Genomic DNA, 142,960 nt, shown 5'->3' on the forward strand with positions numbered 1-142,960 from the left:
GCAGGATTTGTTTGTTCCACAGTTATGTTCCCGATCCCCCCCCCCCCCCCCCGTTAGTCCCCCTCCCTCTTCCCACCCGCTTTCTGGCCGCATTCGTTTGTCCATATGTTTCAGCAAAGCATCGGCATGCTTTATATGTGTTTTATATTGAAAACATTTATGCTCCATTCCTGGTTCGATTCTGAAACCTTCCCGGGATGCTTTTCCCACCCGTGCACGTTGGCTGAAGAGATGAAAAGTCGGTGGGAGGGTGGTGAGCGAAAACATTTGATGCACTTTTAACACGACCCGTTCGAACACAGGCGTAATGCATGCGTTTTTATTAGTCGAGATTGAAAAGCGAGAAAAAAAAATACGCATGAACAAAAAACTCTGAACATCAAAACAAATGGAACGAAGGATGTGTGGTGCGAGTTGGTGAGAGGAACGGTGGTGCGCACAATCCGGACGAACGTAAAAATATGAAGCATTTTTGTATGCGGGAATTTTAGCGAAAACTGCATTTCGATTCCAGCATTCGATCTGGGGCTTTCTGCGCGGGGATATAATCTAATAGAAATGCCAGCCCTGTTCGGAAATTGGTACATTGGAACGTTCGAGTAACGGATGAAGGAAATAAAAACTGGGCTCGAGAAATATTCTTTTATTCCCACGGGGGAATTTTACAGCTGAAGTGCGGAGTTTCTACATTATGAAGTTTGCGGTCGGAGTGGGGTCGGAGGATGGGAAAGTTCCGCGTTGAGTACGAGAAATCGGATTAACTCACGTAGGGAAGCATCGCATAGGTGTATGATTCCACGCAACAGAGATTTCTGTTGAATTGAAAAACAACAAAAATTACTTTTTCTTACTATTACTGAAGTGTATGTCAAATTTTAACCCTTGGAAAAGATTTGAAATGCCTACATTGACAAAATATTGAAAACTTGTTTTCCAGTGCTTTGTGTACGAATTTTAAGTTGTTTATTTTTTTAAAACAATTTTCATTGAACGAATTGTTTTTAAATGAGTATAACGAATGAATTACAATACAATACAGTCAAATAGGATTAAAACTGGGTTAATTGTCACTAACAACCATGCGCCTCCATCGGCATACAATTACAGTCCACCACAATCGGATGCATTCAATCGTGGATTAGATCAACCTTGTTGCTCCATTACCCACGAGAGTTGCACCGGAAAGCTCCCCAGGGGCGTTGGGAGCTGCGTTTTAATAGAGCATTAATTAGATCACGGAGTACAAATTGGCGCCACCGCCCACGTGTCGTCATTTTGGACGTCCAACAATGGCGTGCCAATACGTGTCACGTGATGTGAGCACGATCAAAATTAAACTTGTTCATTTGGTTGACTAGCAGATTGCTGAGGGTGGAGGAGGGGAAGTAAAAACCGTCGCTGTGCTGTGTTTGCTGTCTGCGTCCTGACATGAACGAGAAGTGACAGCGCACGGTTCTCATGTTTGTAAATATTTCAACGCGTCCCCGAACCCTTACGCAGAGGAAGTTTGGAAGTCAAAGTGTGGCCATTAACCGGAGCGATAAAGACGTGTGTGAGGGTGTGTGTGTGTGTGTGCGTGTTTGTGCCACTTGTGACAAGTGTCAAACCATCGGAATATTAGACAAATGTGGTCGTCGTTGGCATCCGCGAAGATTCACATTCGATTGAAATTAATGAGAACTCATTAAAATATGCAAATTATGTGTCAATCTCTTTGAGCGCAACCGTTACCACGGTAATGGCGCACCGGGCGCGACATCGTCCTCGTGCACCTGCTGCCATTGCATTCGTTGCCATCTTTGACGTCTAGCGGTCTGGACGAGTAGTGACACAACGTCGAGGGTCGCTGTCGTATTCGCGTTCCCGCGAGGAAGAGAACAAGTGAAGGGAGGTCATCCCGTGTCTGGAAGTGCTGTCGGTTCGATCGATGTTGATTTGAACATTGTTTGCCGGCGGAGATGGGACGATGCGGCCAACCTGCACACACGGACGCGTGTGCAGATTTGCCTGCAGTCTGCTTCTCAAGTGGTCTCTCGTCGGTAAACACCCGCGTCCTGTGGGACGATGCATGTTTAGGAAGAGGAACCCTTGCTTTCACACCGGTTGCGTCAAAAACACTTGACTGGCCCTTGACTGCAACAATGCTGTTCGCTTTCCGGCGTTTATCCCGGACCGGCTTCGGCTTTCATTCGCGTGCGTGCATCGACAGCGGCCGGGGGAGAGGGTTTAGAAAGCAATCTACCGACGAGGAGCCCTCTCGAGGAGCCCATTGATGTCGTGATCGTCTTTCGTGGACACCAGCCGGGATGTACTGGGTTGACTTTGATGTGCGAATGTGAATGGAGTGCAGTGGAAATTATCGATAGGACTCGCCATCAAGGGTCTCATTGTTTGTGTGCGCTGATCTCTCTGTGCAACATATTGGGTCCGGGAAATCGGGTTGGGTGGCCATATAAATTGTTTCATTTATACTCTTTTTGATTTGTTCCTACGACTTTTACGATTTGTTCCTACGAATATCTATTCAAATGTGCACTATCATGTATTTTTTTTGTACGTTATTTTGAAAAGAGAATATAGTAAAACAACGGCGTAAAGGGTCGATCAATCGAATGTGAAATGCAATATCCAAAGTGAACGATTGGCAAACATTTGTTGGAAAAAATATACTTGGAAAACATAATACATTCAAGTCAATGGTCAAACAGAACATGATATAAAGAGCAGTTGTTCAAAAGAATACAACAAATTGATTCACCGAACACAACCTTTTCAAAAATGGAACACGTGAATACATGTTAACTTTTATTTCAAAACCTGTTTGTTCCTATTCTTGAATTATATATCTTTTATGTGTAAACTCGTTAAACCAATCGTTCAACACATTCAGTAGCACAAACTGCTCATCTTATTATTAGATCAAGAATAAATCATGTATGCAAATGTTCTAAAATAACCAAAACTTCAATTAGTTTTCCGAGGGAACGATACATTTGTCAGGGTAGGATCAGTTTCCCCTTTAGCTACAGTAGGTTTAATCTTGGTACTGCTTGAGATTACCTTTACTGCTCATTTAAATTTCCGGTATGGTACACCTATCGAAGGTTCCGGGATCCCCAAAACACAACATTCATGTATATTCTCTTTGCTCGCCACAGACCCAGGCGGAGCATGACACAGCTCATAACACGTATTCCGGGCTATGGCTAGCAAGCAATGTAAACTTGCTCCATAGTGGACCGAGTTTCGTATTGGATGCGATTCACGCTACCATGTTGTAATATCTAAATATTACCCTTTATTAGCATTTTAATGGTGAGCTCGTTGTTTGGAAGCAGAACTAGGCAAGAGGTGAAGCAAGCACTGATTGGCCGGAAGTACGTTTGAAAGCTTTGCTTTGGAGAAACGAAGCTGGGTATTAAAAGTGAAGAATAAAAAGAAGGTAGAAAAGGGAACTGTTTAATTGGCTCAATCCTGTTTGAAAGTGGCTAGCACGGTGGGAAACGCCCGCGGGGGTTGGCGAGGAAACGAGGCACCAGATTACAAAATAATCGTATTTGGTAAAGTGGTCCAGCGAAATCCTACCCCGAGAAAAGCGCCCCCGGTCCGTGTGAAACTAACGGGCGCGGACGCCTCGTGTTAGTCTCTCCTACCAATCGGCCATCTTCCTGGCGGAGAATCTCCGAATCGCTGAATATTATTAATAATTCATACGTTTTCCTTGTTTCACTCGTCCTTGTTGTTCCCGTTTCCTTCAGCTCCACTCCAAATTGTATCTTCTTGGTTCGTCAAAGTCGGGCGAAAAAAAGACCAATCAACACACGGGAAAGTCGAAAAGCTGCCCATGCAGCAGGTCGACCAGAACTCGGCCCACGGTTTGGCCGATTTACTTGTTAGGGTTGGAAAAACATGTTAATTACTTTTCACCCATTATGGTGTGCAAGCACGCTAGCCGTGTTAGCAGCTGGGTTTCATATAATCCGGCCGGGAAGGAGATTCTTGGATTCTTTGGCCAACCGAATTGGCTCGATGTTGGGCAGCCTATGGGTGGTGGCTCCACAAAGTTTTGGGTATGTTCAGGTATTGGAATGATAGTGTTCTTGTTTGAATCGTGTTCTACGGGATAATCCTAGGAGATTTCTATAATGAATGCCAATAAAGGAAAGAAAATTTACAGTTGTTTTGTTCAAATATCAGCTTGGAAATAAATATCTTTTGTTTCCCGGAACTCATTGATGGCCTAATGCATACCATTGGATCTGCTGGACCAAAAAGCGGCTGCAAAATAACTCATCAGTCATTTCTCGGTATTCATTTCAACCATGGATTATGCTGAGAATATGAGAACTCTGCTGGTCAAGATGGTTGACATGTTTAGTTCCATTAAGCAAATTCATCTTATTGCACAGCAAATCTGCATCCTGGAACGATTGTGCCTGTTCCTTATTGCCTTTCACTCGATTAAGAGTTGGGCTTTAGTATCAGCCCAGAGACATTTCGGAGCGACCCCGGAAGGTCGGAATCCCCAGTTGATGGAAGCGAACGGTAACAGGAAGCGGAAGCCAGAGAAGTAAAAGCCTAGGCTGAAAGAAAGCCCAAAGACTTGGCATCCTTCTGCTGGGCCAATGGAATGGGTGTTGAGTCCGTGCAGCTGTCCGTCCTTTGCCCGGGAGTTGTTGGTATAGGTTGGGGAGTCGGGTGGAGATTGGTTGGAATGGGGCTAGCAATGAACGAAGTTCCGGTGAACGTTGTTTACATATTTATTCAAGGAAAAGATAGCATAAATCATGGCACAAACAGTGTGTGATATGGTATCCCCGATAAAGGTCTCGAGTGAGCACACACAGAGGATAATCGTTCCGGTAGTAAACCCTCGGAGTGGCCCACCCGGAAACTAGGGTGCAGGTGTAGGGGGTGTAGAGGGAAACTAGTTTTCACCGGCACCGGGGAAGGGAACGGGCGCTACGGGGAACACCGGCAGAGTGATTGCGATGGGCAATGAATGTCCTATTTATGGGGATTAACTTCTCAGTGCTTAGGTAATATCGTACAACGCTCCGAACTTACCCCGGCCCACTGGGCGAGGGCTGTAAATTAGGGGAGAAAACCTCATAAATTAACATTCCCACCCACTGGGTCCTGTAGGTCTCGGCCTTCCATATGGTGCACAGCGGCTCGGAGCGGGCCTCGGCTCGGGTTCTTTCCCAGGGTCAAGTGGCAGGAAACCCTCATTCTGCTGAACAACTTTCCAACCCCCATCGGAAACGAATCGAAGCAAGTCAATCTTGGGGTAGGCAAAAGGCTTGCGCTTTCGATGAACCTTCCCGAACGGGAGGCAACGTTTCGGTTCGAAGGCCCGAGCGGGGTACATGCCTCCACTCTCGGTTCTTTTCGTTCTCAAACCCCCTCCTCGATTGAAGATTGACAAACTGGTGCGTTTCACGTAAGCTGCCACCTTTTCAAAGGGGGAAAAACGGGCGAAAGGAAGGCGGTGATCGTTCGTGGCGACTTAATCGGCTTCCTGCGTGGGTCCGGGGTGCGATTGTAAGGGAGCTAGGAGCCAAGGAGTGTTGATTTAAACCAACACACCGGTACACGTAAATCCCACCGATGGGATTGGTGGATCGTGCCAATCCGTTTCAGGTGGTTTTCACAATCCTTCCATTTTCGAAAACTAACGTCAACGCACACCACCATGGAGACGGGATGTAGCGGGTCGTGTTGACTGACGGTCGGAAAACGCTCATGCGAAACGAAAACTTGTGCGCGACGTTCTCCTGGGGACGTTTGATGCCTTCGGGGATAAGATTAGAACAAATGAACATTTTAATCCAACGGTTGATTGGTTTGTCTTAAAGTTCGTGCTACGAGATTCACACATTCTTCGCATGTATCTAGTGCCGAGCTTTTGTCGCGTCGCATTTTTCGCCAACGATGATCATCATCACCATCTTCAGCTTTATCTTTAAGATTGAACAGTGACGAAAATCATGTTGGACTTGACAGGAAAACCGCATAGAAACTGATTAAGTTCCGTTAAATTTACATCGGATAGATCATTGACTTCGAGACAAAAGTAGTCTGTTTGGTAAATGTTTGCAGTCTCTTAAATAATAATTTTATCTGAAAAATCAAATTTACAGTACCTTGGAAGAATGTGAAAACCGCTAGAATGGATTGTACCTACGAATATACTTAAAAATTTTGAATTCCAAAACAAAAAGTAGTATGTAAGATTTTGAAAGGTATTTTTCCTTAACAATCGAAGATTTTAATCTCAATAAATCTCATTATGTTACATGTATTTCAAATATTTTCTAGAAAATCCGCAAAATTCCTGGGACTTATTTAAGTATGTAGTTTTTCAATTCTCATTTAAATAATTATCACTCCTTATATATATAAGGAAAATAAAGACTATTCTGAGCAAAACAATAGATAATTGTTGCTATTTCAATCCAAAATTGCATTTAACTTAAATCAGATTAAATAAATAAATCACTTTTATTTCTTTGCTATTCTTTGTGAAACTTCAAATGCATCACCAGAACAGGTACATTTAATCTTTCATTTTTTAATCTAACAACATGGGACGGACACATTTTTACTTTGTTTTCCCTTCAAAGGACGCATACGGAAACAAGTACTTCATTATGCGCCTGTCTTAACGTACACTCCATTCAACGACCATCGGAACACTCCAGGGATGTAGAGGTGGGCACCTGACTGTGGGGACATGGTGCAGCCACTCGCCGGGAAAACTTGCACTTGGAATAACAAACATTATCGAAATGCGCTACAAAAATTCGACACCATCCCTTCGTGCGCTGGGATTAAACACACACACACACGTGTACCGGTGTGAAATGGAGAACATTTTTCCACGTTTCACACGGATTTACTCGGAATTCGCCGGTCATACCTCGCCATCGTCGGCTTTGGTACATATCGGGCAACACTTCAGGCATATTTCAGGCAGACACCCGTGGTAGTAACGGGAAAAAATACCTTTGATCCTTCGCGATTTTCGCGTGAAGGGAGCCAAAGCGATTCCCGTGAGGTGTTTTCGTTTGGGTTGGTCTTTCTTCTTCCCGACAGCGGTTCCCTCGGCGAGCCGTGAGTTATAAGTTCATGCAAAATTCGCGCACGTGGAGCAGAATGTGGGCAAGTGGTGTATTTTTGTCTTCCTTCTGCAACATCGTTGTTCGCTTTCTGCACGCCCAGGCACCATTCCGGTGCGATGTAAGTCCGTGAATCAATGCGCTTTAATCTCGACGCCGCAGTTCGCGTGGAATGGTCCGAATCGCATGCATGTGTACTGGTGGGGTGGCATTAGCATAATGAACATCTCTTATTCTTGCGCAGGATCGCGACGGATGGAACCGACGGGACACGCCACGTAGGGGGAGGGGAGAACGCCAGGGACACAAAGGAGGCATTTTCGCACTGTTGTTTTCTCCGCACTCGTCGTTGTAACGAGAGTGCGGAAATGTGAGGCCGGGAAGCTCATGAAATCACGTCATTATTACCTCGGTGGTTCCGCGGCACCGTTCGGGGGAGGCTCATCGTCTGAATGAGCCGCAGTGCGGAATTCGGCATTCAAGGATTGTCGCGAGGCCATTTTTTACATTTACCCTCGCTTGATGGGGATTTTTTCCCGCGTTGGCTTACGGATGCTTCCATAAACCGGGTGCTCAGTGTCGAAGGTAAAAAAGGTAGCAGCACTTAGGGACGACAATAGAAAATGTATACACAGATACACACGAGCCACTTTGCAAAAACCACCATTTGAGCCCACTCTTGAGGTTGAGGGTAGGATCATGCTTTCGACAGACATCGAAGGAACGTTTGTGAGCGATCAATCTTCCACAGGGCCATCGCCATGGTTGGGATGGTATTAAATTAAAATTCTTACAAAAATTGTTTCCAACTACCAAACAATTTCAATTTCAGCGAAGAATCATTTACCCGCCGGCAATTTCAGTCACCATAGGCAACGGGTGGGACCTCGTTTGCCTACCACCCGGCGACCCAGGGTGACCTCCCCCTTGACCGACACGAGCCATTCCGCGTCAAATTGCTGCCATTTCGGTTGGAAATATTCAAATGAACAAACTTTCGTCCGACCCGGGTTGAGTGTGCGAGTCGTCGTGGACCTTGAGGGAACTCGTTTTTCCAGTTATTCAGTTAGCTGTTCATTCGTTTCGTCGTTCGGTATCAGCCTCCCTCCGGTTTGTGTTTGTGTGTGTGTGTGTATTTTGAAGGAGGCCGTTACACGTTCGGTGATTTCGTTGCGTCAAAGTTACCACCCTCGCTGATCTTCTTTCATGTGCGCCAGTCTTCGGCCAAGCAATCCGACAAGCATGGGCAACTGTAGCGGGTGGAATGGTCGGTGTGTCAATAAAGTATTTCAATTGAAAAAGTAAGCAAGGATGCAGGGAAATGTCGATCACTCCGGTGATGGCCCGGCTCGGAGCGTCGAAGTTGGAAATCAGGAACAAACAAAAGTAATTAGACGGCTTTCTGTTCGATGGGAGCGTTGAGGGAAAAGATAGGGGAAGAATTCTGCTTAAGCACTTGGTCAGTGGATGTAAAGGAATTTCGTCTGCGGGAGTTTGATAGAACTCGATAAATTTTATCGACTACTTTGATTCCTGAAAATTTAGTAGATCAATAAGATGCTTGAAACAGTCGGTTAACACTAAGGAACACGTTAGTGTCGAAAATTGTTCAAAGGAACTGAGATTGTTATTAGATTACACAGTTTTCAGAGCCAGTTCGTGCGTGTTAACCTATTCTTTGCCCTCGAGATGCTGTTGATGGGTGCTTTTATTGTATAGCTCATCATTCCACCGGGGAAAATCTGTAAATGTACTGAAAATTGTTGTGTGAAAAATGTGTCTGAAAGTGTCTGAAATCTGAACAATTATTATAGTAGAAAATGTTAGAAAAGGAAATGGATGTTGTTTTAATAAAAATTATCCACTCCAATAGCAGTGTCACTTGGACTTTCCTATTACTGATCACAGAAAAATTATACGTGGGAAAATTTAGGGTTAAAAGTTTACGGTAATATTTACAAGGCCGTGCTTTGATATGCTGTTATGATGACTTCATTTTATAACTGCTCGATTACTACTCCTCATTCTCCTTATCGTTGTACATCAAATTGAAATAGTACTAGGTGTCGGTGATAAAGAAGACCCACATAACTCAATACATCTATGAAACAGTGTTAGAACACGGTTGGAAATATAAAATCACTTGGCCTCTTCAAATCGTTTATCAAAGTATCAAAGGGAGTATTTAATTTTGTTTGTTTGTTATAATTAAATTTCATTTAACCTTTCTTACCGTTTACTCTTCCTCGTGGTATCTGCGGTATGATGCGAGTCCTTCTGAATCTGCAACAAACCTCGGCACTATTTTTTCCGCTTAAACAGTGCATCCAACAAAGCATCCGGTCTTAGTGGGCTTGTTGGCTGCTACCCATTACAAATGTGGCGATTAATTATGCACCGATCGCGTTAGTTAGCCTCACGACAACGCCGTTCTTTCGCATGATTCACGTGACTTACTGTCAGAGGAACACGAAGCTGACGTGACAGAAGTGACAACAAATCAAACCCTGGCCAATGTTTGCAACGCGTACTAATTTCCCAAACCCAGCTCCAACTGCCGCCCTACTAGCGTCCTATTGTCCATGCCCGGGTGGTGGAATTAGCTTCGCCTGGTCTACCCTTGCCCTGTCAACCCATCCATCAACCGTGCACCAAGTCCGCCAGCTATCGGTCTCCGGCTAGCGCTTCGTGTGCGATTTGGCAAACCTCCACCGTGCCCCAACCCACCGGAGGGAGAAAGAAAAACAAAGTGGGAGCAAAAGCAATCCCGGCGACACGCCGCCCGACGGCACCGCCGGTTCCTTCCGGTCATCTAAGCAATTTGTCATTTTCCCTGATATACTACCTACTTTCCGATTCATTCGCCCGACGCCCTACGCCCTCGAGTGGCGCTTTTATTGTTTTGCTTGGCACGGAAGCGGCCCGTGGAAGCTTGGCCGCCGCCTCGCACGGGGTAATAAAACTTTCTTTCGTCCTGTGGCGACCGGGCGGGTTTCCGTGAGACGATGCGTCGTCCGGCGACTTCGCCAGTCGAGTGGATAAAGAAGATTGTCCCGTTGCGGGCGGGACACGGAATCAAGAGTGAAGAACCGAACGCTCGCTGGGACGGCGCATGGCCGTTTCGTCGATGCGGGACGCACTTACTTCGGAAAGGAAAGTTTTTCCTTCAATTCAATTATGCGGAATTGGCTCATCAATCATCATAAAATCTTCGGAATGTTTAACACTCTTTTTTATTCCCTTTATGCTCTCACTTTTCCACTCCCGGTTCGATCGCACTTTCAAGACGGATACCTTCTCACTCTGCGTACCGAAAGTACGTTCGGCTAGTAGACCAGTAGCTTCTTGCAATTGTCCTGCCTCCGGCACGGAGCTTCCTGCATTACCCCACTCCGTGGCTCGTCTAGATTGCTGAGCGGATGGAGAATGTGTCATAAATAAATCATACCATCTCATCGGCGCGTTGTCCCCACCCGAGCAAGCGGGAAAGCTCCGACAAACGCTTCCGGGGAGGACACAGTTCGGGTGTGAATCTAGCTTCTCTCCGACCAGCCAGCATCGATGAGCCGGAAGCTAGACTAAGCATGATCCATCGCAGCCGATGGGACCGATTGGGGTAATGGTAATGCCCGGATGGCTTAACACCTCTCGAGTGTCGGCTCAATCTTCTCCTGGCTGACGTGTACACAATACGACGCCTAATTGAAGCGATTGTTGCACGGTGGGATCTGTTTGGGTTTTCTACATAAAAACGATCATTTGTATGGCATTTGTATGAAAATTATATTTCGTCTGCTGATAATCTGAAAGCTGATTATAGAAATACGGAGAAACTTTAGATCTTCCTTCCATTTTATTTGCATGTATTCTCTATCTGTTGTTCAAAACAATTAATAACAACATCGGTTTGCTTTAAAAGTATCCTTAATTATTTGCATTTGACTACATGAGATTTCTTTGCTCTAATTTATTGAAAATGTTTGAAGGGCTTGTTTTATTCGCGGAAAAGTGCGGTTCGTTCCCATAGTGCCATTGTACGACACGCCCGGTGGGAATATTTCCGTAATGGTGTCACTTTAGCGACGACACAAACGAGGAGTAATGGCTTAACTACGCAGCGCACTGTCAGCATCGCGTAAACGTGTTCCGCTGTCTAAACTTTTCCTCCGGTTAGTACCCCAACCCACCCCTCACTCGCTCCATCAGCAACGTGCGGTTTTCCTGCTCATTTCCTTCGCCCTGGCTGTGAGGCACCTTTTTCGGTCGTGTACTTGGATTTCAATTATTTATGAAAGAAATTATCTTTATTTATTGTCCTTGCCCGCCAAGCACGACTGACGTTTGGATGCCTGCGCTGCTCGCCTGGATGGATAATGCTATAAATTTTAGAACCCTAATGATTGCTCCTTTTTGTGATTCATTCCCCCTTTCCCCCCCAGCGGCTCCTGATTGGGCTCCGTGTCTGTTGGCAGCCATATTGGTTTATTGGAAGCGCTCGTGTGTGTCGTTTATTTATTTTCATTAAATATTTTACTCCTTTTTATTAGCGTGTCAAGGCACTTCAGGCCCTTTGTGTTGGACAAATTTCGCGAAAGAAGTCGGAAAACGTGGTGTACTTGTGGGATGGAATTAGTGAAGCTTAACTCATCGGTAACGATCAAGTAAAAACTGTTTCCAGGAGATGCAACGTTCCGGGACGGATGGGGTTGGGAAAACTACAAGCCAGATGCCAATGTTCAATGACACTGGAATTTGGAGCAATGGTTGGAAATCGTACGTTTGGAAAGAATAGCATGAAAAGATGCTGAGTGATTTATTTATTTAGTACCGTTATCGTTCAAGCTTTTCGGAAGATTTTACCAGTTATCTTAGGAACTGTACAATATTGTGTTAAATTCTCGCCGACATATCCTTTTTGTTAATCCGATCGGAGCTTCGTTCAAAAATTTAATTAGTGTTATTGATTTTTTGTTATTAAAATTTCGATTTGTGGAGTATTGTATGAAACCCAATGACTATACTATTCCATTTTAATTCTGGTTTTTACATCAAAGTAAAATAATTGGAAGAGTTACGTAAATGTATCTTGTTTTTATTTATTTTTCATTAGACGATAATCCATTTCTGATATCGATCCTCGTACATATGTTACATGATTGGGAGGATTAATTTGTGTAATCAAATTGTTTTGAAATGGCGTGGCTCATGTTACATAACAAAACGTACTTGCATGTGGAAGATGAAAATTTGGTGGAAATCAATACCCGTTCTGAGCTGTTGAAGCACATAATTGATCTTTAAATTGACCTTACGTAATTGTTAAACTCAACATTTTACTAGAAAACCTTCCATGTTAGTTGTTTATATAGATTCTTTGAACTGTCTTGTGTTTGCACAAAACTGTACAGATGATCGATAAATAAACGAATTCTGATTTGTTCTGCTCTGTTTGATGGCAAGAGCGATAAAGTGATAGGAAGGAAGTGGTTGAATGGTAGCGTACAAGAGATCGTTTATCATGAATTCAATTTTTGCATTGCTTTCTGCTCGACAGTCCTTACGATGTAATCAATTATTCAAACCCTTGGATTATTTATCATAGCTTTACAACCTCTATCCTTCGTTTCGTATCTTCTTCTCACTCACTTCAGCTTCTTCATCACCCTTCGGGAGGTGTTGAACTTGGTAGCACTCTTCACCGAACCCTTGCGCCATGTTGCTACATTGTATGATTGATGGTTTCGAGCAGGGTAATTAACGGCATCGGTGGACGGAAAAAGTTCGTCCGACTGCTGATTAAAGCGCAGTCACCCGGAACGTTGCTTGGTGGCTCATACCCCGAGACAGCATATATCCGGGGGGTTTGGTGAAAAGGTCCAACCAAAGGGGCCTAGGGTTTTGCCAGAATTTCTACCTCGGGTGGCGATCGTTGGCGGATTAGGCGAATATTTCGGGTGGATTTACGTCGCGGAATTTGTTTGGGTAGATTTGGGCCGTAACGATTATCGGCGATGATGGCAAGGGACCAGAATTTTAATTTACAACAGTCTCCTGCCATTCGAGAGATTCTTATTACAATGGAAAATGCTGTGAAATTTAGGATTTGACCTTTTCTGAATGTTTAATTGATTCGTGTTGTAGCCGACCGAAACTTTTGCAGTGATTGATAACATTAATGAATTTTAGAGTTCCAATGTTGCATCCGCTTGGTTCGGATATATGTGTTTATGAAACTTACTAAAAGAAATGGCTTGCGTGTATCGATTTTTTTATTGAAGCTTGAAAACCACACGTACCCCCGTTTTCGTGGCATATACATGTTTAAGGTTAATCTGTTTTGCTGCATTGCATTGCATTCATTACTCAGTTTCTTTAACATTGCATCTGTCCCAAAACGGAATCTAAGATCAATGCATAATGTTTTTTTAATTCCTTTTATCCAGAACATCCCAAGGAAATCCTTTTTAGCTGCTGGCAGGATACAGCTCGAAATCGATCGAGTACTTGAACAACGGGATGGGGGGGGAATCGGGGGTCGGGTAGTGTGTTGCCGACAGCTGCATCTTGTACTTGCCGTTCGGAATCAGCTTCAGCAGTGGACTTTCCGAATCGAGTGTAAAGTCATTTAACAAATAGCGACCCTGCAAATCGACATGGGGATGGATAATTAATGATTGTCTACAAATGTGAAACTGTTCCCGTTCGAAAGCACCGGCAGGCCTTCTAAGACCGAACGCTTACCGGATTGTAGGGACACATGAGTGAGAAATTGATGAACTTGGTCGATTCCTTGGCGATCGTGCGTACGATGGAGTTTTCCGACATCAGCGGGTCCACCTTGCATGTGTCCAGATCGATATTCACCATCGTGTGGTACTCGCCCTTGACCAGATGCTGCAGGACCGGCGTGACCTATAACGAAAAAAAAAGACCAGGGTCAATATAAACAGTCGTCTCCTCGAGTCTACATTTGAACCTACAATGACACTCCCTTCGATTTTCTTCGACATCTCCACGTCGGCCCCGAACGAGTACTTATCGTTTTGACTTTTGATGAAAATGTTTCCATGCATGAAGTCCTTGTTCAGCTCGTAGTTGAGGTTCTCAAACTTTACCACTGCCGTGCTCTGTAAAAGTAAGACGTACGTATGCATGATTTTGTCAATGTGAAACTTATTTGTAACAGCAAACTTGCATTAGCAACTCCTGGTCACCGCTCTTACCCGTGCAATCAGCTGCACTACCAGCAACAGCAAAGATAACTGCTTGAACATGTTGTGTCAGTGGTCGGGAACAACTTTACAGCACGCCTGGAACTACAACTGGACCACTGCTGCGGAAAAGGCTTATTTATAGCGCCTACACTGAGATTAAAGTTTTATGATAAAACAATGATTGGCTACGAGATAGTATGTGTGCTGGCAGAAATAATTGAAATGAATTTCAAATATGGATTTTAGTTTGCTGGAATGGGATATGAATCGACTTTTAATTGATCTATTTTAAGAACACAAATTTTCGGTAATCATTAACGACTTTTCATTTTTGATCTACCAAGGTCAGTAATTTAAATGTTTGTTGAATTACTTCAATAAATTTTTAACATTATCATTTGATGTGGAAATAAATGTAATTGTATTTAGACCCAAAATTTTTGCTAAACAGATGTCAAATATATGCAAACTTTAGTACCCAGTAATTCCATTACTATTAGATTGTTTTTTACATTTCCATGTGTGATTAACTCCGAATCGGATTGTATGGCTCGATGCATCGAATAATATCCACGCCATTTCACGACCATTTCACTCGGATATAATTGTTGACGGTATAAAAATTAAACCAACCAGACCCTTCTAAATATTTTCAGTCCGTTTGATTCGCAGGTAGTGTGAAGATCTCTGGGACGTTCGTTGTATGAGGCTCTGAATTTTTCACTTACGCCAATTTAAACTTAAACAAAGCAGAAACTCACACTTCATCCCTTTGCGCTAGGAAGGTGTGGTTATTAGGAAGAATTAGAAGGAAAGAACAATAAACGGAAGAAATTAACGCACTGTTGCGTGTGTGCAGTCTTTCGTCGTCGGTGTGAGTTGTGTATTTGAGTTACAACGAGCTTTCTCAAGCGTTGGAAAAACTTTTCCTATCGCATGCACACCTGTTGAGTTCGGGCTTAGACTCAAGACTGGTAAATATGTAATGCTAAGATTTTTGTTTTATTTGAGAGCACATACAATGGTGAAATAAAAGGAAAAAATCATGTTATTCTTATAAATTTAGCTAAATATCATGCATGAGCTGAGTTCTGTTTTATTTGATTAAACTTAGGCAATGAACCTTGAAATCAATTGTTTATTTCAAAGTATGAACAAACGATCAATTTCAGAAAGAATTTTTATTCTTTCCCTCCATGAGCGATATTTGTTTTGGATATCCTATTTTCAACAGCCAAAGACTCAAAACCATCGCGTTTAAGGCTTATCAGGGTATTAAGATAAAACAGATTTATCGTTTGACTGCGACGTACATACCCTGCAGCCTGCTCATTTGAAATGGTCCCTCTAAGAAGATGACAATAACATGATTCTCACTAAGAAGAACCGACATTTCATTCATTCAATCCGATTGTTGGGCAAAGTTGTTCTTGTTATCGCATGTCCTGAGAAATGCGTTTCGTCGAGAGAGTTTCATTTGGAGGAGGCAGTCCCGTACCCGAAAAGTTCGTAGAAATCCCAAAGAGTCCGGTGTATCTCGAACAGCCGGTGACACCGATTGACTTTCGTGCCTTACCTCTGTGCCCGCTCTCGATGTGCCAACGTGAACCATTTCCATGGAGACCACTCCTGAGACGGATCCCATTCCGGGACGGATCATGGCCGTAATTCTTTCCTCCGAGCTGCCAGTCGTCCGTCGAGTAATTAGCTTCTGATTCTACCTGACGCTGGGACACAACACTTGGGAGATTAGATCTTCGGCGGTCGACCGGGCGACCGATGCTGTGAACGAACTGAAGACCCGGGCCAAAAGGGTGGGTTGTGTCAATAAAAGCACGTGAAGCCTACTGAAAGGACACGCAGGTGCCTCGCCGGCGCCGAAAGCGCTAACTTCTGGACTGTCTTGAACCGGAGGCGACACCCGTCGGCCCTCGAGGGTCTAATGGCGGCAGCCCGTTTATGTTTATGACTGTTGACGTTTCGGGCCGCAGACACAAACATACTTACCGCCCAGCGGGGGACAAATATTGGAAAAGATTACACCGCAGGATAACACGGCAGGCCCGGTTCGACTCATGTTCGAGGTCAACCAGCTTTCGGCAGGTAGACGCCTTTCGATGGCACGCACAATGTCGAGAATCTTCCGCGCTGTACCTCGAGCTGGCTACGACGCGTGCTGCCTTCCTTTTTGGCATGAACCGGCGAGAGGTGGGTGGGTTTTAATGAGGCGCCACCGCAAACATCGACCAAAAACGGGGTCGAGTCCCCGGTCCCTCGAGAGGTGGATAAAGTTCGGGTCGAGCACGGGAGGATGGGCGAAAGATAAGTGTCATTCCATCAGCGACAATATTGAACCGACATCGATCACCTCGACGACAGCCGGAGCAGGTGGAAAGCGGTTTTCGTGTCCTCGGAAAGGTTGCCGTAGGATACGCTAACAAATACCGTCGTGTTACGAGCAAGGATGTAAGCCAGTGGATTTGTGGAAATACATGGAATTGGAATAAGAGAATTTGTTTTGCGAATCAGACAAGAACATGATACTGAGAAAACTTTACAATTTTCGATTGAAAACTATAAAATGAAATATAAATCTTCCAATTTCCAAATTTTTGTTACAAATCGAAAATGTTTTCAGAGTTTTGGTTTAAGTTCAACAATTTATTTGATAAGCCGCTTAGCATGTCCATAAAACAACAGCACGTTCTTTCGGTTCGGTAAAACCTCCAGTCCAGAGTGGACCGCCGGCGATTATTGATAAAGTTCTCGTCAGCAGCTCCTGACAGCGGACACAGCTCCTGCGTTTGCAAGGGAAAAATGGCGTCAGGATGTTGTTGTTACCATCTGCGCGCGGCCAGAATGCGAAGAAGGAAGCCCGTCTTTTATCTCCGGACAACAATAAAATGCAAGAAAAGAAAAAAAAAACAGTGGAAAGAAAAGGACCGATTGTAAAGCAGAGCAATTTTTATGTAAACCGTCGCTTTGACTGTTCCGGAAATGTAAAACCCATCACCGTCCTTACGACCCGGTCTCCGCGCGTCCACCGCAAGCCCCACCCGCTGCCTTACGTGAAAACGCGCCTTATTGGAGAAGTTTCTCTCTGACCCTTTGCATTGCTCCATGGAACGCTTGCAAGGCGCAAAGGGAAGGTGGTATTTCGCATTTCGGTCGGGATTGTTTTCGCTTTGTTTGTTTGTTTGTTTGTCTGTTAGTCTGTCTGTTTGTTGTGCGATGTATCGCTTCCCTTTGCTGTGGTTGTGGCTCGGGATTGTGATGTCCTTTCTTGTGGAGGTTTTCCGTCTCCTTCCTCATTTTCCTCACGGTGTTATTGGTTGGTGTTGAATAAAGTGTGGCCGTGAAGCTGACACGACAGTGGCGGACTTCCGGTTGGTTGCACGAGGTGTTGAAGAAATAAAGTTGGCAAACGACAAGGAAATTGTCTCACAGCTAACTGCAACCGCACGACAATTCATTTCGTTTTCAGTGTCCGTACGTTGCTTTTGCTCGCTGTGGTCGTAAACCGATGACAATGTCCTTTTGCTATCTACGAACATTGTCATTTACATGGATATCAAATTAGTTCCAACAGTTTGCAGAATTGTAACGTTTGACCCGCGTTTGATTTTTGATCACGAACCTTTACTAAAGAATGTGCGCTTAAATAACGACAACAGAGCAACGAACGTTCTGAATCATCTTTCCTTCTGTTTGTTTGCTTCCTTTGTTCCTTTCTCTGGACTGTCTAAGCTGCATTCCAGCGCTTTTCGCAGACGATGACCACGATGCACTCCATCCATCAGCGCGGCTATCAGGTGAAGATCTTGAAGGCCACTTTGTCCACATCCCTCAGGGCCGAGGTCAGTGCTGTGCGTGTGTGTGTTCGATCGTTCCCTTCGTTCCGTCGTGGCGTCTTCTCCGTTTCCTGCTTCGGCGCCAAAGACGACCAGTTGCTCGAGAGGCGCATTACTTGCAGCTCGACCACAAAAGGCCCCATTCTGCCCGAACCGAACGGTATTGTTCACGGACGGACGCACTATTGTCATCGTGATACCGGTCCCGGTTTCGCGTTACGCCGTGGGAAGGTCATTTGCCGCCGGCGGGCTTCCACTCCCAACAAACTTCTTCGCACCGTCTTCGGCCACACATTCCATCTTCGTACCCTGCATGCAGCCCATCTTCGGCCACCGGTATGCGTGTCGGTGGATAACATCTCTCTAGCTTGCTCTATCTAATACTTTGGTAGCTGGACCTTCACCACTTCCGCCAACCCATCCCCGTTGGGCAGCCATTGTTCTCACCGCCGGGAATGCAAAAAGCGACCGCAGAAGATTATCCCTGGCAAGCTGACACCGCGCGGCCGGGCAGATCCGGAGCGCACCGGAGCCGTCCGATCCACTCGCGAATGATTTACGGCCACGGTCATGATCAATGTCCGCGCGGTTCGAGGCTGCCTTGCGATGGCCTCTGCACCGAAGATGTGGGAGCGACAACGATGAATTACTGCTAATTACCCGCGAAAGCCACCGCGAGATGAGGTGGAAAGGTGCTTCCCCTCGAGGAGGGGGAGGGGTTTAATGGTGCGAAGTTTGGCCGAAGTGGGTTTGTTTTCTCATCGTCTTCTATTTGATAATACCTCCGTTGCATCACCGGTGGGTTGGTTGACGGTGTTGCATTTTCGCATTAGTTCGGTTTATCCGAACGATGGTTACTGCCTTGAGAGCGTCAGTTTTTATTTTATGTACCTGAACCTCCAAACGGCCAAGGTGTGTGTTTTAATAATTTAATTAAAATCCGTTGCGCAAGGCGACATTGTTACTTCAGTCGGTAAATTGGTGTAAATTTGTTATGCCGAGTGGAGATAAATGATTGTAAATCCTTTTGAAAACGATCGTACACAAATCGTTATTGTGTGTTTATTTTCTTGGAAACATTGGGTTGGGTCCGCAACGGTGAGCTTTAATTTCAAGGAACCGTCAGCCATCCAAAACCGACGATGGAGTTATGAATCTCAAATGAGAGGAAAATACAATATGTAACGCTTCCACGAAAATCCAAAACACGAGCATACTTTACTGATTGGCCTCGGAACCAAACAACAATGTTTGGCCTCAAAATGGGAAAAGCACTCACCTTTAGAACGGAACGCGATTGCCCACCGGTTGCAACCGTCATAAAATAAATAAACATAAGTACATTCAAAACAACGACATGAAATTGCCCCAGGGCGGGTTTGAAACAACAGGGTCCACCGCGTCCCGCCGTCACCCCAAAAGGGGAGGCGGAGAGGGTCTCCCTTTGTCTTTGTAAAGAATTTCAAAAATATGTTCCCATTGTTCGGGTGCTGCACTCTCCGCTTTCGCGTTTACATGCGAAGTCCCCTTCCCGCCGATGGATGGCCGAAGGGGCGAATGCATTATTGTCAGCACCACGGTGCGTCATCAAGCGCTCTTCCGGTGGGCCATTTCCGGTCCGGTACGGGAGTACGGCGGGAGTAAGTGCAACTATTCGTAACGTTCGATCTGGCGATTGTGATTCCACTTTCGTGCGTCGGAATGAAACAGAAACGAAAGAACGTGACATCGGTCCGCCGCTCGCCGGACACAATGGATGTGTCCCAAACACAGCCATACACATTCCAAATTCGATTCCAAACCCGCGAACGTATTTTCCCAACACTGCGTGATATTTTGGAGTTGGGGGTGTTCGAGACTGCGGCTTATTTCAGCTCGGTTTCGCAAAAATCCGTGTCCAACCCCCAAAGAGGTCACGAATGCTTGACCATACGGATTGCGGAGGGGCCGAGAGGGGGGGGGCGGAGGTGGGACCTGGGTCGCTTGGACGCTCGGAGTGCCGTTGACTTAAAATGTAACGTCACGGAACGGCGTGGTTTGCATGGTTTCGTTACGCTCTTACGAACGGTGCCATGTTGTGTTTTTATTCACCCTCCCCGTTCGCTTCTGGGCTCCGGCTCGGCTCGGCCTTTCCCTTTGGGGCGTGATGAGCGAGAAAGAGTGCGGAAGATCGCTTCCCTTTTTCGCGCCCCCTATTTCCGCCTCCGAAAAAGCGAACCCTTCACCCGCACATTGTAAAGTTCGAACAATGGCCACACCGCTTCAGTGAGCGGTAAAACACGCGGTTGAATAAAAAGCCTCCCAACCCGCGGGCTCCTAAGTCACGGGGGGCCAGAGCGTGCGGTGGATATATCTTTCCACCGTTCCAAAATACCCCCCTCCAGTCGCTGTCACTTCGTCGCCTCCTCCCCGAGAGGACGGTGTAACGAATTCAGTCACCGAAAAACGGGCACATCGCGGCGGAGCGCGAGCAACCGTAACGAAAGTGAATTTTGGACCGACAATGCCGGTTGATTCGGCGAGGGGAAAGATTTGTCGTGAGTCGAGCGCTGCGAGTGAGTCCGGTGAGAAATCAGCTGGAGAACGTTCATTTGGATCTGTTTCCCCAGGACGGCGTTCACGATGGATGCTGCGTGAGCCTTCATGTGATTGAGTATAAATGCATCCGTGGCCCAACTCATGTCATCTCTCCGAGTAAACTCACGTCGCATATCACGTTTATTGTTTACCGTTTCGCAGCGGTTTCACTTAATGATGTCAATAATTTCGTCCAGATGACGTTGGAAACTGCCCGAGCAAAGCGTGTGCGTCCACGCGGTGACGCTCGATGGGCTGCTAATATATATAAAGCGGCTCACTCCAATCATATAGTGCACTATCGGACCGTTACGCCTGAGAAACGCCGACCTACGAAAGCTTGCTAGCGAGACTGTCGGACGAGATTGTGAACGATGAACGTCACGACTCGATGCACACGCCTGCGCGCTCTGCAGCAGCTCGTCTCCTCATCATGACGCGTCGGTGGAGGAGAATTCGATGAAAACAGTGAGCTGCACGAAGGTGAGCCTTCTCTCACCAAACCCTAGCAGGCGGAAAATCACATCTCATCTCGTTTCGCGTTCTCCTCTTCAATCGCGCGTTGCATCGGGAAATGCAGATGCACCAGCGCGCCTGATGCACTTTTTGAGGGGGCAGTTTTCGGTAGGCTCTCTCACGAGCGTGCTTTCGCTCGCTCGACGTCGTTCATCTCACACTCACACGCTCTCCGATTTCGGCGTTCGGCTGCTGCGTGTGCTTTACCGTCGGCGCCGTGTTGATATCCATTCGAATGCCCGTCCCTTTTGGTGAAGGGCATCGCGTTGGCGTTAGAGGCAGAAGACAGCCGTAGGAAAGGTGAACAGAGTGAGAGACAGGCGGCGAGGTAAACAACGTGCTCACACCCCACAAAAGCACAACAGCCGCCGACGACGGCCGATCCGAGCGAACCTTTGCTGCCTTGTGGCCCTCTAGAAGGTAGCGGTCGAGTTTGTCGCTTCAGTCTGGTTGTCGCGTTGGTTGCGTACGAATATAGCACGCGGTTCGCCGTACGCAGCAGCACATTTTCCTTCCCTGCTTGGGCGAAGCGAATTTCCGAGGCGTTTTGCACGCGACGTGCACGATTTTCCACGCGAAGAGAAAAACGCACTGAAGCGCGCGGCCACCGAGCGTGGCGTAGATTTTCCTTGCGTGAGTGGTAACAGTTGCGAGTGGGTTGTTGTGCTCGAGGCGAGCGATAGTCAAATTTCAACGATCGCCAGAAAGCATCGTTCAAGTGAAGGTAATTTCAAAGTGTAGGCTATAAATTGGTGTAGTTTTGGGTGAGTGTGTTTTGTGAAAACAAAGCATGAAAATGAAACATAGTAAGCGACGCGAGCTAACGATGTTTGAATGAACGTGTGAGTGGGTTAGAGTTTTGAAATCAGCTGATACGGTAATCTTCAGTGATTTATGTAGTGTTTAATATTTATAACATTTGCGGTATTGTGAAATGTTGTTGATAATTTTATTGCTTGCCAAGACTGGTGAACGGTGTTTATCGAAACAGTTACTTATGAAAATGGTTGTCAGTTCGTTAATCGTCAAATAAAATGAAATATTTTGCAATAACTTACTGTGAAGCCACCTCAATGATACATTCGTTAAACTGTGTGTTAGCAGCCGCACCGCGTCGACCCAGCGGCTAGCAGAGAGCGATGGACCGACTGACACTCTCACTGACAGGAGGCTGTCAGTGGAGAAGTGTCCTGCGGTGTAAAGAGGTGCAAAGAAGACCTCTTCTGATCGGCATCTCGAGCGGAGCGGACGCGTCGTCGTGACGGTCCGCCAGTTTTAATCTGTTATTAGTATCTTGTATTTTTAATGTGTTTATTATAATAAAGTTATTGTTTTATCACAAAACACAAAAGTGGCGACGAGGTAGAGAGACGATTGTACGCGGCAAATGAAAAAAAGGCGCACGGCACGTTGTTAAGTAAAGAGGTCAACGGTCGCGCATTACAAAAGTGCAATGGAGGCGCATCGTGAGCAGCAGCCATCGCGCGAGGTTAATGGCTCACATCGGCAAGCTGATCCTGAATCAAGCTGGATTCAGGAAATCTTCAAACAGCAGCGGGAAGCTATGCAGCAGCAGCAGCAAGCGTTCCTGAACCAGCAGGAGAAATTGGTGACGGAACTTTTTGCGGTTTTAAAAGCTAAAGAGCCGACGGACACGGCGAGAACGATCGAGTCTTTAGCGAACAACATTAAAGAATTCCAGTTCGACCGGGAAGATCGCGTAACCTTTACCGGATGGTACAGCAGGTACGAGGATTTATTCGAAAAGGACACGGAGGGGTTGGACGACGCCGCTCGTGTCAGGTTGTTACTGAGAAAGTTAGGACTGGCCGAGCATGAAAAATACGCAAGCCATGTGCTACCGGCAAAACCAAACGAATTCGATTTTAAAACCACGGTGGAAAAGTTGAAAAAGTTATTTGGTTCCCCAACGTCGAAGATTGAAAAATGTTTCCGTTGTTTGAATCTGCAAAAGCTACCAGATGAAGATTTTGTAATGTATTCGTGCCGAGTTAACAGAGCCGTTATCGAGTCCACAATGAACGGGATGTCGGAAGAAGAGCTGAAATGTCTAGTGTTCGTGTGTGGGTTGAAAGAGGAGTCCCACACAGAGACACGCATCCGGCTACTAAGCTGCCTGGAAGAAAGGAGAGTGCTTACCCTGGCCCAGATGACCGATGAATGCAAGCGTTTGGTCAGCTTAAAGCGTGACACCGCTATGATAGCTAAATCGGAGAAAAGTATTGCGGTTGTGCGAGACCTGAATTATAAATCAAAATTTTCCAGACCGCAAGAGAAAAAAGTAAAATGTTGGCTTTGTGGTGGAGGGCATTTCGCGCAAAATTGTCCGAAGAAGTCCCACAAATGCCAAAGATGCCACGTTATAGGGCATAAAGAAGGTTTTTGTGCATCAGCCCAAAGATGGCGCAATAAACGAAAGCAATCCATTAAAACGGTTCTAGTGAACACAGTGTACAGTGGCCGTCGTGGCCATGTAAATGTGATATTAGATCACACACCAGTGTCGATGATGGTGGACACGGGCGCTGAAATTAGTATCATTTCAAGAGATGTATGGTGCAACATGGGCAGGCCGACGCTGTGGCCGACTGGAATAAATGCCAGGTCAGCGTCCGGTAATTTGGTACAAATATTGGGTGAATTTAAATGTGCAGTTACGATTGGACGTCACCAGCAGCAGTGCCTAATAAGAGTTGCGAGTTGCAATCTGCTTTTGTTGGGAACGGACATAATGGACAAATTTGGTCTATGGGATGTCCCATTATCATCGATCTGCAACCAGATAAATGTTGTGCAGGATGCAGTTGCAAGTTTGAAAATATCGTTCCCGACACTCTTCGCACCGAAGCTTGGGTGTTGCGTTAAGGCAAAGATTAGTTTGGTCCTGAAGGAAGGAGTCAGTGCAATATTTCGTCCGAAGAGGCCAGTGGCTTATGCCATGCGACAAGCAGTGGAAGGAGAGTTGCATCGTTTGGAGAGTGAAGGTATCATCACTCCCGTCGAGTATTCTGAATGGGCGGCACCAATAGTTGTCGTACGGAAGGCGAATGGAACCATCAGAATTTGTGGTGATTACTCGACTGGTTTAAATGAAGCACTGATGTCACACCAATACCCTTTACCGCTGCCGGAGGAAATATTCGCTAATCTAAGCACCTGCTCTATTTTCAGCCAGTTAGATCTTTCCGATGCCTTTCTACAGGTAGAAGTGGCAGAGCAGAGTCGCGAGCTACTCACGGTTAATACACACCGCGGTTTATATAGGTATAACCGTTTGCCCCCAGGAGTAAAGGCAGCCCCAGGAGCTTTTCAACAGCTCATCGATACAATGCTGGCGGGGCTAGAAGGAGTAGCTGCGTACATGGACGATATTGTGATCGGAGGAAACACTGTGGATGCTCATGATCGGAATTTACGAGCGGTATTGCAGAGGCTTCAAGAATACGGATTTACGATAAGGCCAAGTAAGTGCAGCTTTAATCAGTCCCAAAGAAGATACTTGGGTCATATTCTAGATGAAAAAGGATTGCGTCCGGACCCTGATAAAATAATGGCTATTACAAAACTTCAACCACCGACGGATGTATCAGGAGTGCGTTCCTTTTTGGGAGCTATTAACTTCTACGGCAAATTCGTTCGTAACATGCGGATGTTACGTCAGCCACTTGATGATCTTCTCAAGGAGGGTACTGCGTTCCAGTGGACTCAAAAATGTCAACATGCGTTTGAGCAGTTCAAGAAAATATTATCTTCAGATCTGCTGTTGACCCACTACAACCCGAAGCTTGAGATTATTGTGTCAGCAGATGCATCATCATTTGGAGTAGGAGCTACTATTGCCCATAAGTTCCCAGATGGCACCCTTAAAGTAGTTCAACATGCTTCACGGGCATTGACAGCTGCAGAACAGAGATACAGTCAACCTGATCGTGAAGGACTTGCCATTATTTATGCTGTAACCAAATTTCATCGAATGATATTCGGCAGACATTTCCGGTTACAAACGGACCACCAACCACTTCTTCGGATATTTGGCAGTAAAAAAGGGATTCCAGTTTACACTGCGAATAGACTGCAAAGATTTGCATTGACATTACTTCTCTATGATTTTGACATAGAATATGTCCCTACAGAGAAGTTTGGAAATGCAGATGTATTATCCCGGCTAATAGACAGACATGAGAAGCCAGAAGAAGATTTCATCATCGCGAGCATGGAGTTGGAAAACGATATGGAAGCCCTAGTGAAGAATGCAGCGACGTTCTTACCGCTGTCATTCAATGATGTCGTTCGTGAGACTAGAAAGGATCCTGTACTTCGGTTAGTGCATGATTACGTCCAGAATGGGTGGCCAGCCAAAGTGGAAGGACAAGAGCTAGGAAGGTTCTTTGTAAGACGCGAGTCCCTTTCAACAGCAGAAAATTGCATCATTTTTGGAGAACGTCTAGTAATACCGGCATCGCAACGTCACAAGGTATTACAAATGATGCATATTGGGCACCCTGGAATTGAGAGGATGAAAGGAATAGCCAGAAGCTATGTTTATTGGCCACAAATCGATGCTGACATAGAGAGAATGGTTAAAACATGTAAATCATGTCTCTCTGTCGCAAAATCACCAGCGCATAGTACTCCAGTACAATGGCCAACGACTAGTGTGCCATGGCAGCGAATACACATAGATTATGCTGGTCCGATTGAAGGAGTATACTTTTTACTGGCCATAGATTCCTACTCGAAATGGCCTGAAATTGTACCAACTACACGTATTTCTGCTGCTGCAACTGTGGAGATTTTACGAGGATTGTGCTCCCGCCTCGGTATGCCGAGCTGTATTGTGAGTGACAACGGGAGGCAATTTACCAGTTCTGAGTTTGCGGATTTCTGCAATAGCAACGGGATTGAACACATCAGAACTGCACCGTACCACCCGCAGTCAAACGGGCAGGCAGAACGTTTTGTCGACACATTCAAGAGAGCGCTTAAGAAAATTAAGGAGGGGAAGAGGACGTTACAAGAAGCTCTAGACGTGTTTTTGCTTACATATAGGAGTACGCCCCATAAGCTTTTGCAAGAACATAAATCACCGGCAGAGTTGATGTTCGGGCGTAGAATACGTACGTGCCTCGAGCTACTCAGAATACCTCCAAAGCCTAAGCCTGGTTGTGATCAAACCCATCATAGAAGACGTTATAACATTGGTGACCTTGTATATGCCAAGGAGTACAAGCAGAACACGTGGAAATGGATCGCTGGAGAGATTGAACAACGTGTAGGAAAGGTGATGTACAAAATTTTGAAATCAACTGGTGGAAAGCAGGTTTCACACATTAACCAGTTGAGACCGCGATTAGCCGATAGCAGCAAACTTCTTGAGCAAAACCGAGATAGTCAGCAACCTTCGATGGCTTTGGATATATTGCTAGAGGCCTGGGACCTCAATGAATCCAAAGCAGCGCTACCATGCACCCGTGATATTGAGCAACCTGTGATAGTTCCTGGTAGGGAATCGTCATCGTCATCACCGGCAACGTCGTCGTCATCATCATCATCACCGTCGTCACCGTCATTATCGTCGTCTCCTTGTGTGTTAACGTCTTCGTTTTCGTCCTCAGTGTCATCCCATTCTCGCCCACCAGAAGAATGTCCTGAAACACCGAGGTCCGCTAACTCCCCAGGATTTGCAACGGCAGATAGTAGATCACCATCTCCGGTACGGACGCTACGCCGATCTTCGCGAGTCCGAAGGCCGCCGCTGTGGATGGACCAGTATCGGCAGAATTAAAGAGGGGGGATGTTAGCAGCCGCACCGCGTCGACCCAGCGGCTAGCAGAGAGCGATGGACCGACTGACACTCTCACTGACAGGAGGCTGTCAGTGGAGAAGTGTCCTGCGGTGTAAAGAGGTGCAAAGAAGACCTCTTCTGATCGGCATCTCGAGCGGAGCGGACGCGTCGTCGTGACGGTCCGCCAGTTTTAATCTGTTATTAGTATCTTGTATTTTTAATGTGTTTATTATAATAAAGTTATTGTTTTATCACAAAACACAAAACTGTGTTATAATTAGAAGGCAAGTGTATATTCCCTTACCACTCGAAGTATCCTTCCTCGACTGCAAAATGAATTGCAATAATTCGATCGTTGTGTGAAGCATCTCAACAATCGACGATAAAATACATTCCGTTAATCGGCATTTCTGTGTGGTTTGATTAGTGCGGAAACAAATCGATGCCTTTCCGAGGCGAAGCGCCACAGTGTTAATGTACCATTACCGGTTTGATATTACGGTGCAAAGTTTTCCAACGCTTATGAGGTGTCGTTAAGTTTTTGTTGTCCGGAAAAAGCCTTCCCATCTTCCCGCGGCGCGTTTCAGCTATCGATTGTCGTTCGCCCTGGTCGCTACAAACGATCCCGTGCATTTGTCCTTCATCAGCGAAAGGAACCGTGCCGCAGTTCCGTGTCCTTCGGGGAGGCTGAAAAAGAGCAGCGTCAGCCGTAAAGGAGCGGGATAATTAATTGTGCCATTAGTGTTCCTTCAGGCGAGTCGGTGCTGTATGTGTTAGCCTGCTTTGGTGTATGTGTGTGTTAGTGCGAGTTGGAGTAGTGGGTCGAAGAGAAAGGGGTTGCTCGATGCAATCGTGCGCCTACCGGGGATGAAAGAAGCGACCAACTCGAAAGCGATTTTGCTATGATACCGTTTGAGAGTGTGGCCGGGTGAATTGTTCGTTTGGTCTTTCATTACCCCGTCCGAAGGAAAAGAAGCTTTTCCATTGCTCCACATTGTCCTCGGAATTGGCAATGTCGGAACTAACGATCGGTGAATATTAAGTGGAGAAAATGAAGTGTCCGTGAACGCAAAGGGTAAAGTTTCCAGAACGTTTTCCTGGCAAATCCGAACCGAAAGCAAACAGCCGGTGGGAGGAATCTGCCGGCAAATGGAGAATAAAAAACGTAAGTGACATAGTGTTTACGCAGGGCACACCTACACCGGTGTGCGCTCTGCTCAGCTACTCAAACCACAAGCACCCAAACACCTGAGATCCGAGGCCTTTAAGCCGGTTGACCAAAATTACAAACTTTCCATCCCGGGTCTGGGGGTAAACTTTTCCGAAAGCTGTTCCTCCCATGACCCCGGAACGGGTACGGGATTGGCAATGCTGGCAGGTTCGACCTGGTCCCTATTTGTTTCCGATGCCCTCGCAACGACGACCGACGATCCTTCCAAATCGACCCACGGCAAGAAAACGGCAAGTGAAGCCGTGTCTCAGGTTTTATTGTGTCCGATAAATATTTCAACCAAAGTATCCTTTCGAGGAAAGCGGCCTTGCATTGCATCATCTTCGTCAGTTAAGGTTTAAGCCGATCGGGAGAGCAAGGGAAACGTAAAGGTAACGGGTAGATTTAGACAAACTTTCGGAGATGAAGGTCCTTGACGGTCCTAGCTCAGACTCGGTACCGTTTCTTCGGAGACGCTTTTGTTTTTCGGTACCGGGTGGCGGGATAGTACAGCTGGTTGCCAGTTGTTGCTAAAGTTTTATTATTTATGTACTGAACCCTTCATCATCTCACCGGCAGTTTTGGATGCAATTTTGCCGACAGGTATTACGGTAAGGTGGAGATGATTTACGGTTGGCAACGAGGAAGCCCTAATTCATAAACTACTGCTAAATTATGAGGCAAATGTGAAACTTTAACTCTCAGCACGACGTGGAGAATAGTGTGTTGCGATGGTAGTTGTTGTTGATGGTGGTTGGATTTAATGTTTACAATTTTCGGTAGGTGCCGCTACGTACTTTCGATGCAGAAAGTTTAGCACATTGACAAACTTGGCGACAATTTACAAAGACATTTTGAAAACAGAAGAGCAGATACAACAAAGGTTTTTGGCACGAAAATATTTCATTGATATTTTAAAATTAAACCAACAGTATGAGGAACTCAAAAAGACGGTTGAAAATCCATGATTGTATGTGATAAGTTGTTGAGTAAAACATGTTTTCCGAATTTTTTATAATGTCCTTACATAGAGGAATGACATAAAACTCATCAAAAAAGATAATCGTTCTTCGTTATTTTGCAACAAACAACAATACAATTCTCCTTGCGATATGAATGCCTTCCGCTTCTACCGAATTACAGCATCATGAAGTACTTCGTGGTAATGTTTTTGTGTTCAACGTTTTGCTCAATAACAACTCGAGTACCTGTGTGTGCTTGTGATGTCATAAACGGAGGGCATTTTCCCCGGGGAGTTTCATTTGCCGGCAAGAAAACATTCGTTCCGCGAACAGTGGGAGCGTGAAAAATAAACCGTCCCGAATATTGTTAGCATGTTGTTTGACTTTAAGCCGGGTTCCGGCCCGAGCCGCCAATCCGTCTTTGCAAATCGCGGTCGTTAGGCAGATTTTCTGACGCTCGTGGAAAACCCGCCCCCGTCACAGCCCCGGCCCATTGCGTCACACCGTGGCCGGGAAATAAATAAATTGATATTTAAACAGCTTCGGGAGCCGTTTCGGAAGTTCGAACCGCCAAGCCGTTTGCACAAAGAATTTCGTTGTTACGTACCGCAACCGTATCGAATTTATCGGTTGAGCAATTGCGAATGTGAAATCGATTTTCGAAGGCACCCAATATTTCCCACAATACCGGTGCGCTTGTGTACGGGTAAACGAGTTTCTGTGTGTTTGAGTATGGGTGGTTGAGGGACTTATCCGAACCCGAAAGGATCCGGAATAACGGAAAGCACAATGCTACTTGGAAAGTTTTGGAGCTTTTCTGTGCCGGCGAGGAGTCGTGTGGTTTCTAGGATTTGGATTTAAATGGATGTATATATTTGGATTCTTCGAACGCTGTAGAGACTTGAAGTACATGTCGCTATGTGGTTTCATTCCCACGATCTTTGAGTTTGTTGGATGTGAAGATGTTGGATAGATGGAGAATATTTGATGCTTTGAAAGTAAGAAACCTATTATCATTCCTTAACTGAGCATATTGATAACGTTTGCATTAAAAATAAAAAAGGACAAATTTTCATCGAAAGTTGTTCTAAATTTAAAAAAAATGCTGCTGTTTATTTTGCTTTCCACAGAAAGATGTTAGCGCTTTCCGTTTTTGCATGAAAAGTCGATACAATTGTTGTTACTAGGGGATTAATACAATTAAATTATAATTCACGATGTTTAGCTAGAATCCAAACAAAGTTTATAACTTGAACAGCTTATCGACGGTTTCTGAAATTGTACAGTGTAAAATTTGAGAAAAACCTTAATCCTCTGAAATTTTTTTCCCTCACCATCAAGGAAATGGCACGCCCTTAATGACATTTTTCTGATCGCTTGAATATGAAAATTGATAAATTTTCCTCTCACTTTTCATGGGCTTTTCAGTAGGATTTTTTGAACAATCGCTTGATGAAATGCCATCATGAATAGTGGACGTTGGATACTTTTTCGTAGAAAAAGATAACAATATCGATCGTGCAAAAATAGATGCTTCAAGTATCCACTAGCTCCCGCTTCTTCCTCTAACAAGCTTCCCTGTCAACGTTAATCACCGTGCTCGAATCAACAGAATTTTGCATTAAACATGTTGCTACAATTAAGAACTGCCATTTCTCCGGAGACGAAAATCCCGCCGCTACACGAGAAACCTATTTTGATTAATGACTTCCAGACGCAACGCTCTTGTTCGGATTACCGGTGATTTTGGGGTACAGTTAAGGAGGAAAAAGCGCGCCACGGAAAAACACTCACTTCCCCGTGCTCATGGTGGCATTTGTTGTCCCAGATGATCCTCGTTTGCGAGATGCGGCCTCATTCGGAAGACTTCTTGCGAACAACACTAAAGCGAAGAAGATGGCCCTTTGTTGGCACGATTTTTCACACCGGATCTCACCCTAATCGACTCGGACAGTGGACGTCCTGGTGGAAGTTTTCGGTGAGATTACCTAGTGAAGGCGGGCGGCATCCCACCCCCGGAAAGCTGTTAAGCATTCGCGGAAAATTAGAAACTCTCCAACCATCAGGGGACTCATCAGCAGAAACCTTGAAAGTACTGGAAGTCTCGGACGCCGTCGGGATCTTGGCCAGATACTAGGCGTCTGTTCGCGCCACCATTGGCATAAACTTTGACACAAACATACACACACACACACACTTTCCAAAACCAACACTCCTGGCCCGAGCTCCCCCGAGGGTGAGCAGTGCCAAAAGCTCGAGAGTGAAGTTTTATGTTTCGCTCCAGGCGCAATTAGATTCAGCACAATATTCGCGCATTTGCAATGTTCCCGGTCCGGGCTCTGGGCTTCCATTTCTTCCGCGGCTTAATGGCGTCGCGTCGGGACCGTCCGGAATGCCGTTTGGCGTTGGCGTGTAATTTTTCGCCTGCCCGGAAGGATCTTTCCAAGGGCCGCGTGCTCGCATTAATCTCCGGTTCGCATTGCGGAGCGTGTCGCTGCTCGGCGTGAACGGTTTTCAGCGTTTGGTTACACTCGGTGGCAAACGACCAGTAGCTTCGTTTCTTGGTGGTATTTTTCACACCATGTTGTAACGGGGGGTGTCCGGTTTCCTGGACTAAAGAAGTGAATTTTGTTGGAACGTGTATAAAGAAATCGGATAATATTTTGGAAAGACAACAGAATAATTTTTTAATGATTCTTGGAATAGTATTTTTGGAAGAAAAAAAACTGTACGTATATTCCATCACGAAGTATGTAATTATTGTAAGCCCTAATGCTGCCATCAGAAACACAAAACTCATTTTAACGATACTTCATAATGCTTTCGCAGCAGATTAAGCAATTGCAAAACCTTGTCTTGCCTAAAAGGAAGGAAAAACAAATACTTCGTGACATAATGTTTTTTTCCCTCTTCGTTCTGCTTCGCTCGCACAAAGCAAATTCTATCTCAACGAAACGTCCTCACGATATCCGGCCGCTAGCGATATTATTTGCGTGCCCCGGGTTTGGTCCATCCGAAAGACCTTTAATCTAATTACCGTTTAATATATCTTGTTGATCCCCGGGCTCACGCCCACGTCTTCGCAAAGTATCCAAAGCGAGGGGAAAATCGATGCCCTATTGACGAAAACTTTCTTTCATCACTCGAGCACTCCATCACCGGCGTGCGATCATCCCCACCCACCCCAAACTTTAGGCTGATGCGAAAAGTTTAACCCCCTGCGGAACCCCGAGGGTCCTTTCCGCGCTTTGGAAATGCGATTCTTGAGAAGCGACGCCAACGACAAACGCAAGGACCTCTCCAACATTACGACCGCCCGATTTCAGTCCGGTGTCTGATGGCTGGTGGAATGTGGCTGGCATTTGCCTGCGGGAAAGCTTTCCTTGGAAGCGGCTTTTCCGTGCCCTGAGCGGCCCTTCCCTTTCGCGGGGAGACCCGGTAGGAATTTAGATGTTGTGCTCTGTTCGTTTCCGTTTGCTTTTGCCAATCGGCCGTCTCACTCACTCTTCCCTTTGCTGTGTTGTTTTTTCCTCCGTGCGATCGAACGAAATACGGCATAAAATAACATTTGCCTTGTCATCGGATGATTGTTTCGTTCGTTTGTTTGCCTGTCGACCGCACGACTTCTCCCTGAGGGGCCGCTCGGGAAAATGTCTTCCGAATTGCTGGCGGTCGTGGAATGTCGGTAGTTTGTACACACTCATCCGTCACCGAGCGGGGTCCAAGGTCTCCGGCACACACCCCGGAACATTCCAACCAGCTGTCACTGCGTGCGGTGGGAAACCGGGAAAATTTGATTGAATTTCGGTCGCTCGCGTGAAATTGATTTTCTTTTCTCCAAGTTGCGGGCTGCGAACGATGGAACTTGTTTTCCACGAAGACGTCGTGACGTGCCGGACCCGTTCTGACGCCCCCTTTGCTCCCGGGAAAGACCTCTCGGAGCTGTTCGAAATGAATGGACACCGAGCGGTTTGCAATTTAATTACTTTCCATTGACAACCGAGGGTGAAGCCGAATTGATCCACAGGTCGGGAAATTCTGTTCGGCGCCAGGACGGAGGAAGTGGGCAAGGCTTTTCCTAGAAATTACTACCGACCCTGTAAAACCGTTTTCTTCGCCTCGCACGCCGCTAAGCGATTACGTTCGCAATAAATGTCACCATTTTCCGCGGAAAAACATCCCCTTCCGCCGATCGGAAATCGAGCCTCGCGGCCGTACGGTGATCGATAAGACGCGCCACGGCAGTTAGTCAGTGCAGTAACGATTACAAGTCGTTTTACGAGCTGGTGGGAGCTCGGAATGGCGGTTATCTGTGGTGCCGGAAAGTCTCCGGGAGTGGTTAAATATTTCACAACTGCCCTGGGCTCGCTCGCACTGGCGGAAGTGCCGTTTACAACAATGTCGTCGGTTCGGTTTCCTACGCTGACGCTGTTTGGCGGAGGTTTTGCTCTTCCCGACTAGAATAGCATTCCCGGAATTTTGGAGACCAATTTGCGTTCAATGGAATGATGGTGGGTGAGGCAGCACATAACAATTACCCTCCGATGGATTTGAGTTTGATTCAGTGGCCATTAGCGGGTCCATAATTAACGACTACTGTTGTGTGGTAGTGCCTGATGTCTTGATGATGAGAATTTCGTTTGGACTGGGAAAAATAATAGGATTAAAAAATCGGGTCATATGAAATGGTAAATTGACGAAGTTTAAAGATCTTTAATAAAATATCATTAATTATTTCATTCAACTGACATGTTTCATTTGAGTTTTGATACATTTAAATCTACTTTTCCAAATATTTCACGTAAATATATGCTGATTTAAATTATATTCTGGTAAAAACACGAAAACCAAAGTGTTTGACATTTTCATCAGTATATCGACTTTGTAAGCCAGTTTGCGTGTTGCTCGTTGTCAATTGCAAAATTTCCTTTATATCGCCAATCTTGTTACTTGTGACAGGCAGTCCTAGGGGCTGGGAACTTTGGATCGATTTTCGAACACACAGTTTATTGTTGGTGCATTGTACTTTTCAACTCTGGTTTGGCATCCTGGCAGGAGCAAAATTTCCATGCTACAAACTTTGCCAATCTCGAGTGCAGCTTTCGACTTTTGACTACTTATTGATCGATTGTAACGATACGGCGAGGTAAGCACACAGTTTTGAAGAACGTACAACACCAACACCGAAACTCTAATCGCGGTGAAAGCAATCGGAAACAGTGCACAATAAGTTTTCCATCCGCAAAGGAGGAGTTTGGCGTGTTGTTTTGTGGCGAAAAAGGAAAGTCGGAAACATTGTACCTACAATTCCGACACAATGCGGGCCGTTTTCGGGCTCAATAAATGTTGTTTCTCTTTCCGATTGGATGGATATTGACCAAAAAAAAAAAAAAACAACGAACCCCCTGATACACACATACACACGCCAATATTTATCATCATCAGCTTCATCATCGACGTTTGACTTGGCCGTCTGGCGGAATTGAGATATATTTTTGAAGTGTTGTTTTGAACAATCCTCCATTTAAAGGCCCTGCCATCACTGGGGGGAAAAAAGGACCCCCGATCGGTGACATGCGATCCGGGGACATGAAGCCACGATTGCTTTCATTCGATTTATTTTACAATGAGCTGGCGGAACGCTCGACGAGTCGCGTTGGACATGGGAGGAAAAACTGAAATCAAAACCAAGAGAAAGCTCTTCGTTATTGATATTGAAAGGCAGGGAGGAAGAGAAGGAGGAAAAGCGTGGAAGGGTTAGCATATTTCACCGTTGGAAATTGCAGCGTACTTTTCGCAATTGGATTTCTTCTTGTGCAATGTGAAACGAAGAGAAGGAGCTTTTTCGTTGGCAGCGATATCTGGAATATTTTTTGTCTTGTTTTTTTAAGTTTTTGTTTATCTGATCACAACCCGATTTCTTACTGTCTGTTACGCGTTTCAGTCAGATGTAATCATCACAGCATAAAAGGACTAACCACAGTAATATAAATGATCCACAATCAGAGACAAGCTTTCTTTGTGCAATCTGGTGGAAACTTGGAGAAAAATGAAAGAAAAAGTCAATGATATCTGCATTGTTATTTTTTTCTCTTCTACAAGCGTTTGAAGCAGGAAATTAAGCTTTGTGGTTGCGATACACCAGTGAACATTGTTTCTCTTTTTAGCAGTAAACTTTAATGGACAACTCCAGCACTCTCGCTGTTCTCTTACTATTTCCGTAAACGACGCGGAACTTTCAGCTAACTATCGATCTATTGCACTAATCGATTTTCCGCCGCACCAGTTTTTGTTGTGTCTTGATCCGTTCATATTGCACACGAGAAAGCGGTAGGGCAACGGACCGAAACGGACCGAAACGGAATGGCTTCTATCGGTCCACAGGTCAGTCGTTTTGGAGTGACGCGGTTTTGGTGTCGTTTAATTGAATTGCTTTTTGCGGTTTTTAATCAGCGACTCGTGCTGAGGTTTCCGCGGTCAAATCACATCACTGATGGAGATGAAATGAAAATCCCACTTTTTGCGAAGCTTTTCCTTTAAAATAGAATTTCGGATTGTGAGAGAAATAGGTCTCAAGAGTTTTGTTTTTATAATTCACTGTCTGTATCTGTGATATATTTTTCCAGGTTTTTAATCAATAAAAATTATATGTATTGAGTTATGTCCTTCTATTAACTTTACTCGTAAGAAGTAGTTTCGTTCACGTTTAATGATTTTAAATGATGCTGATATCCATTAAACTTAATTTCTATCATGAACATGTTGTTCTTTGCGCTTTTTGGAACATTCCAAGGTTATGGAGAAGTTTCTTGACATTGGCCAAACGGCTTCGTCCGGTCGTTTGCCCCATCGTGAAGTTCCAAACCACCGACATAACTCAAAAGCTGATCCATTAGAGTTCTAAGCGATGTTTATCAAACCGTGACGCGGCTCTCGCAATCTACCCACCGATTGCCATACTGTGCGCTATTCTTTGTCGTGCAGAACCAGTAGAGTTTCCGAAGGTAGAAAAAAGGTTGACATTAATTGGAAGTGCTTTAAAGTTTTCCCCTTGAAGTGAAAAGCAACCGTATGCTGTATGGTTTGTGTTCAACAATGCGCCCTAAATGTTTTTCCACAGTGCCTTTGAGGATGGCCATTAGTGTTATTACGAATAATAAAACAAAAACTTGGTTGTCAATGGCTGGCAAAGATCTTTTCCCCCACACGCTCGTCGCACTCATTCCCATCCTTCCGCAGGACTTTTGATGAATCTCATTCTCACTCGGTGCCGATTTGTCTTAATATTCGATCATTTTATTGCACATTTATATCCATGTCGCTGACGCGTCATCATCGCTTTTTCCACCGACGTGCACACTTTGGCGATGCTCCGATGTCGATGTCGCCAAATGTTGCTGACGGTGCGAGCGAGCGGGTAGCTGCCCATCATATCATTAGCCTAATTGAATATAAACATTATCGAGCTTAATTAAGCAGAACAAACCCCACTTGTTCTAATCCGGGGGCTCGATTGTGCCCGAGCCACGGTCACAAGGTTTGGGTTTTGATTGCGTCGCTACTTTTTGGGAGCCCCGGGAAGGTACAACGACCAACGGCTGTCTCGGGCGACCGTTGTTCGCATTCATCGCCGGATTATCGGTAATCCACTATCGTAATAATGTCGCAAGAGCTGACGCCGGGATGGTTTTAATAGGCAACCGCACATCGGCGCGCTTAGCTGGGATGTTGCGAAATTAGCTTTTAGAGTGTTCCGCCGAGCCGAAAGGACGGCATCAAAGGACCCGAAAGGAAATCGTCGCCCGCTGCGATTATCATAAGTAACGCACCAAGATAAACAACCAATTGAGGGTTTCGCAAAAGACGGCCTACTGCGAGCAGAGGGAGAGAGATTATATAAAACACCACAATATAAAGGCGGTGATTGGGAGGGTGTTTGGGTGGTAGTAATAAACGTACATCACCTAACACCAAGCTGAAGGATAACATCGATTGCATCCAATGCCCGCGGTTTACCACAGAACGGACTGCCAATAAGAGGCCCATTGTTTGGCCCACACAGAAACCCCTATCAAGAAAACCCTTAGTCGCTTCCAAATTAAATCGACCAAAAAACGGGATGGAAAATTCATTCCTTCTGCAGTCAATAACGGTGGTGGTATCCCCGGAACGATGCACTGCCAAGGAGGCTGGTCCTGTTCACTCAAACAATGGTAGCATAATTGAATTTTATGATGATTACGTTGCTGAAGATTGTTGTTGTTTTCAATTGTTACCCGGTTTGGTGTAGTGGTGTTTTCTGCTCCACGCTGCCATTCCTGTGCCGGGGGAAATGAAAACCGAGAAAAACAATGCCACAAACGAAAGCAAATTGAGAACATGATAAAATCTCTCCAATTTAAACGATAACATACAACGGAGCTGGGGTTGAGTTTTTTTTTATTTAGTTCTCGCCTCGGTAACGCTTTGCCAACCAGAGGCTGCCCAAGCCGATGGTTCAATGGTTGGAAAAATGGGCTCTGCTGATGGAAAGCTGGTGGTCCGACGGGGAAAGAGGGAGAAAGAAAAAAGTATGCGAAGGAGTGTGAGTGGAAAAGGTGAAGAGAAAATGAATAGTTGCGTTTCCGGCACCGGAAGTCGGCTAGGAAGCGAGCTCAGCTGGGGCCAAACGGTACACCGTGCAGAAAACCGCAGTCGGGTTCACAACGGGTTCACAACCAGCTCACTTCAGCACACCGCTGCAGTCCTGTAGGAGCTGACAGGATTTTGTTGATAGATGGTCACCGATACCAATGAGAGGAAAAGGAGGGAGCGATCGGCGGAGAGGGATGGGGAGACTGTAGAAAAATGTTCCACTTCCTTTTTCCGGAGCGTGAAGCTGACGATCGGGCGAATTGTTATGCTGACAGGAAAAACGAAAGCGAGAGAACGCAACGTCGGCCAGCCCAAGGGCCGGGCGGAAACGAAGTGCAAGCGAAAGAAAATGGAAATTTGGCACCGCTGGAGCGGGAAAAGGTACCGAAATTGGGAAAAAATGGCCCCAGAATGGGAAACTCAGCCCGGAAGTGGGAAAGAACGAAGTAGACGCTGGTTCAGGCGTCGCTTGTTTGGAAAGTAATTCGAGCCGAAAGGATGAAAAATAAAACACATAACCCTCCGAATGAAATAAATCTTAGTGGGAGTTCAGTGGAAATGTTCCAAAACAACACCAAAGCCAAACCGTAGAAATATTTTAGTGTGTTACCTGCCGAAGGTCACACATTTATCAGTTTACGATTTGAAAAAACACACAATGTAGTAGAAATGAGAAGGGTATTAGATTATTTTTGCACAAGACGCCCATTTGGTAAATTTGTTTTAACCATATTAAGTCGGTATTATTTCAATAATAATATGTGAAAACATATTTAAAAATTGATTCTTATGCTAGAAGAAGTACTTGGCTTAACTTTTCACTTTAATATAAATAAAAAGGAAAACGGATATAAAACAGAATCAAATGAAATTGAAAGAAATAACTTGAAATAAGGGAAAAAAATAGGAAACCAGCTTGGAAAACCCGTTCATGCCGGAAGAACACACTGTTGGGTTCATGAGGCACATCGCAAGCGTCTGGTAGACAAATTATTCACCATTTAAACATGGGCGCTGTTCTGGCACTTTCTCTTATAATCCGTGCTAGGGATCGCCCTTTGGATGAACTCTTTTCTAAACCGAAAGCTTGAATGCATGCGTGTGTATGTGTGTGTGTATGTGTGCGGGTGTGTGAGTCTGTTTGTTTGCGCCGGTGGAGCGGTACGATCATGAAAAACGGAATGGAAAATCTCTCATCCTTACTTCCTGCCCAGCTTTATTCATTTCCGACAAACATTCGTATGATTTAATGCATGTCGTTGGATGAAACTCTAACCCCCCCCCTCCCCTTCCCCCGCCCCCCTCCTCGGGTGCAAATGGGCACCCAAAAATCGCGCACACGAATACAGGCGCACGATACAAATAAAACGCGATCGAAAATGCTGCTCGAGATTCAACCCTTTGCATCAAGAAGAATTTTCAATGTTGAAACAAAACGGAAGAGATTTTCCGTGCGTGAGAGAGAGAGAGAGAGATGGAACAGCGCAAGCAAAACGGGACGCATTTTCGGGAAACGAAACTAGATGAATGTTTTTCGGTGGCGTCATGTTTTTATGGTCACGCCAGGAGCGGTGTTGAAATATGCACGCTGGCGCTCGAGGAACCACCGAGGGTTCCGGCTGCGCTGTCCAGCAGACCGTGCAACGACGCAAGCACGGCCGGCACCCCGGACCGGATAAAAGATTTCTCAACTGACCGCCGATGTTGGGCAATGTATTTACAGCGATAGCGACGGCAGTGATGCTGTGCGATATGCAAAGGGAAGCCCCGAGTTCTCGGTTTCGCCGGCATGCTGGCAATGTTTGAGATCGGTATCCCTTTGCGGCTGGAAGCCAGACTCGACCCCGGCCAAGCTCTAGCTTAGAGGTACGTCGGTGGAAAACCGTAGTTTCCCGGGACTGACGTATGTTTCCCGAAGCTGATCCCAATCCCCTGTCGAGAGCATGCACTCGCGTCTGTTCTATTTTTAAGCCTCACTTAAATAAGGCCGTGGCTTCTTTCGCGTGGCGTCCGAAAACTATGCCCTGCTCCTCTGATCCTTCGCATGCCGGACGTGGTTTGCGTCCCAAGCGGGAAAAAGCGGTTCACAGGCAAAAAGAAAGAACACGAAGCTTTGGCCCGTTGTAACACTATCCCACCGATTTATGCTCCCTTGCAGCTCGGCACAAACAAGCTTCTGGAGGGCTGCGTTCTGATTGGGTTCCTTTCGCACGGAAGGTTGCATCCCGCTTGGAAGGTTCCGACGTAATCCTTTCTAATGAAATGCGCTCGTGGAGATGCGCACAGGCTAAGCACCGGGATTAACTGACCTCCTGCTGTTGTTTCGTTGCTAGGGAAAGACGTGGGACACCGGTTTGCACTTCTCGTCCGGTCCGAAGCAAAGAAGGCGTATAATTTCAACTAATTCCACCTCCCGTGGACGGCTCTCGTCGGTTCTCGATGAAGTTACGGGACGCGGCAAATGTAGCGTATCGTATTTACAGCACAATCAACTAACCTATTGCAGGTTATGATGAATAAATAGGCGTATTATGTGTGGCTTATTACACTTCCACAAAGAGGCTACATTGTGCAAACGTGGTTGGAAGGCGTCACTGCTGGTTCCTATTAATTAGCGTTGGCTGTAGGCTGGCCTAATTGAACACTGCTGGTTTTGTTGAGCGGTTATGATTAGACAGAGAACTGTTGGAGGTAATTAATAATTGTCTAATGGCTTTTCATGCAGAAACAGGTCGAAGGGAAAGCATCTAACGAACAGGCTTGATATAATTTCAAATGATTTTCTTGTCCTCCAAAATCCTTCTAAATCTCAAAGTAAAATTATGGGTAGATAAACTTAATTTACAATTTTAAAAGCACTTGGCCCCATACACAATACATCCATTCAACTCTCCTGAAAAGGTACCACAAATTTGCACCAAATCAATCAACAAAATGCCGATACGCGGACGCACAACGTTTGCTAGTTTTCTTCATCCAACTGAGACAAATTAAATTACACTTCACCACCGGCGGAAAGGCGATCAAAGTGACCGGAAGAACCCGAGAAGTATCCAGCTTCCCAGTACAAACCAATCAATCAGCCGATTCCGGAGTACGGTCACGTGCCGCGTTCGGGCGGCTGAGAGCCGAGACTTTTTAATCCGATAACGAAAGGTTGGCCCACTGCTGGCGTGTTCGGAGAATCCTAAGTCAAAGATCTGTTTAATTTCTTCAACTTTCGGATGGGCTGTGAATTTTGAAAGTTGCTTCACTTGCTCCACACCCTCGAGGGTAAAGTTTTTGGCGGGGCTGGTATTCGTTCCGCCCTGCTGCCTACTTGCGACCCCCACCGGGGACGTTTCCGGGCAATATACGGTCAAATAATTCTGTTACTAAACAGTCATTACTCTCGAACGACTTGGCAGTAAAAAGAAAAACAAACACACTCTAGGATATCCTCCCTTCTGCGAAAGGATATATTTTACGCGGATGCCATCGTGCCGGAATCAATTAGACGGGAAAAAACAACACACGATAGCATCCAACGGTGAAAAGGGAAGCAACAGAAATGTTCGACTTTCGCTTTCCCACCCCATGGATAGGCGTCCCGGTCGGCTGCCTCATGCTTCCCGGTATGTTTTCCTAAATTTACTTTCATCTCAAGTCGTTTCTCAAGAATGTCCTTACGTCTGGTTCCGGGGAAAGCGTTCGTTCTGCTCAGCAGAAAATTCGTTGGATACCAGAAAGCTGCTGGCACCGGCATCATCGGTCTGGAGTACTTCCGGCCAGTTTACCCTCATACCGTTCTCTCCCTCCATCCCATGGCCTGGACCTTTGGCAAAACAAACAGCGCACTGTAAAAAGCTCTCGGGATATAATTAAATTCTTGCAAAAACACTCTCCCAAGGGAGATAGAAGGGGAAGAGTTTCAAGTTTTCCTCCATTTAACGGGCTGCATGTTGCTGCATGTTCAATCCTTCTTTAACTCGCGGCACAGGAGGGGTCCGTTCCACATGCAGTGTTGACCTAAGCGGGAGCCGGGCATTAGGCAACGGACATGGCAGCAATAAAACAATGCTCGCCGCTGGTCGCACAAGCACATAATAATGCTGATGCGGCTTCTTGTGATGAGTGGCACCGAGGACAAGGCTTAAGGGTGGTTACGCTGGAGAGTAAAACCCTTTTCTGTTTCCTCGATGTTTGTTGTAACTCGAGCCGACGCAAGGACAGGCTGCCCTGCGGGCAAGTTGCATCTAACGTCGCAACGGAAAAGGTCCACCCGTGGTAAGGCATGTGCAAAGGCGTTGAGGAAAAATTTAGAGCGAAAATTGTCTCTGTCATCGTCTCTCTTCTGCCCACTCGAAGAAGTAGGAGACCGGAAAAAAGACTCCACTCCTCGAGGGAATGGGTTTGAGCAGCAGCACAAAGTAATGCAAACAAATGCCCAACCTCGGTGCACCTCCCGAGACTTCCTTGAAGGTCCTTTCGGCAGCAGCAGCGGGGGAAGAAAAGAAGCAGCAAAATTAAGCAGCAAGTAAAAGCAAATGGATTTAAAGCGCAAAGTCTATTTGCCTGTCCGCTTTGCGGACAAAGCTGTAAGTATTACACAAACGAATTGCAACGTTAACAATGGCCAGGATGCTGCTTCTAATTGATACGGTCTCATATACTCTCGTGGCCACCCTTGGCGGTCCTGGTTTGGTCCTTCCTGAGCGAACAAAGACCGCCTCTTTTCAACCTTGAAGAGGATGCAATTCTTGCGCACGGAGTTTATGTGCAGCAAAAAATGAAAGAAAGGAATGAGAAGTAGTGACTTTAACTCATTTCAAGATGCGTGAGGTTGAAACAGAAATAATTCAAAATACAAGTTTGTCAAAGATGAGTGGTGTTCTTACAGATATTGTTTAGTTTAAACCACATTTAAAATGATTTTGTTTTCAAATAATTTAAGCCTTAAATAAAGCGAAGAGAATAAAATTATATATTCTGCTACAAACATGAATAAAACTGATACAATTTTGCAACAGGTGCTGTCTGAATATGGCAAATAATCTGCCAGCATGGAAGATTTTCAACTCACGAAAATAAGTATTCATTCGACCGCCATCTTATCTCTTCGTCCTTAGTACCTTCCATAGATCGTGACCGTCTTTGTTACATGGTTTATTTTCAAAAGAATATTTTAATTGGCTTCCCCTGGGCGCACATTCCCTTTCTACATTCCGAACCATCTAAACTGTACCACCAACTGCCCACTTCATTGTACACCCCGATGTTATCGCGCACGGCTAATACCGTTCCGAAGACCCATCGCCGAGGTTCCGCTTCTATTGCGGAGTCTGTCCGATATCGGCATTTGAGATATTTACGATGATTATCCGACGGTGCGCTGGCTGGCTGGTACGGGAAATTTCTCCGAAAGTGGCCCATGAATGCGAAGAAAGGACGATAGAAATGGGAGGCAAAAAAAACAGCTCGCCTGATGAACCTAATCTTTTGCAGTTCCTAAAGACAAACTAGTTACCGGCAGGATCTCAATATTCTCCGCCGGTTCGCTCCGTGATGCATTGAGGTTACTTTTCGATAAGCCCGATGCCGGGAAGGTCATCGGAGCGTTCTTTTCCCTTGCGGCTTACGAGATATCTCTCCATGAGGGGGGTTTTTTCCCCAATGTTGGCTGTTTGGGCTCTGGTTTTCGCTTCCCATTCCCTCAGCAATCTTCTCTCCGTGCAGCGAGATAAATGCCTACGGCAAGTGCTTCCAGCATACGTATGCGAAAACGATCGCTTCGGTTGAGGTTCCGCTCCGAATAGGAGGGCGAACAAAGCGCATCACATAATAAACATACGGTTCGGTGTATGGTGAGCCACGGTGTGACAAGAAAAATCCTCGCCGTTTATTTTTCCGCCTTACCCCAGACCCGCCCCGGAAAATAATACTCCCCCGGTTCGGGCGAGCACGACAGCACCAGTGGATTGGAATTTGGCCAAACAAATTCGCTCCGTACCGTTGAGCGTCCCGGGCCACATCCATCGGAAGCTTGCGCTGTAGTGCACCGTCGAATATGGCTTTCGTTATCGTGGGGAAAGATAAGGGTGGCATAACGATCGGGTCGGTTTGACAGAGGATGCCCACGTTCGGTAGCTCGATAGATTATACATTCATATCCTGACCCAAGCAAAGAAGAGTCGTCCGTATATTCCTTCGAAGGCATTGGGCGACTTTTTTTTTGTCGTCCCACTTATTGATCGCCGGAAACAGGTTCGCATCGGTTGAGCGTTGAAAAAGGTAAACTCTGGTTTTGCAAAGGATTTCTACTTTTCCATCCAACGGTGAAGATAACAAGGTAGCAAAAGCAGAAAAAAACGAAGGAATGTAAAAGAAAGACGAGCCAATGAAATAAAAGAAAGATAGCAAAGCATAATATTCATCGAGCACTGAAAAAGGGGCCTGCAAATTGGTCCGAAGGTCACCCACCGGAAGTGGCGAGCTAAGAAAAGGTGTAGCCACTTTTCGCCCCCCTCCCCCTGGCAATCTAGTTGCAACACCGGTCCAGATTCCGGTAACCGGTTCGGTTTGAAGTTTTCGACCATCGACTCCTAAGTAAACGTAGCCGAACCGAAACGGGACTTCCGGCCGGATCGGATCGATTCCGGGAAAAAAGGTGTCCGTAAATTAGCCTCTTTTATTCATGCCACTGTTCGCTTGCTGGAACACACTCGGTTCCGCAAGCAGCTAACGAATCGATTGAGCGCCGTACCCCGGAACTAACCCCGCACTTCACCGATTGACTTGCCGTGATCCGCATCTCCGGCTGCATCCCCTTCGGGGCATCTCTAAACACTGCTCTTCCGGTCCGCATTCTCTGTGGGCTTATGTGAATATACACTCTCTAATCCCCATTCGGTTGAAAGTATTCCCCAACTGGAGGGGTGGGAATGGAAAATGGGTCATGAAAAGGTGGATTGCAATCGGAATGGGGTTCGACATCCGGTATGTAAACGATGGGGTCACCCTTTCCGTGTTCTTAAACAGGAACCCGATAAGCTGAGGTGCAAAATGTGTGTGTGTGTGTATGTGACAGGAAAAATAACCCTTTGCCATGCGGAGGGTTAATAAGTTTGGGTGGGGCTTTTCTCACCGGCAAAGCAGCTCGTGAAAGGACCTCCGACGGGACACCGGGTTAGTTAATGAGTGTTTTACCACATTTTTCAATAACTGTCAGCCCGGTCCAGCCTATTCTCGGGCGGGTTGTAGCCGGAGTGGGGAGCGAAAAGGGTGAACCTGTCAGGTGTGATGGCAGATACGATCAATCCGATAGCCAACCCCTAAGCCCGGCGGTCTAGGACCGGTCGTTCGTACGTCGTTCACCGCACTAATAATGATTTAATAAAAATTCAAATTAAGTCATTAATTATTCATGCATGCAAGTATTCGAAGGGCAGGAGGAATGGTTCCGAAAAAAAAAAACGAATAAAGTTATTATTATGATTCGACGCCTTCAAAGGCGTATCATGTTTACACATACACACATATCGTACCACGTCGCCACTCGGTTTCTCACACCGTTCGTGATGGAATGTGGCGCTTTCGTTATCCCCAACCCCTTGCGGGAACACGCAGCAACACTGAGGTGCCGTTACTCAGCTCTATGCTGCTACTGCTGCTGCTGCTTTTGTCTTTTCCCTCCGAGCGGGCGAGATTGGCCGAGCGTAAACTTTTCCCGCAGCGCCATGACGAAGGATGAAGTTAACGGGAAAAATGCCTGCCACTGACGGTGATGAAAAGCGATGCTTTATGTTTCAGTGTTGCTGAGGGACGAGGGCACAAATTACGTGCGGGTGAGGGCGGTCTTGCCGCATGAAAATAATAATATTTTATTGGTTTGATATATTTTCATTAAAACGTTCTCTTTGAGGAAAGCCACCGATCCATGGGCCAATGGAAACGGGACGTGTGGAAAACGGGCTATTCGAAGGGGTTTGGATCCAGGCACATGGGAAAACCGGAAGATGCTGGACGGCTTACGGTTGAAGCCGGTAAACGTTTCATATGGTCCGCCCGTGGGCCACAGTAAGTGTGGTTTTTGTGGGATTTTATTAATTTTGTAAACTAGAAAGCTTACGAAATGGGTTGCTTGAAGGGGTGGTACGGCCCTGTTAACGGTTGGAAGGAAGGGATGGTCAGACAAATTGTGACGATTTTTCCTTTGATTCTGCTTCTGTCGGCCGACAAATGAGTGCTTCGTCTGTCTAGCAATTGGTCGAGTTTGATATTGCCATAATTGATTGCTGGGAATGGTGAGTTGGTTGTGAAGAAGGTTTCAATATTTTATCACCAAAGCTTCATCTTATGAGGAAAACAAGATGACTTTTGAGTTGAACTTCGAAAAAAAAACTCAACTCAACTACATGGCTTGTCTTGTAGTAGAAAAGTTGTAAAAGTTATTTCTTTGCAAAATAAATGAAAAATAACAGAAATACGCTGCGTCGGTATAATTTAAAAATAAATATTGAGAATTCTGCACAAATTATGATACTTAAAATAAGATTACAAAGGTACACCAATTTATATACTTAATATGTAATACAATTAAAAGTGCATTAAATTTTTCACAAGACATGTTTGGCTAGATGCACAAAAACGAACTTCCACAGGAAAAGGAGCACAAACCAGAAGATGCTATATTTTAAATAATCGCACGAAGATATTTTCATTACGAATAACATGCTGATAGACGATATTTTTACATCAAGAAAAGAAACTGAAACGGAAAATGCTAAGCCCTTCCATTGGACACAACTAGTAGCTTTCTTTTCAATTTTCCTCGTCAATATTTGAAGAGTGTAGTGTATCTAGGCGAACAATATCCCGAAACTACAATCGAACCATCGAGACACTTTCGTTAATGCCACGGGCATGCCGAAAAAAGAGCGAAAGAAGATGTAGTTACTTCGGCCAAAGCCACTCCGAGGAGTCCAAAGAAATGCGTCTTTTCCACTTATTGAATTTTGCTTTGAAAATAATTCACGATGATAGGAGGCAAACAAAACGGAAAAATCAATTTTCTTCCACCACCCCTCGTCCCGCTTCGACCCCAGTGCACTTGTGTCAATTTCTGTCCCGCGTGATGGTTTGTTATTCCATTCAGCTCCACCACCGTTACGGCTGCTGCTTCTGTTCACAGCGATTTCCACCATTTTTACCGCAATAGCACAGGCCGCAGTACTGGCCGGAGCGGCACCGGGAGCTCCGGAGCGAAACGCGATACGACTCAGATTTTCCTGATTTTGTCCCACACCGGTCGTCGTCCTCGTCGACGGTGTCGTCTTCATCGTCCTTGTCGTCGTCCTCGGTGCCGTCGTTCATCATTGCGGGCTTAGGGCTGGCTGGGTTTCCCGGGCGCTCCCGGGAACGGGGAGCTTATAGCTTACTATTTGTAACGCTCTCCGGTAAGCTTCGGATGGGGTGCGGAAGGGAGACCCGCTGGATGTTCCAGGGGCACAATGGAAGGTATTGCACAAACACTGCACCTCCCGTTTCCGGTCACCATCCGGAGGCTCCCCGTGGTTTCTCCGCCGGGAAGAACTCATCATGTGGAGGGATAATGCCGAAGCAAAAAAGTAAATCTTCTCGTTTACTTTACTCGATACGCGATGGTACACCCTCGTTGCGGTTGTCGTCATCGTCTTCGCCGTCGTCGGTGATTTTTCTGTATCACCGGAAGTGAGCTTTCGAGTACGTTTTAGGAGCGCCTGTTAGTTTGGAGCACCATGTAACAGGCACCTTCTGCGCTCAAGTGTATCATTTTTGACGTCCATAGGAGTTCACGAACGGCGATATTAGGTTGACACGGAAGTTGTGGTGGGATTTTCATGACTTGAGTTGGAAAAACAATACTGAATCAGGTTCGAAAACTTATTATATAAGGAGATCGTTTTGTGCTTTGGCTACTTGCTATCATTATTGTGTAAGCTGTTTGCAATGTTCAAAGTCCACGATAGCTTCTCCGTCCATCATCTGACCTTATCTGACCACCCAATGGGAAAAAACGAAAATTCCATAAATAAGTGTAAATCATGACAACGTGGGGGAAAAGCAGCCGTACCATTGACATCACAAATGATTCATTTTCGTGCGTATCCATTATCTGCCGTACACCAACGACAGCAACATCTAGCGAAGAAGCTTCTGCTGACTTCGATAATGCTGAGCACGATAACCGTCGGTGGGAGTTTGTGGCGTCGGTGAGCGTTGAGAGTTCAGAAGCCAAAATGGGAACCGTACGTCATTAGATTGAAATGACATTGCGACCGAAAAGATGTCTGCTAAGGCGCTCAGAAGGGAAAAGACAGTAGCAATCAAGCATTTTCTCATCTTTGTTTTCGTTCTTGTCGCCATCCTTACGCTAGTCCGTCTTTGATGAATTTAACATTCTTTCACTGAAGCACGATGCTCATCCAAGTGTTTTATGCATTTTGTTTGCTTAAGCTGTGTCTTTCATAAATTTTACCTTCCCGCTCGAGAACTCTTGATGCTTTGGAGTTTGTTTTCTTTTTATGCACTACACGTCCCGGTTGTCTTTCATTCGCCGCTGAGCAGCCTTTCAATTTCGCCATTCAACGATAAGGACTTGAAGGTTGATTGGCATGCTTGAAACAAGTGTATGATTGATTAGCTGGCTGATTTTGCAGAGGTTTTCATGGCAAAGAGGAAAGCGAACGCGACCAAAGCCAAAGAAAAGAAAAAAGAGTGAAACTTTGTGATGATATTTTTCCCTTCCCCGGGAAAAGGGCCGGATAAGGAGGCGACAGGCTAAGGACGATGGGGTGTACCATGATGGACAGCATCAATCCGCCAGCCGTTGGGTTTTTTCCCTCCACCAAGACACCTGCGCCTTCCGGTGAGCTCCGTGAAGCTAGCGAACGGAGAAGAAACGAGGCGCATGGGGCGAGGATCGCGGGTAAATCGAATTTCCGCCCGGCCAAGTCCCGGGCGAAATTATATTAGCAAGAAGATGAGACTTGTTTTACAAACCAACGGGCACAATCGTCCACTCGGAAGCGCCGGGACCCACAATGTTGTTTCTTACTTCACTCGAGCTGGGCTTTAGCTTTTCCTTCGTTTTTCCCCGGCGGATCGAATTTCTTGTGACTCAGTTTTTGTGGCGCTTGCTTTTGCTGCCGTACAACAAAGAACCAGCCAACCAGTTTCGGCTGTTTGGAGAGCTCTTCGGGGCCTCTTAGGGATAAACTAAATGTCAGGGTAATCATAAAGAAGGATTGTGGAAAGCAGAACACAGCTAAAACCACCAAAAATAGAAGAAACCCGAAGGAATCCGTAACGACAAGATTAACACGGCGAATCTCAGAGGCTTTCGGGTGAGATGATCTTCCGAAAGAAAAACACAAATTTCGTATTCGTCACGAGTTCGCTGCGAAAGGTTGAAAGGTTCCTGGAAGTACTCCACTGCCCTTTCACGCTGCGGAGTAAAATGGAAACATCATGCGCACAGGAAATAATAAAATTAGCGGATAAGAAATCCGTCTGCGTGATAAGAAAATGATCTTTTCCCAGCACACTGGTTCGTGTTCGTACTCATACATTTTGCTCCACGTAACGTTGAACTCCTCGCTGAAAAGGATTACCAAAACACCTCAATCGTTTTCGAAGAAATTTCTTATTAAAATGTCTCCTCGAATTCGATTTCGTGACGAAGGATTTTTTCTCACGGATGCTCGAGGGATGAACACGTACGTGTACGTTTTGGTGCCAAACCGGGGTTACCGCTGGCAGTAACTGGTAGTACAGGTAGCTTCATTGCGTTCGCATCAGCATAATGCTTTTATCACCTGTACAATTGACAGCTTTATTGACGCTGATGGGTTCCGAAAACGTTCAGCGAAAATTCATATCGCTTGAGGCAGCTTACGGATTGGGGTTGAAAAATTGTAAATTTTCTCACACTCGATATTTTCGGGGAAACGGATGAAAAGGGAAACATCGGAGCGTATTTTTAACAAGCCCAGGCAACCGGTTATGTCTGCGTGAAGGATTTATATTAATTTGATTTGATGCATACTTTCTTTTTCATACAATAAGAGAGATATTTCGGATGACCTTACTCATTAAAGTATCATACGAATTAAATGTTTTATTTCAAGAACATTAAGGTCATTATTTTGATTGAGTCATTGCTGTAAAATATGTAAATTAAATGTGTAGTATCCTCTATTGACCATTACACAGCTCCCGATTCATTAATTCCGATCTTTAATCGCACCAGCGCAATGTAAGGCTGAATGTCGGCGAGAGAAAATGCTGGCACATAAATAAATACCCCTACTCGAATCCACCATCCACCTTCAACTAACTTTCTCTCCACCTTACGGAAGCCTGCAAACTGTAATTAAAAGCGAACGGCATCGGAAATGAGCGTCGAAAGTGTATTCCCGCACACCAGAATCAAATACACAAACAGATCGTTTATTTTTTAACATAATTGCCGGCTAATTTAATTAAAGCAAACCATTTTCTACCGTCCTCCGTTCGGCTCGGTTCACATCGGTTTCGACGAGGATCTTTTTGGGAGCTAGAATTAGTTTCAAGGGTGGAGGCCAAGTTATCTTACTTACCTAGCGGAAATTTGTTTCAAACCTTTTACTATGATGCTTACTAAAGTTTCTTACTTAAAATACCTGATCGTTGACATAACACTTATCCACAATCAACTAATCGTAGTATTTCATTTTCTTGGTTTAATTTCAGGTTTCTGATCGGCTCACTTGCACCAGCAAACTTTCAAATACAAAGGACGGCTGGAGCACGTTACAAAAAATTGCCAAAAGATGAAGTAAACTGTAACAGTCAACGTACATCTGCATATGCTGCTTGGACTTAGAGTTTAGGTTTTTGTGTTCTTTGTGTTTTTGGTTGAAAAAATGCGAAAAGCCATCAGCAAAATTTCACAACCTCCAACTGCGTCTAACTTGCTGACACTGACTGGCTGACTCAGTGACTGACTGACTTGCTTCACCCAAGCACCCAGCACGGTGGCTGTGGTCGAGTGGACATGAAAAGGTCCTCGGCATCGCCAACACTCCCCACACACGCCGCGTTACCATCGGAATTGAGTAATTATGTGCCGCTTAATGCTAAAATAAACACGCCGTGCCATCCATCCATCCCTTTTGAAACCGTGTAACCGTGTTCGCTGTGTAGTTGTTCTTCACCCAAACCATCGTGGCCGCAATGGCCGAGCCGAGATAAAGCGCCCGATGCAAATGGCGTTCCGACCGGCAGCGGCATTCGCGAGCAACACCGGCAGCACCATTTGCGATAATAAATTTGTTTTGCATAAACATGCTTGGTGGCCGTATTTGCGAGCCATCCAGGCCGGGTGGCGTAAGTTTGGTTGTTGGTTTGCGGAAACATGTTGTATTTGAATTTTCGCTAAAACGGGAGGCATCATTTTGGCGGGTCCAACTAAATGGCTAAAGAGAAAAGGGGTTTACGTAATGGTATTTTCCGCTGGAGCCGTTCAAAGACGCTGGGCTTCTTGTAAACCGGCATGTTGTACCAATTTGGTTACAAAAACGATGTTTTAGGTAAACAAAAAAGTGACCAAATAGGTAATTTAAATAGGAAAACAATAAAGAGCAAAACAGGAAGGAACTTGTAATCGTTGAGAGCACTCAATTGGAGTAACGAATGCCTACCTAGTAAACCAATTGATCAGTAATAGTTACCAGCGAAATGTCACTCTTTTCAAACGAAAACAAAAATTAGTCTCATGAACGTCCGGCTCTGCGGTAAAGGATCAATACCGGCCCCAAACCAGCACGTGCCACGTGTCGCATGTGCATTGCGGTGTTAAAGTATTTACTTTTCATACCGTAAACCAACCGAAAACTAGCTCCGGGTGAAGTAGGAGGTACCGATGGCAAACGGTGAGGTTAAATGGGGTGCTGCTAATTGAAATTATGAAATTTAATTAAACCAAAAACCGTGACAGGCGACAGAACGCGGCGCAGAACGTTAATGTCGTTAAAGGTGCAAAACGTGCCCAACGAGCAGCCCGTTTCGCACGGTTTTGTTTTGAGTGTGTGCGGGCGGTGCATGTGCTCCGTGACTTGATGTGGTGCAATATTTGGCCACATTAAACATATTCTATCCCAAACGCGGTGGAATACTTTCGATCGGATGTTTTATTTTGCTTTCTCCCATTTTGTGCCAGTGCATGAGCCGAGTTTGTGATGTATGTTGCGCCGCATTGGTGCTCAACTTTGCCTGTGTGTGTTTCGGTGCAGTGAGAAGTGGAATGTAGAGCGACGGTAGTTCATCCGGAGCAATAGTTTTAAGCCGTGGCGTTGAGTGTTCCGGAAAATTTCGTCCCCAGCACAATAAACACAGCCGGTTGGCAGGCGTAGAACCGTTGAGAACCTCTCGGGTGCTGGCTGCCACCGCAACCCGAACCACCAACACCTTCACCATCATCCCCAGCCGCCACTAGCACCTGCCCCAACGGTGGCCACCGTCGGGAGGCTTCAGCAGCCCTCGCTTCCTTCGCACTCCGACAGAGCAACGTACGACAGAGCCCGTAAAATGGATTATTGGAAATTAATTGTTCTAATTATATCAGCAATCTACGTGAAAGGTAAGCAACATAAAATTACATTACTTTATACACCCACGCTCCGGGACAGGCAGCAGACACATTGGCTATACGGGAAGCGACAGTAATATATTTCCCAGTGAAGCCCGGCCACAATGGCAACAATAACGAAACAGGCATTTTAAACACCGACCTCTTCCGGTAAACACGGCACAAAACTAGGCAGCAGACAGCCTTTGGATACCTGGAGAGTTACTGCTGGGCTTTTCCGTTCCGAATGACGCCCGGTGCAGCCATCAATCTGCATTCCCTTTCAGCCGGGTGAGGGATGTATCTCACCAGGGATTAGTGTGCGTTAATCTTCGTTTCATGGAAGTTGGAGGCTTGGATGAAGGGTTTAGAAAAGGGGGTTTGCACTTGGAAGTATGCTTTCAAGCTACCCTTATTTAATTATGCTTTCCGGCGTGCACTAACAAGGTTTCGATGAATGCATCGATGCGGGCAGGTGAAATGGATCAAGCGTTCCATCTCCGACTGTCGGCCGGAAATGAATTCACAATAATTTATTATGTAAAGTAGTGGCCAAGATAAGAATACATTCTTCTGCCCATGCGAAGATCCGGGAAGCCGGAAGGATACGGTTGAAATAGTTCGAGCGTAATGAAGAAAGCATAAATTCAAAGGGCTTTCTGCATCGGAAAAGCAGGAAAACAATCTGTTCTCCAGTGATCCATGGAAAAGTATACCGGTTCGACTCGGTAAGGTTTCCGGCATTAATAAAAGGAAAGCTACAAGTATGTTCGACTAACATGAAATTATAATTACGAAGGATTTATCGATTGGTTCTCACAAATTACTTATTGACAAAATTAGATTGGATGATTGGTGATGCTGTAATTCTATGATCCATGGAACATTTCAGTGCTATAGATTCTTCTTATGGTTAATGAATGCTTACGATGAATCAATTCCTTAGGCATCGTGTTCGTGCCAGTATGGCAACATAAACAATTCTTTTGAGTTGCAAAATTCAACGTATACAAGAGAATAAATTTATAAACTTCCACGATGCGGGATCTTTTAATATATTTTCAAGGAACACTCGCTGCATGTTTGTTTTACAAATTCCCGCACATGCAAAAACGACCTTTAAGGAGTCGGAATTGAACCTCCTTCGTAAATCCTTCCACCACTACTCCGGTACGAACACGGGTTTTTTCCTGCACGATTTGCCTCGGTAACCCGCTAGGTTGCGTAACCATTCACGCTATTTTGGACATTCACGGTCATAAATATTACACTAAAATTAACTCGACCGTTTCCTCGCGCATCGAGGCTCCCTTTTTCCACTCCAGTGCCCACTTCTGTTCGTACTGGAGACGGTGTCGCTAACTTATAGGAGCGGGAAGTACGTTGGAATGTCAAAGGCTTTTCTGCTTACCCCGCCAACCGTTTCCTCACACCGTCCGACCGGATGAAACCGTTCTCGTTGAGCAGTAAGCGCCTCCTCCTCTTAGATGATTATTATCGACCACCGGGAACGGTTAGTTTAAGGGTCCCACCGCCGTGGGACAAACACAAACAGACACAAACCTTGGACGACGGTAAACGTAATACCCGGTCGAGGATAATTTTTACATCAAATTGAGTTTACCTTTTATCCCTCTGGAAACGAATCGCGCAGATAATAGATCGGTGTTGCTCTCGGCGGACCGTTCGAAGGCGAAACGGCCGGCACCATAAACCTAATCCTCTGGCTGTGGAGACCATCGTCCGTCACTCGACTCGACCATTCGCGCCGGCTAATATCTTCTGCATCGTGTTGCAAAGTGCGGGGCAAAAAATACTGAGAGCTCATAAAATTGTGGAACGAATATGGTTCTCTCCCGGGACGAGGATGGGACGACCGCTCGGACATACGTTCGGTAATTATTCGCCCCAAATACTATTTTTATGGGTGACCGGAGGACCGCTTGAAGTTTGCCTGAGGGAGCGCTTCACTTCCTTTCTTTGGTCGCTGATGGTGAACCATCTCCAGGACCGCTCCGCTAGACATCCGGGCCAAACGGTTCGTGAGGTGACCGTTTTATGACGACGCCACTAAGAGGATCTATCTCCATATGCCGACCCCATTACCCGAGCTACTATGGGGGAATCTCGTAAAGGGTCCTTGTTGTGTGCGATCTTTTCACACGGTGCTTTGGAGATGTCCAGCAAATCTTATCGGAAGCAGTTTTGTTTCCGACCCATGAACAACGCTGTTGCGAACGAAAAACGACTCTTTAATGGGCGGTACTTCAATCTACTGCAGCTCGTGAAGTGAGTTATAAAGATGATATTTATAGTGGAACACTAGTCAGTTAGGTTTTCCTTTGGCATTTTTATGAAGAGGGAAAACAGTTTTATAACAAAACTTAATGAACGACGCTCGGACCTGTGAATTAGAAAAGTTTGATTTGCTCGAACCACAGAGCCTTTATTTAATAATTTTTGTTATGGAAATAATGTGTGTTGTGTGATGTAAACAATTTGCAACACATCCAAGCGCATGAAACGTGCCATCATCAACCGCAATTCCGACGCAATGGGGCATTAAACAGTTCAACAAGCTGCCGAACCCACTTGCTCGATGTAGTAATAAAGCTCGGTTTAAAATTTTATCGCCCATTCAAACAAAGCCCAGGCAAGGATCCATAAGTGGGAAAACTACTCCATACGATGCTGGAAAAATGAAAAGGCCACATTGGAGTCGATGGGGCTTCCTTATCCGTTCCGAACGAACTAGAACTACCAACTTTGGAGGTTAATCGGAAACAATTGAAAATTTGATGTCACTCCAGCCGACATCATGCATAAGCCCGTCAAGGCACCGGTTGAACGATGGACGTGTTGGCACCGGAAAAACACCGAATTATCTCGGCTGACCGACCCTGGACCGAACCAAGAAGGAGGCCAATTGCGGTCGGTAGTGTGTGCATCCGTCCGGTCGTCTGCGGACTCGTCTGCTATTTATTATCTTCTTGCGGTAAGCGAAACCACCGGCGAAGCAGCGTGCCTCAAAAGGGTAGCTTCTTGCGCTCGCCAACCGTAAGCTTCGGCAGGAAAAAGGGCATCTTTTATTTGCCAAGCCAGTGTCTACTTATCTTGCCGTAGTCAGTCTGCCGGCGAGCCGCAAACGGCAAAGTCTTCGCCGGTGCCAACGTGTGATGAGCGATTCTGGAGGGAAGCCATATTCAGCTTGACCACACCGAGGCTGCAGCAGAATCTTCGCCGGAAGGCTTGGCTGAGATTTATCCCGGAGAAGAAACGTCCACCCAACGGCAAGTATGTTGTAGCATTTGGTGGGCGGTGTTATCCGAAGAAGAAAACGCTGGAACGGTTGCCCCTTTCTTGGAGTTTTCGGACGAGTTTACTTGCTCGAGACAGCGAGCGCCACTTCCGAGTGAAGATGTGTTTCCAAAAGTGTAAACATTCTCGATGGTGGTTGAACTTTGTGGATTGTTTTCGTTATGTCTTCCACTCGCCTGCTGGAAGAGCAGAGAACCTTTTGTGCCAGCTAACTGTGAGATACTTCAGCTGATCAACGTCGCCGGGAATCTAGTCCTGACCGTACGTTATGTTTATTGGACGTAAATCTGATGAATGTTTTGCCACCGTCGGTTTTGGCGCCGAATTGTGTGCCAGATAAAGCCATACGAACGGGAGGATGGAAAGTTGTTCTCGACGTACAGAAAAATCATGATGCCATGCCTCTGTCGTTCTTACGTGCAACGTTTGGTCTTTGTTCTCGAAGGCAAAACCCCGTGTTGGAGCACGTTTCTGGGACGGTCGCAACCCTTCCCTTCATTATCCATCGGTATCATCTTCTGGTCGGTACCGCCAAAACGAAGCTTTTCCGAGGACCTTCCGGCGATGCCGGGATCCCCGATCTCATTGACATGAATCATGACCGGTGTTTATCTTTGGGCTTTAAGAGCGAGTGTCGTTACAGCAACGCCATGACCAAACTAGTACAGCTTCATTCGTCGTACGTTTGCCCTTTTGATGCGCAAGTCAAACGCTACCCTCCGCCACATCGGCATGCATCTTTTTGGATCGCCCGGTTGAGATGGATGTGATTCGTTATGTTGCCATCGTCGTTGGTGTCGCGTTGTTCGTCGTAACCAGGCTTACATGTTGGGCCGTTTCCGCAAGGATGCTGACGGATGGGTAATCGGGTAAACCATCGGGACACACGTTGTGCCCTCGCGAACCTAATAGGTTCTTCCATTGGTTGTACAGGGAAAAAATCCTTTTCGCCGATTCGTTCCAATACTCTCTCGCTTTCCTTCGTTGACCATGTGCAATAGGATCAATTTTTGGCGATTGCCTCCGAATATCCTCGTGAAATTCGCGTTCGCTCATGTTACAAAAGCTCGACGCCAAATATTGTCACGAAAGCATCGCACGATGAAATCAATAGGAATTATCCATTCATCAGAAAAACGATGCAAGAATGTTGTTGATCTTTGGCATTAGGTGGCGTACGAATTATAATCATGTGTAAGCGGTTGAAAAAGGCTTGAATATTCCTAGAAAAAATGTTATGGTAAACTATGTTTTCTTTTCAAGCTAGAAACTTGTTGCACGCACTGTAAATCGCCGGAGCGATCCGATGAATTGTAATAGTGATAATACTCTGAAGATTTCATTGATTGATTGAAGACTGTCATTGATTTAGTGTATTTTTCTTTCAAGCCACATTTCACAACGGAATCTGGTAGATTTTCTGTCTGAATGCAACTACAAGGTCTTTATTTCTTGCCGTTTCGGTTTAGAATCCATGTGATCAAGAAAATTTTGACATAAAATAACCTTTTTGCCCATGTTGTCTGTTTATGATGATTATGCGGATCATTCATTGTTCTGATTCATTGTTCCATTGAATGTTCCATCCGGATCATTCATTGTTCCATCGATCATAGAATTTTCAGATTTTTTTGATTCTTGATTTTTCGGACAATTTTCAGTACATTTGCAGATTTTGCTCGATCCACTGCGCGGGTTGAGTAGGCATATTGTGTGCTCCGGACAGTTACCGTTGTTGATTGCACAAGGGCTGAAGAATATCGGGCACACACCAGTTACTGCATGAAGTGATTCAGGAGCGACAGTAGTCTCATTAAATTCCAATGGTTTTTGGCGCGTTCCGTCACGGTTTACGCTTTCGATCGTTCCACTATGAAATAAAACAAAGTTGTTGGTAAATTGGTTCATGCAGAATTAAGAAAACATCCAACCTGTTTTCGGTCGTCCAATAAATAAACTCATCAGTCACCGCCAACGTCATAGGGTTGGTAACATCGCTAACGATCGTGCGGGTCTGCTTGGTGCGAGTATCCAAACACTCAATCTTGGAACTGTTTTTAACGATATAGCAGAGATCTCCAGTGGCCATGATCACCTTTATATCTACGATATCAGTAGTGTTCACCAATCGTTCTGGTTCTGATCCATCGAGATTGTATGACGTGATCCCGTGAGATTTGCACACCCTGTATAGTTTACGTTGCAGCGGGTCGACGGCTATTGCACTAGTTTCAGCCATACAAATCTGCACCGTCGTGCGCAAGGACGGATTTTCTAAACTGGCTACCTCCAGGGTTTTCTTCTCCGAGTCAACCCAGTAAAGGCGACGAGATATCCAGTCAACTGCAACATGTCCAGGGGTTTCGAGATCCTCATTTATAAAAGTCTTCTTATCCGTTCCATTGTAATTCGCACTGTAAATCGCCGGAGTTCCTGGTTCGGTCCAATAGAACCGTCCTCCAACACAATCATAATCCAATCCACCTAGTGTTTTTACTTCGCGAACAGTGAAGGTTGGATCACCATTCATCGGGACGCGGATAATGTTGCTTTTTTCCCCAGCAACCAGGAAATCATGATCAAAACGACTTCCAATGTTACATTCAGTGTCGTTTTGAATCGTGCCATCTTCGCATGTTTTAAGCTCTTTCAACCACTTGGTCGTGTTAGTGTATCGTAAAACCCATTTGCTATGTTTGCTTACATCTGTAAACACCGCAGGCTTCGTAAAGTCGCATAATAAGGTTTTATCAATGGGTCTTTTGGGGCTGAATGAAACGATTCCTCCTAAGTACATTGTGCTATTAATCTTGAAAAACATACCGCCACCGCTGTCTCCGTTACAAGCACTAACATTGTTAATACCACCGGCACAGTACATATTTTCCCTTAAATAGTTTCCATATATTTTTTGATCGTATTTGATACACGTTTCTTTATCCAGTACGGGTAGTAATGCCTCTTGTAGAGTCGTAGCTTCTTGGTCACCTTCTGTTAAACCGAATCCAATAACTGTTCCGAAGTTTTGTTCGCGATCCGTATTCAAAATAGCCACAGGTTTTACGGATTTTGTGCTCTCAATATCTGACGATAATTTTAGAATCGCTATATCATTTGCCAAACTTTTATTGTCATATTCTGGATGAATTATAACTTTTGACACGTCAAATTTCTGAATGTTGGAATTAATTCCATCCCTATATTTGCGCCCACCAAACACCTTGATTTCTGATTCACGTCTGATTCCATTAGGCATAACCAAACAATGAGCAGCTGAAAATTAGGATTAGATCAGTTAAATATGTATTGTGGCATAATTCTACCATTGCACAAAATATGGTTACCAGTTACGACAGTGCTGATGTCAATGAACGATCCTCCGCAAAGTCCTTCTCCAATCTTTAACTGAGCATGCCATGGAAAGTTGCTTGGTTTCGCTGTTTTGCCGTTATGGATTAGAGGGACGACGATGTTCTTTTTGTTTTTCAAAGCTTCGTCCTCGCCATAAATATGGGGAATACAGGCGCATAGTGCCACGAAAGTGAATAGAACTTGTGTCGTAAAGATCCTACTTTGCACATTTTTGCTGATACTGAAGGATGTTTTAAAACGCGACATTTCAACAACTTTTCTTCACTTCACTAGCACGGATCGAAGATCTGCACGGGTTAAAGCACAACACACGAATGATTTTGCCTTGATCTTGTGTGCTGTGAAAAGCCCATCACACTGACCAGCTTAAGAGTGGAATCTCATGTTGATCTCACACGAAAACTATGGGTGATAAGAAGAATGAAGGTGGTCCAAAAGTTGAGGACTAATTTAACAGGAAAGACTGGGAGGTCACCGGTTTCCTTGTTCGCTCATCAATTCTTTTTGCCAAACGCGCTGAATAGCAGCGTCTTTCAAAAGTGAGTGAACAGAAAAAACAGCGCATTTTTTAGTTCGGTCACTCTAGCAAAAGGTATTTTACGGTTATAGTTATAATAGCATTTAATCTAAACGATGATTTTGTTATATAAAGTTTGCTAAACAGATAAGTAGATTCGTACAAAAATTAAAGAAAATTATTATAGTGACACGGTGCAGTCGTTTCCCCCTACCTTTACCTCTATTTCACCCATCATTGAAATAGCTCATCAAATTGTGTTTCTAACGCAACTTTGCCTCTAGCTCATCATTTTTTTGTCTCTAGCCGAAAACATTAAAAGTAAAGAATGCAGTTGTGGTTTTTATACATAATTCGTTGTGGTTTCCGAGAAACGACGTTGCCGTTGTAAGGACACGTTCTGTCCCAGATGCCCCCGTTTCTGTGGTATCGGCTGTGCAGGTGACGACGTTTGTGCAGGTGGCTCAAATCTGTAAAATATTCCTAAATATTTATTTATATTTTTATTATTGTAAAAAAATAAGGAATTGTTTATGAAAAGAGGATTCAAGATCAGACAATATTCACTTACCTTTTATCTGTGGGATCATATCCACCGACCACCGTTTTATAATAAACTGTCTTTCGGTCCCCGTAACTCTCTTCGGAGAGAGCCCTTGTCCCACTAAGGGATGTCGTGCTACAAAAAAACCGATACCGTAAAACCAAACACCAAAATAAGTCGTGATCGATGCGCCAGTGTAATATATGCACTGACACTTCAATGCTTTTGGAATGGATTGCTCATTAATGACGGAGCAAGATTTTAACCAACAAGAGCTGTTTTTTGACTTGTTTGTTTAATTTTCAGCAATTTTCTTAGCAGTTTTTTTACCATTGCAGGAGAAATTTTTAAAATTGTCTCCAACTCAATACAGCAAATATTAACCTGAATGCATGTTGTCAGTAAATATGACCTTCATATCAAAAAACTTTGATGGTGAGATTCATTCTCATGAATTATGTAAGCTGGATGGACGGTGGTTCATTGGTTCTCGTATGATATTGTTAGTCTCTCTTACGGTTCGGTTCCATCTATCTAAGAAACTGACTCTATCTTCCACTCTTTGTCTTTCTCCTCATCTTTCAATTGTATGGTATGTATGGTATATTTACACTGCAATTGAAAAAGCTATATTCGAAGTGCTTTGAGCACGCTGAAAGCAGTGAAGTTGCATTCATGGAAGCCACTTGTCGTTACAATAAAATTATTGTTTTTAGAGCTTTGAACTGATGTGTGAAAGTAATTGTCGAAATAAAATTGAAGACAGTGTTAAGAAACACAATTTATGCATTACACAATTCAAGATGCAAATGATAAAATTTGCAACAAGAAGTCTTTTTTCAAACCCCTTCCCCGTTCATTGCTGGTATTTCGTAAAAACCAACATCTACAACCAACACCTTGCTCAAACAAACTGTTACAAACAGGAACTTCCCAATAGAGAGTTGTGCATGTATGCGAGGGAGAAAAAGAGCATCAAACAAGAGCAACATTTGACAAAATTAGCATCATTTTAACGGAAGAGCTTCCCCAGAACGTGATTGGAAACGACAGAGATGAGTTGGGCGGGTTGAGATCACCATTTGGTCTTTAAGGATCTATCTTCGTTCGCATTTTAAAATTCATTTTGAACTACGAAACAAGATCGGTAATGTCGTTGATGGCAGTGTATACAGTTAATTTTATGATGATGATGTTGCTTCCAGATTCCACTGTGTCCCATTACGAATGGGTTTAGTTTCTTAGGATGCGATGCAGTCGATAAAGAGCAGGCTCGAAACGGGAGCTGGTGACTTTTTTAAATGAAAATAAATAAAACCGTACATCATTTGGTTCAGCTCCATCGTTGCATCCTTTTTTCCTGCGATCGAGGATGGTGTTTTGGATTCAAATCGGGTGAAAAACTACCACACTTCGGTTGAATTTGCCGTCTTGTGGGAAACCTCCGAAAAAAAATAAAACACAGAGAGGAAGAGAGGAGCCTTTGGGATTGGAATAGCTCTTTAGCATGACTTAGTGCAACACCTTGCAAAACAGGAAATTCGCTTTTCGTTCGCGATAAAAAAATCAACCAACGTTAACCAACCACCCGGGAGATAAGTGCAGCAAGTTTGCTAATTACCATACTATGAGGTGAAATTTTAAATTTTGCTCTCATTTGGAGTTTGGTTTTACCCCTTTGCTTCGTCAGCAGCGACTACGAGATCGGGAGTTTATTTTGCAAGTTGGAGGCTGTGTTTTTCGAAGTTTGCCATTTTTCGGACAAACTTCGAACCACGATGCTTGTTGGTTCCACATAGTCAACTTCTTTTTTTTTCGGGCCTTCTTGTCCACATGTCCCAATCGCTCACAGAGTTTTCCTTCTAGGTGACTCGAAACACTTCTAGATATTCCACTCCCACGTCAATTCACCTCAGACCCACCCCCATCACAATGATGATACGATGTAGTCCACATTGGAAAAACCCCAAACATCTCCGCGGGATATCTCCAGCTGCTTCGATGACACGTTGCCTTTTAGACGTTGACACGTTGCCGTGTACCAGGCTTAGATAAGACGATTGCCTTAATCTTCTGGCCACGAATAAAGCGAATTTCGTTTTAGGATGAGAAAACTTTCGAGGCACCTCCAAGATGTATTATTTTGGAGTATTAGAGAAAGAAGAATATTAGCTTTGCGTGTTTGGTTTATAGAATGAAGCACATTATTCAATTTTCACTTAATGCTTCAAATTGCGATAATTCCTGTATTTTTAGAATCCCCTAGTGCACCAGAATGACAAATAACTTTCCTCAATCAAATGGACCAAGTAATTCCTCCCAAAGCACAAATTGTGAATGTGCATTGCTCACAGATTGAAAAATGAGCCATTATCGGGGCATTGCTGACTAAACGCTATCAGCGAACTGTTTGTTGTCTCGAAACATCGAAATGGCGCAAGAGTACGGCGGCAGTTCCGCTATTTGATCCCGCTTGTTGGGCCTGGAACGAGCGGGAAGGTTTGTCACAAGCTCAAAAGGACTGAACTTTATGAAACAAAATTTGAACTGGCAATTGGAATTTCATTTGCATAAACAACGGGTCCTAGGTATGATAATCGACACGACAAAACAGCACATTGCGTTCGTTCGGACTGAAGAACGAAACACGCTGAATACCATCGTCCTTCAAAAATTGGCCACAGAAAACAGCGCGTTTGTTAAGAGCGGTCCCTCTACTTGATTGTAGTGCAACATCCACTTTTACATACACTTCATCTTGATCATCTTTTTAAGCTAGATGGACAGCCATTCAAAAAGATTTTTAAGCTCATGTTTTTCATGATATTCAAAGGAAGAATATCGTAGACTTGATCTACACTTGATGCACGTATGCATTATGAAATAGTTCAGAATAATTGTTTGTAGAAGCTCTGTATTTGTTAGGATGTGCTAACAAACTTTCATCAAAACTAAAAAAATAGTGCTCAAAACGTAGATTTCGTTTTCACTCAATGCCTGCTCTCGTGCAACTCAACTTTCTATCCGCTAACTTTTCTAAATTGGATAAACGAAGCCTTCTTTTATAGAAAATAGAAACACTTTCAAATTTTTCTTATGATTTGTCGCTAGCAGCGCTAACAATAACATAACTTATTTGTTCAAATTGACATTGTTCGGATTGATCAAGTTACCTTTTTAGGAAGTTTCTAGCACGTTTCTTGAAGGTATTCGTGTCAATTCCTAAGGAATAGTTGAGGCAAAGAGGATTGAAGATCAGAAAATTGTCTCTTACCGTTTACCTGCTACTTCAAAAAGAAAAACACCAAAATGATTCGTGATCGATGCGCCATGTGATATGTGCAGTGACACTTTAATACTTTTGGAATGGATTGCTCATTAATGATGGAGCAAGAATTCAAAGCATCAGAACTGTTTTTTAACTTGTTTATTAAATTTTCAGCAAATTTTTAGGTAGCTTTTCGTACATTTGCAAATTTTTCCCGATGGTTCGTGAGGATTGACAAGGCAGATTGAGTCCTTCGGACAATCCCCGTTTTTGTTGGCACACGGACTGTGGAACAATGGACACACATTGTTTACCTCATTAATAACTGTATAGTCAAAACCCGTATGAGTTCTCAATTGTGAAGTTGTCTGATGCACTCCGTAATTGTCAATGCTTTTAATCGCGGCACTGTGAATTAAAAAGACGAAATTTTTAAATTGTTCCCAACTCAATCCAGAAAATACTAACCTATTTGCTTCTGACCAGTATATCATATCGTCAGTAAGCGCAAATGCAACGGCGTTGGTAAAATTACTGACGATTGTGCGTATGTGTTTCGTCCAGGTATCGATACACTCCATCGTGGGATAGTCCCTACCGATATAACAAAGTTCTCCAGTGGTCCTGTTTACCTTCATATCAGAAAACCAGTCGGCTTCCACCAACCGTTCTGGTACTGATCCATCGAGATTGTATGACACAATATCCTTAAAAATGCGCATCTTGTACAGTTTACCTCGTAGCGGATCGACGATGATTTTGGTACCATAAAGGATATTAGTAAGAAGCGTCGTCCGCAAGTCCGGATCGTCCAAGCTTGCCACCTCGATAGTAACTTTATCATCGTCAACCCAGTAAAGGCGACGAGATATCCAGTCGACTGCAATAGCTCCTGGATAAAGATCCTTCGTAATGACAGTCTTCTTATCTGTTCCATCGTACTTCGTACTAACAATCTCATTCCTGTTGGTCCAGTAAAACCGACCCTCGGCACAGTTGTAGTCTATTCCAAAATAATCCTCTGGGTGATCATCATCGCCAACCGTTGAGGGTGGATCACCATTTAACGGGACGCGAGTAACCGTATGAGAGACACGAGCAAGCAAAAATCCATGTTCGAAACGATTCGCAGCACTGCACTCAGTGTCCTTTCCTATCATGTCGTCCTCACATGGTTCTAAATCCTTCAACCACTTTACTCTGTCACTGTAACGCAATATCCATTTGCTATATTTGTTTACGTTTGTAAGTAAGGTGGGATTGGAATTGTTACAAATAGCAGATGTAACATTGAGTCTGGTTGGGCTGAACGACACAATTCCTCCCAAGTACCATGTTCCGTTGAAGTTGAAGAACATACCTCCTCCATTTCCTACGCTGCAAGCACTGCCATTGTGTCGTCCAACAGCGCAGTATACGTTACTTGTTGAGCGTCCTCCGTACTTTGTTTTATCATATTCCAAGCAAGTTTTGGTATTCAGTACGGTTAACGATGCCTCTTGAAGCGTATCTGATGGCACACCGTCTTCATCCAAACCAAATCCGATCACGGTCCCATGTGTTCCATCATTTTGATTCGGGTCACTGTCCATACTCCAAATAGGCACAGATCGTACGAAGTTTGTAAAGTCCAAATCCGTCGATAGTTTGAGAATTGCAATATCATGCGCCTGATTTATATGGTTATATTTTGGGTGGATTACAATTTGAGCCACATTCGCCTCTTGGGTTACTTCAGTAATGCCATCGATATACTTGCTACCAGCGCGTACAGTTATCTCATTTTCACGTAGAATGCGGAATCCCTCGGTGGTATTATAATAAAAACAATGAGTAGCTGAATATGGAAATAGAAGAAAAGTTAATCACTTAACAGGTGTCTGTATATGCACACAATATAGTTACCAGTTAGAATAGTGTTCTTATTAATGATGGTTCCTCCGCACAAATAACCAGTATTGGGTTGTAGAGGATTATATACTGCGACATTCCAAGGCCATTTTGATTGTTTAGCTTCTATGCCGTCCTGAATAAATGGCTTAGTTGGCTTATTTGTTACAGATGTTGATAGATCCGATTGTTCATAGTTTTGAGATTTGAAACTCTTGCAGATTTTGCCCGTATGTGAGCGCGAATTGAGAAGGCAGATCGTGTTTGCTGGGCAATTTCCATTGTTGTCGGCACACGGACTGTAGATTATTGGGCACATATTCGTTACTGCTTTCAGTGCCCAAACATAGCTGCTTTGATTGTATTTGATAGGATTTTGACGCACTCCATGATTGTCACTACTTTCGATGTCACTATATTGTAAAAAGATAAATTTTTCAATGCTGATTCAGAACAATACGAACGCGATTCAGAACAATACGAACCTGTCTTCTACGGTCCAGTAAAACCGTTCATCTGTAATTGTCAATGTTTCCGCCGACGTATCACCAAATAATTTCCAAGGGTGCTCAAGATCGCTGACGATCGTGCGTACCTGTTTCGTGCGAGTGTCGATACACTCAATGTTGGAAGTAGAGTCATCTATTTTTCGAACATAGCAGAGCTCTCCAGTGCCCAACGAAAATTGTATTACTGCGGTGTTTGGATCACCTAAAATTCGTTCTAGTTCGGATCCATCAAGATTGTACGATTCAATCCCATATTGCCCACCGGTTCTGTACAGTTTGCCACCCAGCGGATCTACTGCGATATTAACATTGTCAACTATGTTGGTCCTGACCGTGGTGCGCACCTTTGGATTGTCTAAACTTGCCACCTCTATGGTTTCCTTTAATGTGTCAACCCAGTAAAGGCGACGAGAGATCCAGTCCACTGCAATATTTCCTGCCCTAATATCATCCGTTACGAAAGACTTTTTATCGGTTCCATCGTACTTTGCACTGTAAATCGTCCGATTGCTATGCTCGGTCCAGTAGAACCGACCTTCAGCACAATCATAATCCAGTTCAGTCGGATCTTGACCGAGAGACTCATTCTCATGAATTATAAACTCTGGATCACCGTTCATTGGTACTCGTACGATATTGTCAAAGTCTCTTGCAATGAAGAAATCGTATTCAAATCTATTCGCAGCGTTACACTCAGTGTCTTTGTCAATTGAACGGTCCTTGCATGGTTTTAGACCCTTGAGCCACATTGTCATGTTGGTGTACCGCAAAATCCACTTGTTGTATTTTTTCACATCGGTAAACACCGTAGGTTTGGAACTGTCGCATAGAGGTGAGCTAGTATTGGCTCTGAGTGGGCTGAACGAGACGATACCTCGCAAGTACCATGTCTCGCCGATGTTGGAAAACATGCCTCCACCGCTGTCCCCATTGCAAGCACTAACATTACCTTTTCCTCCTGTACAAAATATATTACTTGCTAAGTATGTTCTATAAGTTTCGGGATCATATTCGAGACACTTTGGTGCATCCAATATAGGTAATGTTGCCTGTTGAAGTGTATCAGATTCTTCATCGTCTTCGTCTAAACCAAATCCAATTACGGTCCCACTTGATTCATTATTGTGGATTTGATTATTTTCCGTATTCCAAATGGCCACAGGTCGTACGAAGCTAGTGATGTTTATATCCGATGCTAACTTCAGAACTGCTATATCGTTTGCGAATGTCAAGCTGTTATATTGTGGATGAATAACTATTTTTGCTATCGGCAACTCTTGCTGATCCTTAGTTGAGGCATCTCTGTACTTGCGGCCACCGTACACATTTATGTCATATTCACGTATAACACTTTCACTTGTAACAGCACAATGAGCAGCTGAAAATTCAAAGCAAATAAGAGATGATTTATTCTCTTAGTTTTACATGTATGAAAACTATAGTTACCAGTAAGGACAGTGTTTTTGTCAATAAAAGATCCTCCGCAAAGTCCATTTCCAATCAATAAAGTGACATGCCATGGCCATTGCCCCGGTTTAGCGTCGATACCGTTATGAATAAGCGCAACGATATCGCCATGTATTTGAGATAAACAAAAACATAGTGTTAGAAAGGAAAACATAAGCTTCACAAAACATCTGGCACGTGGCACTTTGCAGCGGGATTTATGATAACGCAACATTTTCAGCGAAAGTTTGCACATTAGTTTACACGAAACACGGCTGTACTCGAGTTGAAGCGCAATACTAGAATAAATTCTTTGTGATCGCGAGCCTTATAAAGAGCCCGTCACACCGCAGAAGGTGTTCAAATGTTCGGTTCAAGGCCATCTATCTAAGAAGCTGGTTCTACCAGAAAAACAGCATCAAACAAGAATAACATTTGCCAAATTTAGAATAATTCTAATGGATTAACTTTCCCAAAACGTGAGTGGAAACGACAGAGATAAGATAGACCGGCTGAGATCACCCTCTGGCCTTTATGGATCTGTCTTCGTTCGCATTTTGAAATTTATTTTGAACTACGAAACAAGTTCAGTAACCCATTACGAATGGGTTTAGTTTCTTAGGAAGCGATGCAGTCGTTAATTATGAAAGAGCAGGTTCTAGAACGGATGATTTAGATGGAAATAAATAAAATCGTACAAAACTAGGTCCAGGTAAGCCTCATCACTGAATCCTTTTTTCCTGCGATCGACGATGGTGTTCTGGTTTCGAACCGGGTGACAAACTGCCACACTTCGGGTGAACTTGTCGTCTTGTAGGAAAACCCCCGAATAAATGAAACAATGCGGTTCCAAGCCCACTAAAAGGATTCGATGTGCAAGAAAGGGGTCTTTGGATTTAAATTTGCTCGTTTGCTTAACTTAGTGAAACACCTTGCGGAAAAGGAAATTCTGTTTTCGTTCGCTATGTAAAAAATTAAGCAACACGGCAATGAAAGCTCGATAAAAGGCCTCGGTAGTTAAAGCAAACTGCTCCTTCACATTAAACCAACGCCCCGGCAGATAAGTGCAACAAGTTTTCTAATTATCATACACTGAGGTGAAATACTACTTTTGCTCCCCTGTGGTGTTTGGTTTTTCCCCTTTGACTAGGAGATCGGGAGTTTATTTTGCAAGTTCGGGGCTGTGCAAAGTTTTTCGAAGTTTGCCATTTTTCGTACAAACTTCGAACCACGATGCGAGTTGGAACCGTTAAGTCAACAGTATCCACTCAACGGCAGGAGGTCGCGTTTAAACGTTCCGAATAGTGTCCCAAGCGCTCACATAGTTTTCCTTCTAGGCGACTCGAGGCTTTTGGGAGGAGACGCGAAAGAAAGTTTTAGATATCCCACCCAAATTCACCTCAGTCCCACCTCCACCCCAATGATGATACGATGTAGTCCACATTGGAAAAACCCTAAACATCTCCGCGAAACATCTCCAGCTGCTTCGATGACACGTTGCCTTTTGCACATGGCTTAAAAGAAAAAGAAAACAAAACAAGTTTGCTTATATTTCACAAGTGTGAACAGGGTCGAAATTATCTCGCAACCTGTCCAACTTCTTTTGCGACAACTTAATGCCTCACATGAACCGGTTGGTAGGAATTGTACTTTTTTCAAACAACGGAACACGATTCGAGAATCATCACTGGATTTAAGGAAAAGGTTAGAAAAAGTTGCCGATAACGTGCAGCTCGATTTTCGACTTCAAGTTTCTTTTTTGAAAATGTGTTGGCAGAAGCTACAAAAATAAATGCAGGTTTAGATACGACGTTCACCTTAAATTTGTGGTCACGAATAAAGTGAATTTCGTTTTAAGATGAGACAATTTTTGATGCACCTCGAAGGTGTGTTATTTTGGAGTATTAGAGATTGAGAATAATGGATTTGTATGTTTTCTTAAAACAAAGAAGGACATCCTTCAATTTTCCCTTAAACCTTCAAATTGCGAAAGTTCTTCTATGTTTACGAATCCCCTAGTGCACCAGAATGACAAATAACTTTCCTCAATCAAATGCACCAAGTAATTTCTCCCAAAGCACAAATTGTGAATGTGCATTGCTCAGATATTGAAAAAAAAGTCACTATCGGATCCCTGCTGACAAAACGCCATCAGCGAACTGTTTGCTGGCACGAAACATCGAAATGGCGCAGGAGTTGATCCAGCTTGTTGGGCCAGGAACGAGCGGGACGGATTGTCACCGGCGCAGAAGGCATGAACTTTATGCAACAAAATTTGAACCGGCCACGGGAATCTCATTTGCATAAACAACGGGTCCTAAGCATGATAATCGACACGACAAAACAGCACATTGCGTTCGTTCGTGGCGAAGGACGAAATGGAGTGTCGTAGGGATCGATGGGAACAAGGAGTGCTGCTCCCCACCGAACACCGGATCAAAGCAAGGCCGGAACCTACACATGCCGGAAAGTGCATGTGCAATATGCTACCGGTGTTGGCCCAAAGGGGTTGGCACGTACAATTTCCTGCCCTGCAACCCGATATCCATTACGCCGAGATCGTTCGCATGACAAGCGACCATACGACCTGCTGGCAGTCGGGAGCGAGCGGACAAGCGATGAAACGCAGGGTGGCAGACGTGAGGACAGACTGTCGGAAAAAGGGGCAGGGGGCTCGCAAGCGCTAACTGGAGCTACTTCCGGTGCAGTTAAGCGCGCCCCGAAACCTGACCAAAACCGTCGTAACCATCCGACGTAAAGTTGATGGAGAGTAATTTACGGGCATCCGAAAAACTTTTCCCTCCGCGTGAGGTGGGATGGAGGCGGAGCCGTTCGGGACCCCTTTCAAACGTCTTCCGGCGTAACCGTCCAACCCGGCACCGAAAGTTTCGCAAGTAAATGGCTCCCCCGGAACAGGCAATGGGAAAGGTGAATACTGCAGCAGTAGCTTTCCTTCTTTCAGCGAGGTGGTGCCGCTTTTTTCCACGCAAAGCAAGGTGGTGGCACACTCTGAATCGAATGCACTTTTTCCTAAACCATCGAGTAACGTACCGGAAATTCGGTCATCAACGCGGGGTAGGACGAGTGCGGAAGTAAGGAACCGACGGGGGGGCAAGTTGATTGCTAGTTCATTATGTTGATTAATAGCAAAGCGGCGAGCGGCACAATGCTCGAGAATCTCGTTAGGAATGCTACAACATATTTTTATGCGCCCACTTTGGTTGACAGTGGTGAAAGCTTAAATTCACTGTAGGAGCTACAGTTCGCTGAAATATGTTGAACAAAATTTATTCTTAACACTTTTTTGGAATCAGATAACCTTATGATCAATTTAAAACTGGTAGAAGTTATATATTTTGAAGTTATTTATTTAACCTAAAATCATGCCTCCAATTGTTGTGCACATAACTGTAGTACTCTTATGCGGCTTGGAGCACTTTGATGTCTCGGCCTACGAAGCCCATTCCACCCATACTACAAACACTGGACGTGACTTGAGTAAACCTTACACTTGCTTCGATCGGATCGGCACCGGAAGTGCAGGAGTAAGACGATACCGGCGGACCGAGGGCTAATCCTACCAGCTCACGGCCTATATCTTAACTGCATGTCCATCCTCACTGCGGCCCGGAAGTGGCTCTTGTGTTATCCCGGCTCAGGAACACGATCAGGTAAACACTGGTTATGGGCTTGTTGTGCGAAGTTAATTAGAATATGGGATTCAATAAGTACCGGGCGCCTTTAGTGGCACGGCACGGCACGACGCACCCACCCACCCGCCGCTTCCGATGCGAGATTGATGGCGTGGCGTGTCTCGGGTGAGGAAATCGTTAAAACAAATAACAGGTTTCGGAAATGCCGACAGCCGCATCCTGGCGAAGATTGACTGCCGGAAGACCGGTCCGGGTCGGCCGGGTGCTGATGAAAGCGGCGTCGTGGCGTTGGATTAGCCAATTATAAATAGTGCTTAGTGATTATGGCATTCTCAACCCCGTCCCCTTCCCGGGACTAGAAGGACGATGGAATTATTACGAGGTAATGAGCGCCCGTACGGATCTTCGTTCACAAACGGGTGGGAAAGTTTGTTGAAGTTTCCTTTCGAGTGCTTCCGTTGCTTATTAATCGAACAGATCATGTTTTACTCGGTTGACAAGGGTTCCCAAATTTAATTATCTTCTATTTAATGGCTACAAACATATGCCACCATGATAAAACAAAAGTTTATCAATATGATAAAACAAATGGAATGAAAATATACTAAGACGAATTTGTAAACGAATGATTGATCAAGTCAATTAACCTATCTAAGAGGTAAACATGATGTGGTATAAATCAACAACAGAAAAGTAACGTTCCCAGATAAATGTATTTATGATTCATGACTTCTATTTAGAATGTAATTTGCTTCGCACGAAGATTAAGACATTTGCTACGCCCTTCCCATAACCATCGTCATTCCGAGATTTGTTATAAAAAATCCTAGCCTATTAGTCACAGACTGGGGTAAATGTGTAGATTTTTCCGACCACTTTCCAGGCCTCACCCTCTCATACGTTGGGTCGGAGATCGAAGAATCGACACAGATGATAAGCCAACCGTGGATACGCGAATGATGCTGATGATTTAATAATGTATTTATTCATAAAATCATTCGCAGCCTCCGACGTTCATCAAACGACGACAAAACAAAGCAGATGACATACGGGCCGAAAAGAAAGGAAAACAAAAATAAAACGAGCAACGTCGTCGCGGTTCACTTCTATCCCGACTTGGCCCGACGTGCCGGAAGACGCTCGTCACAACATAAGAAACTAGGACTAGGACAAAGGAAGAACGCCAAACATCTTTCTCTGTGTATACTGTGAGGGAAAGAATGCTTCGGTGCAAGAATTTTCCTCACGCACCCGTTCATCCGGTAGGAGTGGAAGTAAAAAAGCGAATCCACCACCGATGGAAAGTTCGTTCGTCTGTGCATGCCTTGCTTTGGGCCATGTTTCTCTTACCTTTTTTTCCGGTCCTGAGATTTGTATTATCTACACATTTTTTTCCACTGCTGACAGGTTTTTACCAGATCCATCTCTCAATTTATCGCATTTTTTTCCTTCCCCAACGGATCTTTCTATTCCGGAAAACTCCCAGCCTGCGAGATCTTTCCCCTTGCGGCACGATGCATGCCAATCTGTGGGGCTCGAGGGAAGATTGCGCCGAGCACAGAAGTCAGAGGACATCGCGATAAAGATAATGCCTTCAATCATGTGCTTGGGGATATTTTACCCACCCCACATTTCTCTTTCGTGTTCCGTTTTCCCATTTCGCCACCTCGAGCCCGTGTTGGTCGCTTCTGGCTGCTGGAAAAATAGCGACAGGAAGTTTTATCATTCTCCTCCACCCACTCGATTCCACGCGGGGAACGCTTTTTATCCCATTTTGCGCCAAACTGCGGTATCGGAGATGTGGTTGCTTCACTTTGCGACGGGATCACGCTGGATGGAAACAAATTTGTCGCCCAGCAGTGAAAAGAACCGACAAACTTCCAAGGGAAAGTAGCGGTGGAAGAAGAGCAACAAACCAAAGGAAAACAACAACAACAACACGGGAAAAGAATGCTTACCTTGCAATTACCGGAACCGGAATGCCGATCCCACCGGCACCCGGGACCCTTGGGACGTGTCAGGGAGAGATTTCTTCCGCAAGTTTTCCACCCGGAAGCCCGGTTTGACCCTTTTGGCAGGCCGAACCCGGTGAACGTGACCTGGTGTCCTGATGGATTGCAAGGGGGAGGAATTTTTCCTTTTGTTTTTCGTTGACGGAAGTCGTAAGTAGGCAATTGGTTGTATCTTATGCCGGCTTCCGGCTTTCAATGTCAATTTACGGGGAGGAAATTTGATCCGTCACGAATCCGAAGAGAAATGTGACAGGTTATATTTAATTTAGGGTAATAACCGTAACGGTAACTACTTTCTTCTTTATAAATATTCTATTATTTTTACGATTCGTGTTGATCATAAGAATTTGAAACGTTCAGATAAAATTCAAACTTGCATGACCGTGCTTTACAAATAAAAGAAAACTATTGTAAATATTTTAATTTAAACAGGTGCTAATGAAACGCACCTATAAGGAAACCTTTTTTCACCACGCAAATCCGTCAAACTTTCTGGGGCAGGTCGTAACAAACCTTCTGTTATTTGGCTCAAAACCCCACGGCCAACGTAAGGCAATCGGACGCTTTAGCACGCGTGCTGGAAAATGATATTTCCTAACGTTTGCAACACAAAACGCACAGACAAATCCAACCGAGAGGGGGAAAGAGAGAGAGAGAGAGAGAGAGAGAGAGAGAGAGAGAGAGAGAGAGAGAGAGAGAGAGAGAGAGAGAAAGATTATAGCGGGGAGTAACGAAATTATTCCTCACTTTTCGAAGTACCGTATCCGGATGGATGTGGGTGAGGGTGGATGATCATAAAAATTCAATTAGCCAACTCATTTGAATACGCAATCCGTCTTCCCAGTCAACCGAACTTTCAATCGTGCGCATTCATTCATCCAACACTTCACGGTTAGTGCGTAACTTCTGCGCCTGGGCCGCGACCAGCACCAGCTGCAGCATAAAGTCGGGTTTTCTACCAGCCAGCACTCACGGTGCTGGCCGCTGGGAAACGGATCGCCGGTGGTCGGTGGCTTTTCTTTCCCTTTTCCCTTTGCAGTTCGAGTACTCCGCCCGAAAGGGAGATGAATTTTGAACAATCGTTTTCTTGTTCATGCACGTGGAGTGTGGATTTGGTTGAGTGGCCGTTGTCGAAGGAATCGGATTTAAATTTGTGAGTCACTGTCCGCCATGCTTGTACAGTGATGGGCATGAAATTTGCTTGCAATAAAATAAATAAACTTTAAAATTGTATATGTTTCACAATAACACTATTCACATTAAATAATTGACACTGGAAGTTAAGACACCCACAAACATAAAATAACATTTATTAATTGGTCAACACGTTACGCGTAGGGAGGAAAGTGTCCGATGGCTAACGTGTAGCATAAAACCGTACAATTCACTCAACAATTCGCTCTTCAAATCCTGGTTCTGCATACAACGAGAAAGAACTGGTAGTAGGCTTAAAAATCTTCTTTATAAAAAAAATGGTTGATCTTCTTCGGGACTTGGAAGACAAAAACAAGAGGCCATAAGATACGAACGGCAGACTTTGCATCGACCGAATGCGGTGACACGTCGGAGGAGCAGAAGGAGAAAAAAATGAATATTTAATTACGAGCCCAACCGCGTCGAAGTTTGGGCGTGCGGCGAATGGAAATAGCAAGATTATCAAGTCAGATTCCGTTGGCTGTGGCAAAAACCGGTACCTCCGCTTCCAGGAGAAATGGCCGGCCAAGGGCAGCCAGTTTTCACGATTGGCCTGTATCAGCACCCCATCGCAGCCGTCCGCAGCCGGGGTCGTTGCCATGACGATGCCAATTGTTCCCACAGCCGGAGACACCCGCGAGAATGGGCCAAAAGAAGATTATTATTTGAAAATCGTTAAGCGACTTCAAAGTGTGCGCAAACGCGGAGACAGTTCATCTGTGCTTCGGTTCAAGAGCGAAACATGGAAAAAGGGGCAGCGTATTATTTTGCCGGTCGGGGTTGATTTTTTTTTTCCCAAAACACCAACTGATCAAAGGCATTCTAAAGTGGCACAAATAAAAGAATGAAGAATAGACGGTGGCGGTGAAAAAAAGACCATGCCAGCCGATTGATTGGAATTTGATTTGCGTAGATTTTTTCTTGTTTGCTTCTAACTACTATTTTATTATCCTCTGAGCCCTCTCGCTGCGTCGGGCTGATTGCACTTCTGTTAGAAACACTATTTAATTCTTTTACTTTTTTCCGCTTGGTCGCCACCATCGGACGACCGGGAACGGGAGGAACGGTGTCGCGCGGAGACTATTGTTCGCGGAAGACTTTATTTTCTATTGTTTGCCCTGCGGCAAAGACGTGGACCACGACGCGAAGGAATTTTGCCTAACGAGGCTGAGGCTCGGTTGGGTTTGAAGCGATTTTTACTTTTTCCTTTGGCAACGGCTCGATGTCCCAGAATGTTTGGTTGTGTTTTTTTTTCACGGAACATTAAAGTCCCATTAGTTTTGCATATTAATGTTGCGATGATGTTGCTGGGTTGGTAGTCAAAGAAATAATTTAAGGCGATGAACCTATAGGTTATATATATAAGCCTTTCGTTACGTATCGTGCTGCCTAAATATAATTTAGCGAGCTAAAATGAGTTTAAATTGCCTTCGTGGTTAGCCATAATTTATTAAATTAGTTTTTAGAGATTTTAGCTTTCTAAGATACCGTTATTTCACTACAAAGTTTAATCCTAATATGTTTGATTTTAATTGACAATGCCTTGGACAAACAGTGACTTATGCCCACGCTAATGCTCCGCTATCCTACCTCTAAGAAACATCGCCTCAGATTTAGCTGACCAAAGCGTACGAACAACGACAACAGCTTCCCGGGTTGGGCTGTCCATGCCTTCATGTTGCAACCAGAAGTCGCTGGCAGAACGCTGGGCGTCAACGTTTTCTGCTGACCATCCGCAAACGCACTCACCATGGACACCGGCGGGCGCTTTTCCACCCGGAATCGAAGGCGTTGGGAAATTTGGAACAGACTAGAGGAGGCAGGCAGGGCCCGAATGTCCATGGAAACCGAACGCTGGGGGCGAGCGAGAAATGTATGATGATAAGAAATGAAATTTTATGAGCTATGAAAGTTGCGATAAGAGCCCTCTTCGCCTTATCTTCGCATCTCGATCGGTTTAGTTTCGCCGCCAGCATACATGTTAGCGTGCTCGCCACGGGCCACGGACGTCGGTTCGGTTCGCGACGGACGGTCAAAGTGTTGGTCGTGACCATATTACCATTACACGTCCCCGTTCTCCTCCACCACAGTCTGGTCCGAAAGGTCCGGTCGCATAATGTTGCTTCGATATGTGTTGCGCTATGCTCGGGTGTCCACTGGGCACGCATTCGTGGGCCAACATTGATGGACCATGGCCATTTATTCGGTCATTCGGTCGTTCCGGGTCGTCCGTTCCCCGCACCGCTCGCCATCCACCCCGCCACGTGACCATCATCGATCGCCGCCAACACACATATCGCGCAGCGGCCCAATATTGCGTCGTTCAGCAGATTTTCCTTTTATGGTCCATTTTCCCTTTGCCATTCCTGATACTTCAGGGTGGCTTTTCATGGGAAGCTGGCACATCCTCCGGCAAATTGCGGGCCTGTTTCGTCTGGCTTTGCTCTGAGTTCGCTGGATGATGGAAATATTCGAATTGTATTTTTCCCACTCGTTCTACTAGCTTCTAACTCTTTATTGGTTGGTTTTTACTTCGCTGTTTGAAGTCCTGTTACAAATCGATTATGTTGATGAAGTTGTTCGAACAGTTTCGAAGAAGAGGATAAATCACAAAAAAAGAAGGAAAAACAAACTGTAACAAACAAAATGTTAAAAATGGCCATTAAAATCGTTTTAGTTTATAAATTAATTTATATGTTAGAAAAGAGTGGTACAACCTTCGATGCTTACCCAGAATTTATGTCAATTTTACTTTCCATTGCATATCGGTTCCATGCACGCATTTTTACCTCCCAAACTATGGTAGTGCTGCTCTTTTTATCCTTCACCGCAAGTAATCATTATTTTTCATTGCATTTCTCACTTGGTCGTATGAGTGCTACCTTGTGACAACGTTAGCCAACATATTTAAAAAACCTTCATAATGTCGGGGCTGTTCGTGATGAAGAACGTACTACACTTCCGTCACGCCGCTTAACGCTCCCGTTTCTCGGTGAAAACTTTCGAAATGGTGCCACAACCGCGCAGTGCAATGGCGCGGTTCCGCCATGCTGCAGAACTATTGCAAGGGGCTTATGCTCTTCTTTTGCTTTTTGTCATGATAAGAACCTACAAACATTACACACCATTTTTTACGCCCGCTCCCTGACGGCACAATTAATTAAACTTTTTACTATCCATCCAGAGCGTGAGCACTGGGTTTCCATTTGCTGGCGGCATTTGTGTCGTCCTCCTTTCGGAAGCCGTTAGAATTTATGTGCCGTTAGAACTACATCTTGCGGAATGACAAAAGAAACCCGAAGCAATGAAATAAAACTAACGAATTGCGACGAAACGTAACGCGGTGGAGACTCATAATGCAGTTTTGTACGAAAACTCTACCAAGCTAATCTCTACCTTTACCTCGCGCAAGCGTGACTCGCAGTGACTCGCTTAATTTTTGCTACCTTTACCGGCCGGGAAGAATTAATTTTTCTCACCCTCCCATTAGCGCCAAATCGTCGGCACATGATGCAATCGCGAGATGCAGCGAAAAATGGCCGGATTTATAGCCGGGACGCACGAACATGTGCGTGATGTGCGCCGTTTTCGGTACCGTTTGCTTCTAGGAAGAAGCTTGCTTTTCTTTTGGTTGCATTGCAATATCGGCGCTCCGTGTCTAGTAACGCTCGTAACATGCCATAACGTTTATGATACAAAGTTTTACCCTGTCAATCACTTTTAGGAAACCAAAGATGACACAATAGTGAAACACAACCTTTAAATAATCTATTTGTTTATGTACCTCTATCGAGCATAAACAGAATTATTTTTACAACTTATTCTTCTTTAACAATATATTATGACGGATTTAATAATATTCGCCCTATTGACTATGTCAATGATTGGATTTGAAAATGTTTAAGAAGAAATCAGAACACATACTAAGCTTCCAAAGATGCATACATAATTATTCTAAGGCCACCCTAAGCATTCCTTTTATAATTTTCTGGCATACTATTCATGAGAAAAGCAAATTAAATCACCTGCAAAAACCTACGCGATAAAACTGTGTGATTCGTGTTGCCAACGGCCACGACTCGTCCGGAACCAGCGCCCATCGCTCGGAACGCGATGTAATTGATATATGTGGTGGAGCGATTGTTTATTCAACCCGGGCGAACACATGCCGGGGACGCATTCTACCACCACACGCGGCCTGATACGAGTGATCGAGCAGTAATGCAGCATTTGTTCCAGTTGGCGCGAAATAGAAAACCACAGAGCCGTGATTTGCAACGAACTTGCCGACGGAGCGTCGAGCAAATGGCAAACCCCGCGGGTTCGGCTTGGTTGACATTCGACTGACATTCTCCGGTGGCCACAAGCCGTGCACCGGATACGGAATTGAAGGCAGCTGCTGGCGGGACGTGCTCTCGCAAAAGGGCGCACCACAGGGACGTGCCAGTAACGTTGACGGCATCTCTTCAATTTAGATTGCAAATTATTGAACCGTACCGTAAACTGGGCGGAAGGTTATTCCTGGAGGTAAATAAATAAACCAGAAGCATGTTGACTCTTCGACGCAGGGTGATTTGATCCTTGTGAGTTTTGTTAATAGAATCGTATACATAGGATTTAAATTAAATTATTCAAAGTAAAATGAAAGTTTCCTTTATATTTATTTAGATTTTCACTATCATGTGATGGTTTTCACATAAGTATTGATGTAATAAAATTTCTAAAATAACATCTACGATGAGTAACGATTTCTTTTCATAAGCTATCAAAACTGTCGTAATCGATCGAACAATCAAATTAAAAGCCACATTTTCTCGATCCATATAAAAATCAAAGCCCATAATCGTAAGCATCGCTCCACGGGTTTCACTGAACATTTCGTTCTGCTCATTGCATCTGTACACCGACGATTGCGTGCCAACGGCATCGTGTCACGGATGATATGCTTGTCAACCCATATCCGCATCATCCGTAGCATCCAGCGGAGGATAAAAGTACATTCTTTTTTTTTATTTTTGGGGTCGGGATCGCTGCCGACAAAAAAAAAAGGACTAAACATGGGCTAGGAATATTTCAAACTATGATTATTGCCAAACGAAACCGCAAGCCAATAAAACATTTGCTATGCTTCGTGATCTCGGTGATGTCGGTGGACCTTTTTTTCCCCCTCGCCATGGATGATCTGGAACGTGGTGAGGGGTTAGGAAGTATGAACAAAGCCGAAGCGGATGAAACAATGCTTCAATAAATAGAGGGGGAAAAACGCGAATCGTCCCCGTTTGAGAGAATCATATTTTCACGCACGAATGCATCAGAAGTGCCACCGCAAGGCAGCATGCATGACGCGTGTGGTTTAGTTTTTACCACTGCCCAAACCCACTCGAGGAGAAGAACATACCCCAGTTGGTCGTTGGAAACTGGGCCAAGCTGGGAGCGATGGGGAAGGTGCGTTGCGAACCTTATTCTTATGCGTCCATCGACTTCGTTCATTGGCGCACGAGCCCCAATTTGTACGCGACACTCCCGCCTTATGGCCTCAGGCGGTCTAGTTTCTTTTTCGGGGCCACTCGGGTGGGTCATTTGTAAAACTCAGCACGCATCAACCATCCACGCCTTTGAAACGGCGCCAGCTTCCACCCAGCTTCGGCCGGCGTGATGCCGCTCCCAAAGAAACGACAGACCGAGGTTTGGTTTCTCCGGGTTTTCCGGTGACACCATGATACATTTATCTCCAAGAAGCGGAGAGATCGAGGCGTAACCGGCACTCCCGGGAGTGGGTGGGGTACAATAAGCATAAACCGACCGGCGGCTGGCAAACATAATCTGAACCGGCGAAGAAAGAACCCGTTGATTGACGCGACGGTTTTAAGCATCATTTTTCGTAGGTTTCTTTCGTCTTTCGGGGCACACATCTGGTCAAACCGGCTCGGGGTGTGCCTGAGTGCCATACGCTCTCCGTTAGACCGATGTGATGTGATGAGTAAAACAAGGCACACAGATTCCCGCCACACCCGGAACTACGGCGGACTTCCGAATCGGGATGCCATGCGTGACGTCACGTAGTTTCTTTTTTGTATCAAAAAGCCCCGCAAACCCAAAGTGAAGGAACCCGTTTTGGTGAGCTACGTGCAGGAAAGAAAAATACATATCTAAACTAAAGCTAAAAAAGGGGAGACCAAAACACTAAAGAACTGCCAACATAACGATGGGCACTGGAGCAAAAAAAAAAAAAAAACACGCCACACAAATATCGTCTGATTGCTATCGAGAAAAAATACACACATCCGAATTAGACGAACCGAAACTGCCGAAAGGGATTCGGGTGTGGCGGGATGGCAGAAAGGATGTTCCGGATCACGGGAAAAAACATATGTTGAGGAGTTTTCCCGGTTGCCAAAGCGTATCGTATGTTGGTCAAATATCCGCAAAAAGCCATTCCTCCAACCATTCCCGAACCATACGCTTTTGGACGTGATGAAATCCTTCATGCCGTTACCCTTTTCTGAGAAACTATGCGAATAGTATGTTGCGGTTGTGTCCGGCTAAAACACTGAGAATGTGTACGAAAGGATTTCTTACCGTACCCGGTTGGAAACCATCTCCGGGGAACATCTTTTACCAAACCGTTGGAAGCGATTCGGGAGGATTAGTTTCTGGAGCGACGTACGTCAGTAGGGTGAAGAAACGCTCGCTTCGAACCGACAGATATTTATTATTCAGCTTAAAATCTTGATTAAAATTAGAATACCCCAACCGCGTTTCAACTCCATCAAAATCGAAGGCACGAAAGCGTATGCAGGTTATGTCGGATCCCTACGCTTCACAAGCGATAGTGAGAAGCATGTGACGACTTAAGACATCGCGTTCGGTTAGTGGAAAACGAGGGGAACGCTCCAAATTTAATCCCAACCCGGGGAAAACATCCGGATCGGCCCGTGCCGGAGATAAGATGATAGGTTCCCGCGCTGGGGATGGCTACCGGCACGCGTGCGAACATGCAAATCAGTGCCGAATGCCATCATCGCACGCTTATTGCCTCACGCACCCGCCCGAAACCCCGCCGGCAGACAGCTTGATCTGGCAGCATCTTGAGGCGCCCGGTAGTGGGGCACGTGAGTGGCAGGAAATTGAATGAAAATATATATGCCAAAATCATAAACAAATGAAACCGTCCTAATTTAATTTTCCCATCCGCACACATTCCGGGCACGGAGATTTTCGCTTTGATTTTCTTCTCCACCGAGCCGAACCGTCGTCGTTTTCGTCGTCGGCGCCGTCGACGTCTTGAGGGAAAGATCCAACCCGCCACCGGTTTCCGTTCCCCCGGAGGGTTTTGCGGTAGAGATGAAAGAATCCACACTCCTGGCGGCATATGCTGCCCAACCTTTCATCCAACCGAATTCCGGACGCGTGGGACACGGAAATAGAGACATTAGGACGTAATTGTTAAACTAATGTCACATGTGGACCGCGGCGAATTTCTGTGTGTATGCGTATGTGAGGGGTTTTTCCCCATTTTTAGCAGCTCGGTTTCGACAGAGTCGGAAAAGGAATGCTACCGAAATGCTTGTCAACGCTAATCTCGCGTCATGCGATGTATGATAAGGGTGGACCCCAGGATTGTGTGAAGTGAAGATTATTCCTTGACACTACGCAAGATGGGTTAAGGTGTCGCTTGTCTGTCACTTTGAAGACAGGGCGTCGTGTAATAAATGGATTTTCGTGTTTAACAGAGCGCTTTCGGGGTTGGCGTTGGAGCAGACCACTTCAAAGGCTTTGTCTACTTTCCATTTATATTAAAAAGGAAATCCCCCGATTAACAAAAACGTAACCGATTCACTTAACTTTGGAGCATTAATTCATTTGATCCAATTTTGAGATTTTAATCAACGAATATTAACACGAGTTTGTTCATTATTTTAATTCATCTCAACCACAGATTTAATTGATCCTTTTCAAAGTAAATTCTACCATTCTTCCAAATTTATGCAGTTTTCGAAAGAAAAACGAAGCTATAAATCATTATTTTGATAACAAGTAGATAAACAATCTGCCACATGGTCGAACGATTTGTGGCATAACACGCATGACCGTTAGGAACATATTTTCATAACTCCATTTGTTCTACACATTTTCCTCAAAGTGTCAAAGTGAATACCTCTCGGTCCCGGCTGCCGTACACGGAAAAGTTTGCCATTTTCACCCCAAACGGAGGCCGCCTCCCGAAGGCTTTCAACTCGCGTTTCCACATTTGCAGCCTGCAAAACCGTAGCAAAACCGCTTCAAACTATGCCCGGTCGAGCGGCGCTTTTGCGAGAGCATGTTGATTTTGGGGCGAACGCTGCATCGGAATTGAAAAACTTTCTCTACAACAGCGCGCTGTGTCTTCGAATTGCGTTGCACTTCTGCGGAAGCAAAACATAGAACACGAGCATTCGTTTCCAGGGAAAACTCGAACCGAATCGGTGTGAGTGGGTGGGATTCTCTAGGGGGCGGTGGTCCGTCTCCCCACTCGGCCTGGTCTAGATGACCCTGTGGTCATCCCGTGCTGGAAGCTTTCCATCGGGTCACCATTTCCCGACCGGACCCCGAGCACTGGTTGGTTTTTAGAGCGAAACCGTTTCATGCAACCGCTCCGGCCGGCAGTAGTACATTAACCTCGACACGCATCGGCACCCTCCGAGACTCCAACGGGGAGCGAGGGACGTCGCATCGCACCGTACTGAAAATATGCGCTAAACGAAGATGCTCATGTACATGTGTTATGCTAATTTATTCATTTCACCCAGGAAGTGCGGCGGGAAGGGTAGCTCAGAGCACTCTCCGGTGGCCGCAAACGCCGGAGTGTCATGATCGGGGGTCGCTGGGAAGACCGGGCGTGCCACACGACGACGACCGCAGTCAATTTTGGCGCCACCCCATAGCGGCGGCGAAGCCTTCTGGTGTGGCACTCAAGTGAAACTACTTAAGCCGCTTAGAGCGTAGTGGTAGTTATTGGCGTGGCGAGAGCAACGTATTGAAAGTTCGTCTGGCGGCCGACGGGCTTATGTTGGTTTTTCCTTTTCCCGCTGAACAGTCCTTAAACGATACCGGAGGTCGTATGGATCTTTTTTCCGTCGAGCTGACCTCACTCGCGCGCTGGCACCGAGCCAACGGGTTTTGAGGTGATTTCACTCCGGCTCGACACACTACGAGAGGTTTCGTCGTAGTAGTTTCTACCCCATCGCGACATTAAATAACCGCTCGATGGTTGAAGGGATCATTGGACTCTTCTTGAAATTGCTAAAAGAGAATTAAAAATCATGCACAACCCATTAAAATTCTTCGCATTCTTATGAATTCATTCGTTGATATTCTGCAACTAGGTATAAATAATTCGGACATATCAGTAATATTCAATAATCGAACTATTTTTGTTGGCAAATTCATGAAAATTTACGAAAAAAATGTAAAACGTCAATCACATTTCATAATATTTAATAAATGCTTAGGAAACTAAAAAGTTCCTTAATGCACACTCTCCCAATTTGTGGAGTCATCTCTGCTTCATCACCTGTCTAAGTTGTTCAGCCATCGCTCGCCTATGCACCACAAGTCTGACTTTGGTTAAACTAACCATTCGCAAACACTCAACCGTATCTCGCACCAGGTTGTGCACCAGATGCACCCTATGCAGCCTCTCTCAGCCCAGTTTGCCGAAGAGTTGCCCGCTGCGCGCAATAAACTTCGTAAACAAGTTAGTTCGGTGCAATTATCATCACCAGTGTTCTTCCCAGCGCGCTATCCAAGGCTTCCGGGCAATCTGCTTCTGCGCGAGCTTTTAAGGAACTTTTCCACCGCCGGATGAGTTCTTGCGGTGCGCTTTTCGTTTGACAGATGAGGCTCCGCGGCTCCAGTCACGGTGGGATAGATTACTTTATTATTTGAGTTGGCATCCATCGCCCGGGCGTAAAATCCCAACCCGAAACCTTCTGCGCCATTTTTTCCATCACGGAAAAATAACGCGCTCGGTGAATCGCTCTCCCCCGCACCATGTTTCGAAGTCCCATGCCAGATGCAGTTTCATCAGCCGCTCGCAAACTTCGTCCTGGCACCAGCTGGCTGCTGCCTCCAATCCCTTCCCGATGCTTAATTTCTTACGAACAAAAGCATCTCGTTAGTGAGGAAAATTAGCCGAAAGTCAAAATTAACTTCCCGAGCGCAATGGCGGACGATGATGGGTATTTACCTTCGGTTCGCGTTGGGCGCGGGCGACAGATTAGCGTGCAAGCAGTAACAAGAGCACCAAAAACCCAACTATTCCCAACGATGGGAAACGGTGAAGTATTTCATTGGAGAACGTGTACCGCACATCCCATCCTAACAGTTTTCGCTTTGATCATCCCTTCAGCTCAACTCGATCCCATCATCATCCAGCCACCTTTCCTGCACCGTTTTCCTCCGTCACTTCCCCCTGGTGCCAGTCTTAAGGAGCTTTCCATTCGATGGAATGGATTCAAGTCCGCGCGGAAACAATCTTAACACGCTTAGCAACTAGCGGGCGCCGCCGAAAGCCGATTTTGGCGAGATGGAAAAAGTTGCGAATATTCAATCAGCCCAAATCTTTAACATAATCTTGCCCAAGCGTGGCCCAACTCGACCATCATCCCATTCCGCTTTTTTTTCTCTCGCTCGCAAAGGTTTAAATTTACCTTGGCAGATAAATTATGATAATAACTTTCGCTATTCGTTCCATTTCTTCGTCATCGTCGTGAAGTTTGTCGCTTGTCGGCGAATTGTTTCGCGTTCGTTTTTCCCCCCGGGGGGTGGAGCTTTCTTTTGGAGGCGCTCCGTCAGCTCGTTGGCTGTCACTTCGTTCGGGTGTATTATCGCGGTGATTTCAGCCGCAAATTATACTCCCTTTGCTAGTCCCGCCAGTTATAATAATTTCCATTTTCAACCATTCCGTAAAGCAATCAGCAAATATTTAGCATAAACCATCTTTGGTTGAGCGATGGGACATTGTTGGGTTTTCCTCGTTGTGGTTATTTTTGGAGCACGTTAAAAGGGAAAAATTTGTCAAATAAAATATCTCCGGTTTTTTACCGTGTTCCTTTGCCTACTCAGGAAATGATTATGGAATTGGGACATTCCATGACAATCAAAATAATGATATCTGACCAGAGATACTTATTTTGAGCGCGTAGAAATTGAAGTGGATTGCCATAACTTCAAAAACATTTTAAAATTAAATTTCTGGTTTAATGCTGGTTTATGCTATATAAATATTCAAACATTATGTCACGAAACTGCGTTTTTAAAGCACTTACTTCCCTTTAATAATAACTGGTGCCTTCAATTGCGCTTTCTACAAACAAAAATCTCATTGGCGAAAACAAATTAATGATCTACAATGTAAATGATCTACTAACATCCTTATCCTGTTTGCAAGCGTGATAGACACCTTCGTTCCAATCATTGCTTGTGACATCGCCACCATTTGTTTTCCACCGTACTAGGAAAGGAAAATTAGCAATCATCCATCAGCAGCGCTCCGCACGCGACGCGCGCTAACCTAATTTCACCGTAAACCATGTTTTAGTACCCGAATTTTCCACCCCCGCGCTCTCCAACGCCGGCGTCGGCAGCAATTAGTTTAAGGTGTATGTTGATCATCAAACACCGTGTGCCTAATTGGATCAGCTCGCTAAATCTTACTCACCTGTGTGCGAGGTTAAAACAAGAGGATGGCTTTATCCATAAAAAAGCACGTGCTTTCATGGGAGGCCAAGGTTGTGTGCTTATGTTTCTTGGAGTCATGGATCATTACCAGAACTTGTAGGAAGAGGAGTGGGAAATGGGGCACTCTTGTACCCCTTCCTGCAATCTCTCCCCAATCCTCGAGCATGATGTGTTTTTCCTCGATACAGCAAATCCTTGTGCCCCGTTTTCAGGTGAACATACTTTTTGAGCATTTTGTTCTTCTAGACTTTCTTCGGTTCCGGGAAAAGTGCCCCGCCGAGCATCTGCTCAACCGAACACCAGCTTTATAGCTGAGCCGGAAAAACGGAAGAAAAACACGCACTCGACACGGCGTGGCACGGAAAATGCGAGGCAGCTTATTTTCAAGCGGTATTATTGAATTTGCAAATGCTGATTGATTACGGCAAATACCGTCCAATGTTTTCACCAACCTTCCACCGGTGCTGGGGGTGTTTGTTTGTTTTCTTCTTTATTTCCATCCCCATGTGCGCTTGTGTGTTCAACACGGGGTCGATCCGGTTCGGCAAACTGCTGGCCCTGGATCCTGCCGACGGAAAAACACGAACGACGCACGGTTGTGCTGTTCCGGGCACGCCGGGAAAATGGGGAGATGGTCGGAAGCCGATCGGAAAGGAATAAATGTGACTAATTTGATTTTTCAAATATTGATACACCATCAGGCACGCAAGTACCGATGTGTGGGTGCGCTGTTGCAGGACGAAAGGAAACGGAATGCGTTACGGACAATGTTCCTCTTCTAGACAAGCGGATGATTCGAATCTCGTTCCTTCCGCTCCGTGACTGGCAAAGCGGCACGAGCTCAGTCAGCTCGGAACTTTCCAGTATGATGCTGCCATTTCCAGAAGCATAGCAAACGATCCATTACGGACCGTTTTCGTAGCCATTCCTTGCAAAGGGGGGGGAGCAAAAAACAGCCAGCATAAGATCGACGTCCGACCTTTGGCTCAATGGACGGGGAACAATTGGCCCCCTACTGGAGAAGTAAAGTTGAGCCAACTTGACCAAAAGGAAAGGAAAGGCCAACATGTCACGGGCGGTGGCAACCTTTTCAACAACTCTTCTCGAACGATGCACAATGGGAGATGGCATTTGCGATGATGATAGTATTCACACGTGAACCGAATGTGGTTCGTAAAGGAAAACTTTCGCTCGAACTTGACTTGAACGGCGGAAGGAAAATAATCAAAATTAAAAAGAAAACACTATGAAACGAAGCTTACTTGATGTTACACAGTTGGTACTCAAGCAATGCAAGCCAATTCGGTTTAAATTAGTAGAAAAAATAAATAAGACATTTCCATGACCAACAAATATGAAACATATAAAGCGTAATGTTTATAGAAATCCATTTCCACGCTTTCTGAAATTGTTTTTATATCTTTTCCCGTTTTAATATCATCGCAACATAATAAGCGTCCCATATTATTCGGTTTCATGCGGAGTTATCATTCTGATGAAGGGGAAAAGTCCACCGACAAGCGGTGTGTTTGTACGTGTGTTCGTTGGAGTGACGTAGGTGTCGGATAAAAGTGAAGCGTCCGATAGCAACGTCACTCCCCCCCCCGCAGTGACCTCCGTTTGGCTTGGACTTCTCCTTGATGTGCCCGAAAAAGGAAGGTTCAGGTCAGCAGGATATGCTGGCATTTGATCCATTCGATACGAGCACACGGGGTGCGACCAAGCCCTCCCGCAACCACGGCCCACGCCTCGTCCGCACCGCCTCCGAACCTAAAGAGATTCATTTCCGCTCCCCCATTCCATTGGTGAATGGTAAACTTTTCCCATAAACGTTATCATTAATATCCTCGACACTGCGGCTACCGGACGTCGGAGCTCGGAGGCTTGGCTCGGTTGCCAGCTTCGATTCATCTCGCACCATGGCGTCACCGTCCCTCTTCCGCTCTCATCCTCACAACCCCCGCCTGCTCCAACTGATGGTGCTTTCCAATTTGAAAATCTCCCCCCCGGGAGCACTCACGGAGTGAAATAGCACATAAAAACCAGGGCAGCACATATTATAACTTTCCGGGAGTTTTTGGCCATCGCTTCCGCACCAACTCCGCACGCTGCAGGTGGAGAATTTTCATCGTTGCAGAGCAAAAAAAAAAAAATGAAAAACTATAAAAATGGCACACGCTGGAATGGTGTTCTTTTATTTCGCTTCTTGTTTTTCTTCTGCTTACTGCTACATTATTATTTTCCCATCCCGTTTGATCCCCGGGACTGGCGGAGCTTTATGGGCAAGTGCAATCGGGGAGCAATCGAAACCATTGCGAATCGGTATAGAAATTGATGGAATGTGGCCCGAATCCGTGGCATTTTCCCAAACAGAGAAAGCACACGTTGAAACGGACCCGCCGGGTTGGAATATTACATTCGGAAGAAATTTTCCACAACAAACGGATCTCGGTAGAGTGTTGGTTTGTGAGGAAAATGAATGATCGCGCTGGGTTGGGTTCCGGGGTGAAAAATGAACAAACCATTCAATCCGAAAGGTTTACACAATGATCCTTAGGGTGTTCTTTGGCGAAACTCTCCGTTCCATTTGAACCATCCCCATACATATGCATGTGGGCATTGGAAATGGATTCAGAACCTTTAAAATGGCTAGTGATTTACCCCTCGCCGCTCCCTGAGTGCTTCCGATTGGAATGCTGAAGAGCATAAATCTGAAACATTACGAACCCGGACGCGTCTGCTTTCACTCGCACACTCGTCGATGGTGTTGAACTGGAATTTATGATTCCTTCGGGCAGTTTTCGGGCTAGGGCCCATCATAACCATCATCGTGATGCGCCTCCACCATGAAATCCTTCCCTGTCCTTCCCCACAAGGCCCGAGCGGCGATGCTTCACTGATTTTCGCTTACGTACACACGTTACGCCCGCCTTCGAACACATGCAACATTAAGCGAGTTGATGTCTTGGCTGCTCCATTCGGAGTTTTACGAGGGATTAGAGCTGGGTGTTTGGGCCTAGGGCTGGAGGCTCGGTCGGAGCACTTTCTCACCCACAAGAACACACACTCGGGAAGACATGGGGCGGGGGAAGGTGCCAGCCGTTCTCGGCCAGAAGTTACGTATGGTTTATGGACTCGTTTGTTTCGCTCCAGCTTTACGACACCGAGGAGTGTTCGAGGCTGCTCCGCATGCTCGAATGCGGGAACCATTTTCGAGAGTGTTCGCTTGCAGCCGGGAAAAGCTGGTGCGTTAATGAAGTTCATCACGATATTAGGTGTCACTGGGTTGATGGGCTGCGGGTTTTATGACGCGAGCCGAAATGCGAATCACTGGACTCCGGGCGTGCTGCTCCACAAAGCAAACCTCCGGCCGGACGAATGACAAACCTTTTCCCTTTAAATGTTGCGAGCCGAGCGAGCTGCTGACTTACCCTGCGGACCTTCTGAGCCGAGGTTTTCTTCATTCCGCTTTTGATGAAACGCACGACTCACGGCTACGGCTCGTTGCAGAGCACGACCCGGAAACTTTCATCCATCTGGCGTGTGACGCCGAGTGTTGTGACTTAATTCCTGCTTAATGCACAACGACACCTCGTGGCTTAGCTTCGTTCAAACCGGAAGCTGCGATTGGATGGGAGACAAGCGGGGAGGTGAAATTATTATGCGTACAAAGTCCTACCGACCCTCTGGTAGTTCCTTGCTGCCTAAGGATGGGACGAGACTAGAACGGAAAAGTTATTACGTGAGATGTTTTTCAGCGAGATTTGACTACTCGGCAAACGCGGGAGGGATTTGTAAATAATCTCAGTTCAGAAAAGAAAGCTCAACTCTACAGCGCCTTTGGTTGGGATAAATCTTTTCATTAATTTTTTTCACAATAAGTTTCCGTTGTCTTAGTTAAACGCATCATCCTTGCTGTGATTTATAGGCTAGCAAAATTAGCCTTACAAGTTTATATCAAAGTTGAACGAAAACTTTAATCTTTGTTTATTTTTCTACCGAAAAACAATTTTGATTAAAATCGCAAAAGCCTTTCCTTAAGCTTCCATCTGTTTGTGACTGCTATCGTCACGTTTTGTCTGGTGTTGTTTACCCCGCTTTTTGTTCCACTTATTTAGATGAATTTATACCGGATAAGCCGAAGCTCATATCGATGAACAACTCAACCTAGAACATCCATTTCGAGAAGTGCAGCTTTGAGCCGCACATGCAGGTGATAATAAATCTGTCAGCTAGGTACGTTATTCCTGCTCCATCGAGTTTAAACAGACACACACACACACGAAACGAAAGGAAACAAAAAGCCTATACACAAATCTCCACCGCTCGGAAACAGTCATAAAATCCATTTAGAAAATGCACCATCCCATACACACACAGAGCTACCTTTTGTGGCACAATCATAACGTTGCATCGGGCTCGGTTGGTGCGCAGATTTATTTGCATTTGCCCAACCAACCCTCCCCCCGCAGGATGTTATCGCGACGCGAACCGTGTCACGCAACCAGAACACGTGGTCACGGGCAGGTGCAAACTTTTCCAATCAAAGCCGAACGGTAAATCGTGCACGACCGCAAAACGTAGAAACTCCAGGCCGGCCAAAAATGGCGTGAAGTGGCGTTTGTTTTCGGAATTGCGAACGATAGAAGAGTTGACCGCAGCAGAAAACACGAAAAAAAGGACACGATAGGCTAGGGACTGTAATTGAATCAGACCGATTTTTCGACACCTTTTCCACAGATTTTACCTTTGCGTACGAGCCGGCGGAAGGCTCCGGGCATCGAAGCGTTAAATAACTTTCCCGAATAAACATCTCCTTCCAACCGATGGACGCGAAGAGGTTATGCGCCGCTGGGGGAGAAAAGGCACCGCGAAACTCTCCACGGCACGATAGGGAATTTTAGATCCAAATCAGCATCGCTTACTCGCGGGCCACCCCCGAGAAAAGTCATTTTCCCGCTCCGGGTGGGGGAGAAAAAAACCGCAACTAAACACGGGCAAAAAAACCAGCCAGACCCTACAAACGGATAACTTCCCGATACAACCGGCCACGATCGGAAAACTAACAAAAACACGATCGAAGTTTTGCGGGATAGTTGTAGGATCGGCGAACCATAGAATGGGGAAAATCAAGTCGGGAAAAAACAAGGCCATACAAGTCCTAAACTGCTGCCACAATTGGGGAAAGTCCGTTGTGAGATAGCCTTCCGAAATAATAGAATAGAACCCACCCTTGGACTGTTTTAGGAGAACAACGGCCAGGTCAGCACCTCCAGGGAAGGGCGGATGTGGATGACCACAGAATTAAAATTGGGGACCAAATAAACTACCTCGCCGCTTGATGGACAGTGCAGCTCGAAACCGGACCGCGTTGAAACGACGGTGACACATATCCTGCACTCATTCGATTTCGATTCGACGCTTAGTCCTTCCCAGTCCTCGCCTGCTGCTTCTTCAAAATGCAAAGCCTAGTCACAAAACAACACCCCACAGCTGGGCAACTGTTTCAGCCTGAAAGAGCCATCGACGAAATGCCGCGCCCGAGCCGGTGGCCGTTGCCCAAAAAAGCGACGTGGCAGTGTCCAGTGTTGGTCCCGCGGCAGCAAAACGTTCATCAGACGAGGATGATGTCCGCTGATGATGTTGATAGAGTTTCGCTGGCGCGACGCTTTCGCCTATCTCGGGAAAACTCGTCCACGCCGTATCGTCGAAACGATCCCCCGCCCGACCGGGGACTCGACCATAGGAGGATGTTTTTGTTTTTGTTTCGCGAGCCGCGATCCTCTTTCGAACATTTTGCTGCCATCGAGGAAGGCGTTGGTTTTGCCCGTTTTTCTGCCTGTTCCGGACAATTTTTGACTCGCCCTACTCGTGGACTCACGGGCGCACGTTTTGAGCGTTTTGCACTGGTAGCAGCATTTAAGCCAAACAAAAACCATCGCTTTGTGCACTCCGGGAAAATGTACCGGGAGCATTGTACATGCACTGATTTTTAAGCCCGAAGGAGGAATCGCGGTCCGTGCGAAATGCAATTGACATTGCGCTCCACTTGGTGCTATCGCACATGTTTTGATGGCCCCTATTGTCGCCCGATGTGGGCGCGAGTTATTAGCGAAATGTGCAGCATCACGTGTGCTCCCGTCGGGGTCTGCGTGGCCTGCATTTTCTATGATGCAAGCGGGACGAAACACATGCGTCTAAGTAGCTGCAAAGGATGGTACTCTCTCGGAAACACCATTGACAAATCTATCATGGAACAATTTGTTGCTCAAATTGTTATAATCAATTCTCTTACCCAGGGCTCACGAAGTGTAGCCTTTCCCTTAATCAAACGGTAACGTGAAAAGTTTTACCGAATACTGTTTTGTTTGAGCCGCACAAACAGAAACATTCAAAGTTTCCGATTTCGACGAAATGGTTATTATTTTTCGTCCTTCAAAGTTATCCCTGGCCCGGAGTAACTTTTTCCACTTTTGCTAAACATTTATAAACAATTTCTTCCCATTGCCGCAAACCATCTCGGAACGATTGGAATTAATTTACAAAACATCATCGATCGAAGGAATCATTTGCGGAAACTTTTCTCACTTCTCGCCCTAGCCGGTGGGCAGCTAGAGAGTTTGCCGACGAGCAGAACGCTACAGCCGCGCGCTGAAGAGTCAAAACTTGGCGAAAGAAAAACTTTAACATAACTGGCGTGCCGGCAAACTGGTTGCATTTCGTAAGTTTAGTTACTCTTCGCCGCGTCGGCATGCATTCGTACTTTGAACTCTTTGAAAGGCAAAAAAGTTATCAATAGGTTTTTTTTTCGGTCAAATGTTTTATGGTAGAGCGAACGCGTTTGGGAGGGAAGTATCGATATGAAAATTCGGTAACGGATACCACCGACATTTATCCAGTCGGTAAGCAATGAGAAGAAAAGCATTGAATTTTCCACTCAATCCGAATGTTTCTCCCACGCTCAGGCGGGATGCTTTAATAAACGAACAGATGAGAAAACCCTCCTCACGACAACAAGCGCGTAAACGAAAGCTGCCCAATGTGACCGATATTCAGGACTTCGGAAAAATAATGACGAGCCAAACGAGCGAACGCGACGCCAGGACACCAGGCGAAGGTGAACGACGAAGTGAGAAGCATTTTTCATGCCATTGCGTCCAGTTTTCGATTTTGCGCTCGACAAAAGCGGATAACTTCCGTTCGATGTTCCATTTTCTCTGCAACGGGGAAGGGAGGGACAAAAACTCGCCATTCCTTTATCCGCCGGAGGGGGAGAACCGGGGATTGGCGAACGTCACGAGCTGTGGAATGTTATTTTCCTCCCGTTGGACAGTATTTTTCCTGGTTCTTTCGCAGAGTCCCTCTTTGGTCCTCGTTTTCTGATGTCGATGTTTTCTTAGCCTTTTCGGTTCCTACGGGCGGTGGCGAGACCGAGGAAGCGCTCGTGAAGTGGTCGGTGAAGCCACAGGAAATGAAAGTATAATCTTACGGTTGGAAATTTTTCCATTCAAATGCGCCGAATGACGATCGCATCGTTACGATAACAGTTTGAACAGGGCGATGCCAGGCACACAAAGAGGATTCAACGAGCGAAAGCTCGAGGAAGATGGGAAGGGCCGGGAAAGAAAATCCATAGCCATTGTACCATTCAGAAAGGGGGGGAAACGTGACGGGAGGGGGGGAATGAAAACGTACAATTGCAACATTAAGAGACACCCGAAGCTAATTTTAATTTCGGCGATCATTAAGCTTCCTCGTCCTTGCGCTCGTTCGATGGCGTACCAACAAATGACCCACCGTCCTTTTGGCCATGAGTTTTTCCAATCTCAGCCCCCCGGAACGACTTCGTCCAATTTCCCGATTTGTGGGCCAGTGTTTCTATGATCAATCCAGGCGCATTTTTCGGTACGGCTTTTCAAACCAGGAGAAAAGGAAAAAAAAACCGCATCGAAATTGTAACCAATGCGGAGGGTGATAAAAAAAATGGATAAACCCGAAACGACCGGTCCGCCTCCGTTATCCTTCGACTCTTCTTCGCCGCTTCCCTCAAATAACTTCACTATTTGGCAGTGCAATCTCCTTTGCCGTTCGGTTGCTTTTGTTATCGGAAGAGGGGCCGGGGTTTTGCAAGCGACGTGGCCGGAACCGAAGGACGCTTAAATAAATCGTTCATGTCAGGGTGTATCAATGATTAATTAATTCTAGAGAAACTCATTACCCGAACCGAATTGGAACGAAGCGAACCGAAAGTGAATCCGGTGGAAAACCGGTTTGGAAGCGGGGAATCCTCGCAAGGTCCTCGTCCCGTTTCGGCTTCGATCGAGGCGCAGTACTTTTCCCCGGCAAGGAAGGATCACCGTTGACGATAGGTTTTTGAAAGACTACCAACCGGAAACGGCTTGGGCGTCTCTAAATATTCATTCCTTTTTGCTTCCACCACTTGCATCGAACGGCGGTGCCTGGTTGAATAATGGATATCCGCGGCCGACTGTAGCCGTCTGATTTAGTGGCCGAAAAACTTGGATGGCGTGGATTATAAATACGCGGCGCGTAAATTAAACCTAATCAAGCGGCACGTCCCCGGGGACGCCCCTTCCGGAGCGAGTCTTTATTTCGTGATTAATTTACTTTTATTACGAACATTAATATCCCATCATGATGCGGTTCGCAGGAGTGGGGGGATGGTAACCCCACCATCGTGTGCCCTCCAGGGTTTCACTCTTTGCTGATATTCAATTTGTCAACAGAACATCAAACCATCGCTGATGGTTTATGTCTTACCACTGTGTCTTCTTGCTTGAGTGTCATTGAGGGATCTGGGATAATATTATTATGGTAACAGCTTACTCGGAAGTAGCCGATTTAAAATTCATAGCATCATCCAAGTTTTAATTGATCAAAAACAAGCATCCCTGGATCTTGTGTAAGAAATTCAATACCGGGAACTGAAATCGGACATGCATAATTTAAATATCTTGCGTCCAAGCGATTACTTTAAATTTCTACTCTCTTGCCAACGGCTTGCCTCTGGCGTATTTCGGTGTTCTCCGGCATTTTCCAGGACCATCCGACCATTACATTCTTTGTCCGAGAGGCTGCCAATGCTTTCTACTCCATTCGCTGTTTGTTGGCAGTCGGCCAGGAATTTTAGGTCCATCGGATCGGATGTTTTTCTTTTCCGCCCGCTTCCTTTCTCTCACTCATATAAGATAAGTCATATTTCACCAAGCCACAACCTGTCAGAAGCTCGCTCGGTGCGAGACATATGGTGGTTTTGAGCCTCTTTCCGTTTCCCTGGGCTCCCAAACCAGATGCCGGCCCAAGTGCCCCGAAAGCCGGACTAATTGCGATGCTAATAGCGTTGTTTTGGCCGGGATGGCCGATTCTTTATCATTTCGCCCGCCTTCTTCATTTTTCTCATCACACACTTTCTCTCTCTCTCGCTCCCTGTCTCGTTTCTCGTACAGTGACCATAGGACTGCAGCGGTTCGCCGAGCAGCCCAAATACACCGAGGTGAACCCGGGCCAGGATGCGCTGCTGGTGTGCAAAGTAATTGACAAGCGTGGCGTCTGCTCCTGGCAGAAGGACAACAAACCGGTCGGCATCTACCCGAAGAAGTACGAGTGGGCCAGCCAGTACGGCATCGGCCAAACCGCACACGTCGGCGGTGACTGCTCGCTCTGGGTCCGGGCGGCCCAGCTCGAATTCGACGACGGCCTGTGGGAGTGCCAGGTGACGGCCAGCGACTTTACGACGCAGGACGCCCTAACCAGTCAGCCGGTGCGATTGGTGGTGCGAGGTGAGTACGTTATGTGGCCTCTTTCGGTCAAAACATTAGCAAGCCAAGAAAGATGGGTGCGTTTCTAAGGTTATTTAATTATGGTCAGTATTATTTACATTCCCAAGAGTTACACAATTAAATTATATTTTTATTTAAAAAACCAGAATTCCTCTGCAATCTTATACTAAATCAAACGCTAGCTAAAGCAATTACGTTCATTACAATTTATTTCAAACAATTTCGACAAGCTTTAAATTGTTATCAAATAGATTATATTTCATCAAGTTGTTTTAACTGATTTGTATGATTGTAGTTTTTCAATCGAACAAACTTTTCCATTGCCTTCATGAATACCCTATGCAATATTGAGTACCTATCAGAAAGTAGTTCATTTAAGCCACTTTTATGAATAGCCCGAAGTGCTTCAATTTCGGGAAGAATTATTAAAAGCAAAATCCGCCATTTACCCTCATTATTCCGACCGAACTGAACGACCGACCTACCGCGGGCTGCAGCCGTAATGAAATGCAATATCCACTCGACTAATGCAGTTTTCCGATGCACTTCCACGCTCACCCTCCGCAGTTCCTCCCCAGCGACCCAGATTAGAGTACGAAGGCGTCCACGTTCCGCCCGGCCACAACGTGACGGTCGATTCCGGTGCCGTCGCGACGGTAAAGTGTGTCTCGCACTACGGAAACCCGCCGGCGCAGCTGAAGTGGTTCCTAGGTAAGTATCGCCATGATCATCATCGCCGTCATTATCATTTTTACCATCACCACCGATTTTTATCGTCCAACTTCGCGGGCGAATTCGGTTCACATTTTTTTAATCCACTTTTCGGTCGGCAAACTCAATACGCGGCGTTGGTTCGAAGCATGGATTTCGATTTTTAGTGCAACTGCAGTAAAAATAAAAAAACACCGTTAAAAAACTCGTCTTTCGCACCGGTGCCGTTTCCGTTCTACACCAGTTTCCGGTTGTGTTATGGGGAGATCTATCTCCGCGGTTTTCCGTGCCGGCTGTGGTATTGACTTTTTATCAACGAACGATCTTTCGAGCGTGTGTACATACGTGGAGTATTTGCAGGCACCATTCTTTCTTTGCGAAACGATTGCATCACTGGAAACTGGTGAACGTTGAAACAAAATGGAGCTTTTTTACCTAACAGATCATTCTCTGTAAAGGTATTAAGAGAGAAGTAACGAATGCCGAATTACCATCGTTCCAGGAGTTCCGTTCTTCTTACTCCATTTCAACGCACTCAACTAAATAAAAATGAAATAATGACAAAAAAACAAACCCAACGAACACGAACGAACACACGTTGGGTAGTGGAAATTAAAAGCCTACCGAAACGCGAACTGCGGGAAAATAACAACCATCGCTAAAAGCCATCCGCAGTTTTTTTTCCAGAACTCCCAACGAGGCGAGCGATGAGTGGGGTGGATTCGTAAATAAGCTTAAAATTTAAATCCGCCTTTCGGTTTTTCCTGTTTTTATGTTGTGTCCTGTTTTTTCCTCTTTCCATTCTTTCTGGGGGTCTTTCCGTTACCTGCCCTCGGCGATTTTTTTTCTCACTCTCTTTTCTCGTATCACATCCATAAAGCATCCCGCAGGGCGAACCCGGATGGATCACTGGACCGTATTATTTCGGGAGGGTTCTTGATTCCGGATCCCGTTGAAGTGATATGCAAATTTGGTGTTTGGTGGCCGGCTCCACTCATCGCTAACGAGGGTGCAGGTCGGCGTGGGGTGCGGGTTTGTGCAGGTTGTTCTGTTTAAACCACCCTGTGCCACTACATACGTTGAAAATGAGAGTTCTCTAGGAAGGTGGTTGGAAATATACTCGCGGTATTCGTAGAAAACGTTCGTCGTATCGCAAAAACAAAAATCAAAATCACACAACTCCAGCAGCTTCAACCAACGAGGAAACCATCACCGTTCATAGATTGGTGCGCTATTAAGTAGTTCAGTTTTCCCGGTTGCCAGTCGGTTCTTTCATCACAGTTTTTATTCAGGATTGCGTTGAATTTTCCCATAAAGAGTTTCACATAGGCTTCGCGTAGTATTTAATTAATAGAAGCTTTTCATAAGCGTTAAAACTCTACACGGCTAGCATTGAGAGTGTCTATTGGTTGTTAGAATGGTTGTTGAACCGTTTCACACCAGAATTGAACTTCACGGAAGTTTTGTCTGGTGTGGAAAAATTCTGAGTTTGTGTAAAACGGAAATGTAAAGCAACAAACAATATCGGCTATCCCAAAAACCCAATGATTGGGTAAATCCAATAGCCCAATATGATCTCTTTTCTGACTATCTACGTACAAAAGGGGAAAAAGTATCGTAAGCCCTTAACGGGCAGGCATGACCAACATATTCGTTACGCCAAGAAGTTGAAGAATATGATCATTTTTTAGAAGTTGAAGAATATGATCATCAAGTGCATTGCATCATGCAACTAGAAGTAGTTTGTATAGATGAGGGCACTTCTGTTGGAAATTCAAGAAAAACTAATAATGATTGGTATTCATCGTGAATAGCTCAAAACCGAAGCACGATAGTGGTGAAGTAAAAAACGCACGCCTCCTAGGAGCCAACTCATCGTTACGATTCCGGTTAATACAGATTTATCCCACTGGAAACGACAGCACATGCGTCCACACAGCCACCGCACAGCTTCCTACACCGAGAGCGACTCCGTCAGGATTGAGTTTTTGTTTACGTCTACGTTGCACCAACGAACCACTTTCCCAACGCGAGCCACACGGTGTGAGATGAGATGTGCTTGGCGAATATTAAAAGCAGCTTAATGGAATTTTAAAATGAAAATCTGCACCCTACGAGAGGGGCTTGCTTGCCACTCGAGCGCGCAGCGAAGGATCCTTTGGCGGGGTGTTTACATTGCCCAGGATGCAATACTTTACATCGTCTCAGTCCGCAAAACTCAGGACGCGGGTTAAAAGCGCATCCGCGTGGATGCAATAATGTTTCGCAGCTGTTTTTTGTTTGCCCTCACCGAAAGGCCAAACCGGCGAGCACTTCAAAGTGCTGGCACCTTCAAGTCTACTTACAAAATTGCACATTTTCAGCCCAAGCCCCTCGAATCCTCGGATGAGTGAGAGACGGGAAAATAAAATTGAGAAAAAATAAGTAACGAGTGTTTGTAACTTCCAAATCATATTTCTCTTACCAGTCCAAAGTATGAAGGAGAGATCTGAATCTTCTTTGATTATGGTTTTTACTTTAAAGTTTTTAATTCCAATTTGTTATCTAATTCATGACTACCATACACTCATTATTGATAATTAATCAATCGTTCCTGTTTCAGGTGATCAAGAGGTGTCTCCCCTTCACCCACAAACCAATTCAACGGAACCGGACAACCCCCGGACCTGGTCGGCCGCTTCCGTGGTCCAAGTTCCGGCTAACAAAGAGCGGCACGGAACCATCCTGAAATGTCTCGCCTTACACGAGTCATACGCGGCGCGTTCCGTGGCCGTCGAAGGTCGTCTCGATGTGAAATGTAAGTTATCTGAATCGTCTACACCAATCTGGAACATTTCTTATTTATGTGTTTTGTTTTTAAGTGTTTTGACACGATTTAGTATTATTTAGTATTTATTTGTATTTAATAAGTATTTATTTGTGGTTCCATCGAATAAAACAGCATTACAACAAGAACATGGCAAAAACAAGTTTTATAAGCTCCTTTGCAAACGCCCGGATTATTACTTGGAATTTTCTTCTGATAATAAGGTCAGCAAACGTGCACGAACTGTTCAGCTTTGTTGTTTGAGTAATTGGATCTGGGAATATACTGTCTACTGCTCTTTATGCTCTAACCGTGTACTCTTCAATCCACCATTTCATGATTCCCTCTGGTTCAAACAGGAGTTCTTCGAAGCACAACCAACCATTTTCATCCCCATCGCCATTTCAGTAGCGTTTCAGTTTCTCCACCCTCTTTCCAGTCAACCTCAATTAATATTGTTTTATCAGCGTCAATAAATATTTATACTGGCGCACGTTCGAGCAATGCTGCCTCGCCTTCGGGCATGCATCGGGTGCATCGGTGATGGTATTTTAATTCGTGTGTCAGAGTATTTTTTGTTTCCCTCCGCGCGTTGGAATGGAGTCATTTTGTTTTCTTGCTTCATTTTTTTCCTCCTTTAAGTTCCCGACTGTTTTTCCCTCGTATTCTGCTTTTCAAACTGACTCGCCATCACTATCGACGCGTTGTGGGCGGGTTGCAGTTGACCTCGTATTGAGATTTCCTGGCCAGTTGACAGCTGACCCGATCAAGGCCGGACCCGCACGGTGTTTTCGTGTGCGTTCGTTTGAAATCATAATATATTTACTATGCGAGCACAAAAATGGCCGCAAGCTGCAGCAGTGGCAGTGGAAAATTAATGAGCAGAAGAGAAGTCGCAACAAAAATGGACCACCCATTGCAGGATCAGTCCCCGTTTTAATTTTCGTCTTCTGCAACCGGGTACGACGTGACTGAAATCGATAAATTTTGGCGTTGTAGTGCACCGTGTTTTCGCTGTGTTAAGCCTGGGAGCTTGGCCCTGTCCTTTCTTTTGTGTTTTAATTCCACCGCAGTTGTAGTTATGTTTTGGTGCATTTTATGCACTTTTTTTTTTGTAAAATATGATTTATTTGTACAGTTTATACACGGGTTTACATTATATTAGGTATATTATTAGTTAACGGTTGTATATTAGGTAACAAGTAAAATCCCTGGGATTTGGTATGGTGGCCCTTATAGGGGCAAGGAACACGCGAGAACATTCAGGTCAATCACACGATCGTTGTTTCCAACGATGTGGATGATGTAGTTGGCGAAATGATAGAGTACCGTGAGGCGTGTACTGGTGCTCATTCCGGGGAGAACTGGCCATCGTAGCCCCGTGAACGTACATGACCACCCCGGAGCATCACTGTGAGTCACATTTCGCAGCAGGTCCCAGGCCGCGGTGACTCTTGGACACAGTGTGAACTTGTGCTCCAGGGTGTCCACTTCGGGGCACGACGCACACGTGTCCGCTGGTACTCGCCCCATCCGATGCAGCAGTTGACCATGTGGAATCTTTCCGTTTGCGAGCAGGTACAGAATAGATCGCTGTTCTGATGGGAGTCTTCTGTCCAGAATATTGCTCCAAACAGTTTTCCACCTGACTCCTGGTGTGCAGGACACCTTTGGCTCCGGTAGGCGATTAACCAGGAGCCTCCGCAGCGATCGGGATGATGGGGCGTCAGCGAAACCTGGGGCGTACGCTAGCTGTTGCAGCACGATCCTGAGGCATGGGTAGTTGGACGGAGCATTCACCCAGTCCGGGGGGTTTCCCGCGCTCAAGATGTGCCGCTCCCCCAGCCGCAGGCAACTTGCATCGGTGACGTATCGGTTGGTGATGAAGGCCGGGACTGATACTGCTGGTATGAGCAGCCCCAGTCCTCCGCGCCAAGGTGGAAGCGCCAATTGACTCAGCGGCACGCGCAGGCCCCCGGCGCCGGCCCAGAGAAGGGAGCCCATCAGGTGAGACACCTTCGCTATGTCCAGCGCTCTAGCGCCACAAACGGATGCGACGTACCACAGCTTCGGTAGTAGGAAGGTGTTCAGAAGAACAACCCTCTGTACCAGGTTAAGGTGTCTCACCCGATGCAGCCAGATCAGGTGACGGAAGTGCTGTATCACAGTGTCCCAGTTGTGTGACATTGCCTCGCGTATGTTGTTGGAGAACATAATACCGAGGAGTCGGAGCCTCTCCTCGGTGCGAAGCCACGGGACCGTGATTGGATTATCTGTACATCCTATATCCAGCGCGATACATTTTGCGACATTTAGCCGCGCTCCGGACACGACACCAAACGCATTGAAAACTCCTCTCACGCTTTCGATTTTTAGGGATGAGGTAGTCACCACCGAGACGTCGTCCGCGTATGCGACTACCAGGTCGTCCTGGCCGCAGCACACACTTTCCAGTCTGGAGATGAGGGGTTGCATGTATATGGTAAAAAGGTGCATCGATAGAGGGTCACCCTGTCGTACCGAGCATTGGATGGGAAAAGGAGGGGAAATGTTACCGTTTATGAGAGTCTTTGAGGAGGATCTGTTTCCAATAGTCTGCAGTAGCTCAATCAGCCCCGGATGAAAACCCATCGAGGTCATTGTGGTCATCAGGAAGTCTCTTCTCACCCGATCAAAGGCGTGAGAAAGGTCAAAAGATACCAGTTTACCACGAATTTTCCTCCTCTTCAGATCGACTATTCTCTCCTTCACAGAGAGTACAGCCTGGAAAATGTTCTGAGGTTTGTTGCAGCATTTTTGTGCCCTCGAAATCGTCGGCGTCGCCTCAAGGATACCCTCGATACGCAGCTTCAGAATTCTCGACAGAATCTTGTAGTCTGTGTTCAGGAGAGATATAGGGCGAAAAGAGGACAACACTGAGCCACCTCCTCGCTTCCCCACCGGGACAATGACCCCGTCCAAGAATGCCCCTGGTATGTTACCGTTCAAGGCTTCGTTTAATATGGTTGTGAGTTCCCTCCCAATCATTCCAAATGCCTTTTGGTAGAATTCAATTGGTATTCCATCCGGGCCAGGGGATCTGCGTTTGTTTGCTTTATTGATAGCATGTTTTATTTCCGCCATGGAAATCTCTATCATGCAGTCGTTGTTTTTCTCGCAATCCACCGGGATGGAGCGTGAACATTCAAAGGAAGAGTCTCTGTGCGTATAATTTGACTCGGTTTCGTTATTTGTGTACAGACCAGTAAAGAAACAGCTGAGAATAGTCTGTATCTCATCCTTGTCCTCCACAACTCTACCCTCTTCTGTCGTTATACGGTCTATCACGGTTCGTCTTCTCCTTCGCTCGGCAAGCTGGAAGGATGAGACGTTTTCACCACAAACGCGTGTCTCATTTATGCGTGCAAAATTTTCTGAGAATTGCCTTTGGAGGCTAAGCATTTTCCCTTTGATACGATTTATGTTAGTTATCTCGCTGGGGTCCGCCAGGTAGCGTCCGTGGGCGTTTTTTAGCAATCTGTACAGAATGTCGTGATGTAGTCTGAAGTTTGCGTATGCTTGATTAGTTTTCCACCGGAAGAAAGATTTTATTTTAGGCTTCACATATTCAATCCACCATTGAATGCACGTGCCATAGTTTCTTTTTTGTCTTTTCCAGTAGTTCCATTTGGTCTCGAACTCTTCAAGGTTTTCGTCTGTCAGCACGTGTGGTCTCAACTGCCAGTAGCCGTTTCCGCGTGGGCGGGTGGGTGAGGCAGGAAGGCAAAGACGAACCGAAATAGCCTTGTGGTCAGTAAAAGACAGGAGGTGCATGCATGTCGTGCGCAGCCCATTGCGCAAAGCTGGTGAGGTATAGCAGCGATCGATGCGCGACCCCGAGCCACGCGTGATGTACGAGTATTCTACCTCGTTTCCCCGGATCTCCTCCCAAGTGTCAAACATCCCCATACTGCTCACAACGCTCTGCAGGGACATGCTGAAGTTTCCGACACCCGTGGCGTCCACCGACCGCAGTACCGAATTGAAATCCCCCGCCATGATGACGTGTTCGGTGGCATTGGCCAAGTAGTGCACCAGCGTTCGGCCGAAAAAATCCTCCCGCTCCGCTCTGCGCTGCGACCCAGACGGGGCGTAAATATTGCACAGGGTAGTGGATCCCTCCAGCCGAGCGCATATTAGACGCGAGTCCAGGCTGCGCTCGACATGAGAGTATCTCAGGTGGTCGCGCAATGCGATCGCTGTCCCTCTCCTTTCTTCATCGACATTGGTTATTATATTGTAACCTGGCAGAGTTATCTCTGCGTCTGCTACCTCTTGCAGAAACACTATGTCTGCTTCTATGGTCCTTAGAAATGTCCTCAGTGCATGCATTTTGGTAGAGTTTGTCATAGTGTTTATGTTGATGGTAACGAAGATAAAGCTTGTGTTAGCCATCTCAATAAGCAAAAATAAGTGTGATAAATAGGGAAGATGATGGAGAAAAGGAGAATAAAAAGAAAAAGAACAAAAAAAAAAAAAACAGACTACCAACTCAGATAGAAAGAAGAAAAAACAAAGGAATCTACGCTTATGTTGATATCAAAACGGGGAACTTTATGTTTCCATGGTTCCGCTTTCCCTTCCTTCGGCTTCCTTCCCGAGTGTGTCTTTGCGAGTTTTACGATTGCGTGTACGTCCACGTTTACTGCCGACTGAGTTCACAGATCCTGCCTCGCTGTCAGTTGTTTCAAACGGCTCTTTGTCTTTTTTAGTGGAAGGGAGTTTGATAATAGGGGAACGATCGCGAGGAATCTTAAACTCTCCCGGTGTCGTATCGTATCGGCCCAGCACCTCCGTCACAATTACCTTTCCCCTCTTCGTCGCGTTTGCCAGGTACCTACCCGTCTCCGCCTCGTCACAGGCTTCCCCATTTGTAGCTGTTTTGGCCAGCGGTTTGTCGGCACTTGTCGGTTTGTTTGGCTCTATCTCCATCACCTGTCGAGTCATCGAAGTGCTGGGGCCCGGCGATGGCGGTGTCGTAGTCTCTTTTGATGGTGTCGTCTGCGATGGCGCCGGCGTTTGGGCACACTTGCTTACGCTTTGAAGCGGTGCCCATTGTCTCACATCTTCTTTGGCCTGCGGCAGGTTATTCATCCTAGCCAGGTCCAGGCGCAATTGGGCAATTGATGTGTGTACAGGCCGGGACCCGTTGGATTTTTTGCCCTTTTGTTGTTGTTTCGGATTGGTTTTGGGTACCGTGGTTCTCGGTGCTGTGTGTTGCGATGGTGTAGGTGCGGGCGTACGCTTCGCCATATCAGCGTAAGACTCACGCTTCGTCTGCGCACATGTCCTACCCAAATGCTCTGGTACCAGGCAGTACTTGCAGTACGCCTCTTGCCCGGGGTATTTTATTGGTGTGCGTTCACCAGCAATGACCAGCGTCGGTCCCAGCTTCATTTTGGCATTGAACGGTATTAGCCTAACCGTCCGAACGCCCGTCAGCACACCTGGAACCCGCGTTTCTGCTCCATATTTCTCATCGTGAATTGATGAAATTTCGCCGAATTTGGCCATTTCATCTCGGATTTCATCATGTGTAATGTAAGAGGGAAGCTCTAGCAGCCTCACCTCTATCGTTCCATCCTCCAGGATCAATGGTATGGTGTAGGTTTTGCCATCGATGGCAATGGCGTGTTTGTTGCCGTTGGCTGCGACAACCTCTCTCGCCAGCTCAGCTGTCTCCATCTGGACGAAGACGCGCCCGCGAGATGAGCAATTCTGAATTGCTTCAATTTTTTCGCCAAGGCCAAGTTTGTCAACGATAAAATCGATGACTTCTGTTCTTGAGGGGCGTCTTGGCATCCCCTCGTAGTCGATGCAGAACGTGTTAGCCCGTATGGGCTTCCTCGCTCTTGCATCCTCCATCTCACTTTTACTTCGCTCTCACTGACTTGTATCGCACTCGTATCTGTCGCACTTGACGTGGTGTAGTACGTCTACTCGCATCTGCGTTTCAGAGCGTGACTCGAATCGTCGGTCCGGTTAATTGGGTTCGTTGGATAAAGGTTTGTTTTAACGTCCCGTTTTCGGCTTTCTTTTTTCCCCCGTCGCAGATGCACCCTCGGTCCGGCTGCTCGGTGCGCCCCAGATCGACCTCGAAGAGGGCAAGGACTCGCTGATCCTGCGGTGTGTGGCCGACGCGAATCCGCCGGCAAGCATTGTGTGGCGTCGGGCCGGTCGGTCCGAGATTGCTAGCCTGCAGGAGTCGCTCCAACTGCGTCCGGTTGGTCGGCGGGATGCCGGCATGTACACCTGCCAGGCGCAGAACTCCGTCGGAACGTCGGAGACGATGTCAGTCCAGTTGGACGTGAAATGTGAGTACCACCCGTCTCGTCACGTTTGTTACGAACGGATTATACGTCAATTATATAAATCCCTTTTGGTCTCACATGCTCATTCGCGGTTTTCCTCCCTACTTTCCCAGATGCACCGAAAATATTATCAGCGGGACCGGATCGCCTCACCACGGCGCCACTGTTCAGTCCTGCCGCGTTCGAGTGCGTGGCCGAGGGAAATCCGGCTCCTACCTACAAATGGGTCCAAAGGTATGTTCTATGTAGATTATTACTTTTTTGAAGAAAATCCAAAGTAATAAGTTATGCATTAATTGTTTATACTTTCATTTTGCTCATAGCCCTGTTAATAGATTATTTATGTACTGCATATTTAAAACAATATATCTCACTTTCCTCTATGCATGGTTTCCTGGAATAACGTTATTTTATTGGAGATCCTACTGAAGTTTATATAAGAAGCTTTATGTTAAAAATATTCTGAGGGATCACTTCCGCTTAAAAAACCAGAAACCACAATGAAGTTTTAATTGTACCATCGGAAGAAGGTTTCACAAATCTTAAAAATGTCTGTGTCGACATCAACAAGAAAAACTATATGAAGGAGGTCAGTTTTTTTTTCATTTTCTTCCCCCACGTCCTTTACACCTGTTTCTTATTATTTATTTACGACCTCATACCGCACCAGACAGGGCTTCTAACGACGGACTGAAGCGTGCTTTATTTTTAATTAAAATTCATTAACGCCTTTCCGTTCGAGGTGCAGAGTGAATACCGTGAAAATATAAAGGTGGCCAAGGCGCAGGAGTTTGAAAAATAAAAATAAAGTTAAAAACACAGTCCAGAACGAAGGAAAAATACTCACAAATAGGGTTTGTTTAAGGTTTGCTGCCAGATGTTTTTTTTTCTACTTCCCTTTTTCATCTCCACCCCGGTTCTAGCGCTACCATTTCCTTTACTGCAATAATTCATTAAGTTTTTCTTTCACATGACCTTTTGGAGGCAATCCTACCCACTCCATTTTTACACCATTGCGACTCATCCGGTCTGACGTTTTCTATCGCTCGATGTTTCCCACGCAGAATTTCCACACAAGGCAAACCTTTCCTCGACCGGGGCCGGGAGTCGCGGCTGGTGATAGACAACGTCACGTACGACTACCAGGGCGAGTACGAGTGCCGTGCGACAAACTTCATCAACGGCCAGGAGCGTACGGCCACCTCCGACCCGATCGCACTGCAGGTCGTCGGAGCGCCGCAAGTCCTGCGCACCACTTCCGCTTCCGGCGGAGCCGTCGGGCACTCGGTGTCGGTGCGGAAGGGTGACTCCGCCACGCTGTCGCTGATCGTCTGTGCCGATCCGAGACCGCGGCATGTCGCTTGGGAGTGGGGCTCGCTGCGGCTCGAGGCTGGCAATGGCATCGGTAAGCTAGCTGAACACAGTTTCCGTACAGGAATTAATTGATTCTCAACCTCCGCTTCAATCTGTCTCTTGTAGGGCGCTATCGAGTGGACGATGTAACGCAGGATAGCAGGGAGGACTGCTATCTGGCCACACTGCACATCGCTGATGCCGACCTGCAGGATCAACGGCCCTACTACTTGGTGGTCGAAAACGATCGTGGAACCGATCGGCATGCGATCAATCTGCGTGTCGAAGGAATGTTCTCCGGTAAGCTATAATTCATTCATCTGCGACTCTCGACTACTTTCTTGCAGCTCAGGTGTCTTTTGCGCCAGCAATAATTTCGTTTCCAATAAGTTCCCCCCTCAAGGAACTTTGTTCTCCCGTGCACCTGCTCTTCAAACGTACCTTTTGACAATCACAGCCGAATACATTTCCGGCACGATTTAACGATTTCTACGTGATTTCACGTATCGCCAAAGGCAGCCATTTGCCATTTTCTTTGTGCACATTACCGGAGACATTTTTGCCGTACGTGGTACACCGAGGTTCCGCTGGGAAAATCGTCTCAAAGAGTTTCCATTCCGCTTGCGAGAAAGTATACGCGACCAGGCAAAACTTTGTCGCTCATTACAATCATTACAAATGATCATAATTAAGCCATTACGCGTACGCAAAGAAACAGCATCGTCAAAGTTTTATACTCGCCGTGAACGTGAACATTCTGCATCCTCACGCAAACATGGGCATGAAGAGAGATGGCGGTGGTGTGGGCGTTTGGCAAACAGGAGAAGTCTTCCCACAAACTTTTCCTCACTCCGGGTTCGGGTGGCAAACATGCAGTGGAAAAAGATGTCACCCGGTTTGTTGTGAACATCGAGGGTTCGAGATCTGTTTGCCCACCCACCCACTTCCTGCCCGCTGGCTCCAACTGGGAGGAACAAGAAACCCGAACGCCAATGCCTTGTTCTTTTGTCGTACTGTTTAATCCCATGTGTGTTCGTGTTTGTGCGCGTCCCTGGCTGTCTTTCTTGTCGAGCAACTCTGAACTTTAATTAATTTTCTTATTTCTCACACGCTTTCTTCGACCGAAAATGCTGTTCATCCGGATCGTCCTCGTCCGACCCTTCGCTGGTTCACGAACCAAAAGTAGTGGAACCATTGGAGCTGAGCTACCTGCTGGGAATAGCCGGCGGGTGCCTGGCGGCGTTTCTCATCCTCATCTGTCTCTGCATCTACGCGGTACGGGCGAGAAAATGCTGCTTCAGGAGTAAGTATTGCACAATGTGTCTGAGCGGGTTGGAGGGAAATAAAACGAATAAAATCAAATATGCGATGGGCAAACCCCGTCAGCGCCAACCGAATGTTGGCCGGGTTTCAGCCCCAGGGTCGATACTGGCAACAGATCGAACAAGGCACACTAGAGCGTGTGTGTTAATGTTTCTTAATGTTCATGCATTTATTCACGTACCGTTTTTCCTCTTTTCTCACCCCTTTTTGGCGCAGATCGCAACAACTACAAGACGTCGGAAAAGGATAGGTGAGTACCCCTTTGAAGCGCTCAAGTGGCGGCAAATACTCGACTGTGGCCCGACACTCGGCCTGCTCGAGCCTTCCCATTCCTTTCGGAGGAAACGGAAGCCCGCGGTCCTCAGCACTTTTCCGGGGCGCAAAGACGCTCCCGGGGAACTGGCTGCGAAGCGGAAATCTAATTATACTTTCCGACAAGCGGTCTGTGATCTGGAAGCTGGGGATCAAGCTTAAAATTCTGTCAAACGACGCTCGAACGATCAAGTTTTCCCGGACAGCATCTTGTGCCCGGCTGCTGCAACGCGCGTTGGTGAATATGTATGATGCTCGCAGCACCACAACAAGTGCCGGCCAGGATTCCGGCTTCCCGAGCACGAAATGATTCAGATTTTATGCATGCAGCTGGGGTCCGTGTCTTCGGCGTCACCATCATCGAGACCGGTTTCAAGCATTGTTACGCCGGTTCCATCGATCGTTACATAGTTTGGCGTGGTGGTCTCTTCCGTGGTTTGACACGGCCCATACCGGGGGTGAGAGGATTTGTTTTGATTTTATTTTCCAACCAAAGCTTCTTTAATCTATGTTTATGTTATCGTCGGTTTTTGCGTAGTCGAGTTAAATTATTCTCCACCAGTAAAGATCAGTGCTTGAAGGGAACTTATTTGAATTTACTTTCTTCCCTCGAGCGAAAGAGAAGCAAACACTCTTTCTTGGGTCGGTTTGTGCTCTTAGTTTCCGGTCCGGAAATTTGTCACTCGTTAACCGCAACGAACATGCAAACGAATCCCTAGCAACAACAAAAAACCAAACATACACAAAAATACGTTCGGAAAAAAGCTAAACATACACAAAAATACGTCCAGAAAAGCGGAAAATCTTCACCATTGTTTCGCGCAAACACCGGTACAAGTAACAACGTGGCCAAAGGTAACCTTTTGTCGAGGTAGGTCCGTTTTGTTACGCTCTACCCCCGGGTGGCAGAAACTTGCCGTTGGCATTTCGAAAAGGACCTGCTCCAACAAAAGGGTCGTAGTTGACCGCAAAGATCGCAGGGGTAAAAAGCCGGGGACGAACAACAAGAAGAAGTAACGACAAGACAATGAAAAGGTCGACCGGTGGAAGCACGAAAATAAACATACCCACGAATCAACGACTCTTGTTGTGCGCCCCGGAACAGGAAGTGGGATGTTGGAAGTAAATCTTGAAGTTTTACTTTTTTAATGAAATTTTGCATGCACTGAGAAGCCGGTGAGGTTAGTGCCGGGGGTTCTGTTTATCGTGTCGCCTTTTGGCTCACGTTGCCAGTTGAAAGAAGTCCTCAAACAACAAACGAAAGGCAAGGAAATTTCCACCTTCGAAAAAAAGTTGAGCAAGGTAAAAGGGATGTTTGTACTGTGGTGTTAATCCTAAGCCAAGGGTACTCAAAAGGAATTAATACCTCCGAACAAAATGTAACATTTTGCAAAGTTTGTTAAGTTTAACCATATTTTGATGAGTATGGCTTGTTCAAGAAAGAGACAAGCGAAAGGCTATGTAAACATTAAAACAATCTATCTTTCTGTATCTGTCAAAACCGTTACCTTTGGCAGTAAAGTAAAGGTGATAAGTTTGTCTGCGAAGCGAATGCGATAGCTTCGGTTGGCCAAATTGCATCGTCGATCACAGAAAATGGTTCTCGGCCCATCCAAGAAATAGAACTCCGAAAGCCCCCTTCACCGACAACCTTCAATCGACATAAAGGGAAACCATCTCTCCCGTGTTCTACTTTCCAATAAAATATGGGTATCTTGAAGCGTCCCGGCGTTCCTATCCACACATTCTATTGACAATAAATCTTGCACATTTGACACTGAAAATTGAAAATATCACATGACAAATAGCGTGCCACGATGATCCATTTTTCATGTTCCCACGAATGTTCCGGAGCTCGCACGGTTACGGTATCCCGGAAGCTGATAGCTGGAAGGCTAACACACGGTGGCTGGAGCAAGGGGGAGTTTAGGGTAGGTGCGAAATTGGATTTTGACCAGCTATCGTGTGGCGCTCGGATTTTTGCACCCTTTTCATCGTCCCGATCGCGATTCTGCAGACTGATTTATTTTCAAACAAAAGGATCGGCAGTTTGTTGGAGGGAGAAAGGGCCCTGACGCATCAAACGATTTTTCCATTTGGAAAGATGCCTGACACCGATATCCCGTATACATTATCAGATTACTTTGAAGCGAAAGTGAGAAGTGGGCCGGGAAAAAGATTTAGTTCCAAATACATCGGATGACGTCAGGATCGGAGTTGAAGTTTCGACACATCTTCTAGATGTTTGTAAATGGTAAAATGGATTAAAAACAGACGATAGTGAGAAGAGGTTATTTTCTTGGTAATCTCAAAATACATCTTCCATGCAACTCAACCAAGAAAATATTTTTCACGTAACCTTCACTCAACCTTCTTCAGCGTTCCGACCCTACCGCCCACCTAATCGGCCAACCAATATCCCTCGCTGACCGTGAACAATGATTCAATTTTCCTTCCATCCAGCTTTACATTTCATCAATATTTCACGAAGCTTTTACGATCCGCCTAAACAATGACATTAGCATCTTCGCGGCGGCTCGAACTGATTCCGGTCCCGTTCGCTACGGGTACTTCCGAAAAATAAAAGCACAACAACCGACGCTCCAGAAGGGACATAAAAGTTTCAGTGCTGTTGGCTTTTGCCACAAAACAGCAGACCGACAACATCGGTTCGAGTTTTGGGGGCTTGTGTAAACCGAGCGCTTTTCATATTCGCGAACAGCGAAGATGCTCGTGGTGAATAAAAGGAAAATATAAAAGAATGTAAAAATGCAGCCTCCTGGACGACCGCAGCAAAGCTTAGCCAAAAGAAGCTGTACGATTCCGACATGTAAAGAAAGCCGGTAGTGGATGGGACGAACGAAAAAAAAGAACCACATCGATACAAAATACGAACACATGCTGAGCCACAACTGCCGAAGGAACGCAAATCTCTTATTAAATCCTATTAATATTCAGAATACCCGACCGAAGTGTCTTTGTAACGCTGCCGGAGGCATTTCGCTGGGTTTATTTTGTTTGCCCTACCTTATCGAATCCATGTTACAACAATCACCAGAGAAAACTGAGGCGGGGTTTTTTGTGTTGTCTTAAAACAACCAAGTGACAGAGATCGTAACAGAAACCACCGCCCGAAATGGCCGTCGCTGATCGGAACAAAAAGGAAATTGCGCTTTCCGCTCAGCACCACACGTGAGTTTAGTCGTTATGATTGTGGCTATGTTGCTTTTATTCCTTATGTCGCTGCAAAAACAAAAATGGGAAATGCTAAAACATATCCCAAAGGCTCTGAATGCTGTTCCGAACGTCTTATACAAACTAAGATAAAATTTCAATAAGCTCTACACAATACGTTGGTCAATAAGGTGGTCCCAAAATCTATTAAAGAAGAATTCAATTAGGGTGACTCGCATCCAGCTGATGGTTGTTTACCAACTTCTGCTGTGGCAGAATCCTGAGCTCCACGAATTTGAAGCTGTTCCAAACGGGCGAGCCACCTTCTGATGAGAGCCAACCTTGTGCGCACCGTTGCAGCGGGAAGATTTCGTTTTAATATTGAACATATCCTTGTCGTGAGACGTCTCTAAATCCCTACATGTATAGAAGCTATTACTGCTTGGATGGTAACAGTCTTTTTCCGGATGGCGCGAAATGGGGGACCAACAGATCTGTAGTCGTTCCAAGGAAGCAAACTTTTAGCAAAACGACACTGAAACGACTAAAACAGCAGGGAATACTCGGATACCTTTATTCGTTACTCGTACCTGCTGTAATGGAGAAAAAATGATTTTCTAAGTACTCAGTACGACCGTTTTCCATTTCAATATAACAATGCGGACCAAAGCTCAAATGGAATGTAGCTGCATACATGAATAAAATGAACTTGAGTTAAATTTATTTTATCCTACGTAAAGCTTTTTAAAGCGATTTTGGGGAAACTAGAGCGACTTTACTTTGAACATGTTTTGTGTGCTCATGAATAATATTCTTTGAATGGATTATGATCTTGTTCTTAGAAAACAAAAGCATTGATGTAACCTACGATAAGAAAACTACTTCATAGTCCCATGGGACACAACACATTGAATTGTTTTCATGTGGTTTTCCATTACCCAATCGTGGTGCTTTGAAAGGAAGTTACAGGAATACAACGTTCGTACTGACACTAGACCACCACAAACTCCAAGAACGGAATCTTCAATCCCAAATCCCAAAAGGGTAATCCAATTAAAAACCACAAAACCTCGGGCAGAAACCGTCCACGCATCGTGTGTCCCATCAGGAATCTTGTTATGGAATCACTATCTAGAAAAGAGGCAGTTTGGAAGCACAGTTTATAGCCCGCAAAACGACACAACGTATCCCGGGAAAATGTGGCCAAAGGCTGCAACCCGCCCTGTTTCCTGGGCGACTGGTTGAAAAGAGTAGCACCTGCCGTTGATAGGGAAAGACATTATTTTCCCAGAAGTCCATCAAGTTGGACAACAAAATCTCCTCCTGAAAGCGCTCCGATCTTTGGCCGACGCACCTCCAGAGTCTAAGCGAGAGGGACCGAAGCATCCATCACATATTTCCGCATTCATTGTGTGGCCCATTAATATCCTGTTGTGGTAGAGTTGTTCGAATAACCCTCTACTTATGTGATGGAAGAATAAAGCCTCAAAGGATTGTTCGTTTTAACCATGCCGAGCGTCTATCGAAGGCATTCTCGGACACAATTGTATTTTTCCAAGCTTTTAGATAGAAAGTACCTGGAAGACTGTAGTTTTGGATAGTTCAAAGGCCCATTAGTAAATACATTGAAAGCCAATTCATCGAACAATAGTTTGCTCCATTCCAATTCCTGTTTCCAACATGTTTGTTATTTATATACCCCTTGCTGGTATTGGAATTTGTATAGCATCCATCGGAAAGAATGCTCATTTTTCACCTCGCAAACCTACCAAACCATCAGCCATTTCCTCCGGCAACCCATGTTCAACCTCCAGCGGGAAGGAAAACGGAAAAAAGGAGGCAAAGGATCAACTTTTCGGCCGCCTAGCTCTGTTGCGCCGCATTCCCTTTGATGGATGCACGGAATTACAGATAGCAACAGAGGAAATCTAAACAAATTTCGTGCTATATTTTACTTTTCCCAATTTCCTTCGGGTTCGGTGCGTCGCCGGGCTGCGTACCAGCTGGCGGACACTTTTTCCAGCCTTTCCCTGCGGTTGCCCGGACGTTACATGGTAGGCTTTCATCGCATTTTCCAAGTGATGGACTTTCCCGCTCAGAGTAGCCTCCTGGTTGGCAGGGCTACATTTCCGTAGGAATTTTTCCTTTCCTGTGAGGTTTTCGTACGGCGTGACCGAACGCCGAAACTCGTCAAACATTGCACGGCCAATGTAGAACGCTGATGGTGCGTACTTTTGGTTGAGCAAACGAATGGTTCTTTGTGTGTGGCCGCAGATCTCTGTGATCGGTCAAAAGGGAAGGTGGCGATTCTTGGCGACTTTTTTTCCTTCCTTCCTTCCTTCCTACTTATGGTCTTATGGTGGCGACCACGTGAACCAAGAATGGCAACTCGAGAGCACTTGCGTGAGTTCGCTCACGAAAAGCGAGAAAAAAATGAACCAAATCGTGCTCCTTGCACTTGTCTTGTTTTTTGTTTCTTCTCCCGTTTTTCCGTGAGCGTACTCTTCGAGCGAAAATAAAGTGAATGTGGTTTAAGTGGAATGAAATGTTTCCTTAATCGTTATCATAAATAATACCCTCAATTGTTCGTCCGTTGCGTTGCGAATGTTTCGTTTGGCTTTCTGTTTCCGTCGATGGCAGGGACTTTCCTTGAACCGGGTGCTTGTTTCGTAACATTTGCCTTCCATTCCCTGGTGTGCCCGATTGTGGGATGGATGAAAAATATGCGACCGATTGCACAACGGACCATGTATTAGCTTTAATTCGTAGAATACCAGCCGTGCGTACATACTTCTCGTCCCTTCCGATGGGCAAGTTTCCATCTCAAGACCGCCCCGACGTGAAGAACACGATCTCGCTTCTTGAGAACGAGCATTGAGCCCGTGTTTTGGAAATGGAAGCTGCTATTCACACTCGCAACAATGCCAACATATTCACCCTCGTGGTGCACCCAGCTGGAGGAGGGAAAATTGCTACGGAAAAACCTGCCCACGCTGCTGAGCTGACGTTTTTATTGAGCGACAAATGGGCACGGGCCGGGGCTCGGAAGGTGGGCGCGATCGGCAAATATAGCTGTCATTTACAAGCATTAACCTTAATTTGACCAAAAACCGAGCCCGTGTGCCACCACGAAGCCCCGGTTGGAAGAAAAATGGTCGATAAGCAGTTTTACGGCGCCGGGAAGGCCCTATGAAGTCGAGAGCTTTCCCGAGCGTTAAAGGAAGCTCCCTCGATAAAGCGGGAAGCATAGAAAATGGGAGAAAAGGGGCACCGACTCCATCGCAAACTGCTGCCGTGCAAATCTTCGTGCGAAAAAGCGAAACGTCGGCATATCGCCTCCCACACCCGGTTGGGGCACTTTTTCAAGCTGCTGGAAAGGTCCTCGGGTAAAGGTGACCATCGGTCGGAAAAATTGAGTACGTTGGCAATTAATGAAAGATGTAGGAAGCCACTCGACCGGCCACACCGCAATGACTTACTTCGCATCGCCGGAAACTAATGATGTCTGGGCGATGAATGGCATACTTAGTATCCGGGCGGCATATTTTCGGACACCATTTCATTATGATATCACTTTGAAAAAGGAAATACACTTACGATGAATGTGTACAACGAACTGTGAAATGTTCCCGCTACATCATTGAAACACAAAAATAAATTGGAACTAGTTATAAAAATAAATACAAACATAACTAACACTTTTCAACAAATCAACTTCTATAACAACATTAAAGCACATGGAAGTACTGAACTGGAAACGAGTCAATCAAGTTGTATCTAACCTCCTAGGACAGCTCGACACGCACGAGCCCTTTAATTTGGCAAAATTAATTACGTTGTGTCCGGTTACAAATTATTTCCATACCGGCCGACCTCGGCACGAACTATTCCGGCAGATTCCGGAGGTGTTGCTAGACACGTCCCACGTCCCCCTGTCGTCTCTTTTTCCGTCCATCCTGGTCAATTCTCGATTGAGTGTTTATTTTTTTACCAACCGATTCGAACCGACGAGAACGACCGGACAAGGAAGTGTGATTAATCATCGCCCTTTAAGGATGCCGCAGCGACTGCTCCAAAAACATTGGGAACCGCCGGGGGTTGGGCCCGCTCGACCACAATGGCGTGGAGTTTTATCCGCAGTGGTTGGAAGGAACCCGAGACCGAGCAACACTGAAGCGCACGTGCGAAGAAGAACGGCTTTGATGTGTGGACGTGTGTTTGCACACGTTTGTTTTATTTTGTCTTTAAACTCTTGTTGTCTTTTTGGGTTTTTGTTTTTTTTTCGAAGTAGCTACCATCGAGATGGTAATACCGGCAACAACACCTTTCGCATGGTTTTGCGGTTCGAGGAAAAGGAAACCTTTGATCGTGATACATACATACATACCTGTTCGGGTGGCAAAGGCGAACGTGCTTGAAACCGTCTTATGTTTCACCCGGGTCGAGTATACAAAAACACCCACAAGTTAGATGGTGGGAGGCATGTTTTTGTCAGCTGATCCGGGAAAATGTGACGGAAAGAAAAAGCGACTGATTGTTGCAACCGACGATGGAGTTGGTTTTATCAAACAAATACGCATCCAGTGAACGAGTCCGACGAGATGCACTCGGGAATTACAATCTTTTCACACAAGATGCTAAAACAACGATCGCGCACGTGTTGGGGCAATCTTTTCCATGATGGTTTCGGGTGCCGAGTGAAAAACACCTACCGTTGGGAGGTGTGACGATGCAATTCCATTTTTCTTTATGTGGTATTTATGTTTGTCATGTGTCAAAATGAATGTTTTCACTCGAGCTTGAGCATCTGGATCGACGTCGGCGGGGATTGGGTTGAATGTGTGCGGATGTGGTTATGAAAAACATTCCCACAAAAGGGCGAAACTAAAAGGAAAACCTAAACGAAACGAACCGCTTTGAGAAAACCATAGAACAGAGGAGGAAAAATTTGCTAAGTAAACCATTCCTAGTCGCCGTGAAAAACGTACAAGGGAAGGTTTCAGCAGGAAGGAATGGATGCAAAACTCTAGTCCTCTTGCGGGCAAAAGCTTTCCCTGGTGCGCCGACCGTATTCCAAAACGTAGTCCGTAGAAGAGGCACGCTTCCGCCCGAGCGTCTGGGAGGAAATGAGCCTCGCAGTCCAACCCGGAAAATGCAGGATACTCGGGACAATCTCGGCGCACACGTTTACCGGGTGTCGGTGCTGACGATGAGCAACTTACTCCGTGCAATCGCAGCATTATGGCGCTACAAATGGGATGGCACTCAAAAACAAGAGTAAAAGAGATATATAAAAAAAACACACAACATGGAAAACTCACCCACACCCATTTCCGCAATCCAAGCCCGTTTTATTGGCAATGTCAGATGGACCGACGAAAGGTGAAGGAAAAGGCGGGAGCCGTGGGAGGATAAGCGGAGGGTTCCATCATCCTCATTTCCATGCTACACGGTAGAAAGGATTTTTATCATAAGTATCATCAGCATCACCAGCAGCAGCATCATCATGAACATCAACACCGACCGACGCCAACAACTTCATTCTGTTCGTGCGGGACGCCGAAATGGGCCGCGCTCGCCGAGTATCCTCCCTGGTTCCTCCTTCCCCGCCTCCCGGGACAACGATGGCCATTGAATGGGGTGGGTTTTGCACGCGCTTTAGCGCAACATAAACTTCAGCATAAGTATGCATGCATGTAAAAACGGCAAACATAAACCAGTGCCCGGGCAATGTGGGCAGCGAGACTGGCACCTTTAGTGAGTGGTTTTAACCTGCCGGTAACGCTCGTCCTTGTTCGGCAGAAGTATCGGCCCTCCCGCACCACGGGTTTGGGTGGCAATTTGAACTGATGGTCGTTTTGCGCTGAGCACACGACGGTGCTTTACAATGTGTTGATTGATATGATAAAGGAACGTAAGAGCCTAGTGTTGTGCAGTACATTTCTTTCAACAGACATGGCACTCGAACGGGGTCGAGGCGGATGGGGTGCGATATCAGCGAAGCATAAAGACGGCGCAGTGCCATAAATATCAGCTTGCCGAGCAGATTATCATGTTAATGATGATGCGTGTGGCGTGGTTACCATAAGGCCTCGTTACCTGCCTTCGAGATGAAAAATGCTCGGCATATCTGCGAAGTGCTAGACATTTTAATGATCGGTCTATTTGCAGGGTATGCATGTACAGATGAAATCTCTTATACAAAGAAACATCTAAAATGCTCATGCATTGCAAATGAATCTCATACTCCGCAACAAAAATTATAAATCATAAAACATGCCAAACGCGCTCCTGAGACCAGAATTTATACATTATTAATCAGAACTCAATTGAAACCTGACTATTCCAACAAGAAAATGGGTTTATCATTGAAATTGGATATGAAAAATAAAGATCATTAGCACATTTTTCACATACAAATTTCATCATTTCCTAAAAGCATGACAAACATGAGTGACAATTTGTTATATTATCACAAGCTTTAAGATTTTAGAAAAAAATATGTTTGAATGCTATCAGTATGTATAGAACCAATAAATTAAAATTGATTTTCTAATACCACACAACTGTTTCTTGTAATCAACTTAGAAACTTTCAATATGGTATACGATGTGGGACGGATAATTGAATGAAAACCAAACTGCACATTTTTCTGCATTTGATCGTCCTTGATTCATTGGCATAAGAAAACTTAAATGTTCAATCTGAGGGATTAGTAAGCATGCACGTCCCTCCTCTGTTTCAATCGTACCCTAGCGTCCTCAGGGTGTTAGATGTAAGATTATAGCACAAATCGTCACCCACATTTCCTATCGATCTAATTCCCTGCGGGAGATTCCCAAGGATTCACTTTGGATACGATAGCGTGTGTATTGAAATAAATCTATCCAGATCCACTTGAGACCTCTTGAAAAATATCCTTACGACGGACGATTCGAAGGAAAAGAAAAACACAAACAAAATGAACAACGCTTCGGTGACGAAAGTGGTTCCTCTTCGGGTGAGGGCGTGTCGAGAGATCATCTGCGCTGGTGTCCTTAATCCCAACACCCAGTGGTGAGAAACTTGGAGCCTACAGAGCAATCCGGAACATGGCTGCCGACCTGTTTGTTCAGGAGTTCTTGTTTTCAAATCCATGATCCGAAAGCAGGATTTAAGTTTCCATACGGACTCAAATGGAATTACTCTTGGCGATTCGTTTCGAACAGGATGAATGTCGATACCATGCCTTTTTCGTAGGATGTGTTAGTTAAATGTTGGCTGGTGTAGCTTGTGGACTTTGTGGGATGGGAGTAATTTGAATTTCTAATTAATTACTACAAGGCCTCGCTACCAGCCACTAGCGTTTTCATTCTCTCGATAACTCATCTTCCCCTGAGCGTTACGAAGACTTCGGTCGGCACTAGATCCCTCTACCAACCGGTTGTTTCGCAAAGTTTGGCGAGTGACTTCGAACGGGTCTTTTGCCGGATTGCCACAGATTCCACCACCAGCCGATCTGTGCCACTGGAACAGATGTGCCATCACTGTGAGTTACAACATGGTTGGGGCAACGGTTGGAATGTAGTCCTTGTATCAGCACCCGTTGTGGAACGATGGCACCGTCCATCCATCCTTTGCCATCAAGATCGTCGCTCGGATTACAACTTTATCTCTTAATGGGTTTCGTTCGCCCCGTGTCATAGTCCAGCGGGCTCCAGCTGGGCAACAATGGACGACGGAAGGGCACAGCGAAGCGACCAACGAGTCCGGAAATCTCCTGGGAACAGGCTGGCACAATAAGGCAACCCGACATCACCAGAGAATAGAATGTTGCAGATCACATCTAGCAATGGGCCATCCATTTCCGTCTCGGAAAAGCCCCCCGTGAGCGGCTCAACCGAAGAAGTGGTACCCTTTTTTTTTTGTGTGTGTGTGTGTGTGTGTGTGTGTGTGTGTGTGTGTGTGTGTGTGTGTGTAATGACATTTTATCAGGGTTTCCAAACTGTGAATTGCTTTCCAATGCACTTACGTCGTACCAAGGAAGAATAAACAACTAGCATTTTCTCGGCTGAGAGAGAAGCTTTTAAAATGAAAACTCTCAACGTGAACGGAAATCTTTAATACTTCGAAGTGCGTCGAGCTTCCATTAGCCATATCGCCTTAAACGAACACAACTCTTACTATGGACTTATGGTGCTCCATCGCTTTACTAAAAGCCGGTTCTTTACGATCAATCTTATCGGTAGAAGCTTCGATTCTTTCTAGGAAACTATGCCTACCGACTCGGTGAAAGGCAAGCACTACAAATTCTTTTACATAAATCTGTCCACTGAGGAGCTTTGTATTCGGTTGAAGCATGTTCAGCAAGCCATTCGTAACGTTGACTTGCAATGCTTGAGCTCATCTTTGTTTAATTAACTTAACGCATGCATTCTGCAAACATCGAATCAGATTCTTGCAATGCTCTAGATATTTCCTGTTGGATTAGGTCAAGTTAATTAACTTCTCGGTTGTTAGGAATAGTTTTCACAAAGCCGAAGCAATTAAAACCTCTGGAAACTGACTTACGGGTCATGTTATACATTATGGAAATCTCTGAATAGAGTAATTTTTTTAAAAGGACATAGCTTATACTAAGTTTGGATTTGTTTTCACTTAACTTTTGTTTGACACCAGATACCACATACAGCTCTTTTATTAAATTAAAACTCCATTCGATCTTTCTAACTCTGTTTCGTCAATTCTTTTGCACCGATTTGTACTTGCAGCGAAAAGGCCGACCTAAAGTCCCGCTCCGATAGTACGAGCGTGCCGCCACTGGACTCGATCTACACGACGCCGACCGGGTTCCACAGTCAGCACCATCACCATCACCATCCGCATCATGCCGCGCACCATCCGCACCAGAACGGAACGCCCGGCTCGCCGGAAGCAATGAAGGTACGCATGGCTGCGATGATATTGCAGCCACCGACAAGGGTTTAGCAGACGCCAAACAGTGAGACCGACTGCACGGTGAAGGAGTCGCTCACGGACGGCGGCTCGACCGCGGGCTCCACCGGGAGTCCGGCACCGGGTGAGGGCTGCCCGGCAGCGGCCGGCACGGTCGAGGGTATTGACGAGCCGTGCGGCCGCGATAGGGCACCGTCCCAGTCGCAGGGGTCTCGCCAGGGTGAGGCGGTATCGGCCGCAGGGATGGAGGAGAACCCCGGGTTGCGCCTGCCGACGAGAGTGAGTGATTATGGTTTGGAACGGTTCAACCGGTTGCTGGACCGGCTGGAAAGGGGCAATTTTTTAATCAAAACTAGTTTTAAGAAGTCCTACTCGTTAATTCTAATGTCGCGTAGTTCGGCACCGGCCGGAGACATAGCGGCAGCATCAGCAGAGGGTGGTGAGCCTACCAAAGGTAACAACAGCAGTAGTAGCGCGAGTAGTAGCAGCAATAGCAGCACCGCGTACACGGGTACTTCAAGCGGGACATCTGGTGGTTGGAGACGACCACGACGTCCCGGGAAGGATCTCGGCTCGACGGCTGGAGGATCCCTTCGAGGGTGGTACCCGAAGGCGAGAGGGGCATTGATAAAGGCCAACTCTAGCTCGGGTCTCTACCAGCTAGCGTTGGGAAGTGAAAGAAGCCGCGACGGGGAGACGGAGGTAGGGGCGACCACCGAGAAGGTAACTTCCGCCGGTGGCAAACCGGGTACGATTCCAACAGGTTCCGACACACCGGCGACCGCCAACGATTCCTCCAGCGCCCCCGCGGAACGTTTGTCACCAGCTCGGCATTCACATCCGGCACCGGAAGTAGCACCAGAGGCATCCAGCATCGAGCGCAATTACAATGGCGTCGGTTTAACGCAATCAGGCACGCCCGCTGTCGAAAAGGACTGCCAAAGCCACAGCACCAACGAGAGCGAAGAGTTCTGCCGGTCGGAAGTGTACGATAACGATTCCGGTTCCGGTGGCCGCACCGAGCTGGGCAATCGGCCCCCGGACGGAAGCCGTCGGCAGCGGAGTCCGAGGAAGGCGACCGACCGCAAGCCCTCCCCGACGCCACATGGCAATTACGAAAACATCCGCCCGTCGGCGGAGGAAGCTGGAGAACGCGGTCCATCGCATTGGTGCGATAGTCGAACGTTGGGTCACGGCTACCGGAAATCCGGCGGTCGAAGAAAATCGAACACTCCCGCACTCACCTGGGGAGCGTTCCAGGTCGACGACGACGACAACGATGACCCCGACGACGGCTGGAGTCAGTGCGAGGAGAGTGAACGGTTGAGCATGAGCCTTCCGCACGCGAGCGCCGAGTTCCAGTGGCAATCGGGCGCCGGTGCCGTGCCGATACAATTCTTCCAGCGCCAGGACTACATCCAGCCGACGGCCAACGATGGGTCTGATTTCCCAGCGGACCACTTGGGGAGCGAGGAGCCGGGTGGAAAACGGCATGGCAAGAAACGCTGGTTGGGTGGCAATAAAAAAAGTCAATTCACCACGAGCGCCATTGGCCGGGGCGACCTCGCCGGGCAGGAGATGGGTAATAAAATACCCCACGACCGTTCGTTCCAGCTGCCCTCGCTATTTGGCCCGGCGGGCGGCGGTAAGGGACGCCCGCGGCCGGAGAAGGTGCCGCAGTTGAAAAATATAAATCTTCATTTTCCCAATAAAACCAGTCTCCAGCAGCTTCATCAGAAGCAGCAGCAGCAGCAGCAGCAGGACTTCGATGGATTCCATCCACAACACGAGCTTACCACGTCCGGGGGGGTCCTGGTGCCACCAGCAGGTCCCGCATCCCACCGAACCCCCCCTGGGGTGGGGAAAAGTGAGCGAAAGTACTTCAATAAAGCGAAATCTCATTTCCTGAAACTTGGCCAAAAGTGTCGCCTCGTGCTGGCAGCGGGTGGTACAGCTGGAACCGGCTCCGGAAGGGCACGTTCCGGGTCGAGAGGTTACCAGCAGCAGCAACAGCACCACCAACACATCAGCTCGTACAACCTGGACGACCTCATCAAGGCGACGCACAAGTACGAGGAGAACGAGTCGGCCAACCTTAGCCAGAAGATTGTCTACAAGAGCTACAAGTCCGAGCTAGATCTCACCAAAAACCTAGCCTACCTGGACAGTTTCCTGAACGAACACTTCGATCAGGAGCAGGTAGTGTCGGAACGGCGGCAGATTGGTGGCCGAAACCAACGTCACAAGCGGGCCAAGTCGTGCACGAAAAGTCTGCACGAGTCGTCCGCGAAGGTGAGCGCCATGTCGGAGAGCACGGTTGAGACGGGCACCTCAAACCTGATCCAGCTGGAGGACGTTTGGTCCGGAGCAACCAGGGGTCAGTGGGCGGCAAACAATACCAGCTCGAGCTCTAGCGAGTATCTCCGTAACAATCTATCGACGGCGCGTGCTCTGGCCAAGCCGGAGGGCAGAGTAAAGGGTAAGTTGAAAGGTTTTCTTACGCTTACGGATGGAACTCCATTGGAAGGACAGCTGCACGGCGCTGAAGACGATGATGAAGACGAGGAAGATGATGACGATGAGGATGATGAGGAGGAAGAAGAGCAGGATGCAGCGGACGACGACAGGATGCTGCTGTACGATGCAACGGGATTCACGAACGCTCTCGGAAATAGCGCCTCACATGGTCCATCCTCCGCGAGAGCCCACGGAGCTGTGTTGGTGGAGCAGTATGGCAAAAATAACGCTACCTCCAGTTCTCTTAGTAGCAGCGATTACGCATCCGTTTATAGTGCCACCTCGAGTGGAAACGGCGCTCCAAAGTCTGGCCCGATGAAGCTTCTGTCTACACCGGAGGAAGCAATGTCCGGGGAACATCAGCCGACTGGGTCGCGCCTGCAGCAATCCGCTCGCATAAAGCAACAACTGTTGCACACCAACAACGCCACCAATCCCTTCGCGACGCCTACCGGGGGGGACCAGCTCGCGGGACTATCGATCGAAGCTCCCACCACCGGATACGCGCAGCATCATCGTATCTACAACAATTTTCTCGAGCCGATGGCAGATGGAACCGGTGCGTTCGCCGTTCCCGGTTCGCCGAAGGCTTCGGCCGCTTCCCGGCGGATGGAGAAGAACCATCGGTTGCGAAGCAACACGCACTCCATCGCGTACGCGAGCGAAAGTGGTCGCCATCTGCTACCGGCGGCCACATCGCCCCGTGCCACCCGCGCCATCGACCGCTACGAATATCGCGTGCAGTCACAGCCTCAACACCCCTCGAACACCGGAAGCCGCCCGATGGCAGCGGTATCCATGGAGACTGATTTGACATATCAAGAGGATTACCTCGAGCACTATCAGCACGCGGCTGCCCGGGCCCTTCGCTCTTCCACGTCGTCGGCCGGTGGCGATAGGGCGCTTCAGTATCTGCACCGGGCACGTCACCGCACCGCGCAACCGATGTCGCCCACGCTGCGCCACAGTAATCCCACCGCGGGCCCTCGAAACAATGGGCCAGCTAACGAGAACTCCGCCCCCGATGCGGACGATCAAGACCACGAGCCCGGTTTCGTCGAGTGTGCCGTAGAAGTCGGCGAGGACGGGTCTAGCATTCCCATCGATGACACCCCCTTCGATGCGGATGTCAGCGATGAGATGCTGCTCCTGGTAAGCGCACCGATAGACATCCGCCGGAACAACGTTCCCGGCGCCGACCATCCGTTCGTCGGTAGCGCGCGGGAAAAGAGCCTGCACAATGCGTTCGCCGAGCTGCAGCACGATATCCCGGCGGTCACCGGCAGGACGAAGAAGACGAACGAACCGCTTACGGGCTCCGACTCGGGCATCGAGAACGACGGTAAGCACCTACTTAGCTATCAACCGCAGGGTTACGATTTGAGCAGTAATCAGCTCTTCAACGATGACTACCGACCACTGGGAAGTGTCGGAGACCCGGGTGTTGCCTCACGCCATCGCTCAGCGACCCTATCCGCGTCCGGCTTGGGGGCTCATCGCGGTTCGCGCAAGACTTCCCCGGGTGCCAAAGGACCTACGGCGATGGGTAACAGCTTCCTCAACTATGGCCCACATCGGGTTATCGTGTCCCAATCGCACAAGGAGCGCGGTGAGGTTGTGCTGGAGTACGAGTGTTAGCAGGAACCGCTGGACGTGCCCCTTGCCAACCGCTGTGGTCGCTCCCCGTAACGGCACCCATCTCCCCTATCCGGTTCGGTTGTATGTATGTAAATGTTACGTGATAACGACAATAACTAGCACCATAAGGCTCCCCGTAGGTATATCTCTACTCTACTACCCATTATCGTTACTCAATCTCGATCGCTCACATAAACCTTACGATGCATCCACGGCAGAACTGCTGCACACCGTCGAGCGGAACTGGAACAGTTCCGTTCCCGGGGAGTTTCTACTGTGAAACCAAATAAGCAAAAAACAACAGCACCAGACAGGAAATGGAAAGACACAGTTTCACGTACTGGTTGAACGTTTTACTCAGTCTGTCTGGTTTTTTCCTGTCTAATAGATAGTGTAAGCTTCTTTGCAATTGTAAAAACCAAATCAGCATAACAAAACGAAATTAACTCGTCAGTCAGTTTAAGTACTCATACATGTACGTGTAGATAGCGTCGTACGCAAAAGGAAAAACTATTACATCGTTACGATATTGGAAATTATAATGATCGTTAATGAGCAGCAAAATGACAGCATGAAGCGCAGGTAGACGTGACAAATACAAGGTTTGTTCATATTGCAGTTTGACGTTTATGTTACGCTTTTCAGAATAGTTTAAAAGTCCAACGAGTCAATTGGAAGTTATATTTCGACCAAAGGGAAGAGTAGCGTGTCGTTTAAACCGTACAGAATGCTGTTAAGTTGGTTTAGTAAGAATAAGCTCTTATATTATCAGATAAACTTTATTCAGAAGCGTTTGTGGTGGAATGAGAAGTAGTATTGGATGAGAGACCCGTGATTGATACTTACACAATATGTGTAGGCCTTAAATAATTACAAAGATAATTGTTTCGATTATTTGATCACAAAACAAACTAGCAGAAAATTTGTTAAATATAAAATTCTACAACATTAAGAATTTGTTGTCAGGTCTGCTTCGGGTTTCAATTGGTGAAAAACTTAATGTTTAAATCACGCAATGGTCAAACTTTCACTCGCATCAAACCACAAACGTTCGACGATAACGCACGAATCGAATGCACAGATGTCGGTAGAGAAGTTAACTCAACATCACGAGATCACAAGAAGCAGCATTCCCCGAAACATACTCATTATGAAAATTGCCACGCTGCGAAAAGCGTTCGTTAGCACAAATTCACGCTCTTGTTAATTAAACTCGCTTCAACCAAGTCATGTCGGACTTCTTCTGATGCAGCAAGCGGCAAGTGAACGGAGCAAATAGTACGAACTACCATCAAACAGTATGCCAATCCGTTTCGTTCTCTACCCAACTTCGCTAGCTTAGTTGAATGGAAGTCGGCTAGCGGTCGGTTTTTTACAGCAACCGAAAAAAATTGTAGCATCCCTAGTAGTAAAATAATTCAAGACTCGCGAATCAAACGTCGAAAGCAAAGGGATATTTGTAAAGTGGAAGCTCAACCAACCAGACAGCAAAGCATTACGCCATTGTCGGCTTCATTTTCCCACTCCAACCGTTCTTCAAAACCATAATCACTCGCTCGACTGCACCGCAAGCCGGAATGCAGTGTCGGCCGGGTTCCGGCACCGAAAGTAAAACACATTTACATTGCCAACCCAAGGCATCCGAGGGGGTGCCGGGTGCAAAAGTGAACACCAACCAGCTAGCCATTCATATGGATACCATCGGGGTTTTTGTTTTTAAATTTAAACTACTTTGTTTGGGTTTCTGTTCCGAAAGATTTCACCCTCGTTGCCACTCCGCACACGGAACGCAACGAAGGCAACACGACAACAGATTTCACATTTCTTTAGTACTTAAGCAAACAATCAACCAAAAAACAAAACCAACTTACTAACGCGACGAACGAAGCAAAACTTTAACATGCAAACCAACACCGTAGGTTTCTCCCTTAACGCATACGCAACCAGCAAACCAGCAACCATCACACGAACAGTGAAACAATTCACCGGCTTTTAATTTTCGTTTTTCCCAGTTTTCCTTTCCAAACATACATAAAAAACACACACACACAACACCGCGCCAAATGCATTCAATTTCCTTCATCAGCCTGGGCAGTGCAGGCAGTTGACTTTGCTTCCGTTCCGATGTTTTGCATTTACTAGCGATTGTTTATGTTTTTCTTTTCCCTGTTTTTTCCAAATTTATACAACCTTTTTTTCCTGTTCGCTTTTTGGTTAATGGTTTTCAGCTGCGCTTCCAGGATGTTTTCTTTAGAATATTTATGATTTGTGTGTTCATCACTATGCAAGAGTGTTTTTCTTTTCCGTTTTTAGTTTTATTTATTGATCAGGTACAGTGCGCTTAGTTTGTAGAAGCTCTGTGTTTTTTTTTTATTTAGTATTTTTCCTATCAAATTTATGTTTAAGGAACTCAAAGCGGTTTTATTCTAACCATAACGGTTTGTTTTCGTTTGATAAATTAATCTTAATTTAATAGTTTTTAATGTTCGGTTGTGTATTGTATGGTTGCAGAAACGCTATTATTTCCGAAGGCTGAATCGTTGAATACATGGTGAATGATCGAAAGATCGAAACAAACAAAACAAACGTTTTCATTTCACTCTAACACCCGTCACAAAATGTCACGCTACACGTATCAATACATGTTTGAAATATTCGAAAACATAAGGCACGCAGCACATTCCCACACGGAAACACACGAAGGAAAAAGTAATATCGGTTTATTTTATTCCAGCCCTCATGAGCTGCTTTTGAGTTCGTTTCAATCATCCCCATTTCGAGTGTCAGTGTTTTCGTCGTTATACTTACTTTTTCCCTACTGTTCTATAACTACATCCCTTTCTACCATCGAGGGCCCAACTCTGCCAATGAACTCTTCCCGTCCAATTCCTACCAATCGCACGCAGACAACGACGCAAACGACTGGAAAAGAAAATCATCATCCAAACCGATACCGGTCCCATTAAGCACCATCCATCGCCGGAAAGAAAGGATCGCAGCGAGAGACTAATGAAAGCACTCACACATACTTTCCTGGAAAAACAACAATCCGCGTCCTTTATAGGGACTACTTTTGCAATCAGATTGCAATCGAGCTAATCAAATGGTGGACGCCTCGTTGCAGGAGGGATGGATTAAAAATTATCGACTGAAACATTCCCGGTCGGATTGGTAAACTTGGTAGCAAAAACAGAAAAGGAAAATTGCTAGAATTCTCCTTTCATCCGGTCCCTTTGTGTGACGTGCTATTTTTCACCATTCGATGGACTTTTGTTTACTTGTGTGATGTTTTTTTCTGTTGAGATGTATCAAGCTTTCACTCCGGGCAGCCAAGTGAGCTGCTTCATTTATTTCATTTTATCCTGGCACCTCTTACCCGCACACTTCACATCCGGTGTCTGTGCTAGTGCGACCTTTAAGTAGCCTCGAAGCCGACTGCATCGGATCGAGTTGGTCGAGTTTCTTCTGGACATTTTGTGAATTTTCTTCTGCACGCTTCCGACCTTACTTACGATAACGAACCCCATTTTCGTGTTCTCTATTTGTTTTCGTCGCCCGGCTGCACCAACGGCTCTCCAATCAACGTTCCGCGTCGGATCGTGTGCCAATCCACCGCTCCTGTTTTCACCCACTCCAATGTGGGACGGGGGTGATTTTTAACGTCGACAAAATAACGAACGAATCCCGAACGTACCATACCAGACCCGATAAACCGGCACACTCCACCGACAACAACTCGACCACTCTCATTAAACTCACCTACATCGCACTCTCCCACCACCCATCGACAACTCCTTCCCGCCATGAGGGCCCTCTCCGGAACGGGACAAACGACGAGGTCTACCGTCAACAAAGACGCCAACCCTAAACCGAACCGAACACCGACACCATCACGATCATCACGATCTACTCCCACCGACAACCCATCCGATCGTCTCACTAGCTCACGGTATCTATCTCCCTTTGTCTTTGGTTTGTGTTTGCTCACGAATGTGTTTGTGTGTGTATGGTTTTTTCGTTTTTCCATTCCTTTCTGCGTGTATTTTCACGGTTCACGATTGTCGTTGCTCAGCAGGAAGAGAGACCGTTCCTTGTTCGAGTGCTTCTGTTCTGCCGTTTTTAATCTGTTTCAACACCACCACCTTAACCACAGTTTATGCATGACCAGGCCATCCAGTGCACCTTTGTGGGCGAGTACGATGATGATTAGGTTGCCGATTTTGTTGCACCGGGTTAAACACTTTCCGTGTTCATCTAAATGCAATGCTATTTTTCCTATCCCAACAACGCAGGTTCATGGCTTCACAAAAGGTTTTCCAAACGGTTTATGCCTGCCAGAGCTAACAACTAACTAAAACCGCATCAATATGCTCGTTTCTGATCATGCCACCAATTGTACCGAAACAATTGAATAAACTTGTTTGTTCTGCATTTTAAATGTATTGAATGCACATGCACGGGAGACAAGATGGCGCATTCCCAGTTTAGACGACAACCTCTCTCACTTGAGATACAAATAGAGCACACGAGAAAAACAATTATGCTAAGGGTATTTTTCCATGGTTGGCACTGAACAAAACAAAATCCCTAACAAGGCTCTTCTTGTTGATACCTTTACCCTCAGTAAAAAAAAATAACATATTTTCTTTCGCCCCCCATCCACATTTTGCCGCACATCATCCGATTCCGTCATAAATAAATCGTGCAGTTGTTGGAACGGCACGAGCGTTGGCATAATAAAGCTTCTCGTTTCGCCATGGCTTGTGCACGTCAACGTGGGCTGATTTGATGGAAAAAGTTTCTCATCCATGCCATCCACGAGGGCACGATCGAGTACGCTGCTCGAGTGCGGCCCATGTATTCATGGGCACGGTGTAAACCACCGGGCGCCTCCACGAAGCACCAGGCGTCTCCATTTTCTCCTTCGAAGGAGAGGGAATTTGATCGCGCTTGCAGTAGGTGATGTGGGATTTTTTTAATGCAATTTACTTACATGCACACCGCAGAGAGACGTACGCCGACGTAATCCTATACCAAAAGGGGAGCAACAAAGGGGAACAACATCGTGGCAGAAAACAACTTTGACAGATTTAAATTTTTATTGCTTTGCATGACAGATGTTAAGTGTAAACTGATGCAAAATATGAGCGTACATCTGCGACGGGGAACATATATCTTTTTTCTGCAGCGTTATACTTTCGTTCCTCCTAAATCCAACGTTCAGTGAAGGAAGGAGCGGAAGGAGCCATCTGAGCGAACACCATGGAATGCAAACATATTCGCAGCGTTCGAACTTTCAAATCCTACCATTTCGTTCACCTTGGAAAAATCTTGTTTGGCAGCATGCTGGCAGGTACAGTTGCTTTCCTGTGCGGGCGTTTATTGGCAATGAACTTTTCTCTGAGCTGATGGAAAGTTTTACGCCGTCTTTTTGTGACCCAAAAGTGCATCGGTAGATGAAATGGTAGTGGGATAAAAAAAAAACCCTCTTAAATGCCCGTCCACGATTGGCGTGGCTTGTGTTTGTCGCCCGGTACCGTGTGCAATTTTTTCCCAACCTAAAAGCAAGCAAAAACAGGAGCATCTCGAATGAAATGAACTCATCACCGCTCGCCTCGCCTGTGAGGGCTCTCCCAGGGCTTAGACTCAAATTTATGACATCGGGTGTCAGCATAAATAAAGAGAGATTATAACGCGCGTACCGTTTGCTCTGCTGAATAAAGGGGGTACTCGTGTTTCGCATATTTTTTTTCCCTCCCGCGCCAGGCGCAACTTTTTCCTTCCACACAGCGTGTGCCGGAAATGGAAAACCGGCTCGGGGGTCAGGGTTCGCTGTTCACGCTGGGCAACGGCTTTCGAAAAGCCTTTCGACAACGTGATTCTTTTGCGACTGAAAGAAAGCCAACGAACCGGACCTAGTCTTGTAGGTGCTATCCTGCACGATGCAGTCGTCCTCCAGCTGAAAAGCTTCCCGGAGTGGTTTATAAAGCAAAGTCTGTCGGCGCAGGAAATGACGTCCCAAGCGCCACCATATGCCATTTGGATAAGCTTCGTCGTCTTGTTCCTCGTGTTCCTTTTGGCCACAGTTCTCGTACCGTAGTCGAAATCTGATTAACTTTTCAATATGTCGACCTACGCGATGGTACCGTAAGTTTACTCTGTTTTAAAACACTAGCAACGAAGCTAAGCTCAGAATAAATCGCTTCATCCGCGTCACACTTTTCGCTCTAACGGTGAGCGGTCCTTTCCACCGGAATATGAATCGGGGACGTACTTCATGTAACTTTTACTACAAACAAAAAAACCCACGACAAACGGCTGCGCATATGGGTTTCACGTGGAAAAGCTTGGAAAAGTAATGAACTTTTTCATTAACAGCATGTTCTGTTACATCGTCGCTGTTTAATATGCTTACGAGCTGCTCGCGACGGAAAATTATGTTTTCTAAGTATTTTTGTTTTTACTAGAACGGTTTTAATTACAACCTATGGTAGATACGGGAATGCTTGAAATTTCTGTACTCTTTTCATTTTACCTGCTTCTAATTAAACAAAAATTATTGAAATATTTCTCTTGCGTATCTGAAATGCTGGAACACCACACACCGGTGATGCATGGAAACGATATGAATGCGTGCTATGTTGAATTCTTGGTTTGAGGATTCAATAAAATAAGGAGTAAATCAGAACTCTTCAATACATGGAAACAGAATATTATAACTCCCTTTTGAGCAATGCATGTTATGGTTTCCTATGCTCGCTCGTTACGTCAACCTTTTTCAATGCCTACTCATTCTCTCGCCAACAAATTGAAGCACTCAAAACTCTAACGAAAGGATGGCCTGCTCACCACCGTGAGGCATACTTGGAATGGATTCACAATTAGTACACGCATCGAACCATACCTTTTGTTCCGTTTCTGTGTCATTTGATCTTGTTTGACATTCCTTCACCCTCAATTACATCGGATTTATCATGTATGTTCACACACTAGAATGGCAACCGTATTGAAGCGTATTGCAACGATTCTTGTCCGACTTTGCATTTATGTATATTTTTATTTCATTTCTCATTCGTACGTTTAAGCTAATGTTATGGTTTGAACACATTCACTTATCTTTTTAAAATACATCTCATAGATTAGTGTTTGTTTGATTGCTCGTCTCAAATCTCGTGAAACTGAAACATAGTTTCGTTTTTAGAAAGTTTCATTTTGTCCGATGCTGATGTTTATAAAGTTTATTGCAATTTATTTTATCTTTTACTGTCCAATGAATATCAGTACACAAAAGCACACAATTGTTATGCCTGCCATATTTAGACCTTAACTCAGTCAAACGCAACCCAGTACATCCCAGTCTGTCACATACACTGTCCAATTACGAAATTTTCACACCGGGCTTTGCCCGCTCCAGCACTCTACCCTGATATTACTGATCCCACTCCAAATCGTTACAAGAATCCGACGAATCACAAAACAACGTACTGGTGGACACAAAACAAACGAAACAACCACGAAGCTAACGAACAAAAAACTGAAGAATTTATTTGAGTATGAAAGTATATGAAATTTATACATCTATATATACACGTATATATATAAAATATATAGTTGAGTAATTAAAGACTGTGACAAAATGAGTGCGAACTGTATTAGAATGGCCTTTTGATTCTTGATTTTTACCTCTTTTCTTCCTCATTGTGACTCTATAAATATTCTCTATATACATACATATACATATTTGTTCTTGTGAATGGATTGTTCTGGGTTTGATTCTATATACATGGTATGATATTTATATAAAAACGCATCCCACTGCCGAGCATTTTCTTTTGTTCAAATATTCTGACTGACTGATTGATTGATTGATTGATTGATTGATTGATTGATGAAATGATAGTGTTATAGTTTTTCATTTACCGTCATGGTCGCCTTTTCTGTTTCGTCTTGTAACATGGAGCTCTATCTTTCTTTCGCTCTCCTAAACTCATTCGCCTTGTTTCTCTGTCTTTCTTCCACTGTCTGTCTGTATTCTTTTCCTGCGGTGGTGGAGCCGAACCTTCCCAAACACACCTTCCGTCTGGCTGCTAACCACTTAGAATGTTCCCCTTTACATGTTTTCGTTGGCTCCACTGTTGCCGTTTTTATCCGATTTTTCATTTTCTTAGAACCTTGTTTTTTTCACTTGATATGGGCTGCAAGTAACGTTTCTAGCGTGCAAATAAAAAGTTTGTTTCGAATGATTTTTTATAAAACTTTTATTTTCCATATATTTACTCAATGCATCCTAATAAAAAAAACAAACCAATATTTTCCTCCACGGTTGGGAGTTTCTTTCCTCGTGCGTTTTCATTGTTAACAGCTCCTCCAACCAGTAACTAGTGCCGATTGGTTGCGTTTTCATGCTCAGTGTCGTTGATTTAGCGTTGTGTTTCGGGTTTGCAACCACACCACAAAAAAAAACCATACAAAAACAAAAAAGGATACCAACACAAATAGCTAAAAAAAACTCACCAGAACACGATGGATATGATGCGGATGATGAAGCTCACCTGTTGATGATTGGTTGATGGAATGATTGGTCGTACACGAAGAATAATGACTGGTGACTGATGATGGTATTAATGCTGCTCGGTTGATGAATTTTTGTCTTGCTCCTGTTGTTCCGTTTTTGTTTTACATATGTTGGAACGTGTCTCTTGCGTTTAGTTTTCCTTTTATTTCAACTACTTGTGGAACGATGCGTTATGATGTTATTGATTATCAGATATGGTGGTTTGTGCAAAAAAAAAAATGTTGAAAGTATACTCCAACTAATCACTCGCTGCGGAACGCCTATGAACGGATATGATGGGTCTTGTTTTGTGTCTGTATATTGTTGACTGCACTATTTCGCACCCTTCTTTGAGTACGGTTTTGTTTTCTTTTCGGTACTGTTTTTGGTCGGGAATGTTATTACTTTATCGTTTCGATTTGAAAAACTAACACCAGTATGAAAAAAACAAAAAGCATTTATAGTCAGTTGTTATCGAATGCAAACAAAACGTTTCCAGCGAAATGTTGACAACACTTTGTTACTTTTGGTTTTCAGTTCGTTTAGCGTTTTGGACGATGATTGGTATTGAGTTTTCTAATTGCTCTGGTCTGATGACTTATTTACATTACAACTAGTGAATGTTATTTCTAGCTTTCCTGAACGAACGTACAAACCAAACAAAAACAAATGTCACTCCAATTTCTTCTGCATACTTTCGGTTTCGGTTACCATTTACTTTTTGATCCGTTCTCCTTTTCTATTCCCCTTTTTGGCTAACGGTCTTGATGAGTGATGCTGAAGGTATTGTTTTAGTTTCTAACTGTCCTTGTTCTAGTGTACTTCTACTTTTTATCCCTCGATATTGATATACATATTTATATAAACACTCTGCATCTTGCTGTCGTTTTTTGGGTTTTGTTCATTCGCGCGTTTTGTTCTGAACGCTAGATAATATTCGTATAAGTTTGTGCATTTCACATCACACGGTTTTCGTTCACCTTAATGGCATTACATCACATCCATCGTAGCACTTCCCATCCAAACTGCATACTCCATAGCCCATACCTTCTTGCACCATGGAAATGATGGCGAGTTGAAAAGTACACAACCGAGACGGTACACTACACACACTTCTTCACACATGTCAACAAAACGGTTTCACGTTTCTGGAGCCCCAGCTACCAGTGACATGAAATATGATTATACCATTACGGCAGCATATAAACACTTACAACGACACGTAGCCACGAGAGGCACACGTAGCCATGCACACCGGCATCTCCACCGTCTGCAAGCATTACTCGAACAGAATGTAACGCTGAACGCATTTTTAAACGCCTCTCTAGATATATAAGACACTTCTAGCGTGCAATTACGATGTTGTTGGATGACGGTTGGTAAAAGTAGAGAATGTAGCAATCAAATCCGTCCCGCTGTCTAATGGCAGTGGCAGCCGCATTGTCGCATCCTTTCCGCACTCGACGCGTTTCGTACCTGTTCTTATCTGCATCCCAATTACTTGCACTTGCACATGTTAACTACCACTGCACTGCATTTTATGCACCGTTTGACTCATCTTCTGCAACCCACTTTCGCATCGCATCGGCTTCGTATACTTCTTCCACTCCGAAGGTGTGTTATGTTACATTTAGTCTTTTAAGATGTTTTTTCATTATTGAAATCCTTGAATCATTCGTTTCAATTAGTTTACCAAATCAAATTCTACCCTTTTCTACATGTTGCAAACAGTAAAACGAAAAAATGTTCAAACAAAGCAAATGGCTCATAAAACATTGTACAAAGCCGCATTGATATGCAAACCTTCGGAGGCGATAAACTATGCGATCCTCAAACCAATTACTAGCTGCTGGAAAATTCGCCACCACCGCCACTCGACCCGGAAGCCCCGGACCGAAATTTCACACTCCGCGGCGTACAGCGAAAGAAGGCTGAACGAATGTGAAAGGTTTACTGCCTTCACTTTGAAGATGAATTGCTATTTAAAAACACATTACACACCGACAGTTTGGCAAGGCTTTTCCTTTACGATTATTATCACAATTGGACCCAGGATTTTTATGGCATAAATACGTCGGATTTATGCGCCGACATTCTTTTCCACGTGGTTTTTGTCCTCTTCGCACGTACTTCGACGCTTTCCTTTGGCGTGCGAACGGCGGGAAAGGAGTGAAAATGGAGCGACTTTCATGGTTTTTCATTTTCAACGTTACTCAGCCAGACAAAACCACCTAACGTCGGAAGGACCCCTTTTCTTTTTGGCTACAACCAGCCTTTTTTTCAGCGTCGTTCTTCAACGCCATGTGCTTTTGCAAGAGGTAAACGACATAAAAATAATAACAACAACAAAATCCTTGCCGCGCCAGACATTCCCCGAGTGGGAACGTGAACCATGGTTGGACGTGGTTGTTTTTATGTACATATTGTTCGTTTATAATCGTGTTTCACGCCACTCGACCAACATTATACTCACAGAGAACATGTAATTTTCTCGCGTGTGCCAAGGATCGAGTGAACCCAAGAACGGTAGGGGAAAGCTATTGCTGCTGTTATGCTTTCGAGTAAAAACGGTACCAAATGTTTGTCAGGGGGTGGAGAGTTTCCCGGAGATAAAGCATAATCTTATTTGCCATAAGCTGCTGCCACAGTGCCGGCTTTATTAGCTCTCGAGTAACTCGTCTAGAAATTAAGCAATTATTTTCGATTTAACCTTTTGATGAATGGAGGTAGGCTTTTCAGATAAACGCCACATAATGCGCAATCCAAAACGATTATGTTCTTTGTTCGTAAAATTATTTGTCTACCTCACTAGAAAACAGGCAAAAATATTTGCTCTTGAAGAAGAAAGAAAAACAACCCAAGTATCTGAATTTTATAGGATGAAAGTTTTAAAAATATTACATTTCCCAGTTTTATTTAAGCTTAAGTAAAAGCAATGGTGTACAATTTCAAACCTAAAATTGTCGACAAACTGTTTCAAACGGTTACGTAAACAGTATTGAATTGGTAAAATCAGTTAGCTTTAAAATTGCCATAAAAAAAACTTTCTCCTTTACCCACCCCATTTCCGTAAAAGGGTCTGACAAGTTAAATCGACCGTTACCGTTTCATTTGGCACCCGATATAGGGGACAAATCTGTCGGAAATAAAATCAATTATTTTTAATAACCATCGCGCTGGTATAGCTTCCACCCGGTGTCGATGCCAATAAAAATCCTACTCGAATGACCACTTTTTCCTCGCTCGCAAATGTCCACCTGCGACTTGCGACCAATACGGGGTGCGCTAGCAAAACATAATTTCCGCCCCAATAATCATAAACATCGATCGATCTCCGGTGGATCGGGCGTACCCTCGCCGGCTGATTTAACTCACCTTTTCACCTAACGCATTATGAGCGGTGCGTGCTACGTAACGGATGTATCCACCATGAAAAATTTAGGAACAAAATAAAAACGAAACACCACAACCAGCAAAGTTATTTTTCCGACACCGTAAACGATTCAGTAGAGAAGAGACAGAAAAAGCATTCGCAATGAAATGTTCCCACAACAAGACGCGGGGGAGGAGTGGACAGCCGGCGACAAGCGTCTTTCGCCTCTCCGTGTTTCTTGTTTAACGGCAGGAAACTTTCCGCGACCATCCTGGGGCCGTTTAAACTGGGGAAAACAATTTTCCCACCCAAAAGCGATGGAATAGCAATGGCACAACACAACAACCACAAGTAGAAAGTTTGCTAGTGAAAATGTTCCGAAATGCAATAATGCACGCACACACCTTCATCTCCCGCAAAACGAGCCTCCCGTTTCGAAGCGGTACGATATCGAGAAGTGCCGGAAACTTAACCGAAAGCGATCAAAATGGCAATTGAAAAATATGTACCCGGTACCGATGGCGTGGCTTTTCCAAATTGAGTTGTGCGATCGCACGATGGAATGCGACAAGCGACTGCGAGAGACTTGTGCTTTCACTCTATCTCGTACGTCCCCTTTGCTTCTTTTATCCCCCCGGGGAGGACATTTGGAACGGAAGTCAATATTCTTAAAAGCATCCTGTCGTGGAAGATGTTGCTGTCGGGGAGGTGAGGGGGAATGGAACGCAATAGCAAGAAATGGCTAAGCAAGTTACCAGATGTTGCGCTTTTCCCCGTCCTCGCGTATGTGGCTGGGATGTTTCCCGTAGGATGGAGGAAAGAATATTGTTTCGTAGTTTTATTTTTATCCCCCTCCTTTCCTACTTATTGCACTGACGCAAAAGCTAGTCAGCTGTATGTAACCCTTCCTCGAAATGCGCACCAAGCTAATGCTCTCCAGGACTCGTGGAAATCGTTTTCGAATAAAGGCGAAAAGAAATCGCACGATTCGCAACTAGTTCTGGTACCGTACCCTAACCTCAATTGAGCGTCATTCCCATGCACGTGCTCCGGAAAAACGTTCGGAAGCAGCTCGTTCCTGAGAGCTCGCGCCAAGTGCGCGATGATGTCGGGGATGATGATGATAAAATTGCTGCCGATGTTGTTGCCACTGATGCTGATGATGATGTTATGCCGTACGCTTGCTAGCCCCGTGCATGCAGGCCGTCACAAAACTGACATCGTGGCAACATGTTCCGGAGCGTTCTAACATATTTCGCATTTCATCGACTTCGCTCAAATAACCCCTCCAGCTTGGCGAAGGGAACGGAGGAAAAAAAGCGGCATTGTCCTCACAAAAATTGACAGAATATTGACTGACGGCAATAATCGTAAACCGTTTCGGAACCGATTGGAGCCGCTGCTTTGGTTCGGGCGTGAAGTGGCGTGACAGCGTGTGATGAAGATTTCCACCGTCCGACCGTGCCTAGGCAGTGCAGGACGTTATGAAAGAAGTGATACTTCTTCCACCCGTTGCCCCATAGCACCCTTACGCACCGCCGAGCTCGGCTTTTGAGCATGCCATCGTTAACTGGAGCGACGTCGTTATTATGTCGTACATGGGTCCTCACTGTTGACACGATCGTCGAGTGACGCGTGGGGAATCGAATTCGGTTGAAATCTGATAACCACCACCTCAGCGTCAACGTGCATCCGTGGCATGTGCTTGTATACGTGTGAGTGTGCGAATGTGCTTCTATGAGCGAAAACATTTTCCTCTGGCATGCCGTTCTCCGTCGTACGAGGCACGATTTGTACAACGTTGTAAATAATACTTTCACTGCCTGTGACCGGGTGCCGGATGTTTATTTCATGACCTGCTTTATTATTTCCACTCTGTGGTTCGCGTTCGAAGCAAATCGTTTGCCCAGTTTACTTAGTTTTTGTGTTTCTTTGATTTATATTTTCTTTTGGTTTTGCTCATTATGCGTATGTTTTCCACATGTAGCATTAACACGTTTCGCAAAACTAGTTTGCATCTGCCTGTGTTTACATTTTCACGTGTAGGATAATGCCGTTCGTGCCTGCTTTTGCTACAGACCACCATACCCACACCCACCTGTACCTTTTGTTGCACCGCATAAGCTCTTTATCATTCTCGCCCTTTCCCCTTTCTCGCTCGCGACGCACCTCGTGCTTTACGAACAACAACCTGACGAATGATAAGAAGAAAACAAACTCAGGAGATAAAAAAAAAACGTTGATCCTGTTTACCAAAAACACCACGCCACAGCTATCTCACCATCCTATTTTAAACAATTTCTTGCGAAGTGCATGCGATTTTTAACTGCAGAATATTGAGGAGGCTGTGCAAAAGAGGATTCTGGTTTTCCAACCATCCTATTGAATTATATTTCTATGAAAAAAGTTTCCAATGTACAGATAATAATAATAATCCCATGCATTTCAGTAAGCGAAATCAGACAATAACAATACCTCGAATAGGGACCAATTTTTTCGACACAACAATACAACACTTTCTTCATCTATACAGCGTTTTGTGTATTGTATCGAATAATGTGCTTATTTTAATATTTGCAAACGGATTTGATGAAAATAATTGTCGACATGTAGACACCAGTGCAGAACACTTATTTGTAAACATGGCCACATGGTGACTACATGTTCCACAATTTACAGAATTGTGTTGGATTAGAAACTTTATGAAACTTTGACAACCAAAACATGGAAATCTGAACCAATTTGATAGAAAGCTATCCGATGGTATGGTAATCCAACACTTTTCCATTCGAAAATGGCTAACGCCCAACGAAACTATTTTCATTTTGTTTGTTTTTCTTTGCTGTCACATCGTTGTACAATATTTACTAGTGCCTTTTCCGGTGACTGAAAGTAACTTTGAAACATTGCCTTTCCAATCAACACTACCCACAATGTGCCCGATGAGCGGCACAATATACACGAGTCTTATACAACATCCCCCGTTCATCTTGTTGCGAAACTAACACAGTGCCGTAATTTTAATACACGACTGTCTTTCTTTCTTTCTTTTTCTCTCTTTCTCTCAATCTCTCTCTATTTTTCCCCAACTCTCTTTCACTCTGTTTGGTCTTATTTTAACGCTTTTTCGTGGTTGTTGTGTTTTCTCCCGTCTCTTCTCTCTCTCTCTCTCTTTTTCTCTGTTTCTTTCTTTCTACTTGCCCATTTTAGACGATGCCCGTTCTGCGGACATTCGGCAATCACGTAGCCTAGCGGGAGCGTACCGATCTGCCGGTGCCCGTGTCCCCGGTGGCGGCCGCATCCGGTGGCGCCGGCAGTGCTGGTATTGGGGACGATGGCACCCATCACGGCATTTACTACTACCACCCGCGGCACGACTGCCAAAGCCACAGCCTCGAACACAGCTACGATAGCGAACACAAAGCACACAGCACCAAACAGCAGCAGCAACAACAGCCACACCACCACAACAATCACTACGCCACCTACCACTACTCGGGCGGCAAGTCGGGTAGCTACCACCACCCGCACCACCACCCCTACTCCTACACCAATGGTGGGGGTGGCGGCGGCGGTGCCGCTTCAAGCGGCCAAACTGGCAACGCGAAAAGTCGCGGTCCCGCGAAAACCTCGCACGCCAAACGCCCGCCGAACGACTACGAACGGCCCGGTCCGGGTGGTGGCGGGGGTGACAGCTCCCCCGGCGCCCTAGACCCCACACCGCCCCCCCACTACGGGGGCAAGTCGGGTGGCAAAAGTCGCAAGCTCAGCTGCGAGCTGTTCGCAGAACCGGTGTCCGGTGGCTACGGCTACGGCGAACCGAAACACAAGCACACCAAAAGCAAATCACAATCGCAGATGCTTCTGCTGCCCACACCGACCGGCACCCTCACGAACACCACCACACTGCCGGCACACATGGCCACCGCGCCGGCCACGTCACTTCCGCGCTCGACCACCGCCGGCGCCAGCGACCCGGCCTTGTCCGCCGACTCGCGCCAAAGCACTCCCACATCGCCCTCCCCGCCTCCGCTTCCACCACTCCCACTAGGGGGCCACCATGGTGGTGGCACCAAACAAGCGCCAAGTGTGCAGAATGCCAAGCAAACATCGCCCGCCCCATCGCCCTCGATCGGGCGGCGCTATCAGGCGAATAATAATAACACAAATAAATCACACAACAGCACCGCCCACCTCCACCAGGCGCCCCCTCCGACGGCAGCGACGGCACCGCAACAACAACAACAACAGCCACAGCAGCACTACACTAAAAAACACACTCAGAAACATCAGCAACAGTCGCCGGTAAATAATAGTGGCAGCACTGGACACGGCAGCAGTAGAGCTAGTTAGTTGCAGAAACCGGAAACCGCCGGTAGGCAACCCTCCGGGGGTTGGTGAGGAACAGGAGGAACACAACTTTGAGAAATTGTTCGAACCGCAAGGGACGATCGAAATGCACCACTGACTGTTGCATTGTTGCTGGAAAGGACAGCGCGCCTCGCGGGTACTTGCACACCACTGCATGCATCGTGCAACAATTGTTTGCGTTTGTGTGTCTCACCGATGTTGACACAAATACCATTGATGTACTGCAAGCCACATACCACCAACGGTTGATACGGTTTGAGGGGAACATTTTCTTGCCATCAAAAGTATTGGCCCCGATGTCCCCGGGATAAGTCCTAGAGATTTGTCAATGGCACGTTCCGTTTACATGTCTCCCAGCAACCATTTTCACAAGTGTTGTGTGTACCAGCTTCAGGCGACCCAGCACGACAGAAATTCTAGTTTTTCTAGCATAGAACGGCGGGAGGGAAATTTGTTACACAAAGCTGGAGGGATGTGGCTGAGAGCTATAGAGAGGGAAAAAATCAGAAGAAAAGAAAACAATAAAACAATGCTCCAAGCAACCCGGAAGTGACGGCACGAGAGCATAAAAGTGCGATGTGGCACAGAAGGACGGTTGTAATATTTACATACACTCGGAAAACCCATAAAAACCAGACTCGCAGGCGTGAAAAATGAGTTATGCGAGAGGGGACATTAAGAAAATGTAGATAATCGGTGCAAAGGGTAAAGTTGGATGAAGCTGACGGCACAATACAACACAGAAAAAGGCATAAAAAAATTAATTTCCTTCGTGTGAGAACTAACAGCATAAAAAGAGGAGAGTGGTTGAGGGTTTAGGTAGTTTAGATACATGCAGCCCGTTTGTCTTTTACGGACGGAGAGGCAGAAAAACAAAGGAAAACCAACACGCGCGTCAACGGCGACCGGAAGGGAAAATTAAAGGCCCTACAACAGCAGCTACAGCACTCACATGTGGTCACTTCGCACAGTTGTACACACTACGCGCCAAGTTGCACCGCACAAACACTTTCGCACATACATACACATGCTTCATTTCTGTGGCTGCAAGCTGAGTTGCCATTTTCACCACATTTTTCCTTCGCCATCCCCCAACCCCGGCATACTTCCGATGCATTCATCATCATCCTTGTGTGTTTTTCGTTTCGTATATTGCTTCACACCTGTTTTTTTGTTTTGTTTCTCCTCTAAGCAATATGCAACGATGCACAAGCAAAATGAGGCAAAAACTAATCTCTGAATACGAGGATTATTTAACCGAAGTGTAGCACTGTTACCCTTTTTGATTTTCCTTTGCTTTAGTTTCGTGTAACAACGGGTTTTTTTTTTGTGTTACCAGTATCGACGAAACGACTGTAAAGTTCGTTCATTTACAACGATATAAAAACTTTATTGAGTGCAATTTTACATTCATCGCTAAGCTTGCCAACAAGCGAATGTACTGGTTTAGCCACCCCTTGTAGCGCTACAATTGACTGAAACAATTGTTACTCCATCGTACCTTAAAACGACTTAACTTACATTGGTATCCAATTAAGGGAAGCTTTTCAACTGCTGCGAACATACCACATGGTAGGTTTAACGTGCGGTAAGACGATTATTGGTTTAAAAGTTTCATCATGCCGGTTTCAACATCCATAATGTGTTTTATTATTTCTTACAACTCACTTTTCCAAATGTAACAATACTGCGTGCTTCCCACGCGTGACGGTATTAAATTTGAATCGTATTAAAATAGAAATGCGAAAAGCGGAGCTAAATTGTAATTGCACGTTTTTCTGCA

General features: G+C 45.7%; 3 protein-coding genes across 3 annotated transcripts; 2 read left to right on the top strand and 1 right to left on the bottom strand.

Moving 5' to 3' along the window:
* Window positions 1–13,585: 13,585 nt before the first annotated feature.
* On the bottom strand, window positions 13,586–14,395 carry LOC131288807 (uncharacterized). Its single transcript, XM_058317984.1, has 4 exons — window positions 14,345–14,395; window positions 14,102–14,248; window positions 13,863–14,033; window positions 13,586–13,762 (listed from the first exon to the last, which is right to left on the bottom strand). Exons 1-4 carry the CDS (start codon window positions 14,393–14,395, stop codon window positions 13,586–13,588), a joined length of 546 nt encoding a protein of 181 aa, XP_058173967.1.
* A 38,082-nt stretch (window positions 14,396–52,477) lies between these two features.
* Window positions 52,478–120,757, top strand: LOC131286613 (B-cell receptor CD22). Its single transcript, XM_058315592.1, has 11 exons — window positions 52,478–52,529; window positions 95,429–95,761; window positions 96,329–96,472; window positions 99,075–99,269; window positions 105,371–105,631; window positions 105,742–105,862; window positions 106,693–107,033; window positions 107,108–107,281; window positions 108,165–108,284; window positions 108,521–108,554; window positions 120,541–120,757. Exons 1-11 carry the CDS (start codon window positions 52,478–52,480, stop codon window positions 120,755–120,757), a joined length of 1,992 nt encoding a protein of 663 aa, XP_058171575.1.
* A 5,137-nt stretch (window positions 120,758–125,894) lies between these two features.
* On the top strand, window positions 125,895–141,159 carry LOC131289572 (post-transcriptional regulator MKT1L-like). The gene is made up of 2 exons (XM_058318858.1): window positions 125,895–125,966; window positions 140,059–141,159. Exons 1-2 carry the CDS (start codon window positions 125,895–125,897, stop codon window positions 141,157–141,159), a joined length of 1,173 nt encoding a protein of 390 aa, XP_058174841.1.
* The last annotated feature ends 1,801 nt before the right edge of the window (window positions 141,160–142,960 follow it).

Source organism: Anopheles ziemanni, chromosome 3, assembly GCF_943734765.1.
Source record: "Anopheles ziemanni chromosome 3, idAnoZiCoDA_A2_x.2, whole genome shotgun sequence".
NCBI classification, from domain to species: Eukaryota; Metazoa; Arthropoda; class Insecta; order Diptera; family Culicidae; genus Anopheles; species Anopheles ziemanni.

What these genes read in the sequence shown, in the direction of transcription:
- LOC131288807 (XM_058317984.1), bottom strand. Translation starts at nt 14,395, where the DNA reads ATGTTCAAGCAGTTATCTTTGCTGTTGCTGGTAGTGCAGCTGATTGCA. An exon ending in TAGTGCAGCTGATTGCACGG is followed by an intron (nt 14,249 to 14,344) that starts GTAAGAGCGGTG and finishes TTACTTTTACAG; the next exon opens with AGCACGGCAGTGGTAAAGTT. An exon ending in AAATCGAAGGGAGTGTCATT is followed by an intron (nt 14,034 to 14,101) that starts GTAGGTTCAAAT and finishes TTTTCGTTATAG; the next exon opens with GTCACGCCGGTCCTGCAGCA.
- LOC131286613 (XM_058315592.1), top strand. Translation starts at nt 52,478, where the DNA reads ATGGATTATTGGAAATTAATTGTTCTAATTATATCAGCAATCTACGTG. An exon ending in CGAGGCTGGCAATGGCATCG is followed by an intron (nt 107,034 to 107,107) that starts GTAAGCTAGCTG and finishes TGTCTCTTGTAG; the next exon opens with GGCGCTATCGAGTGGACGAT. An exon ending in TGTCGAAGGAATGTTCTCCG is followed by an intron (nt 107,282 to 108,164) that starts GTAAGCTATAAT and finishes ACGAACCAAAAG; the next exon opens with TAGTGGAACCATTGGAGCTG.
- LOC131289572 (XM_058318858.1), top strand. Translation starts at nt 125,895, where the DNA reads ATGGTCAAACTTTCACTCGCATCAAACCACAAACGTTCGACGATAACG. An exon ending in AATCGAATGCACAGATGTCG is followed by an intron (nt 125,967 to 140,058) that starts GTAGAGAAGTTA and finishes CACGTAGCCTAG; the next exon opens with CGGGAGCGTACCGATCTGCC.